Here is a 144,179-nt window from a genome sequence, read left to right on the forward strand (position 1 = left end):
ACAATTGGTATCTATCTTCACTGGAACTGCCCTCATATTTAAATTTTAAATATTTAAATTAAATTAAATTAATATTTAGTGTAAAACATTATGTGACTCCTTGACTCTGTAGCAATAACACGTGTTCAGTTCAGCACAAGAAGATAATATGTGCACATGTGCATAGTGTCGGTGGTATGATTGGAGACAGGGAGCATGCTGGGAAAGGGAGAATACATCATCTGCGCAAGACAGTCACGCCCACTGGTTTCTGTGCATTGAATTTTGTTTGTTGGATGCCTATAGACACTATGATTTGCTTTGAGCGAGACATGAATCAGGCACTGCAGATAAATGATGACAAGTGAGCTAAATATGTACCTTATCTTCCATACCTCAGTGAAAAATATGGCATTTCGCTTTACAACTGGGATATTACAGGCTTACTATTCGGAGAGAGAGGTTTTTTATCAAAATTTACATGTAATATCCTCAAATCCTTTCAAATTCCCTTTTATGAAGTTCAGAAGATTGTGATGGAAATTCTGAAGGCCTCTCTTCAAATTCCACACTATCATTTATATGTTACTTACTTACTTACTGGCTTTTAAGGAACCCGGAGGTTCATTGCCGCCCTCACATAAGCCTGCCATTGGTCCCTATCCTGAGCAAGATTAATCCAGTCTCTACCATCATATCCTACCTCTCTCAAATCCATTTTAATATGATCTTCCCATCTATGTCTCGGCCTCCCCAAAGGTCTTTTTCCCTCCGCCTCCCAACTAACACTCTATATGCATTTCTGGATTCGCCCATACGTGCTACATGCCCTGCCCATCTCAAACGTCTGGATTTTATGTTCCTAATTATGTCAGGTGAAGTATACAATGCGTGCAGTTCTGTGTTGTGTAACTTTCTCCATTCTCCTGTAACTTCATCCCTCTTAGCCCCAAATATTTTCCTAAGAACCTTATTGTCAAACACCCTGAATCTCTGTTCCTCTCTCAAAGTGAGAGTCCAAGTTTCACAACCATACAGAACAACCGGTAATATAACTGTTTTATAAATTCTAACTTTCAGATTTTTTGACAGAAGACTAGATGACAAAAACTTCTCAACCGAATAATAAAAGGCATTTCCCATATTTATTCTGCGTTTAATTTCCTCCCGAGTGTCATTTATATTTGTTACCGTTGCTCCAAGGTATTTGAATTTTTCCACCTCTTCGAAGGACAAATCTCCAATTTTTATAGTTCCATTTCGTACTATATTCTGGTTAACACATAAATTTTTGTTTTACTGTACAAATCGAATCATTATTTTGCTCGTTTCATTTCCCTTTATCTTTTATGTTTGTTAATTCCGGATCCCAGTGGTCAACCTCACTTGAGGACGGATGATTTTAAATAAATCTTAGTAGTGCACTGACTCAACAACTGTAAAAATAATATTTTTGTAACATCAATTGAATAAGAAACTAAATTTAATTTAATTACTTCAATTCTTTTTGTAAATTGCTTTTCAAAAAACTCTGAAATCATAGCAATGAACTAATTAAAAATAACATGCGAGAAAATATTTACAAAATGTTGTGAATTCTTTATTTATAAATACAGTATTAACAATGAAAGAACATGTTTCACGTCTTGGGCGCTCCATATGCATCTGGCATCCGTTCTATTGTGTATCTGAAAATAAATTGAAAAAAAGATTAAGGCATACCTTTTAAGTTTCTCTTCACAGTAAGTAATTTCAATAAACATCTTTTCTTCTCTGCTTTCTTTGCTTATTAATATAGACTAAACATTGACATCCAGAATGGCCCCAGGGCCCTCTCAGCCTCTGCCTAATTAAGTACTGAGTCCTTCCCAGGAGTAATAAGTGGATACAGCATAGTGCCAACACATCAAACCATTCTAGTGCCTAGGTCACGAAACAATGGAGCTCTACATTCATGTGACAATTTTTTACGAATTACCATAAAGTTACTCTTTAGAAATCGTCCCTAACTCATGTACTTACTAACTGTTTCTATTCTAGTGTTGTACAAAATCACTGATCTTTCACGAATATTTACTTACAGAAACCCTCCATGAATACAAACAGGTATAATTTCGTAACAATGTACATTATTAATTTTATGCTCGACCATGCCGAAATGTAGTAATTATACACCTGGTAGCAGCCCTTTAATGAACCTCATCAAAGTACACCTATTCATTAAAGTTCAGGTGTTCCACCGATCAGAAAATACCATTGTAGCAATATGAAAGCGCAAGTATCGATTATTCTCGGATATGCAATCGAAAGACTAGACTCTCTAGATTATATTAAGGTCGACATTTGTTTCTCGGAAAAAATCAATACTCTCACGTCTGTGCACATCTCACAATTTACGAGGTATTGCACAAGGTCAGTTCTGCTCCTCAGTCAGATAAGAATAATATGAATACTTATGAATAATTTCAAGTTAGAAATATGGTCGAGCATAAAAAGTCGTATGAAACTTGACTATAATCGTAATTAAGACGCTCGTATGAAAATTATGAAACTCGCTTGTGCTCGTTTCATAAACATATTCGCGTCTTAATTACTACCATTACAGGCTCGTTGCATAATGTACTATTATATTAGTGTTATAAGAAAGAGTAACTCAAAGAATTTCTGTTTTGATTATTGCAGTGTGTTCAATTGCCAGCAAAAACAATATGGCAGCATAAGTGAGTAGAAGTAACCTACTTAATATTGGTTTTGTTCAATTGGGTTTGCCATTCTTTTGTTATTTTTGCACTGTTGCAGTGTAGAAATAGTGTAAATATTTATTTAAACTCATTTCTGAATTCTGCAATTATTTAGTGACATAATGGCGAACCCACAAGAATGCAGTTGGTGTGTTGTGTAATACGCTAAGCAGAAAGCATGCCTTTAGATGGCAGTTTCACAGTCAGGCACCTAATTCCCTCACACATTCCACAATTTCCACATTGACAGGTCATTTTCCTGAATGACCTTTCATCTAATTACATATGAATTCCTTGTCCAGAAAGTGTCTAAATCACTTCAATATGTCTTGTCACTGGGTACCTGGCGATGAAACTGCCGTCTAAAGGCACACTGCACTGTCACATTGCTCTCTGTCTTAAGTATTGCACAATACATCAATGTTCCTGCATGTTTGCCATTAACCCCATACTGCATAGGACAGTTTTGCACACACTGGTTTAATATTCAAATAACTTAATTAGTTCTCTCTTCCTCAATTATGGTCAAAACCAGTTTTTCTTGACAGTGTGCCACATCTGTCCCAGTATGCAGTTGGAAATACAGTAGCGCTCAAAGGTATTTTGTAATTAAGGTTTTATGTTGTCAGTATTGTTTGCATGCAATTACAACAATGCAAAGCACACAGCTGTGTCATTCTATGAGTAGCGTCACGTTGCTGTGGTTACGTATCTAGGAAACAGACAAGTTCATAGAATAACAATATAAATGTATATTTCATTAGCTCATAAGTATTTTGTGGTTTGATTTGGTGGCATGGTGTTTTGGTATTTAGACAATGCTTGTTTATTTGTACCAGGGGCGTATTTTGCGGGCTACTGGGGCTACCGGCGGTAGCCCAAGGAAATTACAAAAGAAAAAGTTTATAATATCACATAATGTAATAATTTTGTATTATTAGTTTTACCATAGTAATTAAAATTAAAGTAATTGTTAGATATATTTTGTGTAATAATAGGGTCAGCGGTAGCCCAAACCCTTTAACCAGTATATGCCACTGATTTGTACAGACCATTGCAAGCATGCAAAAACAAAAGGAATATTCTGTGAATGTCAGATAAGCTGTTTTAAACGCTTTGAAGAAGGGAAGATCGCAGTCTAACATTGCTAAAGATTTTGGTATATCACAACTCATAAGTGTGTGGAGTTGACAGCAAAAACAAGAAGGGTCAGTAGAAAATAAGCCACGGTCTGGTCGTCCTCGAAAAACAACAGTGAGGGAGGACAGAGTGATTTGTAAGCAGTCGGTTGCTGATCTATGAAAAGCGACTCGACAAATTAGGAATGATCTAGAGCAGCACCATGGACTGAACCTACATGTCTCTACTGTGAAACGTCGCCTAGTAGCTGATGATTTAAATGGTAGACGACTATCACGAAAACCACTCATAAATCCAAGACCAGGTTAGAGTTTGCTAAAATGTATCAAACATGGAACACTACAGACTGGTATAAGGTATTATGGAGTGATGAGAGTAAATTTAATTAACTATCTTCTGACCGTGTGCAATATGTAAGTCGACCAAAACACCAAAGAGACAACAAAAAATACCAGGTACCGACCATTAAGCACGGTGGTGGTAGCATCATGGTGTGGGAATGTTTTTCTAGAAGTGGAGTTGGTCCTCTAGTCCAAATAGAAGGGAATATGGATTGTTTCATGTATAATGACATTTTAGAGTAGAATATGATTCCACATAGAACGAAGAATATGCCACGTAATTGGATTTTTCAGGAGGACAATGGTCCAAAACACACTTTCAGCTATTTAAAAAGTTCTTTGCAGATAAAAAAATCAAACTTTCGGATTGGCCAAGCCAGAATCCGGATCTTAATCCTATTGAACATCTCTGGGATAAATTGGATCGACATGTTCGTCGTAGAAGTTACTCAAATAAGGATCAGTTCTTGGCTACCTTATTGGAAGAAAGGTAACAACTTCCACTCGAGTGACTGCAAAATGTTGTGGATCCAATGCTAGACAGATGTGCTGCTGTGATCAAAGCTCGAGGGTATGCAATGAAATACTGATTTTTTTTTCTCAGAGTCCAGAATATTTTTGTTTTATTATAACATACTTGGACTTACATATTACTTTTGAGCCAGAAGAAGTTTCAATTATTTTTTATGCAAAATAACTCTGTTTAAGCTAAATGTATTTTCGTACTAAATGGATCAGAAATACATACTTTTCAATTATCCACTGCCATTTTTTTCTATTCCATTTATCTTTATGTACTTGTGGCATATGCTTTCTACAAAATACTTTTGAGCACTATTGTATATGCTTATACAGTGAAACCTGTTCAAGACAGAAGTGACATGGTCCTAATTTTTTTTTCCGTTGGGGACAGGTTTCCGTATTATTCAGGTGTTACATTAAAATGGAATATTTTATCATTCGTATACATGAAAAACAAAATGGCACGTTGCAAACTGCAAGGAGTACAAAATATTCCGTTTAACACTACTCATATTAAATCATCTTTCTGTAGCTTATTCCGTTGGTGAATCATCTTGATTAAAATCTCATTTTCTATACAAATGTTATTGTAACTCACTCATTACTCATTAAACATTACTAAAGTTTACTAATATCATTGAATTTAATATCTAACACTATACTATAATACTTTTTTGTATATCACTGCACATTATTAACTAATTGGACTAGGAGCCATCAATTAGAAGGCTTGAATTCTGGTTTATCTAATTTCTTTCCCAGTTCAATGGCTGGCTTTGCTAAATAGATCCAGAAATTGGCATGTTCTTTGAAAGGTCATGAAGAACCCACTCCCACAACAATTCATTTATTTCCACATTGTTGTTTTCCGGTTTCTTTTATGTCACCAATATTGGCCACAAGCCACTCACTCATGATCTTCATCTTTAAAGTGTCACACTGAGTTTTTCACAACTGAACCTCAACGTTATTTCACATAAACTTAGTTTTTAATTTTCCTTTAACTCGATAACGTTTATTTCATCACTTAATGTTAATGCCACATTTTACGCAATTTTTTTTTACCAGGAAATCACTATACTTGCGTTCTGTTTAGGTACGACAGTTTGCGGATGTGGAGCATTGAAAATCTTTGAAGGGACTCGTCTGCCTAGTCAACAGAGTAATAAAATGTATGACTGACAGGCCAACACACCCTCGCACCCTCTAAAATTTTGCAAAGAAAACTTGTTTTTATCTTGGTGAACTACATTTTTCGTATATTCCTTGAAATTACACCCTGTTTCAAAATATAGTTACAAAATTTAGTGTATCCAAAATATTATTTCCGTTTTGAACAGTAGCAGGCAGTTTCCGTTTCCGCGTTGGACAGTTTCCGTTTTATTCAGGAAAAATTACAAAATAATACTTATGAATTTCACCGGGACCAATAAATTTTTCCGAAATAGACAGGATTCCGAATTATTCAGGTTCCGATTTGAACAGGTTTCACTGTATTATAAGTTACATGAATAATAAAACCAGTATGTGCCATATCTGGCCCAGTATGCGGAAAGGGGTTAAATCAGTAAATAGGTGCAGAATTCAGAAATTAGTTGAAATACAATGCAAAAAAAAAAAAGTCTGGCAAACCCAAACGAAACAAAACAAATATTAACAGCTTCTATTCGCTTATGCTGCCATCTATTGTTTTCCATTACAATTAGACATACCACTATATTCGAAACAGGAATTCTTTGAGTTGTTCTTTCTTATGGCGTGAGTGTAAAGTTCATAATGTACACCGGTACAAAATTATATCCGTCTGTAATCACGGAGGGTTTCTGTGGACACACTGTATTTCGACATTAAGAGCTGCAGGTAGACGTGCATGCCTTACACCAGGCAGGCAGTGCAAAGCATTTTTGAATATCGGTATATTTAAAATATAAACTTTTTCCTTATAATATGACAAAGTGACACATCTTTGGAATTGAAAGTGATGCAAGATATTGAATCATGATTTTTATCACTTGATTTTTCAAATTAGGTTTGTTATTAATTTCTGAAGTAATAATTTACAGATACATCCTATATTTTAACAATGACACACTCATTGCGTAAATAATTAAAATCAATTTATTATCTTATAGTTGTCTAATACTTGTCCATTGTTGTTCAAATTCAAACTGTTTTTTCTCTTCAGTTTGTTTTGTGTCATTTTTTAATTAACATCTAGCAGTAACTTGCTATGCTAAGAGAAGAGTCACTTTATTGAGTGTATTAAGTTGTTCTACTTGTTGTTGTTTTCTAATAGCAGGCGTTTGACAATAAAGTCATTTGACCTCTTGCACTCCAATATTTTTCAAAGATATTATCATGGTCAGCCACTGAAGCACAGATTTTGAGGTGTTCCGAATCCATTTCTTGGTTTGAGTTGCACAATGGGCAGTTAGGGGACTGATATATTCCAATTCTATGCAGGTGTTTGGCCAAACAATCATGGCCTGTTGCCAATCTAAATGCAGCTACAGACGATTTTCGTGGTAAATCGGGAATTAACTGTGGATTTTGATGCAGAGAGTTCCATTTTTTCCCTTGAGATTGTGTTATCAAATTTTGTTTGTTGAAGTCTAAGTATGTAGATTTAATAAATCTTGTAACAGAGTAATATGTAGATTTAGTAACAGGTCTGTAAGTAGCAGTGCTGCCCTTCTTTGCTAAAGTATCCGCATTCTCGTTTCCCAGGATTCCACAATGGGATGGTATCCATTGGAATACAATTAGTTTATTGAGTGATATTAATTGAGAGAGCATTTTAGTTATTTCTGCTGTTTGAGATGAAGGTGTGTGTTTAGAGACGATTGACAGAATAGCTGCTTTGGAGTCTGACAATATAACTGCATTTTAAAATTTATTGATGTGGCATAGAAGATTCCTGAGACTTTCACTTACTGCAATGATTTCACCATCAAAACTTGTTGTTCCATACCCAAGAGATCTATAAAGTGAGAAGAGACAGCACGTAACACCTGCACCGGCACCTTGTTCTCTGGAGATCAAGGATCCGTCGGTGTATAAATGAAGGCAGTTTTGTGGAGGGTCCCTAATATTAGTATTTCAGTGTTTACTTCTGATTTTAGTATTTCTTCTGTTAAATTTAGATTATATTCTATATTTAACAGAGTTAAAGGGTTTGGTTTAATTTGTAGGCTTTCTTTTAAATTCGGGATATTGATTTTCTGTTTTAATTCTTGAACAATGGATATGAAACTTTTTTTGAGTTTTCAATCTACAGAGAGGACTGTACGAATGCCAATTGTTTCCTGGTAATCTGATAAGTTTTTCATATTGAATCAGTGCTTTTTCTTCTATTGTCATTTTGATGCTGTTAATATTAGTGAGGAATCTCATAGAATCTATTGGAGTTGTTTTGATTCCACCAGTGATGAGTCTGAGAGCTTGGTTTTGAACATATTCTATTTCGTTTATGAAAGGTGAAGTAATTAAAATTTCTCCGCAGTATGTCAGCACTGGCTGTATAAACATTTTGTATGTAGTGTTCAAAGTATTCCTAGAGCATCCCCATTTCTTTCCTGCTAGTCTTTTTAGAAGGGAGAATCTTTTACGAGCTTTTTCAGAAATGTATCTCAAATGGTTGCTCCATGTTAACTTACTATCGAAAATAACTCCAAGATATTTGGATTCATAAGTCCTAGGAAGGTGTTGGCCATTGTATTGGATATTGAATTCTCTTTCTTTTTTACTGAATGAAAATATTTGGTAGTTACTTTTGCTTAAATTGAGTGTCATCAAATTTGATGTAAGTATGGATAAAACAAGTCTCAATTTTAACTGAATGATAATTTTTCCGAAAATATGTCAGAAAGTATCCATGTATCCATTACAAAATATGGCATACCTGTGTTGAGAAATGTACATGATAGGAACACCTGGAATCTTGCGTATCCTTCGCTTCAGATCTCTGTCACATGTTGCTACAATATAGCACTTGTGCTGCAAAGAAAAAAAATCTCGTATCAGATTTCATACTTTCTCAATGGTTGGGTTTGGTGAGTATTAAAATGCACAGTAGAAGGAATTTATCTACCATTAAGGATGCTTAAGTAACAATACATCTGACACACTTCAAATATTTACATTTTCCTAAAAATGAAATAATCAAGAAATTCTGAATGTCAGACAATTTCTGCCTTCTATAGTTCAAATATCTCTCTCCAAAGAGGCTGTTGTGTTATGTTGTGGAATTTAACAATCCTTATGATGACACTAGCAACTGATCTGGCACACAGTGGGGTATTTGCCAGACTTAGCTGCCAAAATTATTTGTTTTGTTTTTTTTTTTAAATTGGTTATTTTACGATGATTTTCCAACTGCTATGGTTATGTAGCATCTGAATGAGATGAAGGTGATGTCAGCAAAATGAGTCCAGGGTCCAATGCCGAAAGTTACCCAGCATTTGCTCTTATTGAGTTGAGGAAAAACCCAGGAAAAACCTCAACCAGGTAACTTTTTTTTTTTTTTTTTTACTGTTGGGGCATCAGGCCTTCTCTTCCACAACCCAAGGAGTACAAATACAATAATAGAAATAAACAGAAAAAAAATACACTATATACAAAGTAAAGCTACACAAGAAATAAGGAGAGAGAGAGAGAAAAAAACACTATAAACAAAGTAAAGCCACACAAAAATATACACAGGTTCCAGTCACACAAACTTTAAATGCGTGATTAAGTATCATAATTAATTGTATCCTAACTAATTAACTAACATAAACAAGAAACTTGCAATTTTAATCTAGATTAAAAAAGAAAAAGAAAAAAAAACACAAATCAATACTTCTAGCAATACCTAAAAAAACATTAACTAAGACAAAATTTTCCAATTTAATTTTGAATTGTGATAAAATCCGGCAGTCCCTGACGTCATTAGGTAACAAATTCCAGAGGCAAGGTATTTCTACAATATAGGAAGATGAGTATAAAGACTTTCTATGATGAGGGATAGAAAGAAGTGCTTGATGCTGGTTTTGAAGAGTTGTAAGAAATTGAAAGTGCAATAACAGATAATTCGGAGTAGAAGTATGCATGATTCTAAATGGAAGAGACAGTGAATGTATTGTTCTTCGTTCCTTCAGACGCACCCATGAAAGTAACTGGAGTGAAGGTGTTATATGGTCAAATTTACGAGTATTGCAGATGAATCGTATGCACACATTATGAATACATTGTAGTCTCTCAGCTAAGAGTGAAGTTACATTAGTTAGCAAGGAATCGCAATAATCAAAATGGGGCATTACAAGCGTCTGAATAAGATTCTTTTTTAGACTAAGTAGTAGAAATTCTTTCATATGAAACAAGGAGTGAAGTTGAGAAAATATTTTTTTGCAGATGTGTGTTACTTGAGTGTTCCAATTTAGATCACCATCCATAAAAATGCCAAGATTTTTAATTGTTTCACTGTATTTAACAATAATCCCATTCAATATTATATGTGGTATAGTACTACTATCAAGAGTGCTTCGTAGACGATTATGTCCCATTATGATTGCTTGCATTTTATCTGGCTTTAACCTTAACCCAAATTTGTGTGCCCACAGTGAAATCAAATTCAAGTCTTGACCTCACCCAGAATTTGAAGCCGAATCTGCTTGTGTCATGGTCAGACATGCTAACCGTTACTCCACAGTGGTGTACCAATTAATTATTTATGTTATTCAATTGATTCAGAAAGTACTTATTTACTGATTTAAGGTATTCTATAAAAATTAAAATGTGTTTTCTTCCTTTTTAAATCAATATTTCATGTTTTATAAGCTTCATCATAGGTCTTCAGTATACTAATATTATTTCACTCTTATTCCCTAGTATAATAATCGTTTTCATTCACTCATAAGTCTTGACAATAAGACAATATCTTTCTTATTGAAAGAAGCTAAATAAAATATTCACATACTCAGCTCTTTTGTATATAATATTTAATAAGGCTGCATTTATATTTCATACTAGTGGCTTGTGCAGCAAATGCTGCAAACTAAGTTCATTAGACGTTCAAATAAAAATTTTTCACATTTATTTTCAATGAAGAATACCAGACATTCTGAAAGTTAGGCCTATTTTGCTTCCGTAATGAAACATACTCCCTCCGAATATTTTTTCAAATACTTTTTTTTGAATCTATCCATCTTCAGTTTTTGAGTTCCAACGCGAAAACGCAAGTAACAAAGTCAGGACAATCAGTGGGTTTTTCATATGGGAGTAAAGCAGTAGCTATTTCAGATATTGTGGATTGCAGGTGAAAGTTAAGAAATATCAGGTTTGCTATGCTTTCAAACAATAGACATAGCATTTTGGTATAGCTGCTGCATGTTTCGTGAATAAGAGATCTTGCTGAAATGATTGGGAGACTACAAAATCTTGTAGGCCTCTTTAATTTATCAGTAAGTAATACCGTTTGGTCTTTCCTTAGGTCTGTAATTTTTGCGCTCTTTCCAGCAAGTACTGAAGAGAATCAAGCATATGAATATCTACACCGCACCACCATTAAATATATGAAAAATCCAACCCAACTTGATTAATAACTATAAAAATATTTGAATTTTAATAACAAAAGTTTCGTGGTTTTCAGTAACATACCCATAATATATATCTAGCATATAGCCGCCACTCAGTAAATTACAGACATGAAGCTCTAATTTAAGATATTCTCTACATCTACTTACATAACCCCAAACATTTCACTTTCATATCATCAATATAGCATTAATAAGTATAATTAATGAAAAATAGTCACATCATGGCATTAACTATAATAATATTTAATTTCTAATGGTAATAATGTTATCAAACCACCTCTAGTTTTGTAGATTTTAATATCCAATACACAGCTGTACTCAGAAAATTACAACCGCAAAATCAGACCTGTAAATTATATTAGCAAGTCTTGAAGTTTTTAATAACCAATTGAATTTGAACTCTTAATATGTCAGCAATCTTGCAGGTCATGGCCTTCGTGTAATGACCTATTGTTTATTGCAGTGTGTGTGTTTTGTTTTATTCTCAAAAGCCATTAGTTCTCAAAACTGATGACAGATGGATTTTGGAAAATAGGAAAATGATGTAGGAAAATTGACATTTCACTGAAAACTACTATTTTTCTGAAAATCTTTGGGTTCCAAACTTCAAAATGAGGGGTCATTTATTAAAATCCGTTCAGCCGTTTTCCCGTAATTTCCATTACCAGTTCAAATTATATATATAGATGTTTTCTCCAATACATTATTTGCCATAAGAGAGAATGAAAATTATTATACTCAGTGCTATCTGTGGTGTGATAAAAGATAATGTATGGTTACACAAAATTTATTCGGAAGAGGGTGGTATCCATCTTGATCTGATGACATGTCTTCTTCATCCAAAAAGGCATCTGCGTCATTTCCATGGGTCATAAATGTATATTCAGTTGAAAGAAGCATTTGCAGTGTTTCCTTCAGCAATTGTGTTGATTGCAAAAATTAATTCGTCTGAATTAGCAGTACTGTGTAGCTTCCCTGTTTTCATATTTTACTTCCTTCACTCAACTCCTGTGACGTCTTTGTTGGGCAGCTTGATCGCATTGTTGTTTTTGGTAGCTCAAACTTACTATGAAGCCAATTATGAATTTTTAAAATATACATTTCTTCTTTTTTATGTGCTACTGCCCATCTACGTATGATCTCAAATTTTACATAAGAAAATTTATGTTTGATTTCTTTGCTTCTGAGTAATCTCCACAGCTCAACAGAAAATTTTCGACGAATTCCAATTATTCTTTATTTTTATATCTTTGCATTGTCGTTTGATGTCAAATACAGTAAAACCGCGTTAATAGGCTACTAATTGGGAGGGATAAGTTGACCAGTTTAACGTAAGTCTGGATTAACCATTAAAACTCCATTTATAGCAACAAAACACGTTTATTATGGTGTATTTAAAGGGCATACACTATACAGTACAATAAAATGTAAAGCAATACATGCTTTAAATCTTTGTTTGTGTAATCGATAATATTTATTTGTAGTAAGGCTTAATTACTTTAATGCAAACTTGATAGATTTTCTTTATTTTTAATACTGTAGGTGTAATATTGTAATTCCATAGATCTAATGTATAAAAGTAAGTCTTAAAACAAGGTTCTTAAATTTTACAAAACTCGTCTTTTTTTTTTTTTTTTTTCCTGCTTGGATTAAGCGAAGTCTGGCTTATCAGCATCTGAATTAACGAGGTTTTACTGTACTTATTTTCTGGTCATAATTTTTACTTCTGGTGCTTTTAAAAACAAATAAATTTATATTATACATAATACCTGGGTCTAGAAAATTTATATTTATGACAATAAGAATTTCACTGGCCTGATACAAGTATGTTCATGTAAATCTGCAGTTACAATTTTTATTTTTCTAGAGTCAAAACATTTATATTTATATTGGTGTAAAAAGAAATATCGGGACACACCCTTCGACATAACGTTAGAATTGGCACATAAATTGTTAATACATGATTTTTTTAATGTAACTGTAACTGTTAAAATAATAACGCAATCGTGATTAAAATTAGTTACATTTATTCTCATTTACCCTCTTTAGTACAGTCCATAGTATTAAGGTATATGTACACCCACAAAATGCAAAAAATGATGAAAAATTAGAATTTTCAAAATATAACTATTTTAATAGAGTATTTTCTCCCCTTTAATTTGATATAAGAATTTTCGATTTATGCCTTATGGTTTTTCAGATAAGCCCCATTTTCCAAAATTCTGCGTCATCAGCCATGGTCACTTCTACAAAGATCACTCCAAAAGTAATGCACAACATTTTTTTAAATTTATTTTTTATTCTAAACCTTTGCAATTTATGGAGGTCATAGATACATCCTTTCCCCTTGTATTCAAATTTAATTTAAGTCATTCCCGTGAGTGGCGCCAGAGAGTAGCTCAGACGTGTTGGTTCAGACTTTTATCATGCAGGTATACAGGTCCTCATTCCAAGGTGGCATAAGGCAGTTGAAAGGTGCGGGGATTATGTGGAAAAGTGACGTATTGTTCCTGAAGGATGTATCTACATTCTATGAAAATAGCAAAGCTGTAGGATAAAAATGTAATTTTTAAATAAATATTGTGGATTACTTTTGGAGTGATCCTCGTAGCTGTCAATCCCCTCGTCCAGCATTGCTTGTAAAATAAACTTCTTTCTAGTCCCAAAATAGATGCATAGATATCAGGCCATGATCATTAGATTGAAAACACGTTTTTTTACATAATGAAGTAATTTATAATCTTTTACTGTTAGTCATAAAACTGTAAATTTGTGTGTCAGTGACGTACGTCATTTTAATAAGAGTCCAAAAAGAGAAATTAAACTTCTAAGGAGGATGGGCATAAACCCTGGGACAAACACCATTGCAGGATTTGTTGCATCAATGGAAAATAGGGACAAAAATGCCAAAAAACATTCAACACCTGAAGTTAAAACAAAGAGGAGGTATTTGAGAGGCAGAAAGAAGCTGAAACAGGACCGACATGAAGCTGCTTAAGGGGTGACATATGATGATGCAGTCTTCTAGGCTCTGAAAGTTTGTGGTTCATTTCCTGTAAATAGTAATTTTAGAATGTTTAATTCTTTTAAACATGATATCTCAGTCCAATATGGTGATACCAAGATATCGGTGTCATTTTGAAGCTTGAAATGTCCTCTAGTGCCTGACAATGAGTAAAATAGCATTAATGTAGTTAATAATTATCTATGGATTTTTTACATGATATATGCAACATAAAATATTAGTATAAGTTACATATATGGTAATATTTAATTAATGTAAATGCAAATAAAAAACAGCTCTATGTCAGGCACTAAAGAATAATTTTAGCTATAAAACAGTGAAAAAAATGTGGCTCTATCTTAAAAACTGCATGAGCTATCATGTTTCAAGTTGTATGTCAAAATTATGAACAAAATAATTTTTAAAAACAATTTAGACATAATTTTAAGGGATTTGTTCACTTCATTCTCTTTCTGGTACCATTCTCAATTGTATAAAAATTTTACAGAGCAAAATTATGCAAAACAAAATATTTTGTATGTAAAAGTGTACATATACCTTAATGCATATAGCACTTTCTGAAACAACCTTGAATATACACAAACACAGAATGCCGAGAATAAATACACGTACTACCAGAGAAGACAGAATTCCAACGGACTGGAGTGCTCTGTTGATAACACAGGGGAGGGGAAAAGGGTAGTTTGTAGTTTTCTAAATATTCCACTCTTTCAGATAGTAATTACTTTCTACTTCAGACAAGTTTGACAAAATCGACTGTATAGCAGTTGGTTCTGACAAATTCCAGCATACTGTTGTGAAGTGACTATAAGGTTTAGAAATATCAAAATAACATAGGATATGACTTGAGCAATGCAATTTATTGGCATATTGTTATAATTTGAAAATTACACATTTCAAGTGATACCTTCAGTATGTTACGGTTTGCTACAATTCTGCTTGGAAATTGTTCATGATACATTCCTTCTGACGAGTTTGGCAGAACTGTAAAATGAAATGACAGCAGCAACAATTAAACACTGTCTAGGCACTGCATGAACTGATAATATATAATATGGTGTGGTGTTCCTGCTAGAATCATCATTGGTCCCTACTTTTTTCAAGATGAAAATGAGTTATTACAGTGAATAGTGCAAGGTATCAGAATATTTTAGAGACAATATTCAGAGACGCACTAAACAGATATGGCATTTGGTTTGGTCCATACTGCCAGACACACAATGCGGTTGTTGAGAAATCTTTTCCCTGGATGCTTAACTTCCGGTGATATCAACTGGCCGGCTCGATCCCCAGATCTTACAGCTGCAGATTTTTTCTGTGGGGATACCTCAAAGAAGGGGTGTTTCAAATCAGACCACGATGTATCCAGTGTGAATAACAGCAAACAGGTATGAGTCCCAGATTTATTGTAAAGTGTCATGAACAATTTACAGGTAAGATTGCAACAAGTCATATGATACCGAGGGAATCACTTGAAATGTGCCATTTAAAAAGAAAAATAATAACATGCCAATCGATTGCATTGTTCAAGACATATTCTGTGTTATTTTGATATTTCTAAATCTTATACTCACTTTATAACAGCATGCTGAAATTCGCTAGAACCAACTGCTCAATCCTATACATAAGGTATTGAAAGGGTTCTGTACTATACATAAAATAAGACTATCACTAAAGGCGAAGAAAAAGAAAAGATCTGTGTTAGATCTGGCAGCAGAATTTTGCGTACAAAGAGTAAGTAGAGCAACTATATAAAATTGAAATTTAGAAAACTTCTCACAATTTGTGAGCTGCAAAAGGACAAAGAGTACTTCAGCATATAAATGTTTACAAGTTCATTGAACCATTGATTTTGTTTTGAGAAATGAAACTTCTACAAATACAGAGCTCCAAATACTTTTTTAGATTAGTATAAATATACAGCAAATCCTTCTTAACCGGCACCAAACAGGCCAGGCTAGTTCCAAATACGAAAATTTGCCAGATAATTGAATAAATACTGGGATATACTAAAAACAAAGTTCGTGTTTCATGGTGCCAAATAATCTAACTGCACCCTTGTGAAGCTTATTTCTTGTTCATAACTGAATAAACATAACAACTGTGTGTATTTACCTTATTAAAACACATCACACAACACAAATAATACACTAATCCTAGGTTCGAATATTCATTGAAAATAGAAATTCGTGCGGGCTTCTAATGTAGCAACACTGACAGTCCAAACATAAATAAATAAACAAACATAAACTATGTGACTTTTCTTTATTAAAACACATCACACAATATAAATAATGCATTAATTTTAGGTTCGAATATTCACTGAAAACGAAAGTTCGTGCGAACTTACTAATGTGGCAACACTGATGGCCCAAACATAAATAAACATAAAAACTGTGTGGCCTTTCTTTATTAAAACACATCACACAACACAAATAATACACTAATTTTAGGTTTGAATATTCACTGAAAATTAAAGTTCGTGTAAACTTCCTACTGTGGCAAAACTGACGGTCCAGACTGTGGCAATGTGGCAGATTTAAACTTTTCTTTTTTGTTCTGGCCCAGCCAAAAGTGTCATTATTTTGGTATTGCCGATTATTGGTGCTGGTTATGAGGAATTTTACTATACCTAATTTTAGAGAGAGAAATAACTATTACGAAAAAGTAAATCAATCAATCTTCTTAATGTATCCAGCTGTTTGCTGACAACATAAAGTCCACTATAGTCCACTGTAGTCTATTCAGTTGTATGTATGTATTTATTTACACTGCAAGTGGGCATGCACCCGGTGGCAGTGGTATACACAATATAAACAATACACAATAAAGAAATGATAAGCAATACACAATACAATTATACAATACACAATAGGCCTACAATTTTATACACAATACAATAAGAATACACAATATAATTTCACACAATAATAATGAAACATAAATAATATACCTAATTTTACATTACAACCTACATAATTATGTATAGGCCCTACATAAGTTTCAATAGTCTTTCACTTTATTCTCATCTCACTCACTGTAGTGGCACTATGACGCATTTCACTGACACTTTAGCACACATTTCACTGACACTCCGTAACACATTTCACTGACACTATAGAACACATTTCATCGACGCTATAAATTATGACTGATCGGAACTATTTACTGCACTGTAAAACCATAACTTCACTGACTCACCTCGCTTCATTGATACAACAGTTCAAATAAGTCAAATAATTACACCCTTATGCATACTGTACTTATAAGCAGAACTACATTTAAACTAAACATTTCTAGCCTAAGACCCTCTTACACGCCATTTTTAAATAATTTACAATTCAAACCAAGGAAGTAACTCGTCAGGCTAAATAAATACATGTCACCTTAAAAAATTAAATGTTAAATGTCACCTTAATTTTAATTTGCACTTTATACACAACTTTTTAAATTATTTTTGAATCTCCTTAAGGAAGGACAGCCCTCAAAGACCGCTGCAGGTAGGTCATTCCAATCATTTATAGTTCTATTTAAAATGAGAATTTACCTACATCCGTTTTCTGTTTCCTACATTTGATTTTAAAATCATAATCGTTCCTTGTTGTTGTTTTTCACGAGAAATGAGGAGTATTTTGATCGGTGTTCATTATAGATGCCTGTTGCTATAGTCGTCCACAAGCATTTATGGTTGCCAAGGTCACACACTTTCCCTTCTTCTTACTGCAAACTTACTCACCCTCCTGCCACCCTAATGGGCTGGGGACCGGTTCTACTGTAAAAACCTGAACTTTCTACACTGCAAAGACAAAACCGAAATTCAGTATCCTGTCTAAGCTTGTGCTGTGCTCTTCTGTGTTATGTGTACAGCTGAGAGTTGTCTAAACTTAAGCTGTGTTATTCTATTTTATATATGTAGACACTTTTTCAAGCATTCAATAACCTGTGGCCGAGTGATCAGTCTCTCTGCCTTGCACCGTGGCGACCCGAGTTCGATCCCCATCTGGATGGTGAACAAAGTGGGCGTGAGGGTTTTTTATCGGAGTTCTCCCATTTCCCCTCATCATTGTCATTCCACCAATGTTCCATAATCACAGTCACTCTGCGAGATCCTAAGCCAGGTGTCCAGAACAAATAAAAAGAAGTCTGAAGTTGTATAACTTGTGTTTAATAAATACTATTATGGTTCGAGTATGCTTCAGTCTAAATATGCGTAGCCAGACTAAATAGATCATTTTTTATGTTTACAAATATTTTTAATATGTTTCTAGTAGTGAGTCATCAGCTATTTCTTCCAATAAAACTCAGAGTTATGGCAACAGCTTTTGGTGTTAGTTTAAACATTTTAAGAAATGTTTGTATTGATGCGATTGAGTCCTTACAAAATGATCCATGCCCACCTTTCCGTTCTCCTAACCATCTCATGATTCATTTTCCGTTTCATAGTCTCGTCCATCATCTAATTTTCCTCAATCAGTTTACTAGGCCTATTATTAATCTCGTCAATCTTTTTTTTTCTTCCCTTCATTTCACTTACAGTTGTTTCTTCAGTATTTTTTTTCTGATCTAATTAATTCAGTTCTGATTGTCCTTTCAGCTATGTTCCTATTAAACATTCTCAGCAATCTGTTATTTCACGCCATCTCGTCAGTCATTCTACCCTAATAGTTCCGGATTTTATTTTCTTTCCCATTGTCTTAAATCTTTTTTTTATCATCTCTTGTCACTTCCGCCCCAATCATTTAATCACTCCTGATCGTCTTATCAGTTACTTTCTCCTGATTATCTCGTGTTACTACGATACTATTTCATAAGCCTTCTTTCACAATTGACGAGACGCTCACTAGTAAATTATAAACGACCTATAGGCCTAAAAGGAACTGAGATGATCAAGAATGAATGGACGAGATGAACACAAGGAGACTGACGAGATTATTTTTTGCAGTGTAACTTGCAAAGGGAAAAGTTCGTGAGGAGGGTGGGTAAGCGACCAAAACTATGTACGACCTTGAACACTTCAGAAGTCTGTGTTCCACTATAGTAGCCAGAGGTGGGGTGTAGTCAATATATACTGCAGGGCTGTGTCTTCTGCAACTGGTACTGATGATTTTAATTTACTTCTTTTGTGGTTTATGGATGGACAGTATAGAAGAATGTGTTCCAGATCTTCATCATGATTATTACACTACAGACAAGTAGGATTATCAGAAATGTGAAATCGGTGTAGATACAACTGAGTGACAATTGATCCCATATGATCGCAAGTTTATTATAGTTGGTGACTTTAACAGTAAACATCACATATGGAATAATGGACCTTCAAATCAATATGGAAACATAATCTACAAATGGTTACTGAATAATGACAATTTTACTTAATGACAACAAAACAACAACATATCAATGTGGAAGTTCAGGATCTACAAGTACTCTAGATCTCTCTTTCTGCTCATCAAACATATATGATAATTACGAAAAAGTAAAATAATACTGTAAAATTGTAAAATTCCTTCGCAGAACGAAAAGTTACATATGTTCGTAACAAATTTCTGCACATTTAAAGGACAAAACTAAAATTCTTTCAATCATTTATTATTACAACACACTGTTCTTTTAAATTGACTGAACATACTGGCAATTCAATTAATGGCTTTCCCAAAAAATGCTATAAAATACTTCATATTAACAATTTTTATCTCGAAAAGGAAGCAAAAACGAGCAAAATTGTATTAAAACTTTTTTGTTTGAATTATCTAAAAAAATAACCCTCTGAAATTAATGACATTACTTTGGTTCTCTCTGTATATATGGTTTCATATATTATATAGCAGACTCTCCTTGTGTACAGAAATGGACTCGTGGAGTTTATCTAATATGACGTAAGCATTATGTCAACCAAAGTCGAATTTTCGTTCCACAAAATCCTTTCGTTTTTCTATTTAGCAGTGCAGGCCAAATATTGATGTTACACATCAAAACCAATTTTGAGTGAACAGGGAGAAACAATTCTGGTCTGGACACTGCAGCTGCCAGTAACAAGTCACTTGTATTTAACAATTACCTGTGTTATGCGCTGCACTAGGCAGTCATCAGCATATGTTCCCTTGTGTAAACATGTGATTCGTTCAAATCGAGGATCTTTGATAATCTTCAGGGCTACTCGGTATTTCTGACCCAGCTTCTCCAACTCTCCAATGACACAGTCGGTAATATAAGGAATACCTGAAAATTAAAAGCCTTAAATATAATTCCATAGACAGAAATTCATACAAAAGTAAGTCAAGGATGTGGCCTTTCACTAATGTTGTTCTTTATGTATATATCAGTGGCAGTGCGTCCATAAGGACTGCTGGGCTGCAGCCCTACCTAATAGTAAGCCACTCCTGAAAGATATGCCTTACTTACTTACAAATGGCTTTTAAGGAACCCGAAGGTTCATTGCCGCCCCCACATAAGCCCGCCATTAGTCCCTATCCTGTGCAAGATTAATCCACTCTCTATCATCATATCCCATCTCCCTCAAATCCATTTTAACATTATCCTCCCATCTACGTCTCGGCCTCCCCAAAGATCTTTTTCCCTCCGGTCTCCCAACTATCACCCTATATGCATTTATGGATTCGCCCATACGTGCTACATGCCCTGCTCATCTCAAACGTCTGGATTTAATGTTCCTAATTCTGTCAAGTGAAGAATACAATGCGTGAAGTTCTGCATTGTGTAACTTTCTCCATTCTCCTGTAACTTCATCCCTCTTAGCCCCAAATATTTTCCTAAGAACCTTATCCTCAAACACCCTCTCTCAAAGTAAGAGTCCAAGTTTCACAACCATGCAGAACAACCGGTAATATTACTGTTTTATAAATTCTAACTTTCAGAGTTTTTGACAGCAGACTAGATGACAAAAGCTTCTCAACCGAATAATAACAAGCATTTCCCATATATATTCTGCGTTTAATTTCCTCCCGAGTCTCATTTATATTTGTTACTGTTGCTCCCAGGCATTTGAATTTTTCAACCTCTTCGAAGGATAAATCTCCAATTTTTATATTTCCATTTCGTACAATATTCTGGTCACGAGACATAAACATATACTTTGTCTTTTCGGGATTTACTTCCAAACCTATCGCTTTACTTGCTTCAAGTAAAGTTTCCGTGTTTTCCCTAATCGTTTGTGGATTTTCTCCTAACATATTCACGTCATCTGCATATACAAGAGACTGATGTAACCTGTTAAATTCCAAACCCTGTCTGTTATCCTGAACTTTCCTAATAGCATATTCTAGAGCGAAGTTAAAAAGTAAAGGTGATAGTGCATCTCCTTGCTTTAGCCCACAGTGAATTGCTAAAGCATCAGATAGAAACTGGCCTATACGGACTCTGCTGTACGTTTCACTGAGACACATTTTTAATTAATCAAACTACTTTCTTTGGATATGCCCTGTACTTGAATATATTATTTATTTATATTGTCTTCATCTTCAGCAAAATGCCAGTAGATACTTTTGTCAAGCTATACGTAGCGACACAAGCTGTGACCACATAATGTGTTTGTAGGCTGACTGCTGTTTAACAGTCGTGGGGTGGGGGTACTGGTATTGTGAATACCAACAGCTTCGAAGTGTAGTGAATGCAGACCATACGGTGAAGCAGGTAGCAATTTCACATTCTTTCGTGATTGTTGTGTTCTTATTCTGCCAAAAACATTATTTTTCGGCGAATGTGATGTCATATTATTGTGTTTTTAAGACTGTGCAGTGATCTTATTTAAACTGTTTCAGTTTTAAGACCAATATGGATAAGAACAGTGTTAAATATCTGCAAAATATCAGTTTTTCATCACTGTCGTTCGCAGAGAAGAGTGACATAAAGAGTTTAGGTCATGACAAACCTGACGGAGTTATTTCACAGGCATCATCAAGCAGAAATCAGACTTACTCTAGGAAATTAAATTCTTCTATTTTACATCTTGATTACACAACTTTTAACAATGTATCACTTCGGAATATGTATGATAAGACTTTCTTCTGTTAAATTCTAATGTACCTTGTTTACATGTTTCGACCTATTTATGGGTCATCCTCAGAACTGGTCGTTGTTGGTCTTGGCGCCTCTTGTTTTGTTTCCTGTGAGGGTGTGTTCGTGTGGTATAGTGTAGAGTCAAAGAGTGTGTGTGTTCTGAAATTGAGTTGTGTGTTGAGAATTTCATTGGGATGTGTTTCGTGTGTCTGTATATTTCATATTGTTCTAGTATGTTTAGTTTATGGCTTTTTGGTTGGATGTGTAGTATTTCCATGTCTGTATTGATGTCTCTGTCGGTGTGGTTAGCATTTGTGATGTGTTCTGCATATGTGGAGGTGTTTTGTAATTTTGTTATGGCTGTGATGTGTTCTTTGTAACGTGTTTGAAACGATCTCCCTGTCTGTCCTATGTAGAAGTTGTTGCAGGTATTAAATTTGAGTTTGTATACACCTTGTGTGGCTGTATTTGTTTGTTTGTGTTGTTTATGTGTTGAGATGTTTTTGTAGAGTGTTATTTGTTCTGTATGCGATGTTGTAATTTAATTTCTTGAATGAGGTTGCAATTTTGTGTGTTTTTGTTTTCGTATGTTAGTGTGATGTATTTTTTGCGTTCTTGTGTTTGTGTTGTATTCTTATCTTTTTTGTGATTATGTTTTGTCTTATGTATTATGTTGTCTATTATGTTAGGGTTGTATCTGTTTTCTTGTGCTATGTATTTGATTGTGTTTAGCTCTTCGTTGTTCTTCTATTTATTATAAACATAAACAGTTCTATGGCTGTTCTTAAAAAATGTGCTATTTTCCTTTCTGTATTTTATTGTTCAGAGGTAATATGATTTGGACAAAAGGATTTAAAATATTTAGCGAGAAAGTTAAAAAGCACGAAGATTCTGTAAAACATATTAAGTATGTCATTGATTTGGCTGTGTTAGGGAAAGTAATCATCACAAATCTGCTAAGTAACGCTTACAGACAGCAAACAAACATAATAAGGAAGTGAGACAAAATTAAAGACTATAAGTTTTGCGGGGAAATTTGAACCTCCATTATGTGGCCATGATGAAACCTTACAGTCATCGAATTCTGGTGTGCTCTGAGAATTATTGGAATTTGCTGGAAAGTTAGATGAGTCTCTCAAAAACTATTTTTGAACTCAAAACTAAGGAACATCCAAGACAATTCACAACGAACTTCTTTACTGTATTTTGGAGGTGTGTCGTGATGAAATATCTGCTGAAATACAACAATCTAAATTTTTATGCAACTCCAGTTTTTCAGGTAAAGCTCCCTGTAAAGCAGATTTGAATAACTTCAAGGGAAAAATTGTTCCGGGACCTGGCATAGAACCCAGGACCTTTGGTTAAACGTACCAACGCTCTACCAACTCACAAATTTAATAACTCCATTGCAAAGAAAATGTTGACAGGGAAACATCACAAGATGCTAAAATTCCCAAAACCACTAAATTGTAAAGTGTGGATTTAAGTGCACTAAAAACATTTCTGAAGAGCAGCGAAAGGGGTTCGTTCAACCTATTGCAAGGCAGAAAGACTTCATTCTCCATTGAATCATCAGCAGCACTCCAGGAAGGAGGAGGAATCGTAAGAATCTTGACGAAGACCACTGTTTTTACGATTCCTCCTCCTTTGTGTTTGGAAGCAGTCAGAATTGCCTTGTTTCTGGTATAAAGTATTTTCAGAAAAAAATTATTCGTAAAGCCTGAACCTTCTCTCTGAAAGAAATACTTCAATCTACAGCAGGTGGAAAAAATGCTGGTGAAAAAGAAATCCAAAGATGAGAATGGTGATGTTGTTAATTGGCTCAAAGTAAAGTCTTTCAATTACACGAAAGAAACATTTTGGGTTCTGCAATATAAGTGTGAATACTCTGATGAATATAGAGCAATCAAAATTCGTGGAGAGGGACGACCATTTGTTTGTCTAAAACAACCGCTCGCAGAATACTCAAATTCGTTGCCAATAAGCTCAGCAAAGAAGAATAATCTCCTAAAAGTCTGTCGAGCAAGTATCATTCCTGAAGAGTTGTATGGCTGGTACAACACTCTGCCAACATGTGACACTGCAGTTGACATGGTTCCAGTACCTGCTTGAATGACAGTGAAAATAATAAGTGATGATTCTGAAGATGATTCTTAGTAATGTTGTGATTTAGCCTCTAAAAAAGATCGATCATTTAATGCACTCCATATATCATGAAGTTCAAAAGCTGTGAATAAATAGTTTCATTCAATTAATTCAATTCAAGCTGTATTGTATTGTATTTATTAACATTCCATGGTATTCATACATGCTTACAGCTAGAATATGGAACAAGTCAAAAAATTTAATACTATTATAAAATCTTAATTTATAGTCACAGTCTAGATGAAATATATACAGACGAGATTTACAATATAGTCTACTAGTACAACACAAAGTTTTAGTATCAATTTCATGAAGTGTTATTGAATGTCATGAATTCACCTACAGAATAGAAGGCGTGAGAAATTAGGTACTTCTTTAATTTGGCCCTAAATAATTTTATGTTTTGAGTTTCATTTTTTATATCGATAGGGAGGCTATTAAAAATTTTTACTGCCATATAACGCACTCCTTTTTGATAGCACGATAGACTTGCCGATGGAGTATGAAAGTAATTTTTTTGACGTGTATTTCTGCTATGAACTGTTGAATTAGTTACAAAGTTTTCACGATTACATACGAGGAAGATTATTAATGAAAAGATATACTGACAAGCCATGGGCATTATTTGTAGTGTTAAAACCAAAATTCAATCTGTAAAACATGCTAATATGTAGCTTAATACATGTGTTATTTAACAAGAAGGAGTAATTGAGTTTAAATGCAAAACTAGATTTTTCATAAACATTCAAACTTTCAAGTTGATTTATCTCAATACTATCTTTTCGGAATTAATACCTTTTCCTTGTAAGCCCATGATATACATTTTTGCTCTCATGTAAGTGATATCGTAGGCTACAGTATGTACAAGTATCACACAGTGGCGGCTCGTGGGTGAAAAATCAGGTGAAGAGACAAATACTGGTATCGTACCCATTCCAGTAATTCTACATAACCAAATATAAATGTTAAAAAATTATTCTTTAGGGAGAAAATAGTACAGACCTAAACTTACAATTACTGTAAATCTGTGTTTTTCTTTTTCTCATTTTACTTTTTATTCTATTAATTAATAAAATACTTGTCTTAAAATTTTATGGAATGCCTCCTGAGTACGAGTAGTCTATGTACTCTTTCTGGGGGGTGCAAATGTAATTTTTTATAAAAAGACCAATATGTATCTTTATTCAACTAAATTGTTACTGTTGTTATTGTTCTTATTACTATTATTATTATTATTATTATTATTATTATTATTACTACTACCTTCGTCTTTCTATCCACTGAACTGAATTCTTAATAAAATTAATACCGTATTTTTCACTGGAAACATGACATAATTTATAACAATTATAAATAAATTATTTATGCATGCACATTTGAAACTGCCAACAATAAACTTTATAATGTATTAAATAAATATTATTTGCCGGGAAAATAAATACACGCTTCCAACAGTAAAAAAAAAAAAAAAAAAAAAAAAAAAAATTGCCAGTCATACTGCCAACTTCCTTATACAGTTATAGTTAACTTTCCTTGAACAGGTAGCAAATTTCTCACTTGTGTTACGTTCCTGCTTTAAATGGTCAGAAATGACATATACGTGGCATCAGGTTACCTTGGCAACAGAAGGTGAAACCGCAAATAGGGATTATAAAGAATGGACACTGAGCGAATTTTTCTGTATTTTGTTTCTCTGTGCCCAAGCATTTAGTTCTACTTTCAAGCGCTAGAGGTTAGTGTAAACGAGCATAGGCTAAGATAATAATTGAGAATACAGTTGAGACACAGGATTCAAACATCGCCTACCTTATTGCATAATCCAGTAACGCTTTGCTTCAAATAAATTCAAGTTAACAGCTTTTCCTTATTTCTCAGTGATGAACTAGTTGTAATAATAATTTTTTATATTTCAGATATAATAAATTATATTATAAAATAATATAATACATTATAAAATTAAGTATCAAATTCGTTTAATATTTGTATATAATATAATATAGGCATATGGTTTTACTTCTCACAAGAGTTTTGTTTTTCCATTTTCAGTGCTATCAAATCATTACATATTTTAATTGTTGTTGGGGTCAACGTCTCAACTCTCATTATAAAGAAACTCTAGAGTCTAGACATTACAGTTAATGACGAATTTATTATTTTATGGATCCAATTTATTTTATTTGAGTACATAATGTACCTAGATGTATTAATTATGTGTTATATTTCTGCTGTGTCGACTGCTAGCTGGTATGATGTCAGCGCCAACTCTAGGGAGAAAGCAGAATCTCACGCTCTAGCTGGCTTGAAGGTCATTGAAATCAGTCCGGCTACATCAAAGGTACCGACGCGAAGTGTCCATTCTTTATAATCCCTATTCGCTGGTGAAACTAGTCTCAGCATAAATTGTTTGTATTGTGATATTAGCAATGGCGAGTATAACAAATAGCATGTTGACCTCGCTGCTCACTGATGTTAAGGTTTACATATTACACAAACTAGGTTTTCGATTGTTCAAGAAAAATTAATGTATTACTTCTTTATTTTTTTTTTTGAGAAACAATTGAAGTGCCACTTCACTCTCTTCACCTGAATAGCTGCCACTGGTATCACATACTTTGCATGCCACATCCAGTTAAGAAAAGGGCAACAGCTGGAAAGTACCGCAGTCACATTGTATCCAAAAGCAACATGTCGTCGAGCCAGTTCAAAAGCGAAGGAAAACAACTCAAAAGTTAAAGTTTTGAGAAAACTTTAAAACTTCATGTAGCTGTGAAAAATCCAATTAACACACTCTAATTTGAAACTTATAATAATACAGGGTGATTCATTATTACGTGTAAATACTTTGTGTGTGTATTGTAGAGGTGAAACTAAGACTAAAATGTTCTATACAACTTTTTCTCAAAACCTTTAATTCCAGAGTTCCAGTAGATGGCACCTACGTCGTAGTAACTGCATAGGCATTACTGTACTGTTCTCCCACACATTTGGTGTGGTATTGTGGGGAATCAGTTACTCAGACTTCGAGTTCTACCTCCGCAGTTGAATGGGGAAATCTACCGTGCATTCTTGGAACGCAAATTGGATGGTCTGCTACATGATATCCCTCTTGCAATGAGAGTGAATTTATGGTTTATGCACGATGGTGCTCCTGCGCATTACTGCCGCAACATAAGGGTGTATCTCAATGCTGTGTATCCAGATCAATGGATAGGCCGTGCAGAGCTAATTCCTTGGCCAGCCAGATCACCGGACATGAACCCTCTGGACTTCTACCTTTGGGGCCGCCTGAAGTCGTTAGTGTATGCCTCTGCTGTACTTAACGTAGAAGTACTACAACAGCGAATTGAACATGCGTGTGGAATTGTTCGTAATGAGTTGAACGGGCTGTGTTACGTTCAGAGATCACTAAGGCGGCGAGCACAGGTAAGTCTTCAACTTGAGGGACATCACTTTGAACATGGGTTACACTAAGAATTGTGCAAATGTGTAAAGTCCAGAAGAAATTGCTTTACATTCTTTACTGTGTTTGGTTTTAGTTCACAAAACGTGCATAAGTGGACTGCCGAGGATATGGGTTTAGTGACTTTGGTGTGTTATCCTTTCTTTGTTTGAGAGCGCAAGTTCCACGCAAAATGGCGTTAACTCTGGAATTAAAGGTTTTGAGAAAAAGTTGTATAGAACGTTTTAGTCTTAGTTTCACCTCTACATTACACAAACAAAGTATTTACACGTAATAATGAATCATTAACAGAATTTGGAGCGATTTCAATGATCCTTTGATATTTCACAGCATCATAACACTTTAAAATGCAGGATTCTCAAAACATTAAATTTTGAGTTGCTTCCTTTTGAACTGGGCCATTGATATGATATTGTGTTGAAGATGCAGTAGCAGCTGAATGATTCAAAAGCGAAATAATAACTATAACCATGTTAATCAGCAACCTTAAATTTTCACCAAAATCCAGCAATCACAGTTGAAGCACCTCCCTTGTCACAGGAAAGAGCAAGAGAATGAAGTCAGTGTAGTAATAATGTTGGTAGGCCTAGAAGATTTTTTTCCCCGACCAAGATGAACAATTTTTCGAAACACATCTAGGACTCCAGATTGAATGAAGGTATGAAAAGTGTCTTTTCTATATAAGAGACAATAAATTCTGTATACAACTTCGTATAAATTCTTCTTTTCCTCTCTTCATGAGGAGCCTCACTATGGTCCTCCGCTCAGTAAGTGGATGTAAAGGATCTGATCTTCCCCTCATGATATGTACTGTTATTTGACAACCCAGATTCTCTGTATTTTCACAGAAATTGTTTTTCGTTACTTCATGTATTTGCTACCATTAAATAATCTATAAAATCTGTATTGGAATACTAATTTAAAGTGTTGGTAAAAATAAATCACTTTTTACTGCCATACTGAATTATGTACAACATGATTTAAAATGCAATACTGCTATGAGAGCCTATACAATATATATACACAGCACAATGTCCCACTACGTCCACTATGGTTTCACTGTAATTGAAAATTTAATAAAGAAAACGTAAATGTAAACAATCTTCCTCTGTAACGTAATCAATCAATCAATCTTCTTAATGTATCCAGCTGTTTGCTGACAACATAAAGTTCACTACGGTCCACTGCAGTCTATTCAGTTGTTGTTTTTCACGAGAAATGAGGGGTATTTTGATCAGTGTTCATTATAGATGCCTGTTGCTAGTGGGGTGTAGTCAATATATACTGCAGGGCTGTGTTTAAGCTAACAAGTAACAAAGAGGTACCCACATAAGCTGCATTACCACCAATGCAGTCCCACTATATTTTTCACTGTTTATATCCATGGAGTCCCTCAGTGTAAAATTCTCCGGAGGTAAAATAGTCCCTCAATCGGATCTCCGGGTAGGGACTGCACTGAGGGATGCCAAGAATCGTACTAAAGTACTTATTTGGAACACCAAAAGTCACACCGTCCAGTCAATCAGAGTCAAGTTTAATATTGAAAAGAACCATATAATGAGACAAAGAGGCAAATATAATACCAAAAGGATTGAAGTATGGTGTCAGTCCAATGCAGAAGCAAAATCCATTCTCTGTAATATAAAAAATGAGGCTAAAAAGAATGAATTCCATGTCTCATTGGGTAGTACATTTAAAGACTGAGAATTAAAACGAAAAGGCAACATTAACGAAAAAGATATAGACACTCTAAAAATTTTACAATGGAACTCTAGGTCTTTAAGAAACAAAATGGATTTATTAAAGCAAGAAGTTCAGGACAAAAAGCCTTCTACTCGTATAATATGCATTCTAGAATCTTTTCAGATTGCTGATATTTTCAAATTTTACAAATTTGCTGACTACAAAATTTTTAATCTGTTTCGTGAAGATAGAGGGAGTGGAGGTGTTGTTATCATGATCCACAACTCCATTCATGTAATTGAATCTAAACAACAATTTAAAGGCCAAATTGAATACAATAGGACAAAATTATTACTTCAAAATAATATTTCATTTTCACTTGTCAATGTATATATACCTCCAGGCCTAAACCTAATATTGGATGATATAGAACAATTGATCCCATCTGATCGCAAGTTTATCATAGTTGGTGACTTTAACAATAAACATCACATATGGAATAATAGATCTTCTCTGTAACGTAATCACAAATGGGAAATTTTACAATATCCAGTATAAAATAATCCATCTCTCATTTCGTCTCATGAATTGATATACATAAATGTTCAGTTACTGGAAAGTAATGCCTTGATACACAGATTGTTCCAGTTCGTAACTATCTGTGTTTTACAGTGAATGTCACAAGAATTCATTCCTTTTCATGTTCCTCGGATCACAAAATTTTCATATTCATACTCTAACCTGTTGAATAAACTGATTGAATAAATGTAAATAAATAAAATCTAAAAATTTGTGATTATTTTTAAGTAACATTTTCGCAACTAGACGACAGCATGTGCAAGCATAATAATACTGTATATAATAATAATAATAATAATAATAATAATAATAATAATAATAATACTGTATATAATAATAATAATAATAATAATAATAATAATAATAATAATAATAATACTGTACCACCCAGTGACATCAGAAACTGTTGGAATTTAGTAGCGTTCAAAAGCAAACTTATTAAGCATTTACTTACTGCACAGAGTAGGTTTAATTTTTACTTAATCAATAAAAATGCTTCTCTCTTCGTAACTTTTATAATAAACTGTCTAGCTTTTATTAATCAGTTAATCTTTTAGTACTTTGATTTTTATTATATTTGTAAATTTAATATTAATTATAATTGTATTCTTAATATTGTAGTTGTAATCTCCTGGTAGGTAGGTAGGTAGGTGGGTGGGTGGGTGGGTGGGTGGGTAGGTAGGTAGATGGATGGATGGATGGACGGACGGACGGACGGACAGACAGATAGATAGATAGACAGATAGATAGATAAACAAACAAATAAATAAATAAATACATAATTGAAATACAATAATACTCACATTTCGCATACAGACAATCCATCATATTCTGTATAATATCCAACTTATATTTTATAGAAAAGCTGACGAAATTTGTATCAACTAAGACGTGGTAAGGTGGTCCCAGCTGAGTGTTGTATTGGAAGAAGAGGGCTGAGGAAGCCTGTGGTCTGAAACAAAACAAAGTTGTAAAAGAGCCAGGCTGAATTTTCTAACAACGCACTGCACATGCTTAGTGCTACACACGAGATCCTCTAGGTAGTGCTACACACGAGGTCACTTTGGCAGTTATTGAAATTCATTTCATTTCAACTGTTGTAACCCAAAAAGTACTTGAAAATTGATTTATTCTTAATAGTAGATGAATATATTTTATAAATTGTGTAGCAAAATAGAATGTTGGTAAATGAAATTAACCTGCATAATTGATTTAAAAAAAAAGACTCTTTCCTAAACAGTATCTGAATCTTATCAGAATGCCTATGATGAATTGTCATAATCGGGGTTGTTGTATCATGTTTGTTTATATAATAAGTCTTAGGCAAAAATTTGATCTTATTTTTAGATTAATTTCGTGCTTTTGCATTAGTTGTGAAATACCTTCCTGTAATACTATCAAATAATACTGAGTTGAAAACCATTATTAAATTTTTGTGGTGTGGATCATGCTCTGTAAGGATCTTCCAAGAGTCAGCCAATTTTTTTCTGGGACTGTACTCTGTTAAATAAGCTGATTTTCGAAAATATAATTCAACAAATCAACAGGTTGCCTAATTTAGTCAAATTATTAAGGCTGCATTACACAGAGGAGAAACACTACTACTGTAATGTATGTGTGAAGATTTAAAATGATTCAAATGGAGACTAAAACTCTTATGGTCTTACTAATAAACCATGTGTATATATATATATATATATATATATATATATATATATATATATATATATATATGAATTTATTAAATAATAACTGTTAAATTCATGTTTAAACTATATAATTGTTGCACAATTCACTTGTATTCTGGACACTTGTGGTCAACTGCAGTTCACCAGCAGATGAAAATTAATAAATTGTATAACAATATTTCATTGAATTCTAGAAGGTTAGGTTGAAAATAGTCCTAGAAATGGAACGGCTAACACAACAAAATTTAACAAAATTAACTTGACAATTTGTTGTTCCTAAACATTTTCGGAACTACTATAATTAGAAAAGTGATGCAGAATAAAACGTGATCAATATTCAGTCCACATTAGCATAATTAGTGGAATTGCTGGAAATGAAACTGCTGACTTTCTTGCCAAAAAAGGATCCAATTTAATTCAGAATACAAATACAAGCCTACCTTTTACATCCATCAAAAGACTAATTAAAAATAAATATAAAATCAAGCAAAACCAAGCACTATGTACCAAAGCCAAAGATAAAAAATGGAGCATTTTAATAAAAAAGACATAAATTATTCCAGAAATCCCACGTAAATCTGCAGTAGCAAAATTCAGACTGCTTACAGAACACGATTATTTGGCCAAACACTTGAATAAAATAGGAATTTACACAAATCCAAATTGCCCTCTATGCAACAAAGAAGAAGAAATGACTGAAGATCATCTCATAACCTGTGAAGTTCTACCTGATGGATCCACCACAGAAAAATATTGGAGAGCAAGAACGCTAATGGCTTCGTTGCCAAAGCCCAGCATTAGATAACAACAACAACAACAACATATTCAGTCCACATACATATTGCTCTATATTCAAAGCATATCAGCACTGAAATCCCTGTTTATGTGAAAACACCATTTTGACAGGAAGCAGGCAATAAAATGTATTCTTGTTTGTTTTATAAGATTTGATATTACGATTCAAATCAATTTTTGAACTCTCTCATACACATAATGATCAGTGTTGTGAAGAAAACTACAAGAAATATGTCAGTTCTTGCCCTCTCTACAAAGCAAATGCAAAAGTACTGTAAACATATTTTATAGATAAAATTTACCATTTAAGTAAAAATACTGTCCATCTTTGATGATGACTTATTTCTTAATACATATTGCGATACTTACACTTCCCGGACTTTTATTTCGTGTGGATCCTCTCGCTTTTTCTTCTTTGGTGGGGCACGTTTCTCTGCTTTTCTGTAAATATAAGGTACATGTCTATATTTTTCTTCATAGTGACTACCAGTATCTTCTTCACATACCTAATTTCTCAGTCCTAATTTCTCACGCCTTCTATTCTGTAGGTGAATTCATGACATTCAATAACGCTTCATGAAATTGATACTAAAACTATGTGTTGTACTAGTAGACTATATTGTAAATCTCGTCTGTAGCCTATATATTTCATCTAGACTGTGACTATAAATTAAGACTTTATAATAGTATTAAGTTTTTTGACTTGTTCCATATTCTAGCTGTAAGCATGTATGAATACCATGGAATGTTAATAAATACAATACAATACAATACACAACAATAATACTGTCAAACACAAAATTAAACACACTTTGCATGATTAATAAACAGTGTCACTAAGATCACACATGCTTTCTCATTATGCACTTTATGCATATTACAACAATCCAGTTCCTTTATTATGTTACAAATGGTATTACCACTAATGCTTATAATTAATTTTTTTCGTGTTTTATGTGTGTGTGTGTGTGTGAATGTCAAACCTTGAATCTATATCTGCATGGGCCAGAAAGTTTGGTTTGACTCTCAATGCAAGAAAATCACAAGCAATCCTAGTGGGACATAAACGTCTATTATGCAATATTACTCTTGCTCTTCCAGTCAAGTTAAACGACACAATAATCCCTTTTGCTTCCTGTGTTAAAAACCTTGGAGTTTACTTCGATACGCATTTAAACTGGAATAACCAAGTAACCCATATTACTAAAAAAGTGCTTTCCATACTACGTTCCTTAAACAGCATTCGAAAATTCTTTCCACTATCACTCAAGAAAATACTAGTGGAAACACTAGTAATGCCCCACTTCGATTATTGTGATTTTCTACTGACTGACCTCAATGTCAACCAGTCGCAAAAATTACAAAGTGTTCATAATTCTTGTGTTCGCTTCGTCTGCAATGTCCGTCGAGCTGACCACATTACCCCATCCTTCCAAACTCTAAAATGGCTACGACTTAACAAACGTAGAAATTTTCATTCTCTTGGTCTCCTTTTCCAAGTCCTTCACACTTCTACACCTACCTACCTTGCCTCCCGTTTCAGTTACCTGTCATCATATCATAATCTCTTCACACGCACGTAAAATAGCCACATACTAGCCATACCAACACATAAGACATCATCGTATTCATCATCATACACAATCTCGCTCTCGCGCTTGTGGAATACCCTACCCAGTGACATCAGAGACTGTCGGAATTTAGTAGCGTTCAAAAGCAAGCTTATTAAGCATTTTCTTACTGCTTAGAGTAGGTTTAATTTTTACTTAATCAATAAAAGAAATGCTTCTCTCTTCTTAACTTTTACAATAAACTGTCTAGCTTTTATTAATCAGTTAATCTTTTAGTACTTTGATTTTTATTGTATTTATAAATTTAATATTAATTGTAATTATAATTGTAATTGTATTCTTAATATTGTAGTTGTAATCCCCTGGTAGAGGGGAAGAGAAGGTCTGATGGCCTTATCTCTACCAGGTTAAATAAATAAATAAATATACAGAATAAGCCAAAAGTCCCAGGTCACCCTTTTACTTCAGAGATAGAAGTAAAAAATTAAAGATCTGAGTACCCTACGAAAGAATGCGTTGGAGGGGGGGCAACCTTTGCTGATACTTCTGAAACATGTCAGTTCTTGCCTGCCAGCGTGGATTAAGCTCACACCTTTTAAGTAAGACACATCAAGTAAGACCTAAATTTCCTCAAGAATTCATTGCTGTAATCAGATTTGATAAAATATGCATTGTGGTTCAAAAGTTATTAATACAGAAATCTGAAATTATCAGTGATCTGTCATGCAACTGTGATGGCAATGACGAAAGAAGAGAGGATTGAGGTGATACTGATGTTTGGGGAACGCAGTTGCCATATCATAGCCAAAGATTTCAAGAACCAACATCCAGAAAGACCTCCAATATCATACAGCACCGATGCATCGCTGATATCTAAATTTAGACAACCAACAAGGAAATCTCAACACTGGTCTTCACATCATATGTCAATGTCCAAAATGTAGCACATGATGTCTCTCAGCAAAACATGGTATCTGCCAATCCTTCACTTTATGGATTCTTCATACTAATTAATGGTATAAGTTCAAGGTATAGAGACGTCGTAGACTGCATTTCGGATTCTTGACAAATGACGTCAAGAAAAATATTGAGGTTCCCTCGTTGGTTGTAGTTTTTGATCGATCACTAAGTGGTTTGTCTAGAACAGTTCCAGTTGCTCTAAATCTGGATATCAGGAATGTGACAGTGCTGCGTGAAATTGGTAGTCTTCCTGGCTGTTGGTTGTTGAAATCTGCAGCTATGATACGGCAGTTATGTTCCCCAGACATCAGGATCACCTCACTCCTCTCTTGTTAATGCCATCTTCAGTTGAATCAAATATCGGTAATCTCAAATTTGTGTTAATAACTTTTAAACCATAACTTGATAACATGTATGTCAAATTTGATTTTGTTTAGTAAGCTGGCGATAATTTTGTGAATAAATTTGTGTTTTATCTGATATGCCATATAATTCCTTTCCCATTTAAAAAATATGAACCTTGTTCCAAGCTGCCTGATTTAAAGATGGCTGTCATGTTCAGGAAATATCAGCAAAGGTTTCGCCCTTCACCCATTCTTTCATGGGGTAGTCATCTCTTAAATTTTCACTTCCATGTCCAAAATAAAAAGGAGTTTTGGAACTACTGACTCACCTTGTATATACAAAAATTAATGTTGTACAAAGTTATTTAAAACAGCTAGACATACAGTATAATCATTTCTGAAGTTTCTAATTTACGAAATACTAATTAGTATTAACCGATGTTAAGAAATTTATAAGCCAATAACACTAAATGCTGTCTTAACTAATGGAAAGGATGATAGCACGTAGATTACACTGGTCTTTAGAACCAACTTACTGCAATATCTCAAGCAGGATTTAAAGGAAACCATTCAACAAATGAATAGGTTATTTTATTAAGCCAGAGTACTAAGGAGGTATTTAACAACAAGGAAGATGCACTAGCAGTATTTGTGGACCTTACACCAGCTTATGGTATGTTTGGAGATGTTTATAAATCAAGGAACTTCAACAGCTGGATATTACTGGTAATACATTGCAATGGATCTCAGAGTTCATTTTAATACACATGAGTTCACTATTTCATGACTAGGGAGCAGATTTTATGTGCTAAAAAATTTAAATATATTTATTTTTTATGTGCTAAAAAGTACGAAAATATTTGCTAAAAATAAAAATAAATATTTTTTTAATATGACAAAAATACCTTACTTAGCTTGAAAAAAAAAATGTTACTAGGTACTCATCAACCACACTTGAGTGCTAGTATTTGGCCGAGAATTGCAGTGAACAACAAAGGACATCTCCAAATTCTCCCTCACAAATGCATGCCGATTATCTCTGAACAACGACTTATGCTGTGAAAACGATATTTCCACATCACAGGGCATCAGATGTGCATATTTAAAGAGAGGAATGTCACGAAAACAAACACCGTCAATTTCACCTATAGGCACACCCTCCAATTCTTGAGCAACTTAACACATTTTTTATATCCACTGTTTTTCCCAAACACATTCTGGAATTTGTCCCTTAGTACTTGTACTTCTGAACCTGGTAGCGAGTCTAGTTTAATTTCCACGGCACGCACCTCCCTGTTTCAGACAACAGGTTTTTGGATGTTTCGAGTTTTTTATGGTGTCACACAAAAAGCTTAGATTTGCTAATAGGAAAGCCAAATTGTTTTTAAACAACCATCTTTCAGTATATCTTGAAGGATACCGATTGGCAAAGCCCGATAACAGGGAATCACAAGAAGATATATTGCCTTACTTGATAGACATGAGTGAGAGACGAGACATTTGTTTAAATTAAATAGGCCTAATGTTCATACCAGAGCTCTTATCTGTTGTGTTTCACAAACAAAGCGTGAAATGAAACCATTTCCAACAACAATAAACATTCCTAATTATGTGTTACAAGATCTCTCCTCCTTGTCCATGTTAATTTATTCTCTAACAATAACATTGATATGCTGCCTAGCAGTTCTCAGAACTTGAGGCAATACTATTACAAAAATGGATCATCAATACACCACACAGCACTTAGAAACATGAAGCAACCAAGAATTCTTAAAAAGATAATGTAGGCCTACTTCTGAGTGATATAATTGATTTAGTTTTAAAATGTTTAAAAGTTCTTGTAAAAACTTATTTAAATAAAAAAACTCCAAGATTTATGTGTTTATAACAGATTTCCTGAAAATACGTATTTACATAATTTTTTTGTGAAAATATGTGTTTTTATGTGAAATAAAATTCGGGTTTTAAACTTGAAACTTCATGTTCGGAATTTTTAACTTTGTTAATTGTGTTTTGTCATGTGCAAAAAGAATATTTAATTACATAGGAATCCGCTCCTTAGTCTTGACATATCGCCATCAGTCACAATATGGAAGATACAAAAGCTATTTGTCTCGCATATGTTGCATTACAAGTAGGTGCTAAAACAGAAAAGTGTGCAGAGATGGTGGGTTTATCCTATCAATTGTGGAAGATAAGGTATCTTCTACACATTATACACTCAACTCAAGAGATGATCAGAAGTTTTTAATTACTTCCAAATGTCGAAAATTTCGTTTAACAAACTTTCTGTGGTTCTAGCTCATATGTACATCTATTATCAGGCAGTAGATCTCACTTGATATGTGACGATATGCATCAGAGGAAGAACAATTGTTTGTATATGTACAGCTGAAGTCTGATTAATGTACTATGTTACTAGTCAGCGATGTATGCAATGGAGGGAGAAAGGAACTGGCCACTCTACCTCATTACCTTCTGGCTTAGTTGCCTCATGACTGATGCCTGTTCAGATCTGTCTTCAGACAGTTGATTAAACGACAACTGCTTATTATAAAGGATTTTATTATTCATAAAAACACAAATATGAGATGAATAATTGAACATGTTATAGTAAAATTGCTAATTGGAATTTCTCAGTCGCTGATCAGGTCAAAAACCCTGATAGAACTGATATTTAACCCTTGTGGTGAATTTTGGTGAAGTCCGGAGGGCCTAATTAGTCAAATTCAGTCTCCTCACTTCCATGTTGGGGCCCCTTGGCATCTTTTAAGATGCGAAAGGGGGAGTGGTGTGTAGAAAGCAATGGGAAGCTACAGCATTTATCTTTCCCAAGAAAAACTGCAAATATGGCATCTATAAGCAGTAACATGAGCTGCTGCCAGGACGTCAGGAGGAGGATAGCAATGGCAAAGAAAGCTTTTAATAGAAAAAGGAGCATCCTATGGATCTACTGAAAAAGAATTAAGGAAAAGACAGTGAAGTGTTTTGTGTGGAGTGTGACATTGTGTGAGGCAGAAACATGGACATTACACAAAGTGACAAGAAGTGACTAGAAGCATTTGAAATGTGAATATGGAGAAGAATGGAACGTGTGAAATGGACAGCCAGAAAAAGAAATGAAGTTGTACTGGAAAGAGTGGGTGAAGAAAGACTGTCAGTGAAACTGATCAGGAAGAGAAAAAGAAATTGTTGGGTCACTGGCTGAGAAGAAATTGCTTATTGAAGGATGCACTGGAAGGAATAGTGAATGGGAGAAAAGTTCGGAGCAGAAGAAGACATCAGATGACAGACGGCATTAAGATATAGGGATCATATTTGGAGACTAAGAGGAAGGCAGAAAATAGGATAGATTGGAGAATACTGGGTTTGCAGTGAAAGACCAGCCATTGTGCAGAAAACTACGTGTGTATGTATGTATTTATTTTACTTTTTTTTTTATTGGGTTATTTTACGACGCTGTATCAACATCTCAGGTTATTTAGCATTTGAATGAAATGAAGGTGATAGTGCCTGTGAAATGAATCCGGGGTTCAGTACCGAAAGTTACCTAGCATTTGCTCGTATTGGGTTGAGGGAAAACCCCGGAAAAAACCTGAACCAGGTAACTTGCCCCAACCGGGATTCGAACCTGGGCCATCTGGTTTCACGGCCAGATGCGCTGACCATTACTCCACAGGTATGGTGTATGTATGTATGTATGTATGTATGTGTATAGTAAAAATGCTAGCTATTACTTTAAAATAAGTTTAATTTGTTGAAGTATTTATTTACCAAAAATAAAAGCTACTATTTTAACAAAGTAAATTTGTGACACAATAAAATAATACAGTCAGTGCTTTTTTTCTGGAAAAAAGTTTACCGGAACTCTATCACTCGATCACATTATACAACAAAAACGTAGGTTTAAAAATATTAGGCTTACATACCTTATATTACAATAAGTTCCAAACGGAGCTCATCGATTTTAAGCATAATGGAAATTTTGCGATTTTGAGCTATAGTTTCAGGATCAATAATGGAAGAGGGCAGCACGAGATTGCATGAGTTACTTTTGCACCAACGATAATAATGAGAAAATGTAAACTCTTGGACTCGGCAGTGGCGGCAATTTTTATTTTCAATTTCGCTTATAAAATATATCTCGTTGGAATTTGTAATGACAAAAAGTTTACCAGAACGCGTTCCAGACAGTTCCAGCTGAAAAAAAGCACTGAATACAGTGTATATATAAGTTTACATTTATGACACATTGAACTTCACACATATGTTTATTGTAACAGATTGCATGAGAAATCAATTAAAGAAATAATGAAATAATAGTTTCACATCAACCCTCATAAACAGAGCAGATATTCTGTACAGCATTTTTCACTATAACAACGTGTAGATTAGATGATTCGTCATCCAGGGAGAACTGAGTACTTGCATATGATGGTCTAGGATGCTGTTCAGTTTGAAATATATTTCCTCAAATGGTGGATTTATTCATCTGTGTAGATTGCAGGTTCTGGCTTTCAAAATGAATGTTATGATGAGGCATAATAGAAATCTCAGATATCCCTAAGTGACTTACACCTATACTTGGAGCTTGTGTGTTTATGTTCATTAAAAGCTGCACCAACTTACATCCTGATATTCATGTACCATTCCACTATCAAAGTTTTGACAAAGGGTAGCAATGATGTAAAGAGAGCTATCCTCATCATGTTCACTGAACTGTGCTTGTTCCGTGTATGATTGCATAAAATCAATTAGCTTTCTTTCACATTCATCTTTTTTGCACGTTTAGACTGCAGAGAGACATTTTGTCTTGATATTCTCTTTCAGTACATACACTTTGCCGCATATTTTCTGTACTTTGTGATGTGTTAGCATCCTGCTTTTCTTCAGCTTCTAAGATTTCAATAGATACGTTATCGCCTGCTTCTACACTAATCGAGGTAGACTACATTTCCATAGTAAAAAAGGTAAAGGTAAAGGTATCCCCGTTACATGCCATGAAGGCACTTGAGGGGCATGGAGGTAGAGCCCCATCCATAGTTCTTCATAAAAAAAGATAGGTGTTTCTAATAGATGCACCGATGTACTTTCTTTACTCCTGAACCATCCTGTGTATATTACTAGGGACCGGATTTTTATGTAATATCAAGGTGTGAAATATGTACATATTCATGTAAGAAAAATAAGCTGAATATGTACCAAATCATGAAAATATTTAATATAAATATCTGACAGGTATAGGAAAGGTAAGACTCTCCAGTTGTGATTTCATAGAGCACCCAACTTTTTTACCGCACTATTTTTCCATCTATAGTGAAAGCTTCGTCCATCGCAATCCATGATTTTATTTTTGTCATTAGGGTTGAAGATACAGGGGCCATTTTAGTTAGTTAAAAGCAGTAGATAAACTCACTTGCACTTTATAGGTATTGTAAGTACTAAAACTAGAGAACTGAGTGAAGTGAATGACACAACAGTACTGCAAGCACTGTTTCGCTTTACTGAATTAGGAGAAAATAAGAGGAGATGTGGGACACATGCATTTTAGCTGCTCCCTGTTAGAAACAAAGTAAGCCTACCTACTAAAACCTCAAACTATAGGCATTTACAAACTGCTGTTTGAAAAATGACATTCCTGTCTCATTCAGAAGAGTAGGATTATTCCAGCCAAGAATCATACTTTATAATTCCTCCGAAAATCCCATTTCTGTATAGGTCTATTAAATTTAAAGTAAAGAGGTCAAGCAAATAACCTGAAAAGCTATTTATTTAAATATTTCAACATCTTTTCAGTTTGTTCCTTTACTCCAGCTTATTTTCAAAAGTCGGCTACTTTATTGTGGCTCATGTCAGACTTGACACGGGTTTTCTCTGGAAGGATTAGGAAGAGGGTGGGTAAGGTTGCAAATAGCATGGGAACGGCTTGTTAAGACGTGTGCAGAACAATTCTAATTCGAGACAAATCATGCCACCTTCATCCCACTCCACCACATGAAGGCAATACTACTTTCTAAGTATATATATAATTTATTTCAAGAAATAGTCTGCCCAGGCATCCTGGGTTGCCAGAAACACAGAATAACACACATATAAGAATAGTAATGATTACAGTAAGATAGATGAGTCAAATTGAAATGTGAACTAGGAGCTTAAGTTTAAGAAATAATAAATTTGTACATATATATGTAACAATCACACACTAACGAATAGAAAGGGGGGGGGGGATTATGATATTCCGTATAAATGATTTTTCAGAATTGCCACAGACCCTTTAATAGTTGAAGTAATTATTTTTGGAATGATGTCATGGATTCCAAATGTTTTGATAGTGTTTACAGTTGATCGTGGGATGGTGCCCCTCGCTCCGATCATTAAACCATGTACTTCCCAGGTGCCTTCCATCTGATATTTTTCTCGAAAATACGGAATAGTAGGCTCATAAATTTGTTGTTTTTCTTTGTTGACCTCGGATGGTTGGGTCTGGCTCATCTCAAATCTAACAGTTGGGTCCAGTATAAAGCCTTTACTATTAGTCTTGTCTAGAGCCACGATGTCCGCTCTTCTAATTCCGCTGCCTTCAGACGCAACACAGTGCACCTCTAAGGGCTTGTGCTATTAGTTTTCGGATGTTATGATGGCGTGAATTTCTCAGGAGTTCTCCATGCTGACAGGATCCTAGGACGTGTGCTAAGGTTTCAATCTCGTTGCAGTATCTGCAACGGAAACCGTCCAAGGATCTCCCATGAAGACTTCTCACTGCTGCTACGTTAGCATTAATATTAATTGCGTCCTGCCATTCAGAGGAAGACAGACCCTCCTTAGAAAAAATCCATTTATTTCTGGGAGTATATTCTTGAAATAAAATAACAAAGGTTGCCTTTTGTTCACTCATATTTACAGTGGGTGGTATGGGGTAAGTGCCTCTATTACTTCCTGGAACTAAGAACGTTATGTTTCGTCTGGAAATATATCCTTTCTTGGGTAGGTAAAAATGCTTTTTAAATCTGTGTATTTCAAATTGTAAACTTCCCCAGCAGAATTTTTTTTTTCTTTTAGAGAAGTAAAAATGAATAAAATCCCTAAATATGTAGATTTATGTAATATCAAGCCATAATATGTAATGTGGGGTAAATATGTAAAAATATGTAGTATGAAATTTTAATATATTAATGGTAATTACAAGATTTGCAAAGATTTGTTATTTATATACGGTTATGTTGAAAGGAATACAATATGTAATTACATAAAAATTCGGTCCCTATATATCACGCTGCTTTTGCAGCTCCAAACATAGTTGTGCCAAACAGTTCTCCATTTTGACATTACTTTATACACAAAATATAATTTGAGCTAGTTTAAGAAGCCTTATAAACATAAAGGCCAAATACTTGAGTAAGAGAACTGTAAAGTTACATAGAATGGATTATAAATATATTTGGCTGTGTTCAGGTTTCATTACTGTTTTCGTCTAATCTATACTCAAGACTCCAAAGTCATTTACTAACATTACAATTAAGGCAAGGACCTAAGTAGATAAAAAATTTATTTGTAAATATCTCACTAATGGATATAATGTGAAAGATTTGGACTACAGTTACAGGATTGGCCAGTCAATTGCAAGTAAAGTAATACAGTCTGTTTAGTAATTTGGGAAGTAATGAAAGGTAAAACACATCCTAACATCAAACAAAAAGAAATTGAGATCAACAGCACAAGGATTATGAAAAAAGCTAACTTTCCTCAATGTCTAGGTGCAGCTGATGGAAAACCTATTCACATAGTGAAACTTTGTGGAAGAGGATCACTTTATATGAGTTATAAGCATTACTCTTCAGTGGTTTTATTAGCAATAGCCTAGATCATATATATATATATATATATATATATAAAACACATAGCTCATTCCTAGTTAAAATCGGTAGCACTTTGAAGAGAACAACCGCCAGAATCGCCACCTGTCCACTGTAAATGAACACGAGATAGCAGTACAGTCACTAATGTAATTAAAATGGGAGTTATGACGTGACTCCTTACGTAACTAGATGGCAGCATAGTAAACCTGATAAAGGTTGTTACTATCAAAGCCTGTAAGGCCGAACAATCTGGGTATACAGGGTGATTCACGAGGAAAGGTAAAAAATTTAGGATACGATATCTTCGGCCATTTTGAGTGAAAAAGTTCATATGAACATAGGTCCGTTTTCGAACAATGGCGGAGCTAGATGCATTTTTTTGGTAAAATGTCTCGCCTCAATGTGAATCAGACGTTACCATATGTTGCTGACGTGACAAGGTCACCGACTGCAATGAATAACATAACATTGGAATCTGCATTGTGAGCGATGTAGATAAGAGAAAAAAACCGGGTGGTGGAGCATTACAAATGTCCAATCGCCTGCCCTTGTCTGATGTAATGACACAGAACCCGCAGATAATACAAATAGCCTACACTATCACTTATCAATTCACAGCAGTTCAGTCAGCTACCTACAGTACAGTAGGTACAGTTATCGGAAGTGTTAAGTTGTGTTTTTCGAGATGTCTTATAAATTTTCGACTACGGAACACGCTGATATTGTGTATGTGTATGGTTTGTGGGATGGAAGTTCCTTGCGTGCCATCGCTGAATATGGCCGACGCTTTCCGAACAGAAGGGTACCATATCGAAGAGTACTTACTGTCTATGGGGTTGGATGAAAGAGTTGGTATAGCAAAGGAAGGGAGAAACGAGAGAGGCACTAATCGACTGTATTTTGGATGCAGCATAGAGAACAACTACATACATGCAACTCTCCTGCAAGATGAGCGCGATTCACGTCCGAGCGCAACAGTGCTTTGAAGCAGGAGGTACCTTTGAAAATGTGCGAAAACATCGACCCCGACGTCTAGAATATTAGGTATGTATGCATACGTGAATATGAACTTTAAATCTGTCCGTTATCTGTCTCTAAATGCGAGTTAATACAATGGAATCGCATTAGTTTTTGTGAAATCAAAGAGCCATATCTCCATAACCATTCGAAAACGGACCCATATTCATATGACCTTTTTGACTCAGAATGACTTCAGAATTCACATCCTAAATTTTTTACCTTCCTTCGTGAATCACCCTGTATATGATCTAGGGCAATAGGCAATGCTGCATATCACTTCATATATCTGAATGATAGTTCTTATGGTAAGGACTCAAACTCTTCTATTTTTAGGAACTGTTCACTGTGGAGAAACAATGACAACCATACTCCTGAACTCCCTAGACCAGAAAAATTTCCTGGTGCAGGTGTATTTCTGGGCGATTAAGCATTTGGACTGTCACCAAATCTACTTCGACTTTATTCAGGAAAGATTTTGCTCATTAATAAATAAAAGTGTTTAAGTGATTTATTTACAGCCAGGTGTTATGTAGAGTGTACTTTCGGGATTTTATACAGTAAATGGCATAGTTTTCATAGACCAATTCATGTGGGTGTAACGGATGTAACTTTTGCAGTTGGTATTCTAAAGTGGTGTTGTGTATTACATAATCTTGAGGAGACATTAACTGTTGTTGGATTTCAAGACATAAAGTTAACTTTTAACATGAATGTCAACAGATCTGTCAACAGACATTGGCATACACTAGCTAATTACTTTGTGAATGATGAAGTGTCTTGGCAATATGAATGACTATAACAGCATGGATAAACAACATTATACAGTGAAACTTCCCAATAGCGGACACCACCGGAGAAAAATTAAATGTCCGTTATTGAGAAGTGTCCGCTATTTAGAAAATCGTTAGTATGTATACGTACATTAAAATTTCTCATAGATATTCAGCACTATATTTTACAGTACAGTACACAGTGAGATTGTTTACAGTATTCATCCAGAGAGAAATCGTACCAGTAAATATTTTGTAAATGAAATCAACAACAGTCACTGTGCCACTTCACCTTACACAAAGAAATCTAGAATTGCATTCTCAGTGTATGATTTTAAAATAACATCCTTGTTTTTCAAATTGTCACTAACCTGAGTTTTTCCCACATTAAACTTTGTGGCCAACTCACGAACACTTAATTTCTCCTTCTCACTATGGTTTACAATTTACACTTTCTCTTTTACTGACAAATGTTTACGTTTTTATGACATTTTTAATGTGACTGTACTTCCGAACACTCAACTTGACAAACTAAGAAAGTACGGACTGCTCACGTACAGTATCGCAACTAACAACTGTGCTGCTTACCTTCAATAAAGTACAAGAACGTTCAATGCACGATAATGATTGTTGCAAAGAATTCCGTTATTATTCCGTTTAATTTAAAACCGTCTTTTTTCTTTCACACTGTCCATTATTTGGAAGTTTTAATTGTTGCTGGGAGATACATTTCAATGTCCGCTATTCGGAAGAATTTTGTCATAATGGCCAATGTTATTTTGCAAGGGGACTTTTATAATGTCCGCTATTGAGAGGAGTCCATTATTGGGAAGTGTCTGTTAAGTGAAGTTTCACTGTATATTGTGAGCTTACACAATGTAGGCCTATTTACTTACCTAATTTAATTTGTTCTGCATCTATATTAGGGATATTTTCAAATATAGCAAATGCCACCTCTTTCCACACTGCGTTTTTCTTACATTTCTCCTTGTATTCCCTTGATAACGTATCCGACAACACTGGTATATTCTGAATTTAATTTATGTTTCCACATTCATCCACTACAACAATGAAGAAATGCAGTCAGTATTATTACCAAAGGACGTCAAGTTACAGTCTTGTGTTCTGCTTCAATACGAGCTGGGAAATGCTGCAACATGCATTACAAGTTCACAAAAGACGTAGCATGACCACGCAAGATGAAAATGTGATGGATGTTGAAATGCATGTTAAATATAAAGAATATCTTGCAGCACACTTCATTTTATAAAGAAAATGCGATAACACTGTGTTCAAGATCGCTACCTGATAGTCATAAATTTTGAATGAGATGCCGATTTAAAACATTACTGAGGAATTTCTGGTGGCATCCTTTGTTAGACTCGACAAGGGATAGGCTCTTATTTCACAGTATGCTCATTGTTAATACAAAAATATTGAGAAGAAAAGTTAGTTGTTTAGTAAATGTCTTACAATTAGATTTCAATTCATAATTTGACACCATGCGCCAAAGTCAAGTGAACATTCAAGTACCAAACTGAACTAATTTGTTCAAGAGTTTGGAAGTCATATTTTTTCAACAGATGCAGAGTGGTCTAAAATCCATATTTAGAAAGACAAAAACAAAAATATCACATGTCAAAAAATAAAATAAAACCCTTAAATTATTTTTCCTATATAACTGAGTAATCCTCCAATGATTATCTAAATCAGTGGAGGTAGTTGCAGAGCAAGATCACCCAATATTCTGACTCAGCAAGTTTCGCGAGTCTGTTGTTTTCTTTGTGCTGTAACTGTGTTGTAAGTAGTCAATTTTCTCCATCTTTGGTATTAACATTTCAAGTAGTTCTTTAGATATGTAAAACTGTATGTTTCTGTTACATTTGATGTTGTTATAGCACGTCAAATGAGCATGAATGGACACTGGACAAAATATAAATTTAACTATTGAGTGCAGACTTGGCTAAGGTAGAGAGAAAAAAAAACCCTTTGTTCCATCCCAAAATTAATGTTTTTTTCACTTCGTCCACTATTATCTAAAGTATTAGGACATATAGTCCACAGGCAGCGTACCGACTACCTGGACTCATATAATCTCCTTGACCCACTCCAGTCTGGTTTCAGACCAAATCATAGCACCTCTACTGCCCTACTTAAGATCACTGAAGACACTTGTGAAGCTATGGACAGATGCGAAGTGACCGTACTATCACTACTGGACTTTTCTCGAGCATTTGAGACTATCGACATTGATATTCTTATAGCAAAGCTGAAAATGTTGCATTTGTCAGACACGGCAATCATGGTAAATGGTTTGACGGTAGTTCCAATCACTTCCTTTGTAAACAAGCATTTTTCAAAGATTTGAATGTGACAGACTCTGATATGTTACTAACATCTGTGCTGCCATTGAGATTAGTAATCAAAACAGATTCCACTGCAAAGATACTTCGGCAAAATCCAACAACATTCTTCACGAGATACTGCCGCCCAATAAGATTACACTTTGTGAAATATCTTGCAGAAATATTAAGAAAAGAAAATGATTATATCGAAACCTTAATTTCCAAATTAAAATTTGTTAGATACAAAAGTTCTTAATTTTGTCTAAATACATCCTCCTTATAATGGGCAGTTCCTCTTAAACAAATGTAATCAGAGTTTGCATACAAAACAAATAAGTAGTCTGTAACTACTGTGTAAAGTTACTTGGATATCTGTTAGATAGCAGAAAAATTATTCATGTTTTCTAAATGCACCCCTATCAGAAGGGGTAGGGCAGCATAACGCTACACAGCCAAACGGTCGCGGGTTCGATTCCCGATGGGTTCATGGATTTTTCCATTGATCTAATCCTTCTGGCCACACTAGGGTTCAGGGGTTTATTCAACCTCTAACAGAAATTAATACCACGAGCATTTCCTTGGGGGTGGTGGGCACGTAGGACTGACATCCCTACTGCCATTAACTTGCCAAAATATGTCTGTAAAGATGGGAGCCTTAACCTCTTGCCCCATCCTCCGGGCTGTCCTGGTCTGTCATGGGGTTGCCTTTACCTTTTATCCCTATCAGGGATAGTTCCATTTATGCAAAATGTAATCGTAGTAAACAAATGTACTGCCTGTAACTATTATACAAAGTTTCATGAGAATCTGTGAGGTATAGGAAAACTTGTAATTTTGTCTAAATGCACCCCCTACAAAGGGTAGTTTCCCTTACATAAACGTAATCAAAGTCTGTAAACAAAACAAATATACTACCTGTAACTACACTATAAAATTTCATGAAAATCTGTTAGGTAGGAAAAAGATTATCTAAGCAGCAGTTTCCCTTATAAAAACATAATCAGAGTTTGTAAATATACTACATATAACTTCTGTGTGGAGTTTCATAAAAATCTGTTACCTGAAAAATTATTAGTTTGTCCCACTAAAATTTGCATTTTGAACCACTGTGAGATGGAGCAATTTTACTGTGTAAAGTGTGTCAAAAGTTTGTAAATCACGAGAAGAAGTACTTTGTAACAATGCACTGCAACAGCTAAACACGTTTCTGCTATAGCGAAGATGGTCAACTAGAAGAAAGTGTGTACTCTACTGTTGGCTTTAACAAATATGCAGTTAGTTTTTTCAATGGGTTTGTATAAAATATTCGTAGAGGCAGGGATTCCTTTATAGAAAATGGAAAACAAATCTTTGAAGACATTTTTGGAGAAATACAGTAAACAGTCCACACACTTAGAAAAAAATATGTGCATAATTATTATGAAGACGTGATGAAAACATTCGGCATTGGTTCAGGGGGGAGGGGGAAACACGGATCTCCATTGATGAGACAATGGATGTAGTTGGTAGGCACATACCCAACATAATCGGAACCATGGACTATGCAGATGATGATGATGAGTGCATACCATTTCTTCTAACTTCTTACGAACTGAAAAATGTCAATAACCTAACAACTTCTGTTATTTATTAGGTTGATGATGCATAAGTTTGCAGCATTCTTGTTCGTCATCACAATGCTGCGTTGTAAGATCGTTTAACATTTGTCATTTGTTATTTGAAATGATGTGCTTATAAAGACACCTTGAATTTTGAGGATTTCAAGTAATTTTTCTGCTATTTGTGGGCTAAAGAAGATGGGATACCAAGTGGAAAAAACGAATACTGTATTTCCGACATATTCTTCTCTTTGAGTTAAATACAGAAGCAAAGACAACAGGGGTGCCTCGAAACATTTGTTCCATGTATGGGGAGAATACCATCGGAAAAAGCACTGCAAGAAAATGGTTCTGTCATTTCAACACACAACAGCCCATACAAAAATTAGTGTCCATCTACAGAAGATGATGTTATACCTCTGGTGGCATAAAGACGTCATATACTACGAATTGCTTCCCAGGAATGTAGCACATAGTTTTCATTGTGTTGCTAAGGTGTTGCATAGTTTCTTTCCCAAGGTCGATCGTTTGACCTCCAATACCAAGACAAAATTTCATTGTTGTTAATCTGAAGAAACACCTTGTAGTTATGTGCAACAAATTACAAACAGCATTAAAAGCGTGAGTCTAGTATTTTTGTGATTTTCTTTTGCAAATAATATTCCTGTTTAAATAATAAAAACCTTTTTTTTTACTGCCTATATTACATATTTTATTGCCTCATTGCCTGCCTTTTTCCACATGCTTGAACATCTTTTCTCTATTAATAATTGATGTAGTCAATACAAGCATTGCAAGCCATTGCAAAATACTAATCCAATAAACAGTATTGTAGTAAAAAACAACTTAAATGCAAACAGAAACTTGAACAACAGCAATGTCCTGCTCACACCTACGCATCGTGCTGCTGCATGTTAATGTATTTAAATGAGAGGCTGTGGAACAATGCACTGTGGCATGGTGTGATGTGGCACGGTGAATAGTCATTGGAAAGAGTAATTTTTTATGGCACATCAAAGTCGGAAATTGTCGAGTAGACGCTCGGGTTTCTTCATTTCAGGCTGATATGTTGAAATAAAAACAGTCAGCTCTCTTTTTATATATAGACAGTGAGGGAAGTGAGACGGTATGTGACAGTATGGAATACTGCCACTGGTTTCTGTGGCCAGAAAACATACTGTTAGTGAAAAATGACACTGTCACTGAAAAAATGTGATTGTAAAAATTTGTTTATACATTTCTTCACAGCAAAGAGTACTATCTGTTTGCTCCGTAAATCTAAACCACAGCCTTCTGGAACTGTATTCACTGTGTATTTAGACACGCTTATAAGCTCAACACCTGGAATGCTTACAACGGTAGTATTTCAACTATAGAAGGCTGTGATCTGTAGCTTGTGGTGGCTATTGTAGACAATTTATGGTCTGTCCAAAACAACTTCCGACCTGACAAATGGCGCCTTTAGCATGTTACCATGGCAACCATTCAAATCAACCAATCACGAGAAACGCGTAACCATGGTAACGGGTCGGTGTTGCCATGTCTATGTTTACAAGTTGCACGTGAATACCACGGCCTAGTGGCGAATACAGTGCCCGGAATGACTTTGAGTTGGCTGGTTAGCGCGTGCTTTGTGTGAATTAAAAATATTATTTAGTTGTGTTGTTGTTTTAATATATCGATAATTATTGTGTTTAAATTATATTTACACGTATTATCGTCGTTGCCATTGGTGGAGTGTGTGGCTAGTGTGTGTTTTCTAGTTTCTGCGAGAGCTTCTAAACAGGTGACTTGTGCAATGTCGGAAGGAAGGAAAGACAGGCGAAGAACAAAGAATATTGGACAAGGTGCCCCATTAAAGAGTCAAGCGTGAGAGATGATGTGTTATGTAAGAGAGTATTTTGAGAGGGTAAAAGATAATGGCGGGTCTCTTTTACCTTCGGCGCAAGTCGTAATGAGAACCGCTGCTTGTGTTAAAATGAATAAGAGCACTGTTATCGATATTGGAAAAGAAAAAGGCCGTGCAGATTCTTAATCATAAATATTTTTATACTTGTAGTTTACAGTTTTTTCAATGTCTTTCTAACAATATTACAATGAAGAATACCGACACTCTTAAAAGTAGAGGCTTCGTATTAAATTTAAACCTGTTTTTACAATTTACAGTCCTTTCGAAGCTTTTTTAAAGGTATTACATCGAAGAATACCGGTACTACTACTACTACTACTAGGCCTACTACTACTACTACTACTACAACTAATAATAATAATATTTATAATTATAATAGACTAATAAAAATAATAATGTACACAAATTTTAATGCCTAGTGTTCAACAAATTGGTTAGAAATGTATGTGTTCATGTCAGCCGTTCATTACTGCACTCTATCGGCAGCGTGCTCGCTTACACGAAAGATGGGCAACATGACAACACTGCTCCCCCTTCTCTGTAAACTGTCAGGTCGGAAGTAGTTTTGGTCAAGGTATAGTGACTGTCAGTTTTTTTGTTTCACTTTTTACTAATAATTAGTTAAGGCACTTCGAAGCTTTAACATTATTTTAAATGATACATCTCAAAGGACATTGTAAAATGATCTAGTAAATAATTGAAGTAACTTGAAATTATTTTATTAAGAAATTTAATGTGTTGTGTAAGCTTCAAAGACTCGCGTTACTGACTGCACAAAACAATTCATTGCATACATCATTTATGTCTAAGTTGTAAGGGAGGGGGTATGCCTTTTTTTTTTAAATTGCGGTATGCCAGAGAAAAATCTTCAGGTATCATACCGCATATGGTTTTTTTCCCCACTTCCCTCACTGTATATAGGTGCATCTTAACTTCTTATGGGTTAAAAATTAAAATGGATTGTGGAAAATTAATTAATTTGGTGAAGAAATGTGGAGTCTATTATGATAAAAGCCACAAACACTATTGCAATAATAGCATATGTGATAAGGTCTGCAGAGAAATAAGTTGTTGTTGTTGTTTTCTAATGCCAGGCATTTGACAATAAAGTCATTTGACCTCTTGCACTCCAATATTTTTCAAAGATATTATCATGACCAGCCACTGAAGCACAGATTTTGAGGTGTTCCGAATCCATTTCTTGGTTTGAGTTGCACAATGGACAGTTAGGGGACTGATATTTTTTATTTTATTTGGTTATTTTACGACGCTGTATCAACATCTAGGTTATTTAGCGTCTGAATGATATGAAGGTGATAATGCCGGTGAAATGAGTTCAGGGTCCAGCACCGAAAGTTACCCAGCATTTGCTCGTATTGGGTTGAGGGAAAACCCTGGAAAAAACCTCAACCAGGTAACTTGCCCCGACCGGGATTCGAACCCGGGCCACCTGGTTTCGCAGCCAGACGCGCTGACCGTTACTCCACAGGTGTGGACCGGGGGACTGATATATTCCAATTCTATGCAGGTGTTTGGCCAAACAATCATGGCCTGTTGCCAATCTAAATGCAGCTACAGACGATTTTCGTGGTAAATCGGGAATTAACTGTGGATTTTGATGCAGAGAGTTCCATTTTTTCCCTTGGAATTGAGTTATCAAATTTTGTTTGTTGAAGTCTGAGTATGTAGATTTAATAAATCTCTTCACAGAGTAATACGTAGATTTAGTAACAGGTCTGTAAGTAGCAGTGCTGCCCTTCTTTGCTAAAGCATCCGCATTCTCGTTTCACAGGATTCCACAATGGGATGGTATCCATTGGAATACAATTCTTTTATTGAGTGATATTAATTGAGAGAGCATTTTAGTTATTTCTGCTATTTGAGATGAAGGTGTGTGTTTAGAGACGATTGATAGAATAGCTGCTTTGGAGTCTGACAATATAACTGCATTCCTAAATTTATTGATGTGGCATTGAAGATTCCTGAGACATTCACTTATTGCAATGATTTCTCCATCAAAACTTGTTGTTCCATATCCAAGAGATCTATAAAGTGAGAAGAGACAGCACATAACACGTAGCAGAGAAGTAAGTAACATACTAGGAAACATCACAGGTGAGATATAATCAAAAGATCCATTTTGTTTAGCCACTCCATGCTGCGCTGCATATTGTTCTAATGGAAGCCAACTGCAGAAAATATTAGCGCAATGTGATGCAATGCATAGGTGTGAGTGGGTCGTAAGAGTTACCACATTATAAACTCTACATTAGATAGCACTTGTCCTGGGATTCTGTCCGTATGAGAAGTCCTACTAAACAGTAGACATATCATTCAGGGTATGATGGCTCAAGCTAAGTGGGATTGCGGCTACACTGTTTATGAGGAGGTCTCTGGTTTGGCCACTGATGGCAGTAGCAGATGCAGTGACATCATTGTGTTCAGATCATCTGAAAAACAAGGATTAATATTGGATCTTACTGTCCACTTTCAGTCTCATGAAGGACAGCCAGAGGAGGTGGACTCCGAGAAGAGAAGCATATGTGAATCTACTGTCAAGTATTACAAAACCAATACAAGCTTGACAGTATAAATGTCGTTGGCTTAATGGATGGGCATGAGGAACTCTTCTCAAATTTTTGGTGCAGTTTTGGACTTCACAAGAACTACAGAAGTCATATCTCTTAGATATTGCAGTTGCTGCACTTAAGGGGTCTATTTTCATATTAAGAAATCATTTCTTTGGCAGTAATTATAAATTTTAATACTTTTATGTAAAGAAAATCATACTCTTTAATTTTTGTCACTTTTTGTAGATTCTTTTATATATTAGTGCTATAATTGTTCTATTTTTATATTAGAACTTCGTAATGTTATTATAAATGTTCAAGTTGTCTGTAACAATTTGTCATGTGGCAGCCCTCTAATGAGGGAAATTTTTGTAAATTAAATTGAATTAGTACACATAGATGTTTCCCTCATGGATTTTGATGAAGGAGGAGGAACAGATGAAACTTTTCAATTCTTTTCTTTTTATTGGAGTGCTGGGAAAACACTAAAAAATTTGATGGTGAGATAGAAGCTATCTATAGTGAGTCCCAGCGAACATTCCTGGTGTTTCTGTCAGCTATGAGCTGTAGTCTGTCTCACTACCGCTAATGCCATATTTACACATGGGGCAACATGGGCCACAGTCTGGGGTGGCAAGTTTTGAGAGGGGGAAGGAGGTGGCAAATTTTTTGGACTGCATCTCCAAATAGAACCATATGCGGATTCAACATCTACAAACACAGTTAGTGTATGTTGTCCTTTATTAAGTAATTCTTTTATATTCTGGCTTAGCAATAATTATTTGTTCATTTTGAAATGGTGTCATCTAGAGCCAGCTTAAGATGTTGAGAACAGGTTGCTAGCTTCCACATATCAATCAATTTAGTCTTGCTGATATCATATAATGTCAATGTGTGCTATGAAGGAGTTATGGATTATGAACTCAGAGGAAAGATAATCTAGGTTTCAGCTGATGGAACCACTGCTGTCATAGGGCAGTCAATCTCAACCAGAAGGCCGCAGCCCTCTGGGAGCCAAACGGAGCTAATGGGAAGCAGCAAACAAATTAATAATAATAATAATAATAATAATAATAATAATAATAATAATAATAATAATTTATTTATGTGCTGGACAACAGCCATTGGCCAATAAAAGTCCAGTACAGTGATACAATTAATACATTAAAATGAACAACTATGGTACAATTAAATACTTGAGATAACAACAAAATAAAGAACAAAGATTACAATAATTAATTTATAAGAATTAATACTATAAAATATAAGGGAAAGGAGTTGATTCTTACTACCAATTTGTGTATAAGGATTATGCAAATAATATTAGCAAAGACATTGCCATGTACTAATACTTCTATACATTGAATGGATCGAAATCGCCTACATGTAAGTTAGCATGTTTAATACATCTGGAGACCGGAGAGGAAGATTTAGAATTTCTAATATAGAAGAGTTTGTGATGTCTCATGTCCTTCATAGGAATACGAAGGCTGACACTGTTTAAGAAAGATTGGCAATTAATGTCACCTTTAAGAACCTTACTTAAGAATCGAGATCATGATGTCTGGCATACAGGCTTCGACATTCAAAGTGCTCGCATTTTTTATCATAGTTATACCCAGAGTTATTAGGCAGGAATCTGTACGAACATAATGAAATATATTTCCTTTGAATAATTTCCAGTTTTGCCGAATCAGAACTAGTAATAGAGTTCCAAACTACAGATGCATATTCGAGTTTCGATCTGACTAATGTATAGAATAGCATTAACAGAGTCAGGTGTTGAGAAAGAATAAGTAATTGATCGAATTATTCCTAACATTCTTATTGCATGATTATAAATATAATCAATATGGCTGTGAAAATATAATTTATTGTCAATTAATACACTGAGGTCTCTAATACAATCTTTTCTGTTAATTAATAAATTTTTTAGATGATAGTTATATTTTAGTGTAGAGATTTTCCTTGAAAATGATATTACGTAATAATAATAATAATAATAATAATAATAATAATAATAATAATAATAATAATAATAATAATAATAATAATAATAATAATATCTCAAAGTTGTACTATGAAAATTTAAACATCCCACTATTTTATGTTAAAAAAGAATTACATTATTTTCTATTCAAACTTCAGAACCCATGCTGCTCTGCAGCATTCAATTGCACAAACCTATAGGTAGAACTTTTATTTATATGAAATTTGCTGTACACCTGCCCTTTGGTTCTATTTCAACCTGAAAGTCAACCAAGACTTTGCTTGGGATAATGTGACATAAAGCTGTCCACGACTGAATATAGGTTCCGGTAAATAATTGCCTACTCCATCTAATATCTAGCCTTGAACTTCATTGATTGTTATACAAAAAGGCAAACATATTGGAAATTGCCTTCTTTTGAACGAAAATGGCAAAAAAGAATCTGATGGTGTTCCATCAATGTGAGGAAGTAGTATTCTTTGGCCAACATTTACACAAGTAATAATGTCAACATCTAAACAATTATCATACACATTCCAAACTATAAGTCGAGTGCCATTCAACAGGCATTGCGAAATATTAAGATTTCTCAATAACATCACAATAGAACCTTCTTTCAATTGTAGAATATGAAGCGGCAATCCACTCATATCTAAGCTATCTTGAAATTTAGTCAGAAACTACAAATATTCGATCTCATCTTCAGTAATTATTCACACTGATGTAACTCCTTGAAGCTCTTGGAATAAGATATAAGACTATGCCATTAATTTCGTTACAATGTTCACTTTTAGTGCTTAATTAGCTATTTTTGAAAAACCATGATACATCTTTCTATGAGGCTACTTCATTTCAGTATACTTCAATGACATTACTTTAAGAAATTATGGAGGGTGGTAAATCAAACAAGTCTGATTTTTCGTGATCAATGTGGGGGTATACATCATTACTAATTTGTAGTAAGAAGTTGACAAAGTCACATTCCTTTGGCTTCGCTCACATATTTTTACTAAATTTAAATATTTGGATATTGATCACAAAGAAGAGGACAGTATGGAATTTTGGACAATGGTTGCTTTCCATCTGTGAGACACAACAGGCAATACCTGCCTGAAATCACCTCCCAAAACTATATTTTTGCCACCAAATGGTACATCATTATTCATTATAACCTTGAGCAGACGATTTATGCACATTAATGCATGCATATAGCCATAGATCAGAGTGCTGCATTGGAGTTAAATCGCTCGCTTGAACTCGGTCGAATATCGCACGCTCGAGTGAGATAAGATCAGTCGTGATACGCTCGTAATAAATAGAAGCACAGTACAAGGTCATCTCACTGACATGTCTTATCTTGTATGGAAGGCGACAGATAAGATACACATATGTTTTGCTCACACGGTAAAAATAAGGCTTTATTTTCTGCGTTTATGACAAACGTCTAATGGAACGTACCAAAACAGTAACATGAAGTTATAAATAAAATAGTATGAAAAACTTCGATACACAGTTATTATTCCTAATTAATAATTATTCAATATTTGATTTACCACATATATAATATGATAGGTCTATACATAGTGTTCCGCCTATATACTGCGACAATGTAGAAACGTTTTAGAAAATATTATTACATAGCAGTAAATTAATAACAATATTAGTACAGAGATAACGTCACAGAAAATATAATAAAACGAATAATCATGCTGCACAACTGTTACAGACGCAAAGATTGATACACTAATTATTAGAGATTATTATTATTATTATTATTATTATTATTATTACTAGAAAACTTTATACATTTCTTGCATTATCATGATTGTGTTCTCCGTTTATAATAATTACATATACATCCAATAACATCTATCAGATATGGCAAATACAAAATCACTCCTGTGTGTATGGAGGGGGGGGGGGATATTTACCTACAACATTTATATTACATTTTAAAGCAAGTTTTGTAGTTGTACTATGGAGAGGTTAGTTAAACACTGCAAAGTTTTGAAATGATAAACATCTATGATGTTACTACACCAGTTCATCACTGTAACAAGAACGAATGTCTAATGCTCGGCTTATACCGTTCGAGGATTTATCGCTCGCGAAAATTTTACCCATCATCTATGTGCGCTACCTATCGGATTATGCTATGAACTACTTGGCGCTCGAGCGAAAACGTCCGATGCAGACCTCTGCCATAGATGCTTCATCCCAGATTATTAGCTTTGCTGAAAGAATATGTGAAGCCTCTTTGCTATTAACTATTACACCTGATAAAGAACCTTCATGTACATTTAGAGGTAATTTGAATCGACTGTGTACAGTACAGTCTTGAGGTAGTAACATTGCTGTAATACCAGTCCATACAACAGAAATTATATGTAGCCCCAAGTTTATGGAGTTGTGAACCAAACACTGGTAAACAAAGGTTCTGAGCACTGCCACGTGAGCCATCCATAAAATATGCATTACTGATGCTTCCATCATTTTTTTGTACCAAGTCCATAATTTTAGTAATTATAGCACGTTATTCTCCATTTTCTTGGCCTATCATCCTTCTTAACTGATCCTCATTAATTTGTGGAGAGTTTACTGGCACATCTGGCTGAGGTAAGACATCAGCAATGGTTGGCAAATCGAGAGATGTAGAAATGACATTCAGTTTTAATGTATTAGAATTGACTGTAAGAGCGAATTGATAAGCAATATTATGGTAGGTAAGTGAGAACAAAGATAATCTTTTGATAACGGCTTCTTACAATTGTCCCACAACGGAAGGGGCTTGAAAGATACACATGTTTTTGTTTAAATTATCGCGTTTTAGTGTAAGTCACATCATTCTCAGGCTGCCCTGGCATGGTGGTCTAGTGGCTAGAGCACTGGACTTATAATCCTGTGGACCTGGGTTAGATCCTTGATGTACCCCCAATTTATGTTGTACTGGGCAAGCCCGTGATCCAAGTAACATATGAGTTTTCTTTGGAAGCTCCAGTTCTCCTGTGGCATCCCAATAAATCTCCATTATCTCATCTCATTGTGTGTGTAGCATTGACTAGCCTCCTACTGTGCACCCCGGGCAATGACTCTGAAAACACTTAAGGAGAGTCTGTACACCAAATTTTGGCAAAAAAAAATGAAATTTTGGTTTTTATCATTTTTTGGTAAAATAATATGGTTTTGTTTCTTCTTTTAGTCCTATCTTCAGGAAAAATTTAATTTCTAGTAATTCTTAATGCAAACAATATTATCAATGATTTTTTTTTGCCAACTGTTCTGTGGAATTTTGAAGTTATTTAGCCTGTTCTATACATAAAGGTACATTACATATCCTCTATTTTTTCTATATTTGTATCTTTTATAACTTCTGAGGAAAGTGCACCCAAAATTGAGGAATTTGTAAGCTATGGAAACTCTGACACATATTTTCTGCACTTTCTTATTTTTTGTGACATTTGTGTACTTTTCTCAGTAAGTATTATACCCAGAAGGCTGAAATTAATATACAATATCACTGTGATGCCATTTTATACAGTAGGCTAAAAAAAATTAAGATTATTTCCATCTTCAGCAAAAATAAAAAAAATAATAATTTGTAGTGAATCTTAATGCAAAAATGTTATCAATGAATTTTTTTTGCCAACCACTCAGTGGAATTTTAAATTTATTTAGTCGGTTGTAAACATGAAGGTATGTTACATATGCCCTATTTTATCTACATTTGTATCTTTTATAATTTCTGAGAAAAATGCACCCAAAATTGAGGAATTTAACATTGTAAGATATGGAAGTACAGACTCCCCTTAATTTTCTTTTTTCATTTCGACTTGGCACAACTGTTTTTACAGAAACAATAAAAACACCAAAAATTTTAGTGATGATTCTGACGACTATCTGTGAAACCGAGAGATGTTTCTCAACTTCAAAATTGAGAAGAACATGGTAACAGATATTCCAGCTTTCAACAAGAAAGTGATTGAGAAGTTCATTAATAAGAAGCCCACAGGATGGGTTTCCACTACAATTAAGTAATAAGGTTAGTGAAATACACTATCTACCAAAAAGTAATTGGGCACCCAGGATTTTACGTGCTAGATGCCATGTTTCGGTGGCTACTATGCAATGGTATGCAGACAATAATGTTCACCGGTTGGACTGGCCTGCACAGAGTCCTGATCTCAATCACATTGAACACCTCTGAGACGAATTGGACCGGCGATTGAGGTTTCGGGAAATGCGGCCATCTTCCATTGTCCAACTGAGTGCCATACTGCAAGAGGAATGGCGATGCATTCCAGTGGATATCCTACACAAACTAGTGGAGAACATGCCTGACAGGGTGGCTGCTGTTATAGCAACAAGAGGTGGTACCACGAGGTTCTAAAGGGGCAAAAAACAGTGCCCAATTACTTTTTGGTAGATAGTGTACTTTGCTATACAAAAATTTGTCATTGTTCCTTGTTTGTTTTCATTTCTATGATTGAGCCATCCCAGAATAAAATCCACGAGCCGCCACTTGTATGAGAGAACAGTAGAGAAAAAAATTATTATTAATTTTTTGGTAAGCACAGCACAAGCAAACTTCAGGCCCATTACATTACTATTTGGATAGATTAGCGATAAGTGTTTCCTGGAAAAATGACACAAGCTCATTATGATGTAGAAAGAAGCTACTATATTACTGTCCTCAATAAATGACAATACATCAGTAAAAGAAATAAGAGATATATAGGTCTACATTCCGTCTGTTGAGGTTCTGGCTGATATATACATCTATTACTATACCTGGTAAGGTTTATCTTGTCTCAGTAGCAATAAAGCCAAGTCCCTTCAAATGAGGGTGGAGATTATAGGAGGGTTGTAAATTTTCAGGATCCCTTTCAAAACCTTGTTATTGTACAGGCTACCGGAACTCAGTTTCTTGAAAGACAAGCTCGTAACGGAACTATATAGTACGAAGAGAGATATTTTGTTACTTTATTTTGCGCTACAGAATGTATCAACTAGTCCCTTCCGCCACTGGCATCGCTTCACTCCTCCCATCGCAATAACAACACAGACGAGGTAAGACATATCTCCTTTCTCTCTCTTTTTACAGTGAGACAAGATTCATCACACAGACTTTAGTAAATCTCACTTGATAATATGTTCAGAGGAAGAACAACTGTTTGTATGCATCTGAAGTTTGACTAATTTAATATGTATAGCTAGTATGCAATGGAGGGGAAAAGGAACTGGCCACCCTATCCCATTATCTCCCGGCCTAGTTGCCTCATAAGTGTCAGAAGGCACTTCTTGGTACCACTTGTGAGGTTCAGATCTGTCTTTGGACAGTTCACTAAACAACAACATAAGTCTACATACTTACAATAATAAACTTAATAACTCTAGAATACAGGTAAGTAGCTAAAAACCATGCCATAATGGTGTGAGAAACCGAGGCCAACTGTACAGAGAAGTTCGTAAAGTAATCATTGCAGGAAATATACTTTCCTTTCATTTTCTGATTTTTTTATTCTTTTATTATATTATTATTTTGGTGCAAAGGAAAGTGCAATTTTTTGGTCCAGGGAAAACAAAAGTCTTCATTCACTGGTCAAAAACATTACGCATTTTAACTTAATTTTTGAAACAACATCTAACTAAACTAGCCAAAGTCTTTGTTCCAGGATAATTACTGCACAGCCATCTTTATTGATCTTCACTTGTTTCTCTTCTCCTTTGGTTCGAGGTTCTGATAAATAATTACAGTTTGCTTATCAGTAATTGTATTCTAGAGTTTAGAGATAATAAGTATCGAACATTCGGCAATTATCAACACTCAAGAGTAATCACTTACTTACTAACTTACTGGCTTTTAAGGAACCCGGAGGTTCATTGCCGCCCTCACATTAGCCCACCGTCAGTCCCTATCCTGAGCAAGATTAATCCAGTCTCTACCATCATATCCCTTAAATCCATTTTAATATTATCCTCCCACCTACGTCTCGGCCTCCCCAAAGGTCTTTTTCCCTCCGGTCTCCCAACTAACATTCTATATGCATTTCTGGATTCGCCCATACGTGCTACATGTCCTGCCCATCTCAAACGTTTGGATTTTATGTTCCTAATTATGTCAGGTGAAGAATACAATGCGTGCAGCTCTGCGTTGTGTAACTTTCTCCATTCTCCTGTAACTTCATCCCTCTTAGCCCCAAATATTTTCCTAAGAACCTTATTCTCAAACACCCTTAATCTCTGTTCCTCTCTCACAGTGAGAGTCCAAATTTCACAACCATACAGAACAACCGGTAATATAACTGTTTTATAAATTCTAACTTTCAGATTTTTTGACAACAGACTGGATGACAAAAGCTTCTCAACCGAATAATAACACGCATTTCCCATATTTATTCAGTGTTTAATTTCCTCCCGAGTGTCATTTATATTTGTTACTGTTGCTCCAAGATATTTGAATTTTTCCACCTCTTCGAAAGATAAATCTCCAATTTTTATAGTTCCATTTCGTACAATATTCTGGTCACGAGACATAATCATATACTTAGTCTTTTCGGGATTTACTTCCAACCCTATCGCTTTACTTGCTTAAACTAGAATTTCCGCGTTTTCCCTAATCGTTTGTGGATTTTCTCCTAGCATATTCACGTCATCCGCATAGACAAGCTGATGTAACCCATTCAACTCCAAACCCTGTCTATTATCCTGAACTTTCCTAATGGCATATTCTAGAGCGAAGTTAAAAAGTAAAGGTGATAGTGCATCTCCCTGCTTTAGCCCGCAGTGAATTGGAAAAGCAAGAGTAATCACTATTGGCATGAAATTTATTTCAAAATGTGTTAACATAACGTGCATAATAATTTAAAGTGTGATGTCTATTTGCTTATCACTCAGACAACCAGTTGTCACGTAATCATTATCAAGATTCGGGTATTCTTGAAACCAAAAAGGATAGATATAGGAGTAAAACAATGAAACATTAATTCTCTTGAAAGCAGCTGTATACATAATATACTTACATTCTTGGGTCACTCTGGCTTATCATCTTCTTCATTTGTGCAAATTTTTGTTGTGCAAATTTCTTAGTTCTCTTCGTTTTACCCTACAAATAAAACAAATGAAATTAAATTAAAAATAGGTAGGTAGTTAATGGTTAATCTTCGATCCCATAATATGAGAGAAAGAAAGTACTTAGATCATTTAAAATAACCTAAAAATTGTAACACACATTCTAAAGGCATTATGTGATTACTGCTAAAGCTATTAATCCATCCAACCCACCCCAAATACCTTTGTTTCTTATATAACTGACTGAAGATTTTCTCACACATTTTCACATCAAGTAACCCAGTAGTACTGCCATTATGTTGCACTACTCGGGAAAGCTCTTTCTTCTGTCTTATGTATACGTCTCTACCAAAAAGCACATATTTATTTATTTATTTAATCCACTGAACAATGTAATTACAGAGTAGAGCAGTAGCGGCTGGTGGTCAAAATAATGAGTGTGCTACAATCTCTATATCGGCCTACTGTAGAGGCCTACACTTATGTATTTATCTTAATTTGGAGTCTCGTCTAGTGATGAAATATGAAGTCCATACAACGTTCTTTCGTACTGCAGAACTTGTCATTTGGTGTTAAACCCCTCCATCTTGGACATCATACACTTTTCTATTGACAGTATTGCAAGAGCAGTGAGACGATCCTGGGACATAGTGTTCCTTAAAAACGTTTTTACGCGTTTCAAGGAAGAAAAACATATTTCTGGCTCAGCAGTGGTCATTGGTGTTGTAACCAAAATATTTAACAACTTCGATACTTCACAGAATGGATCCTGTAAATTGTTGGATACTATGTATTGTGACAATTGAACAGCCATCTATATTTCGGAAGTCAGATTTTCCGTATAGAAATTCAACTTGTATCTGGAACACTCTTTTGTTCAGTATAGTATAGCTGTTGACAGCAACTTTAACTGGTAGATGGCAGCAGCAGTCGGACACTTGAATTACCAAATACATTGTACATAGTACCGAATTCTTCCACAAAAAAGCATTCTTTCGTTACGCTTTACTTTTGCAATCTCCAAGCTGTGTTGTGCTGAAGCTGACTACAGCACTTTCCCGCGTAAAAATAGCCAATCAGAGCAGTGATTTCAGCTTCGCACATGCGCATAACTGTCTACATTTTTCATGTGGAGCTTTGAGTAGCACAACGAACCCCCTGAGGCACCAAAGAAGGCACGAAGACTAAACACTTTATAACGTGTCATGAACATAACCACGGGAAATTGTCAAATGACAGATCAAATACTATGGTGGTATTACAAATACATTATTTGAGCCAAAATTATCATTCTACTGTAGCACATAAGGACGGGCCGCCCCTGGAGTAGAGAAAAGTGAAAATAACAGTAGTAATACATATAATAATGGTATTTAAACTTAAACAGTTACAATCCAATACTACTCAATAAAAGATATCAAGCAAATATTACATGTAAATCTCGGTAAACGAAAACAAAAGTATTTACAATATAAAGATCATATTAAAGTAATAGAACAAGTGATGAAATGCAAATAACTAGTCACAGATTAATAACAATAATACAATAACTGATGAGGGACTAGACCTACGTTAAGTCAGCAACAGAATTAGGAGTGAGTTAGTAATGATAATTGATATGAAATAATTTAAGAAAGAAGACCAAAAATACAATATGCAAACCAGTTAAGACCTATTTATTAGCAAAATACTTATGGAGTGTTTTGAAAGCTACCGGTATTTATTTCTCTCAAGAATGTGGCTCTATCCTGAAAGATGTCAATATTGCTCAGTTTATTATAGGAGGAACAGATCCTAAGAAGTGGAGAGTACTTATAATAACATGTCCTAGCATAGTTTATATTAAATGTTTTACTGGGCCTACAGTTCTCTCTTGTACAGCATACAGTACCAAAAGTGGTGAAGGTTACTTATGTACCTGGTACTATAGGAAATTGCTAAATACCTTGAAAATGTCTTGCATTTATAGTATGGAGTAGGCTACTGAAAATTGGATGTGATCACATGCCCAAAATACATACTTTACTTAGTCCTATATACCAAAATTGTCGTGTGTGAGGATTAAAAACACGGCCATAGGCCTATGTGACGTAATTTGAGAGAGAAAATGGAGGGAGTATCAGTATCGCTGACATAGTAATAATACTACACATCTACTTTAACCTAATCTTTCACATAATATTACACACCTAACCTGCCACATAATACACATCTAATCTAACCTGTCACATAATACTACACGCCTGTAGTAACATTCCTCACGTTTGGTATCATTTAGTTTGCATATATTGCCATTCCTGCTATGTGCCGTGTCAGGTGTCACCTAGTGGAAGTGGATCGTGATGGCGACTTTCATAATTACATTTAGATCGTTCAATGTGTGTTTTGTGAAATAATAAATGGGTTAATGTAGGCCTAATGATAATTTCACATATATAGTGCAATAAGAATTGAAATGTGTTGTGGCTGTGATATAAGTGTTGAAAATTGCTTTATAGCACCACATTGGCAATGATAAAGTGTGCAATATTCATTACATTGGTGGGCAGGAGTCGTTACATTTGGCTAGTGGATACTCTACCTTGTCCCCAAAAGTCTTAACAAACCAAACCTAACTGGTCATTGATCCTCGACCTTACGAAAACTCGCTTTGCTAAACTCCAGAAAACAGGTAGGCCTAAGCAAACTGTTTCAGCATTAGTGACCATGCCATGACGAGTCTTGAAGCAAAGGAGAGGAGAAACAAATGATCAGTAAAGATGGCTATGCAATATTTTCCGAATAATTATCCCTGGACCAAAGACTTTGGTTAGCTTAATAAATGCTTTTTTAGTAGGTTATTTTACGACGCTGTATCAACATCTCAGGTTATTTAGCAACTGAATGAAATAAAGGTGATAATGCCGGTGAAATGAGTCCGGGTCCAGCACCGATAGATACCCTGCATTTGCTCATATTGGGTCGAGGGAAAATGCCGGAAAAAACCTTAACCAAGTAACTTGTCCCGACTGAGATTCGAACCCGGACCACCTGGTTTCACGGTCAGATGCACTAACCATTATTCTACAGGTGTGGACTAGATGTTGTTGCAAAATATCAAGTTAAAATGAGTAATGCGTTTGACCAGAGAATAAAAACGATTATTTTCCCAAGACCAAAAACTGTACTTGCCTGGTACCAAAATAAATCAGCAAATGAAAGATATTTTCCCTGGAATGATTAGCTAGGTACTTTGCAAACTTCTCTGTACAGTTGGTCTTGATTTCTCTCTCATGGTTTTTAGTTAATTACCTATAGAGTTGTTACACTCACTTATTTCAGTTGTTACAAGGCAAAAGGTGATATGTAAATTTTTGGCGAAGATGAGATTTTGCGATGTTGTGCATCCTGATGGTATCTTTATTGTAGAGAAAGAAGACATACACATCTATTACTTTACTCTCTGACATAATAATTATTATAATATACGGTCGTTCGAATCCCTTTAAATGCTCGGTTCTGAACAACTGCAAGAAATGACAACACATTTTGGCTTGCAGCCACACATTTATTTTTTCAGATGTATGAACGTTTGTAAAGTTCCTCAGTTTTATTTCATCTTGAAATAACGTAACATAGCCTATATCCGTATAGTGCGTAGCAAGATCGAAAATTGAATTATATTTATATATTTCATATTGTACCTGAAACATTTCAATAAATACTTTCGCACTATAAAGTTGATTTGAATAATTTCTGGTAGAGTTCCCAGGTAGCTCAGTTGGTAGAGCGTTGGTACATGTAACCAAAGGTCCCGGGTTCGATACCCGGCGCCGGAACAATTTTTCCCACGAAATTATTCACTTTCACCCTAGTTTAAATTAGTACATCGTGGGCTTACAAGGAAAAGTCAAGTCAAAAACTGCGAAAAATGAGTTTTTAATGGTAATAAGTACAACAAATTGTGCTTTGTCTACTAGGAAAACGAATTAAGTCTTAATTCTTATAGTTCCTTAGTAATGAAACCTTCATAAATTATTAAATCCATTACAAACAATATGTTGACAGGAAAAGAGTATTAAGTACACTTAATACCTTTTGCCTGTACACCTCAATATCACTTTCAGAATATCTGTACAGGCAGAATGTTTTTAGCTCATAACCTGGTAAGGTACACAGTGATCTATGCTAGTGATTAACATTGATTGCATATGTTTTTTTTCATAAACATGAACAATTATATGACAAGAGGAAGAAAATTATTGCAGCTTTGCAGAAAAATATGAAGTGATTGCTAGTAAGTGACTCTTCTTAAAATATACATAACCAAAACAAATAAATACTGCAATTACTTTAACATTTTGAGATGAAGCTGCTGTTTTTATGCCTGTACCTAAGTAATTTTTTTTATCTTGTTTTGGGATCCAGTAGGTTCATTATTAAAACTATTTAAATAAGATATTATAACATTAAAAACAATACCAAAACAATAAATTGATAATGCTTTCGGAAATGATTTTGCAGATTTAGATTCTCATACCAATGAAAAATGTGCGACACCTGGGAAACCAACTCAAGAAAAAGGAATCCAAGCAAATGAAAACGCAATATGAAAAAAATTAACGTAGGGATGGCTTGACATATAAAATTAAAAAATCACAAGATGCTAAAATTCCTAAAAAATTTAAATTGTAACTTGTGTGGATTTAAGTGCACTGCAAACATTTCTGAAGAGGTTTGTTCAACCTGCTGGAAGGCAGAAAGACTTCATTCTCCATTGAGTCATTAGCAGCACTCCAGGAAGGAGGATTAGTAAGAATCTTGACGAAAGCCACTGTTTTTACGATTCCTCCTCCTTTGTGTTCGGAAGCAGTCAGAATTGCCTTGTTTCTGGTACACAGTGTTTTCAGAAAAAAAAAAAATTATTCGTAAATTCTGAACCTTCTCTCTAAAATACTTCAACCTACAGCAGGTGGCAAAAATGTTGGTGAAAAAGAAATCCAAAGATGAAAATGATGTTGTTAATTGGCTCAAAGTAAAGTCTTTCATTTACAAGAAAGAAACATTTTGGGTTCTGCAATATAAGTGCGGGTATTCTGATGAATATAGAGCAATCAAAATTCGTGGAGAGGGACAACCATTTGTTTGTCTAAAACAACCGCTAGTAGAATACTCAAATTCATTGCCAATACGCTCAGCAAAGAAGAATAATCTTCTAACCGTCTGTGGAGCAAGTATAATTCCTGAAGAGTTGCATGGCTGGTACAAAACTCTGCCAACATGTAACACTGCAGTTGACAAGGTTCCAGTACCTGCTGTGGATGACAGTGGAAATGGTAAGTGATGATTCTGAATAAGACTCTTAGTAAGCTTGTGATTTAGTCTCTAAAATAGATCGATCATATAACGCACTCTTTATATCATGAAGTTCAAAATCTGTGAATATATAGTTTCAATTCAATCTGCAAAACATACTAATATGTAGCTTAATACATGTAGGCTATTATTTAACAAGAAGGAGTAGATGAGTTTAAATGCAAAATCAGATTTTTCATAAATATTCAAACTTTCAAATTGATTTAACTCAATACTATCTTTAATATCCCAATAACACCTTTTCCTTGTAAGTCCACGATATCAAAATACAACACAACATAACCTCCTCATTAAAAATACAACTAAAAAGTTTCTTCATTGCGACACTATGCATTATCTATTTTTACCATTTTCCGGGCGCTGAAAGTGAACGACTGATGATAAGAATTTAAACGTCAAATAACTAGTTCATAAGTAAAAATAATACAAATTCCAGATACACAAAATCACGTTAGCATGTGCAATGTGCATTATATTTTACGATTGTCTTCATCGTATACAGGCTTGCCAGTTTAAGAACTTGACATTACACGTAATAATTATAAAGTAGAAACGCGCACGAAAGTGCATAAGTTCGTTGGGTGCACTACGGTTCTTTACCATATTCTCTCAATGATTTTGTGCGATTTTTGCATTTGTCAAAATGATATCTTTCACATTTCTTACATCCACGTGTCTAGCTTTTACTTTCATATTTCTATTGGTATCTCTGGCCCGTTTGCAATTAACCAAGGATGCCAATATTGGTTACAAGTCGCTGGATCTATATTTTTTTAAACTTCTTGTGAAAACAATGCTAAGAACTCGACCGAAGAGCATAACCATCGCAACAATACTACAGTGTAGAAATTCTCTGAATATTTTAGGCAAGAAGTGTTAAGACTGGTACAAACTGCGTGTATTCGCATTCCGCCACAGATATAAATCAGCCTTTGTCGGTTTGTGGATGATCACTAGCACATGAAGAGAACGAAGAATTCTTGCTGAATGGAATTCAATTATTTTAGTATATACTGTTTTGTTTTCTTTTGAGTCAGGAAGAATAATCGTATAGCATTGCATCTGTTATAGACAGGCCAATTTACCCGATATTGATTTCCAACTTCGACTTTGTGACTTTTAGGTAACTCTAGTTGGCAAAAGTGGAATCAACTGTGATAGCATGTTTCGAGTTTTTATAAGGTTATGGCTGAATGAATTTATTTAAGTAATATTGTGTAAATGTTACAATGGGAAGCAAGAATTCAGAAGGAAAGAGTGATAGTACTAGTGAAGTAGTTGATAATGCGTGGTCTCTGAAAATACCAAAATTTCAACCAGAAGATAATCCACACAGACTTCTGGAAGAAAGTTCCTTTGCAACTCTCTTCCCAAGATACAGAGAACTTTATCTGAGGGAATGTTGGCCTTTAGTGCAGTCATCTCTAGAAGAGCATGGCGTTAAGGCTGAGATTGATGTCGTGGAAGGCAGTATGACAGTAAGAACAACACGTCGTACATGGGATCCATATATAATCATTAAGGCGAGGGACATGATCAAACTTCTGTCTAGAAGTGTACCCTATGAACAAGCAGTCCGTGTGCTTGACGATGACGTAGGATCAGATATAATTAAAATCGGTTCATTAGTTCGTAACAGGGAAAAATTTGTGAAAAGAAGACAGAGGCTTATTGGCCCCAATGGTTGTACACTCAAATCTATTGAACTGCTAACAGACTGTTATGTTCTTGTCCAAGGTCAAACTGTTGCCGCTCTCGGCCCTTATAAAGGTCTTCAACAAGTGCGACGTATTGTTGAAGATACAATGAACAATATTCACCCCATCTATAATATAAAAGCCCTGATGATCAAGCGGGAATTGACAAAAGATCCTAAGCTTAAAAATGAAAATTGGGAAAGGTTTTTGCCAAAATTTAACAATAAGAATCTAAGCAAACGAAAACAACCAAAGAAGAAGAAAATAAAGAAAGGGTACACGCCATTCCCACCTCCACAGCCTGAAAGCAAATTGGATAAGGAGTTGGCTAGTGGGGAATACTTTTTGAAGGAAGAACAGAGACAAATTCGTAGACGTAAGATGAAGGAAGATCAACATGCAGCAGCTGCTAAATTGCGAGAGGAAAAACGAAATAAATCGTTTATTCCACCAGAGGAATCCCACTTCAAGTCTGTAACAGAGAATAAGAGTTCAGATATTGATGTTGAAGCATTGAAGAAGAAAATCAAGAATGTTAAAAAATATAGGCCTAAATCTCGAACTCGGCAGTAATATATTCATATTTATCAGCCATATTAGTTAATGTTCTTTTACGTCCAATCATATTACCATGTAAAATAGGTTCACATCTTTACTGTTAATGGGTGAAATTTGAATACTATGTGCAGGTAAACAATGCATCGTTGCATTCGAGAAATGCCATGAAATCGCTAAAATAACCTATGAAATACACAGTACTGTAAAGGCAATGTGAACACTGTGAGAGTTGTGTGGCCACTTGCCCCAAATACTTTTTTTTTTCAGCAGACGGATGCTACGCGAAAACAGCTAAAGTTCGGACATATTAGGCCGACTTTTCGGCGCTTTCAGCCTATCCAGAGCATATTCCACAAAGCGTTTTGCGTAACATTCATCGCTGCAATTTAGACACAGCCAGCAAACATATAAGTAATTGTTCATCACGAAATATTCAGAGGAAGTGACTTACCTTGAGATACTCAATTCCAGTCTTCGGACGCAAGAAGCAATGCTTTGAGATTTATTGCAGAGCACATTCAAGACAAACTCACCCAATCTGGTGTCATATGTGAATTCTTCAAGAAAATTGCTCTTTTATACCCACGTCCACATTAATTGGTGACTTCCAGACATCCAATTCAAAACTACTGGTGCAGGTAAGGACGACATTTCGATGTACTTCTCACAGGTCTCGGCCTGTCACTTAGCTAACCTCTTGTCAAACGCTCAATAACCTTGTTATAGAGAGGGGCTATTTCTCGGCCTGTCACTAATTAACCCCTCATAAAACCCTCTCTAAATCTTGTCACAAACCTCGGCCTATTATATGCTAGCCACAGATGGATTGAGGCAGGGCACAATTTGCAATTTTCTTAATCTAGCTGGACAAAATTCATTTTTCGACTTGTTGATTTCACTATATATCTTTATGAATATATGTCCCTGCGTGTACAAGGCATCTTATGAAGACCCTGTGCGATATTTCTCGCGGATATTTATTTGTTTTAGAGTGGCATAAACATAGCTATCTGCAGAGTGTTGAATCCACACTCCTCGGTTGCAATACAAAGTGCTTTGTTTAAAGTCTCATTAAGGGCTAGTAAATTGTGTTTTCGTTTCTTCTTTCACATGAAATTTGTAAATCCAGGTATGTGCTTCAGCATAATGTGTAATTTAGCTAAATTACTAAATTAGAGACCACAATACACAGTGGCGGCTCCTGCATATTTCTTAAGAGGAGGAAAGAAGTTAACAGCTCAAAATAACACCTTCTTGAGAGAAACACGCTACAAATTAGCCTACATGCATACATGTAAGACCAGGTAGTGTTAGGGTTGGCCTTCCCTTTTGTACAGCAATAATCTGTTTTTGTAAACTGAGTTTCCTGAATTGTCCACAATATAATATGTTTCCACTTCCATTCATTGTTGAATAATTGCACAAATTAACAATTACAAGGAATTTCACAACTTAATATTTTTCACGCACACTACAGCATCACACGTGTTGGAAGAGATCAGCTACTAGCACGTAACTGGAACCGTTTTACGGAAATGGGAATGAGAAATAATCTGTTAGGAAAGTGAGAACACTGCACCCACCCACGTGGTCTGTGTTGCCACATGTACATTTTACAAGTTCAGTATCACATGCTTTTGTATGTTTACCCTAACAGAGAATAAAACGCCTAAGAAATACTACATTTGGAGTGCACTGTCCAAAGATTTGCGTAAGAACCCAGTGACGAAGGACACGACAACTTACAGTTTCAGACTCTCTACACTTTAAGCCTGGATTCGTTGTTTCGAATACCTTCTACATATCGCCAACAGATTAGAGATTAAAAAATGTCTGTTCAGGGGTGAAACGACAAATCGAAGTGCGAACATTTTTTAAATTATGGTTTATTTAACGACACTCGCAACTGCAAAGGTTATATCAGCATCTTTGGTGTGTCAGAATTTTGTCCTGCAAGAGTTCTTTTACATGCTAGAAAATCTACTGACATGAGCCTGTCACATTTAAACACACTTAAATGCCATCAACCTGGGCCGGGATCGAACCCGGAACCTCGAGCACAGAAGGTCGGCGGTATACCGACTGCGCTACCCATGATGAATTGGACGTTTGGATGCTGACTACTGACGTGGTTATAAAACAGGTTTATATATTACTGAGAAGGCATGCACTGCAGCCCGAGGCTTTTTGTGTTTAACATTCCTCTTGGTAGGGATCTGTAGGACCGCATTCCTGTAAGTATCATGATTCACTGTTTGATGCCATCTATTGATTCAGTTACATAACACCCAATCGAGATTGAGTACATGATTATTGCCTCTCCATTCCCTTGAAAGTTCTGCAGCCTCCTCAGAACGATGTCATCTGTATGCAAGTCAGTGGTACTACATCCCACTGCATCCTGTGCTGACCAGAAACTCATTTATAGTGTTTTGCCCAGGGGCAGGTCTTTCACTGCAAACTCAGCATTCTCCAATCTTTCCTATTTTCTCCTTCCTCTTAAGGTAAGCGTTCACTACGTCGTATCGCACTCATTGGAAAAAGACAATCTTTGCTGTAATTGTTATGTAACCACGTTTGCTACATCGTATCGGACGCATCGCCTCTCGGCAAATCCGTCCACGTTTCCCGGATGAGCAACTTTTCCGATGCGTGCGATCATGGTCTTCTTTAATAAATCAATTTTAATTGCTCAGCTGTTACTATTGTGTTGTGCCATGTTCAGTGTCGCGCCAAAATGGCAGACGGAAAACTTATTTCGCTTGTAGAAAATTGCGAAGAATTATATAATTTGAGGCGTTCCCATTACAGTAATCAAGTCATTTCTTACATATATATTGTGCAACCAATATTTCTTTCGTTTCTTCCTCTTCAATTAAGACACATGAAGCAATTACAAATTCTTATTCGCTAACAGTCATAATTAATAGACCTAACCTCAACTCTTCTGTTTTTAGCAATGTCAATATTGTACGACGTCATGTTTTAAACAGCTGATAGGGGAACCCGATGAGGCGATGAGGTGGAGCTGTTACAGTGAAACGCACTGCACTTAAAATATCCATTGCATGCGATTCGTAGAAGGAGTGCGATACGATGTAGTGAACGCTTACCTTTAGTCTCTGCATATGATCCATATAGGCCTATCATCTGATATCTTCTTCTGCCCCAAACTCTTCTCCTGTTCACCATTCCTACCAGTGCATAACCTATTGAATGATAATAAACGAAGTTGAGATTAATGATGGCAAAATGAACCCGAGGTCCAACAAGGGATCTTGCAAGGGAGCAAAGGGAATGTGCATGGTTGTACCTACCTTGTATAAGATGCACCCTAGTTTTGACAGAAAAAAAGTTGCTTTCTATTCACCAAGAGTTACGGCATGTTTATATTATTCGGGTGTCTCAGCAATTATCTTATTTACGGCAATAGTGAAGAATTATAAATGTTCAGTTGTTTGGAGTAGCCTGACATAATAAGTCCAACAGAGTAGGCGACCCTACTGGTCATACCTATTTGCCCTGATGATGGAACCTGTATGTAGTTCCGAAACATTGGAAATTTTAAGTTCCAGGACATGGTGGGATACTTAAAAGCATAATTCTGATGACTTGGTCTACCTACCACAGTCCTTGGACCTTGGACTTCAGTCTGTCACTTACCTAACTCCTCATCAAACCTTGTCACTAACCTCAGAGCACCACTATCACTGATAGGTAATGCTTCATTTTTATTTCTGTTCTCTCATTTGCTTCGTTTGTTTTTCAGATGTTGACACTACTGCTTCTATTACAACGGATCCTTGCAGCAGATTTTGCAACTCTGAACGATTACAGACAAGTGTGTGAATAAGTGTACGAAATATATGATTCAGGTGTATTCTGTAATGATTCTAAGTACTGATTTTGTGTGCAGTTATGGTGAACATAATGTAAACATAATAAATGAAGAACAGTGCCCATTTCATTTTATAGATTATTCAAATGTATTTACATGATTTATCACGTGCAGTTATGGTGAACATAATGTATAACACAGTGAGTGAAAAACAGTGCCCATTTCATTTTATAGATTATTCAAATGTATTTACATGATGTATCACGTGCAGTTATGGTGAACATAATGTAAACATAATAAATGAAGAACAGTGCCCATTTCATTTTATAGATTATTCAAATGTATTTACATGATTTATCACGTGCAGTTATGGTGAACATAATGTATAACACAGTGAGTGAAAAACAGTGCTCATTTCATTTTATAGATTATTCAAACGTATTTACATGATTTATCACGTGCAGTTATGGTGAACATAATGTATAACACAGTGAGTGAAAAACAGTGCCCATTTCATTTTGTAGATTATTCAAATGTATTTACATGATGTATCACGTGCAGTTATGGTGAACATAATGTAAACATAATAAATGAAGAACAGTGCCCATTTGATTTAACATATTATTCAAATGTATTTACATGATTTATCACATGCTGCAAGTGTACACATGTTCTAGATTCAATACTTTTTTTTTGTTTTTAAGTGAACGAAATTGTTGTTGTTTAGTTAGGGTTACCAGATGGAATATTTGGGATCGAGGACATCTGAGACTGAAAACTAGGACATACAAGATTAAATAATAAGAATTGTCATATTGCATAATAAAACTGTTTGATATTACTAACATACTGTTCACGTGTAATAACAGTTACAATACAAATATTCTGTAGCAACAATGAGAATGATATAGAGTAGACTTAACATCTGATTGTTGTACTTTTCTTACTTGCCTATCATTTCCATTAGTTTTGCATTTCCTTGAAGATAGGCCTATTTATGAAAATCTTTACATTCAATATTCTGAAAGTTATATTCCACAAATATGATACGTGAGAGACAGTTTCTTTCTTTTGTCCACTGGCTCTGTATTAAAGAAAATATTCTCTCAATATTTGCATTTTGGACTGGAATCGCATAGAATAACTGAGCCAGTTTAAGTAGTTCTGAACAAACTTCTCTGTTCACAGAATTGCTGAAGTATTGACCAAACGTGATGATATAGTATGTCCTTTGTTTTTAATATACCTTTACCCTTTTCATTTTCTACATACTTTTTCAGATTGAAAATTCATCAAAAGCCTTCACATCATCAATCTTAACATTCTTATTTTGTACAAAACACAAGGAAGCTATAGTCGCGACGCTGTTATTCCTGGTGTGACTCCTCCTCTTTGCTTACGTCTTAGGAAGTGAAGGCTTTATAAAGTCTAGGTAGGTAGTATCGTTCGCCATTTTTGTTCTTTCGTTGCCGAACTACCAGACGAAGGATCTATTTGCCGCACTGTTAAACATTATCATGTCGTAGCTCCTATGATAATAAATCAAACGCACTGTAATTGAGCAAATAATTGAGCGGCAAATAACGTCCTCGTGTGCTTTCTGCGAACCCAACGAAAGAGCCAAAATGGAGGGCGATTATATTAAGTATTTATCGAGCCTTAGGAAATGCATCAGCGAATCACAAGATGCACACGTTTAAATGTAGCCAACCGGCAACATGATTGGCTGCCAGAAATTAGAGCGATGGGACTATAATACATTTTCCCAAGAAGATACTGCCTCTAAATTATCCATTTGAAACATACAAACTTCTTAAATGGATGTACTCAGGCCTCCAAATATTCTATACATGAGTCATAAAGATTGTGCACAGCAACATAAAGCTCATTACACTTTTCCTTTAATCCATCATGTTTTAATTTGTTCAGAGTTTCCTGAATCTTTATGGGAATGAAACGGTGGTCAGATCTTTAAGTGTAAACATAATGTTATCAGGAATATCAATAACTTCAATTAGTGAATTTTTCTTTCTTTTAAGCACTTCAATTTGAAAGTGAAAAATAGACATTAATGAATGCAAAAGAAACTGGTAGCTGTCACTCATCTCATTCTCGAAAAATTTCTTTACCAAAACTGGAGGCTTTTATAAAGATAAAAAATCAGATTTTAAAGGTTGAAACATACTTAGAACATGGGGAATGTCAGGGAAGAGAGAGAGCCACCTTGTTTTTTAATATGAGAAGAGCTCATGATATTCAACATCAACAAAATTACAAAATTCTCTCAAGGCTATAATTCTTACTGTATAAATCAAAAATAATTGTACAACTTGAAAGTATACACTCTATATCTATAGGAAGTGAGTCTGCTCCATGATGAACATTATTCAGAACATGACCTGAACATCACACTCCTACTAGGGTTGAACTTATGTTGGCTTTAAGTTTGCTGAACACATTATTTCCTGCACACCTTAACCTCCCAAAATTTATGTTACAATTGTCACCACAATAAGCTACACTGAAAAACTTATCAGATTACCAGGACACAATTGGCATTCATACAGTCCTCTCTGTAGATTGAAAACTCAAAAAAGTTTCATATCCACTGTTGAAGAATTAAAACAGAAAATCAATATCCCGAATTTAAAAGAAAACTCACAAATTAAACCAAACCCTTTAACTCTATTAAATATAGAATATAATCTAAATTTAAGAGAAGAAATACTGAAATCAGAAGTAAACACTGAAATACTGAAACAATTATCTTTAGAGACAATTAATATTAGGTACCCTCTACAAAACTGGCTTCATTTATACACCGATGGATCCTTGATCTCCAGAGAACAAGGTGCCAGTGCAGGTGTTACGTGCTGTCTCTTCTCACTTTATAGATCTCTTGGGTATGGAACAACAAGTTTTGATGGTGAAATCATTGCAATAAGGGAAAGTCTCAGGAATCCTCTATGCCACATCAATAAATTTAGGAATGCAGTTATATTGTCAGACTCCAAAGCAGCTATTCTATCAATATCACACACCTTCATCTCAAGCAGCAGAAATAACTAAAATGCTCTCTCAAGTAATATCAGTCAATAAAAGAATTGTATTCCAATGGATACCATCCCATTGTGGAATCCTGGGAAATGAGAATGCGGATGCTTTAGCAAAGGGCAGCACTGCTACTTACAGACCTGTTACTAAATCTACGTATTACTCTGTGAAGAGATTTATTAAATCTACATACTTAGACTTCAACAAACAAAATTTGATAACACAATCCCAAGGGAAAAAAATGGAACTCTCTGCATCAAAATCCACAGTTAATTCCCGATTTACCACGAAAATCGTCTGTAGCTGCATTTAGATTGGCAACAGGCCATGATTGTTCGGCCAAACACCTGCATAGAATTGGAATATATCAGTCCCCTAACTGTCCATTGTGCAACTCAAACCAAGAAATGGATTCGGAACACCTCAAAATCTGTGCTTCAGTGACTGGTCATGATAATATCTTTGAAAAATATTGGAGTGCAAGAGGTCAAATGACTTTATTGTCAAACGCCTGGCATTAGAAAACAACAACAATAAGCTACACATTTGCTAAGAATATTATGTTTGTTACGGATGTTACCTAATGAATTGATCAGTAAATTTGTAACTGTCTCAGACGTTTCACTATCTGTACTTTGCAGATCAATTATTTTGCTCTGAATCTCACCGTTCTTGTAGTCAAAATATGAATTACTATAGGGAATAATTTGGTAGTACCGTGGTTGCTTGCATGTGTAGCAACACCTAGAAAATCAATGTCTTTTAACAAGTTCATTACAACATCCACAGAATGTGGTCCAAGCACACCATTCACAATAGCTTCAGTTTTAGTACGGGCACAAGTCATTTTTTGAACCAATTTTGAATTGCTACATACCTTCTTTAGCAATAACACTGTAAATTATTAAATCTATATTAATAATTAATGACAGTGTTAAAATAATAATGATTGATTTAATTTGGGTGTAGAATTTCAATTTGTTTAGGTCTGTTCGACCTTTAAAATCTTACATGATCTATCTATGGATTTATATGAATGATGATGATTTAGAGCATGAAATGCTAATGCACCTCGGCACTATAAATCAACTTCATTTCACTTCCGACATACAAATAACTATGTAATGTAGCATTACTGTTCACATTCTGTGGCCGGGAGGAAAAAGGTCTTAAGTAAAAAGTTTATATACTTTTCAGGAAAGCAGTAGAAAGATTGAAATTGGTGTCAATTATAGAGTTTTTTTTAATTAAGAGGTTTTTCCTGGATATTATTTGTTTATATTTCTTCTAAAATAGATAATGTTGCTCATTTAACAATTTTCTTCTAAAAATAGCCGCACTTAAGCCCTTTTAATACTAGAAGCCAAACTGAGTAGAAGGGACTATTAAACATAGGACCTTTTTCATGTCAAAATAAATGAGAATTGTAAATTATTAGGAATGCAAAATGGGTCTTAAACAATTATAGGACTGTTTACCCTGGTGCTTAAAGTTTTAAAAGGAAAGGGCATCAGTATGTGATAAAATGGCTAAAATACAAGTTAGACTTTTTTTAATAGGGAAGCATGGAAAGTAAACATGTGATGGTTTGTAAGGAATAAAGTATTAAATATACTTAAGTCCTTTATTCTTTGTGTGCTCGATTCAAAAAGTTCTTAGGACATTTGGTAACGCTCTATAAATCCAGTAAGGAGTCTTATTTGACTTTAACCATTTTACCAGATCGTAGAGAATTGTTTCCGCTTTCAGAATATATAAAAATCTCACTTTCACAAAAAAATTGACTTAAGACCTTTTTCCTCCCGGCCACAGATTTTGAATGCGGTTTTTATGTTTCATTGTTTGTAAATGTTCCTCCAAATTACCTGCACCTTTATTTGCAGTAGAAAGATTAGAATTGTAAACAATGCAACTAACTTCCCAGTTCTGTCCTACAGGCTGCAACATGAACTGGGGTATTTACTTTTCAGTTCATTAGTGGAGCCACATTTTCCCTTCGGCATCTTGAAATCTAAATACAAATAAAATTTACAGTTTAGTTAGTGATTTGCATATATTGCATTCTGCCAAAATTAAGTTTATAATCATAAAAAATAAAATAATTACCCTCTCACCTTTAATATGTATCAATGTCAGTTATACTATAATGAACAAACGTTCTCCACCACATGGGTGCCTTGTCACTTACAAAACAAAGAAACAGCATCACGGATTGAGACCCCAGAAATCAATTAATCACTCGTTTCGAAATTTTAAACTCGTGAGATACCAGGGATCGTTGTAAACATTTTGGTTATTCAGTGACACCAACTTCTCCATCCATAAAAAAACAGCACAGTCTTTATCCTAGTTAAAATTACAACAATCCTCGGATGTGAGTGCGTTTTATAAATGCAATAAAATAGGTACCTCAGCAATCTAGAAAATCCCCCTGACTGCATTAAAAATTAGGACATGTCCTGGAAAACTAGGACGTCTGGTAACCCTGTGTTTAGGTCACTGTCTGAAGACAGGTCTGAATCTCACAAGTGATACCAACAAGGCGCCACTTATGAGGTAACTAGGCCAGGAGATAATGGGGTAGGGTGGCTGGCCAGTTCCTTTTCCCCTCCATGCAGACATTGCCAACTAGCTACATATTACACTAATCAGACTAATCAGATGCATACAAACATTGTTCTTCCTCTGACACATATTGGCAAGTGAGATGTACTGTCTGATAATAAATGTACATATCAGCCAGAACCTCAATGAGAGGTAGTGAACGAATTAACAAAATAAATTTTTAAATTGTAGGTTTAAATCACATCATGGTTTTAATACCAAAGCAATGTTGCCTGAATTGTTACGGATGTTTATTTATTTATTTATTGAGAGAGAGAGAGAGAGGGGGGTGAGGGGGAGGGGGGAGGGAGAGAGAGAGATATTTATATCCAACTTTTCATCCATTCATTACACATAAATGATATTACATGAAGGGTCAAATTAGAATGAAACAGTAGTACAGTCATTTGGATTACTTAAAATTCAGTTTAGCACCAGCATTTGCTGCACATTTTTTTTCGGATTGGCACAGTGTTCTGTACTGCCCTGACAAACATATTATTTGGCACCTGACCACACTCCTCGAATTACCGCTTCTAAAGTAATCACATCCCAAGGTTTCCTGATGTACACCTTTTCTTTAAGGTATCCCCACAGGAAAAAAGTCCTTGTGGGTCACTCGACATTTCTACAGTGCCTCACGACCTGTCCAGGAACTGCATTGGTAAGCCATTCCCACGTTAGCATCATCCCAGGCAGATATACGATGGGAAGGACAAAATTCTCCATGTCCAAATATCTCTCGGCATTCATTGTGTCATGGAGACTGTACAGGCCAACAAGCATAACATCACGAATGCCACATCACATGGTGACCAAAGGTCTACTATAATTTTTCGACCATAAAGTCTGGATTTGTTTCACTGGGTGCCCAGTAATGGCAGTTATGGTCAACATAGAATACAGCCTCGTCTGACCATAGAATGTCTCGGAAGATGTCTGGTTCCTTTTGAATTCATGCTAGTAGAGACTCTGCAAACTCCATTCAGACATATGTGCTGGATGCGATGATATATGAACCGGTGAATGGAAAATGGGAATAACTACATTTTTTTGCTAAATTGAACAGAGATAGCCATTTTGTTCCTCAATGATAGACCCAATGGATGAACTGAAAAAGGGAATATTACTAGCATTCTTACCCGGGTAAAATCTCATGTCTGTTCTATGTTGAGTGGAAGAAGGAAATAACTTCTGTAGCAGTTCCCTTTTTCCACTCAAGATTGTGCCAGGGCTGACTCGGCTGTTCTATTACAGCTAATATTGAAAACAAGTTTTATAATAAACTAATAATAAGCTACATGAAGTAACTGATACATGTAAACAAAGGGAAAATGTTGTTGGGCTATTATTCGACTACATGCAGAACTTGTCACTTCCCTTTATTCCTGTACAGGAGAGTGATGTTTTATCTTCGCAAGCTTTGGATGTACATATTCTGTATTCATAATCTTTCTAACAACACGTCTGTTTTCTACACATACCATGAGGGAAAGGAGGTCATGTAGGTATTCAAAATCATGTGAAATTTTCTGAGAAAAACAATGGTGCAATCCGTTTTGAGATATATCTAATAGTTTTCAAGTTATGATACAAACATTAGTTACTGCATCTACAGATATTTTGTAACATGGTACAGTACTAAGGTGGTTTTTGGAAAAGGTGTTTTTATGCAATTCTGGTAATTAACTTTTCCTGCTTTACTGTTTGGTTAACCTGTGACAGTTTCAATGCATTGTTGTGATTATTTGAAGCTTTCCTGTAACAAATTTCTTGATTTTCGTGATGGCATTATCGAAAGTGGAAAGAATATTGATATCATTCTTGATTCTGGTGGGTTAAGCCACAGAAATGTTGCAGCAGACTGAATGAACAGTTCTCTGGACATTGGATTGGTCGGCGCGGACCATGGCCGGCTAGGTCTCCAGACTTAACACTCTTGATTTTTCTCTTTTAGGGTTAGATAAAGAGCTTGATATATGAAGAGAAAATTGAGAATATGGATAGAATATTTTGTAGCATTTCCGGGGTGATTTTAGCTAGGCTTCAATGATACAGTTCTTTAAATGTTCCACATTCTCAATTTTCTCTTCATCCTACCAAGCTCTTTATGTAATCCCAAAAGAAAAAATCAAGAGGTGTTAAATCTGGATACCTGGCCGGCCATTCCACTGGTCCACGTCGACCAATTTAATGTCTAGGGAACTGTTCGTTCAGTCTGCTGCAACATTTCTGTGGCTTAACCCACCAGAACGAAGAATGATATCAATTCTTTCCTCTTTCGATAATGCCATCAAGAAATTTGTTACAGGAAAGCTTCAAATAATCACAACAATGCACTGAAACTATCACAGATTAACCGAACAGTAAAGCAGGAAAAGTTAATTACCGGAATTGCATAAAAGCACCTTTTCCAAAGCCTCCATAGTACCGTACCATGTTACAGAATATCTGTAGATGCAGTAACTAATGTTTGTGTCATTATTACAGTTATCTTTAAATAACTTGAAAACGATTAGAGATATCTCAAAACGGACTGCACCATTGTTTTTCTCAGAAAATTTCACATGATTTTGAGTACCTACATGACCCCCTTTCCATTTAAAATTTCAAAGTTGCATTCAAAATGGCAGCTTTTGAAATAGCTGAGAGCTAGAATCGAATGTGTCACTGGTAGAGCATTTGGTCTTACAAATACTGATAACACCTATAGTAATCGAAAATCAAGCATATAGAAGATATTTATATGGTCCTAGAATTTTGATTCACCCTGTATATTTTTTTCCATAAAATTGTAATGTGGAAGTCGTTATTAACCTATTTAATCATTTATATACATTTTTAAAGAAGAAAAAAATGGAGGAGAGGTTAGGAAGCTAATAAAGTAAGTGTATGATTATTGAGTGGAAAAAGGAAATAAGTTTTAAAATTTAAAAAACTTGTATACAAATATTAACAAGGCATAGAGCAAAATTTGATAATAATATATATACTACAAACAATAGTGAACATTTTTACTGTTGACAACATTTAAATCAAACTTAACAAAAAAGCTGTACAAAGTTTTTTTTGTTTCCTGAAAAGTTGGGTTCAAAGTAGTTATTCCGTTTTTCTACTCACTGATTCATATGCACCTTGAAATTTGAGAGAAATTGGAATTTTTAAAGCACAATGGGAAGCTTTTCTCCAACATCTTAATGTCTGCAGTTTTTGTACATTTCCAGGTCATTTGGTTTCTTTTGTACAGACTGTAAAATTTGTCCTTTGTCAGAAGAGAGCCAATTGTTGATCCAAAAAAAAAAAAAAACAACTGAATAGACTACAATGGACTATAGTGGACTTTATGTTGTCAGCAAACAGCTGGATACATTAAGAAGATTGATTGTATGTATTAATGTCTGCAGATTATTAGTTAAAGAAAACAATCCTTATATTAATCAAACTAGGAACCTTCAAGGCGAAATTACTGACAGCCTTCGCCACTTACCACTTAATGTCAACGATATTGGAACCATTAATCCACGTAACATCCGTAAACAACTTTGTGTCACTTCTTAGCATCAATGGAGCGCATTACCTGGAAAAGGTAAAGGAATTACATTCTACTCTATCTGGGGAAAAAGGTAATGCCTGGATTATCAATAAGAAAGGCCTATCTTGTGGCCAATGGACTAAGGCCATTAAAATGAGGACCAATGTTATCGCAGTTAGATCTCTCCCCGGTAGAAGCCTTAGCAGTACCCATTGCAGGAGATGCAATGAGCATGAAACATTATCCCACGTGCTAGGTTTCTACCCTCAGCGCGAATTACTGCGAATTGACAGACATAACACAGTCCACTGAATAATTGCTAACAGATTATGGGAACATAGTGAATACGAAGTATATCAGAAAGTTCAATATCTTTCTATGGAAGGATCTACATGGCGTGCTGATATAATAATTGACCAAAATAAAAAAACTGCCTTCATTCGTGACCCAACAGTAAGGTTTGAAATTAATGAAGATCAACCAAAGCAAGTACATGAAGAGAAGCACGCTATTTACCTTCCATGCTGTGATGATCTCTCTCATAAATATTATATTTAAGATTGGAATGTCATTGGACTTAAGTTTAGTACGTGAGGAACAATTCCCAGAGATTCTCAGAAAATTAAAGGTTCCTGAAAAGATTCTTCAGGCAATTGCATCAACCATTTTAAAATCTTCATTGAACATCATCAATCACCTTCTCTATTCATCTTTATAATATACCATTGTATATTATTTATTTTTCAATAAATTCTTATCGTATTGATAGCTACCACATCTTGTTGCAGATCATTACATTTTTTAAAATTTTATTATGCATTTTTCTAACATTAATTTACATTTTCCTTTTTTTTTTTTGTTCATTTGAATTGATTAGGCCGATATTTTAAATCCAAGATTTAGACGGCTATCAATATGATACTACTTATGAATTGTATGACATTCCAAATTGTAACTTTGAGGACTTAAAGTTCTTTTTACATTAGTACTGTCAACGCCCAAATTATCCGCCCATCTCTTCCTGAGCTTATGTTCAGCCCTCTGTGTAGGTTACTGACATTTTTCGGACATAGTTCAGTGCTGGGGTGTCACTTGTAGCTTGCAAAATAGGTTTCGCAATGGAATTTCTTCACACTTCTAGTGGAATGGTTATACACTGTGACTCAGAATCCTTGATGGCATTAATGAAGTGCATCATAAAAAATGGGTGCTGAGTAGGAAGGCATTAATAGTAGCACCGTGCTTTGAATATTTAGATGCTGGTTTGTGTGTAGAATTCTTTCCTTCTCTCTCTACTAATAAACCATTTTCTGGTGTTTTTGGAAAGATACTAATGATTCTGATTTCTCAAAGATGACGTTTATTAGTTAGTAGTCTTATAATAATTTTACTATTTGTATGGTAACTTTTTAGAAAGAAAATATATTTCGTCTAATTAATACAAACAGAAAATATTCCTGATGATAGGCTCCAGGTCTCCAATAGTTACATATTTATGTTATGGCTTTCTATATTTATGTATATGGAAACGATACGATAAAAGAACTTAAATGGGAAACTTTGGAAAACAGACGTAGGAAAACTAGAATAACATCATTGTATAGAGCACATCTAGGTCAGAAAGCATGGGTAGACATAATGGTTCGGTTAGAAAAGCCAACGTACTATGGTAGGAACGATCATGATTTTAAAATCAAATGTAGGAAACAGAAAACGGATGTACGTAAATTCTCATTTTTAAATAGAACTATAAATGATTGGAGTGACCTACCTGCAGCGGTCTTTGAGGGCTGTCCTCCCTTAAGGAGATTCAAGAATAACTTAAAAAGTTGTGTATAAAGTGCAAATTAAAATTAAGGTGACATTTAACATTTAATTTTTTAAGGTGACATTTATTTATTTAGTCTGACGAGTTACTTCCTTGGTTTGAATTGTAAATTATTTAAAAATAGCGTGTAAGAGGGCCTTAGACTAGAAATGTTTAGCTTAAATGTAGGTGTTTTTATAAAGTATGCATAAGAGTGTAAGTATTTGTCTTATTTGAGCTGTTGTATCAGTGAAGCGAGGTGAGTCAGTGAAGTATTTGTCTTATTTGAGCTGTTGTATCAGTGAAGCGAGGTGAGTCAGTGAAGTTATGGTTTTACAGTGCAGTGAATAGTTCCGATCAGTGATAATTTATAGTGTCAATGAAATGTGTTCTATAGTGTCAGTGAAATGTGTCCTAAAATGTCAGTGAAATGCGTCATAGTGCCAGTGAGTGAGATGAGAGTAAAGTGAAAGACTATTGAAACTTATGTAGGGCCTATACATATGTAGGTTGTATTGTAAAATTAGGTATTTTATTTATGTTTTATTATTAATTGTAATTATGTGTTAAAATGTATTGTGTATTCTTATTGTATTGTGTATAGGCTATAATTGTATTGTGTATTGTAAATTTTATTGTGTATTGTTTATCATTTTATTTTGTAGTGTTTATATTGTGTATACCAGGTGCTTGTCCACTTGGAGTGTAAATAAATACATACATATTTGCTTTAAGTCAGTTTGTTTATATTTATGCAATAATAACTTACTGTTGTACAAGTCCTAACTCTTGAAAGTTATTTCGTAAGTTAAACAATTATATCATTTCAATAGTCGATGAAACATTGTTTGAAATGATACATGACTCCATTTACTGAAGTTCAAATGCTACTGGTACCAGATTGCGTGTGTGATAGGAGAAGTAGCTGGTAACTTGAAATGATATATAAAACACTGTAATAGTACCGGTAATTAATGAATGTTCGGAATAAAAAAAGAAAGAGTTTAGCATAAGAAAGTAAGTTACTTCCACTAAAATAATAAAATCTATTTGACATTTTGTTTTAACGACGATTTACTTATACTAAGGTAGACATTTGAATGTCAAAGTTCAACCATCCGTGTAAGTTTATATTTAAAGTATATTTCTAAAATATTTATTGTAAAAAAGTATGTACTCGAAAATCACACATATCATTCACAAAAGTTTACAGCAGTCATTGGCATAATTGAAGGAGTCGGCGGAAGATAGTGCTAACCCACATCAACCTTATTTTGAGATATAGTGCTTTTAAAGTTTACGCAAATCTGCAAATCTAATTTTACCACATTTATTTTGTAAGTTTTTATGATTTTAGCAGCATATTTTCTTGATCAAAATGACCTATAATGATAACAATAAACCTTACTGTATAGGCAAAAATTATTTTTATTTGGAACAAGTATCTTTACTTTTGTGGGTTAGCACTATCTTCCATAAAACAAATCAAGACTTTCATTGATTTCAAAAATTAAACAACCTTTATTTGTATGGTAATAAACGTAGTTGCATTATTTTACCTAAGATATGAAATGATTATTCATTTAACACTTTTTATAATATTAAAGAGAAACATATTTTTCATTTCCTGCTCAAAGTAACGTTCTCTTTTACTGTAGGACTAATCTAAGATTTCAGGCATGTTTTCGTCAGAATCTTCAGGCTTTTCTTGTAGATTGTTGTAATAGTCATGATGAATGGAGGGCACATAAGGAAGCAAACGCTTTATATCAGCAACTTTTTTAGGATTGATGAGGTTGCTTCCGTTGTTGTACTTTTTCATTAACTCCCACTTCGTTGTTGGATTACCTCTCTTAGACAGTGAAAGTACACTGAATTCTTCAAACAGGCGGTGTTTTATTTTCATCTTCATGGGTGAGTTTTTCTCAAACCGAATGCAAATGGCGTCTTTGAACATAACTTCCTTTCCGTCATCGCATTTCTTTTTCTGAGCGTTGATATTCCTTTTAAAACTTTTTAAATCATAAATTTCTTCATTAGTGAGCTTTGCAACCATGAACTTATTTTTGCCACATTTTATTATTATGTCTATCCATTGGTCTGGAGTGTAAACATTACGTTCATGTCTTGTGTGATATTTTTCTATTTTTGCAAAATCCCTATCGGAAGGGAGAAAAGTATGGCCAGAAATCAAATAGTAATGTTCAATTTTTGTTAAATGGCATTGTGAAATGAGATAGTTGTACAGTACAACAATGTTGTAGTTCTTATTTTGTCCTCCGCAATTATCTGAAAATACAACAAGCTTCTGACAGTGGATATTCCTAGAAGTCATGTACTTAAACAGGCAACTACCAATTTCATCACTCCCTCTAGCTCCAACGGTTTCGTCCCAGACAAACATGTATCCCACATTCTGACCACAATCGTGGATCCCGACATTGTAAGTCCATAACTTACGTAGATAAAATGCTGGACCACAAGAAAGTTTGGGAGTGGGAGTGGCAAATCGATAGAAATAACGTGTATTTCCTCTGGATGCTCTTTTGCTAAAGCACTCATTTCCTTAAGTTTTTCTCTTATAACATCAGCTCGTCTTAAATGCAAATCTTTCTCTTTCGAAGCTTCACGTTTCTCTTTTTCTGTACTATTCTCACTTTATATAACTTCATGTAACTGGTCACATGTTTTGCAGGTGTCTGATTTCGGAAGTTTGAATCCGATATTGTAGTTCTCACAGAAGATTCTACGATATTTATCTTCACTTACAGTTTCAATGCCATTTTCTTTACAATACTGTACGAAAAAATCACGATACAGAGATGAGATGTTCAGGTTGCAGTCAAAATATACACGTTTTGAGTTCTGCTATATGACTGATATGTAGGTATAGTTTTAATGTGGTCATGGACAGCTTCCATTTTTTCATCAGAAATATGATTCGGTTGGTTACTGTGTTTGGCTCTTTGGTCAGTTTTTGGTGTTGAACATGTTTTGATTTGCTTTAAAATGTTATTTATTCGCCCCCTGTTGTTTTGTAGACCATGGACTGCCATAAATGATTTTCTACACACTCGTACCAGTTTACCATCAATATTCAACTTAAAATTATAGGACTTCTGACTATGTGATTCATCGGAATTACCTTGACCATACCTTCTTTTGACATTATATGCTTCAATTAATCCAAAAAGATAAGTGTTCTGTTTATCAAAATTGCTTAAATTCCAGAATCCATAAAAAATCTCATTCTTTGCCTCTGAAAGTTTTTGTTGACATTTTAATGGACAGTCACATAGCTTCCCCATAATGTGTGCAGCAGTTGTTTGTCCCTTAACATTTTGATACTGCCTACCTGCGTTTCTTCTTTATCTGTTTCTTTCTTTCTTAGAACTACCTTTTTTTCTCTTCCGGCTAGGTGGAGGTTTTTCTGGTGTTGAATGCGGTGATCTGCATTTCACTTGAGGTTCTGGGGTTCCAGGACATATCTCCTCCTGCAGAAATGTAGTTTTGCAAAATAAAAATATTCATGTACGATATATAAAAACACAAAACGTACATTTTATTGACCAACACAGTACGCATTTTATACAAAATTATTACTGTTATTTTTTTGGCAATATAGTGCTAAGCCACAATATTTACGAAAATAGAAACCTTTGGGGCAATATAATGCTAACCCACAAAACTATTTTTGTTAATATTTTATTTATTGTTGGCGAAAATCTCATAGTAACTAAATAGTACATTATGCAACGAGCCTATAATGGTAGTAATTAAGACGCGAGTATGTTTATGAAACGAGCGCGAGTTTCATAATTTTCATATGAGCGTCTTAATTACTACCATTATAGGCAAGTTTCATACGACTTTTTATGCTCGACCATATTTCTAACTTGAAACTATTCATAAGTATTCATGTTATTCTTATCTGACTGAGGAGCGAAAGTGACCTTGTGCAATATCTCGTAAATTGTGAGATGTGCGCAGACGCGAAAGTATTGATTTTTTCCGAGAAACAAATGTCATTGACCTTGATATAATCTAGAGAGTAAAATAAACAATCAGTTAAACGAGCGTTGAGCGACTTCCGCCGATTTTGGAATAGACACCGACGCGGTTAGGTTAGGTTAGGTTAGTTTAGGCTTTTATTATCCCGTCAAGATGAAGGTGAAAGCGATTGAGTGTGATTTTTTGTTTTCTATGTTGGCAGTTCAAGTGCGTCAGTGTCTATTCCAAAATCGGCGGAAGTCGCTCAACGCTCGTTTCACCTTATTTACAATTAACGCTAATTATTATAGTAACAGAACACAACCTTCTGCGACAGTATTGGATTTCCAGCCTCCGTGACGTTTCGCTGGTTGTCTTTCGATTTCATATCCAAGAATAATCGATACTTGAGCTGTCATATTGCTACAATGGTGCTTTCTGATTGGTGGAACACCTGAACTTTAATGAGGTCCATTAAAGGGCTGCTACCAGGTGTATAATTACTACATTTCGGCATGGTCGAGCATAAAGATAATTATAAGCATTGTCTGCCTTATATTACATAACAAAATGTATAAATAAAACTGATTCACGACTGAGAAATATTTTAAACTGCTAACCCTAACATTGTTGAGGTTATCTTAGAAGCAATATAGTGCTATGCTATTCTTACCATTTCTGTATCATCTGACATATTTTCTTCATCAACTGGCGTATTCTCTGTGAGATAATCAGGATCAGCATCACTGTCATCAACAGTTTCACAACTATCACTACTGCAATTGTCTTCAAAGAGTCGCCTTTTCGCTATTTTCTCTTGGTTTCCTGATAAATCAGCCATATTGTAATGTGTGATGGCACTTTCTTGCTCCTAAAATCCTATGATTATAACAGGCAAGGAAAACAGTGCATATAGGAATCAGAGCTATCTAGCTGAGATAGTGACAACTAGCCAATCATATGTTGTAGTAAACTACAAGTGCCAATAGATGGCGATAATAACTCAGTTTTAACAAAAATGTGGGTTAGCACATTTGCAGACTCTCTTTTCTGGCGGTTCCAATCTCATCATGTTAACTCTGATCCAGCCTTCAATAAACAAGTAACAGATCAAGTAAACCTTTATCTTCAACAAACTCCTGTTTATGAAATTCCAAATACCTCACCAAAAGAAGTCAAGGACATCATAAAAACATTACCGCTCCATAAAACTTTTGGTCCCAATGGTATTTTCCCTTTAGCCCTTAAACGATTGCCCAAACGGGCATTAATACATCTAACCAAAATTTATAACGCATGTCTGAAATTTTTACACTTCCCATCACAATGGAAAGAAGCAACTGTCATCACAATTGCTAAACCAGGAAAAGACCCCACACTTCCTAACAACTATAGACCAATAAGTCTACTTGATTTCCTTGGCAAAATTCTAGAATGCCTAGTACTAGCCTGCCTAGATCCACTTCTAAAAGAGCCAGTTAGAATTCAACATGAACAATTCGGCTTTAAATCCAAGCACAGCACAAGAGATCCACTTCATATGCTCACTGATTACATAAACAATGGATATCAGTATTTCGAACACACAATAGCAACATTCCTGGACATACAACAGGCATTCGACACAGTGTGGCATGATGGTCTTCTTTACAAACTACAGAAAATTTCAGTTCCTCCCGCATATGTGCATTTTATTGCAGACTACTTGAAAAACAGATCATTCAGAGTGCGACAAGGTAATTAATTGCCTTTCAAGTTCAAGACAAATTGAAGCAGGAGTTGCTCAAGGCTCTGTTCTGAGTCCAATTCTCTACGCCACATATGTTCATGACATTCCCAAGCACACCAACTGCCGACACACCTTATATGCAGATGACACAGTCCTTTATACAAAACATTACGACATCAAATGTGCATTATAACAGATGCAAGAAGCCTTGGACTTACTCATCCAATGGTCTACAAGATGGCGACTGAAAATTAACGGTGAAAAAAGTACAGCAGTAGTTTTTACAAGGAGATTTCCATGATTATTACAACCGCTCTATGTTCAGAATCAACAAATCCCTTTCAAAACAACGGTCAGATATCTTGAGCTAATACTGGACAGTCGTTTGACATACAGACAACATATACAGTTAGTACGAGACAGAGCTCTGCAAAAATTCTTAGCATTATATCCAATACTTAAAAGCTTCATTCCCCTCAAAACCAAACTATTGCTGTACAACTGTACAGTGACTTGGAAATCATTTTATTCAGTGACTACGTGCAGCACTTACGTAAAAATTATCGTATCTTCAGAAACTACAAACACATCCTAATCCACTTATTAAACCATAATTACACATAACATTCAGTGAACAATCAAGTAATGTTAACTTTTCTACAAAAATCATTGACTCTGAAAGTTTACCTACACATCCAGCTTACCAGTCACCGTTCTTGATGGAGAAGATGGTCACACTTCATTTACGTACTCATGTTATACTAAGCAATATTCTTGTTAAGGCAAGGGGCCACGTGATCTGGAACTTGTAATGACATGTGTCTTTATTGGCACCATCAAATAAATAAATAAATATGGGTTAGCACTATCTTCCGCCGACCCCTTCAATTGTACTCACGATGACATCAGACAATGCAACCAGCAATACACATGGCGTCGCATGGTTGTGGGTGGGGTTGAGAGCCCACTCAGACATCAGTGGCGTGCAGTCATCACAAACTTCATATTTACTGTACCGTAACTTTCAAGGTGCCACAGAATTCTAAGTTTATGTCACAACTAGTCAATCTCAAGATAGTGAATAAACTTTCATCTTTCAGCCGCGATTTTGCAACTTTCAATTAAAAAAAAATGTTCGCAACTGTAAGTGGAACGAAATATAGCCGCTGTATTGGCAGCAAATAACCTAAGGAAAGCATATTTTTCCGTAGACGGAATTTTAAAGAAATTTAAACCACACATGTCTTTGCACCATGTTTGTAAATATGTATCACTCTGTAAATCAGCTACTATGTGCTGCATTTCTGGCTTAACCTTGTTTATGTTTATGGTCAAAGGATTCGCAAAAAGTAAGAAATTATTTGCAATATTTTTAAAATCACCGAATCTCCGTTGTTGAAATTCTGTTTTTAAATTTAGATGAGCATAATTATTTATATTTGATTCAGAAATATCACAAAGAGATTGTAAGCATGGAAAATGATGGAACTGTTTTTCCCTCATATTTGATTTCTAGATAACTATCATTATAATGAATGATCACACCATATTGTACATATCTACTACGTTTTTCTATTGCCCTTCGTACTGCAATTTGGTTTTAAAATGTTCATAAGTACCTGTGATTCTCTGATGCTCTTTATGACATATGAATTATATTGTGTTGATAAATGCCCTTTAAAACTTTCGAGCACATTAAGCATATACTATTGTGTCCATAAGCACAAGAAAAATACATCTCCTCCAATTCTTCTTTACATACGGTACAGATTTCCTACCTTTGGCAGAGTCATGCAGGGGCGGCCCGTCCATAAGAGCTGCAGATCTGCAGCACTCCCTGCTTTGAGAGGAAAATAAAAATAATATTTATTTTAATTTGTAGAATTGTTACAGCTTTTATTGGTAAATTGCTTTATATTTCATCTGACCGGGAATATGTACTATTATCTTATGCATTATCTTTTTGCGCGTCGACTGTACTGGAATTGACATTGCATTCAAAGTCGTCCTGGGTTCTGCAGGGTGGGACAGATCATAGAGAGTGTGTCTTGCCTGGTCAGGGGCTAGAGAGGTGAAGGGAAGCAGAGGGAAACTGCCGCTGTTTAAAACCCATATTTCGCTGCAGTGGCTTGCAGAGCCAGGCGACAAGGGAAGATCTTTCCTCCACTCCCACACCGCTATTGTAATGCTACGTCAAATGGATTCTCTATTCTCTTGAAACTTAATGACAAAATTTTTATTTTCTCTTCACATACTTATTGTTGTAGAATCTTATCGAGTTAATATAACGAAATTAATATTCTCTTTTGTCTTATTATTATGTATATATCCAGCTTCCAGCAGAACCTAATATTTGCTTTAACTCTTCTAATAATAATTCTTTTGATATAGCATGTAAAATACGAAAGAGACTTCTTTTCCAGTTTTAGAAAAATTGTTGACCATCAGTATATTATCTGAGTGTTGCTTTGGTGTGACGTCTTAGTACCGTAACTTAACCAGTGCAAATGTGCAAGCATGAGTGTGTGTGAATTACAGAATATTAATTTTATTTTTCTCAACTTTCCTTTGCGGAGAAAATTGATGTAATGAAGTGAAATTAAAGGGTCGTTCGTTATCCAACTTAAATCTTACTAGAGCTTCTTCCAGCTGAAATAGCGCATATATGTAAGGAAGTATAATAATGACATTTACGCTGAGCATTTGCCTCCTCTTCGGTGGTGATACTGCATAGACTAGGAGTGGTGTGACAGATTTAGGACATTTGTCCCTAAAAATTAAAAAGCACAAATCTTCGCAATCTCACCTGAAAAATGTTGTTTCATTGGCTATGTTAGGCAAAACTAATATTGCTGCGCAATTAAGTGAAACGAACAGAACAAACATTCTCAAACATAATCAAGAAGTGAGAAAAAATCGTTAAGTTATTTAAAAAAATATTGATTGTATCAAATTTTGTGGCCAATATGAACTTCCCCTTAGGGGACATGATGAAAAAACGATTCGAAGGACTCTGATGTATTTCGTGGGTTGCTACAGTCCGTGAGTAATCTGAACGAGCCTCTCAAAAATCATTTGGAACATGCCACTGTTTAAAGGTAATTCTAAGACGATTCAGAATGCACTGGTAGATTGCAAGTTGAGTGTCTGTCGATCAGAAATTCAGACTGAAATCGATGGTATTAGTTTTTTTTTTTAGCAATTAGAAAATGATGCCACAGACATCTCCCAACTGAGTGAGAAAGTATTGGTTTTTCGATATGTAGTGCATTTATTTTTGTCCTATACTTATTAGTAATGGTATCAAGAAGTAAAATTTGTATGTACCAAAATCTACTGCAGCTCTCCCAATCCACAAGTTTACGAGCCGCCACTGGAGTCATGCTTAACTAGCTATATGTTTCGCCACTGCCAGCTGCTTGTACAATGTACCTGCATAGGGTTGGTTGAGAGGGTGGATGTGTATTCCTTGCCTGCCCCTGCAACGTCACTTAGTAACGGGCATCGTGATGACATTTCTGCCGACGGCTGGTTTACAGCATCGAAAATCACATACCTACTTCTTAAAGTCGTTATAATACAGCTATCACTTTCACAACTACTGTCTATGGATGAAATGTGTATCGTTAGTTACTCTGAAGATGACGAGCAGAAGAATGTGACCTTCATCACTGTTGGTGCTGAGTATGATAAACATCACGCAGATAAGCATCCCAGTAGCCAGTTTATTACTCTTAGTTAAATGGAAATTAATGGTGTTAGTTACTTTTAATAAAGTACCTAACTATTAATTCCTTACTCTAGTAGGAATTATAATTAATAAAATGAAATAATACATTACAATACTTACATAAATATGTACCGTAATCATAATAATTTTCGTTCAGTGCCAGACAATGCAGTAGCTAGTTCTGATTCTGAAGACAAATCTTTGCTACTCGAGATTCCAGTATTGGAATCACTTTGTAATATAACAATATAATATAGCACCTTCCATAACACCGTTCTTATTTCAAAATTCTTCTTCAATTGTTCAGACATGAGCATTGTTCCTTCTCCAGTCTTTAGTTGTTACAGATGCAATTCCTTCTCTTGTTATATCTTCCGAGAGAGGTGAACGAAAAGCCTTTTCTAAGATTTCTTTCCTTTACAGCCTCTTCACTTTCAGACCACGAATGTTCCAGAGGACTAAACATGCATAAGCTATATATGGAGATAACCTAAGGCACACTATGGCCATATGATTTTAATGCACCTCATCAACTCCATTTTATTTTCTGTAGGCTTATTAATTTCAACGAAATCAACCAGTTTCATTTTTCTTATGTCTTTATTCCATGCAACTCCATTATTATTCAGCCAGATTATTCTTTCCTTTTTAGTAGAATATTTAGTTGAAAGTTTGTTGTTTTCAACTGAGTGATATGGCACATTTTCCATTATCGCAACACTATTTCCTGTTAAAGGGCAACAATCTGCCACGGAAGTTGAAGTTCACGGAACTCATCTGCCCTGCCTTGACAATGAATAATGTATTTTCAAGGAATCCCCCGCTTCTAACCTGCATGGACAATATTCAAGCACTTCGATAATTTATATTAGGCCTACATAATATTTCACTGATTAACTTTATAACTTCTTTACTGTGTTAACATAAGAAAATTACCTGGCTGACTAGTTTCGAAGTGGTATTCTTCCTTGTCCAAAGTGTAGTGAAGGTCCCGGACTATCTTCTGGTTTCCTGTTGTGTGGTATGTTCATGATTGTGTCGAAAAGAATGTGTTTTGAAATTGAATTGAGTGTTCAGAATGTGTTGGGGGTGTGTTTTTGTATGTTTATAAATTTCATATTGTTCTACAGTCAAGTTTCTGATTTTCTGGCTGGATGTGTAGTATTTTCATGTCAGTGTCTATGTTACTATAATTGTGATTGGAGTTTGTGATGTGTTCTGCGTAGGTTGAATTGTTGTGTGGTTTGGTTACGGCTGTGATATGTTCCTTGTAACGTGTTTGGAAGGATATTCCAGTCTATCCAATGTAGAAGTTGTTGCAACTGTTGGATGATAGTTTGTATACACCTGTTAAGTTGTATTTGTTTGTGTTCTTGTCTGTGTGTTAAGATGTTTTTGTAGTGTGTTCTGTGTTCTATGTTGTATTTAGTTTCTTGAAAGATGATGCAATCTTGTATGTGTTCTGTTTTCATAGGTTAGTGTAATGTACGGTATTTATTTTGTTCTTTCTTGTTTGCATTCAGTATTTCTTATGATGATTCTATTATGTTGGCGTTGTATCCATTTTCCTATGCTATGTATTCGATAGAATGTATTTCTTCCTTATAGCCTTGTTGGCTCATAGGAATGTTCATAAGTCTGTGCAGGGCCGCCGACAGGATTTATGGGCCCCTGTGCAATATTGTGCTCGGGCCCGGTTGAAAAAACAAAAGTTAAAAATGACAATTTACCAATTATTCTGACGATAATAATTATTTTCAAAATAAATAAAAGATAACCCCATACACAGATACGAATCTAAAAATATACACTTTTTTACATTGAAAACTTTTAGCAAAACTTCATATTAGCATAATATATCACGCTTATTTTTCAGTAGCGCCTACATAGTATGTTTTCGTGACGAAACTTTCGTCTTTTCGTTGTCGCTTGTTTCGTTTCGTTTTCATAAAACACTATTCTTAAACAGCTGTAATTTCTGACTTGCAGGCCAACATCAACAAACAACTTTCCTTGACTTCATTGATGCAAAATCATCAATTATATCATCAAAATTTAAAGACTTAGCAAGATCACCCTTCAGACTAAGGAGGCCAAGGTTACTGAGTCTTTCTTGACACATTGTTACTCTGAATACATTTTTATTTCATTCATTTTGTTTGAAGTTGATGTGAAATTGAGCGTTGCTAGTGAAGGTGCAGAAAATAAACCAATCTCAAGCCCGTCTGTTCAGATTGTCAAAAATGAAGACATTCATACTTAGAAGTGAATACTGATGGTTGTGCCTGTTTAGAAAAAAATTTTGATAACAGTAGTATTGAATCAGAACAAGCAAACAATAGTAAATATGATGTGTTAATATGTACAAGTGAAACAAATTTACACACACCAGTTCCTAACTCTGAGTCATGGCAAGTAACATGTGACCTTGGAAAACTAAAAAGTGGCAGACAAATTGTGTCATTGAATGTGTTGTTCGAAAAAGTACCCCCAACCTGCCTAATAATCTTCTAAGTGACGGAGCAAGAGCCTTTCCAGTATTATTTTCAAAACTCAAGAATGGAGAATGTGTTCCCAGAAACTGGCTAGTGTGGAGTGGAACAAATCAGTCACTGCACTATTTTCCCTGATTTGTTTCACTCCACACTAGCCATTCTTGAATTTTGAAAATACTGTAATACTGTTTTTGGAAAGGCTCTTGTTTTCGAACAACACATTCAATGACACAATTTGTCTGCTACTTTTTAGTTTTCAAAGGTCGCTCAATTTCACACCAACTTAAAGCAAAGTTCTACTCCCTTTCTTAATATCTTCCAATTTTTCTGTCTCTCCTTGCGCTTCTCAGCTCCCGACTTATGCTTCTACTTGTCCATTGTCCACTGGTAACACTAATGAGCATAATTAATAATTAGAAAAACGACAACGAAAAGACGAAATATACTATGTAGGCCCTACTGAAAAGGAAACGTGATCCGTGAATTTTGGAGAATCCACTACCATATTGCAGTGAGCCGGCAGGGGTTGGTATTTAAGAGGACAAGCCAATTGAACGTGTTCAATACAAGCGATGGGAACATGTCAGGCAAATTCCGGGGCCCTCAATTGTTGTGTCAGTGAACATTAACGTGGCAAACCAATATTCTATTATATAAAAGTTAGACATTTACATAATGAAGTGGTAATTTGTATTAATTCTACTATTCTATTATTCTATTCCTAATGTCAGATTCATGCAACAAATATTCTTACAAAATTTTATAGTACTGGTATGTATCTGTGAATAATTATTTGTGATAATGAAAAGTAATCAGACTCACTTAATCTGACGGGCCCTTACTGCTCACGGGCCCATATGCACTTACAATGAAAGAGTAATGGAACGGAGAAAAATTCTATCCGGCGCCGGGATTTGAACCCCGGTTTTCAGCTCTATGTGCTGATGCTTTATCCACTAAGCCACACCGGATACCACCCCGGCATCGGACAGAATCGTCTCAGATTAAGCTCCAACTCTTGGGTTCCCTCTAGTGGCCGCCCTCTGCACTACGTCATAGATGTCTATGAGCATAGGACCGAAGTCCACACATGTGCTGAGGTGCACTCGTTATGAGTGACTAGTTGGCCGGGATCTGATGGAATAAGCGCCGTCTTAAATCACGAAGTGATTTACGCATATCATATATATTAGTTTAATGTACCGAAGTACATATGATATTTCCATGCAGATATTCTGGGTCATTATACGATGAAAGAGTAATGTAATGGAGAAAAATTCTCTCCGTTCCATTACTCTTTCATCATATGATGACGCAGAATATCTGCATGGAAATATCATATGTACTTCGGTACATTAAAATAATATATACCATATGCACTTGCCCCCTTTGCCCCCCCTTCTCAGTGGCCCTGAGTCTGTGTATCATAGATCGAAATACTGTATGTTTGTGTTGTGTAGGGTGATTGAAAGTGCTGTGTAAGCTTATGTGTGTTGTAGTGGGTTTCCTGTATATTTTGAACATACATACCTTATGTTTGTTGTATGATTTGTGCATGTTGCTAATTTGTGTGCTAGTGCATTTCGGTAATTTATTAGTGGTTTCTCAATAAACACCTTCCTACAACTACTACCGATACACTTTTTTTCCTCCATTTGTAACCCATTCTCTTTAGTATTTTCCTAACGTTTGAGCACTCCATGGAAATTGTTTTATTTCTTACGGTATCCAGAAGTTTAGGTAAGTTAGTACCTGCTATTTTCTCATTTACATAGAAGTCATCACGTTTCTGCTCAGTTTTGTCAAATTCATGTGCTGCACACTTCTATATTCAGGACAGCTCTTTGTTTTCCAAGAGTAGTCACACTGCTTCTATTACATTCCACACTCTCCTTACGAATTCTAAGTATTATGGATATAATGAGGTGTACTTGTTCGATTCTGTAATGAACGTTCCCTACTTTGAAGCAATTCCTTGTCACATTCTTTTATTGTGTATTTTTATAATATTCCTAGTCTCACTATCGCCTTTCTTCTCAGAAGATGCCATAACAATAACACTTTCTCTAAGCACGACAGCAATGAACAGCAACTGATGAAGTCTGCATATTTCTTAATGAATAATATCTCTATTATATCACATAATGTAAGCATTCATATATTATAACTAGACTTCGTTGCATTGCCACACGCAGCACGCAATCAGGTTGCCGATGTACGGTAGTATAGAAGAGGTGAGCGACCTACCAGTCTCGTAGTATAAGCAGTTCATGTTAAGAGTTGTGACCGGTCCAAATAGATAGAGCAGCTACAGCTAATGTATACCTATGTAAGCACTTGTTTTTGCATTATTGTGGTTGGAATAGTCAAAGCTCAACATTTGTTCAGTGCAGACAAGAATTCAATCAAACATACTACAATGAGAGTGTTGCTGTTTCAAATAATTGCCCCTGGAATACCCTTACCTCCGCAGCCAGTCTTGACCCGTTGGAAAACGTGGTTGGATGCTGTTAATTATTATGCAAAATATTACGGAAAAATAGTGGAGGTAATTGATGCATTGGATAGCACAGACAGATCCGCTGTTGCAGCTGTAAAATCATTGCCTTCTGAACAGCTATTGGAAGATATTCTGTTCATTGATTCTAATTTTAAAATCGTGTTCAAAAGCATCACCCTGTTAGAATCGTCTAAACTACAACTCTCAGAAGCCCTTAACATAGTGTATAAAGTATCACAAACCATTATCCAAAATAACAATTCACTAATTTCAAAAAAAGTAAAATGTAAGTTGAGAAACATTATTGCTAAAAATTCTGCCTATTCACAACTTAGTATTATAAATTATGTACTATCAGGTCACGACAAGACGTCTGAAGTTAGTGTACTAAAAAGTAGTGACTTTCTGTTCTTCAAATATGCACCTATTACATCGTGTGATGTTGAACGTACATTTTCCCAATATAAAAACTGTTTGAGTGATCATCGGAGGAGGTTCACTTTGCAGTCGCTCAAAATGTACGTAACTCTTCACTGCAATGCATATATTCAAGGACGATGTGAGTATATTACATTACATTTTAAGAGTTAATATATCTCACTTCAAAATAATTGTGTATTTACATGTTTAGACGTTTCTTACTTCAATGATCATTCATTATATTTCTTGAATGCAGGATACAGATTTTATTGTAACCGCAGTATACTGCTCAGTGTTTACATAAGAGGCATACTCAATCTGTTGCACGCCCCCTTCTCATACAGTCTATACCGTGTGCGTAGTAAACCTTATGATTCTCGTGGCAATTCCACGAAGTCTAATTATAACTAATGCTGTTTTATCCCTTGCTCTTCACATCCTGAGAAACAAGCAATAGATGACATGTTCTACATTTTACAAATATCTGTAGGCAAATGACAATGCCATATGAGTAAGTAATGCCAACTTTCCTGCATTGAGGTTTACCTTATTCAAATATGTGTACTCTTACTTTCTTTTATATGCAAATAAATAACAAATTATATTTTTATTCAGAAATAAGTAGCTACTATAAATTGAAGGGTGCATGCAGTTAAAAAAAAGTATTCTGAATATGAATACTTGAAATACAGTTGCTATATTTAAACTGGAGTTAAAAAAATAAATCATGTCACAAGTTGCGATCAAACAAGACAAACTACTTACCTTTAGAGTTATTTCAATTGGGTATTTTACTGTTATAATGTGTGGAAAACATCTGGAAAACTTCCTATTTGTCAACAAAGAAGACATATATATTTTTATAATAGTGATGATAATGACCTCTTGAATTATTGGTGTATATGTATCTGTCTTCAATGAAATAACATGTGGTCGATGGATGTGATATAGCAAGAAAAATGAGGGGTACCGGGTATCCTTAACTTTGTTCAAAGCATATATAAAGGGAAACCAGGTGGATACCTTGTCATGCCAAGGAAGAAATGGTTAGATCTATAGGAGGACATTAAAGAGATGTGACCAGAACCAGAAATTGTAGGAGAAAAACACAGACGGAGACACAAAGACAGATAGAGTCTGTTTAGTAAATACTAAATAAATCCGATAGTAAGCTTAATTGCCCATGTGAAAGTATAATTTCAATATTTGCCTCAAGAGACTGAGGAAAGCCAGAAAGTCAATTGCTTTAGATGTTGATACTGTGATATCTTATACTTCAGCTCATTCAGGATGGTGGACAGCAGTATTATGAGTAAGGAGCGGATTCTTATGTAATTAAATATTCTTTTTGTGTGTGATAAAACACAATTAACAAAGTTAAAAATTCCGAACATGAAGTTTCAAGTTTAAAACCCGAATTTTATTTCACATAAAAACACATATTTTCACAAAAAAAATTATGTAAATACATATTTTCAGGAAATTTATTATAAATACATAAATCTTGGAGATTTTTTACTTAAATAATTTTTTTACAAGAACGTTTAAATATTTTAAAACTAAATCAATTATATCATTCAGAAGTACGTTATCTTTTTTTAAGAATTCTTGGTTGCTTCGTGTTTCTAAGTGCTGTGTGGTGTATCCGTGATCCATTTTTGTAATAGTTTCGCCTCAAGTTCTGAGAACTGCTAGGCAGCATGTCAGTGTTATTGTTAGAGAATAAATTAACATGGACAAGGAGGAGAGATCTTGCAACACATAATTAGGAATGTTTATTGTTGCTGAAGATGATTTCATTCCATGCTTTGTTTGTGAAACACAACAGATAAGAGCTCGGGTATAAACATTATTTAATTTAAACAAATCTCTCGCCTCTCGCTCATGCCCATCAAGTAAAGCAATATATCTTGTTGTGATTCCCTGTTATCGGGCTTCGTCAATCAATATCCTTCAAGGTATACTGAAAGATGGTTGTTTAAAAAACGATTTGGCTTTCCTATTAGCAAATCTAAGCTTTTTGTGTGACACCGTAAAAAAACTCGAAACATCCAAAAACCTGTTGTCTGAAACAGGGAGGTGCGTGCCGTGAAAATTACACTAGACTCGCTACCAGGTTCAGAAGTACAAGTACTAAGGGACAAATTCCAGAATGTGTTTGGGAAAAACAGTGGATACAAAAAAATGTGTAAAGTTGCTCAAGTATTGGAGGGTGTGCTTGTAGGTGAAATTGATGGTGTTTGTGTTTGTGACATTCCTTTCTTTAAATATGCACATCTGACGTCCTGTGATGTGAAAGATCGTTTTCACAGTATAAGTCATTGTTCAGAGATAATCGGCATGCATTTATGATGGAGAATTTGGAGATGACCTTTGTTGTTCACTGCAATTCTCGGCCAACTACTGGCACTCAAGTGTGGTTGGTGAGTACCTAGTAACATTTTTTTCAAGCTAAGTAAGGTATTTTTGTCATATTTAAAACAAAATATTTTTTAATTTTTAGCAAATATTTTTGTACTTTTTACCACATAAAAATAAATATATTTAAATTTTTTGGCACATAAAAATCCGCTCCCTAATTATGAGATATAGCATATACACTGGGATGCCATATGAAGATGAAAATTCTTCAAGAACTGGCTTCGTAGGGAAGTTAATACACTGTAAAATTGTGTGACTTACTTCATGGGCAATAGTCAAGCTTGTGGCTGCATGATTTAGATATCTTGGCTTGCCAATCAGTAGTGATATTTCTTCTTTTCTTCTTCCTCTTCTTTATTCTGTCTCTAAATGCACTGTATTCTTAATATACTAGGAAATTATGTAGCACCTTTATCATGGTATAAACTTAAATCACGTCAACCACAGATCATAAAAAATCTAACATTTTTTAACATTACTTAATGCTAAAAACTGTGTACAGACCAATAATAACACCAAAGAGGAAATCTTGAAATTCAAGAGGAACTTTAGAAAATGCCAATAATTTCAGAATGATTTTAAAATATCTGGAGTTTGATGAGATCAGTTTTTGGAGATAGGAACGAATAGCAAATGGATTATAAATATCCTTACAAAATTGAAATAAGTACTGTTCAACATCATTCTTGTCTTACAAGCAGACATATTCCATTTAAGATTTCAATTGTCATTGTACAAGGATATTAAATGCTGATTAATTTCTAATACCTCCAGGTATAGTTCACTAAGACCTTCCTAGACTTTACTAATTAGTCATTCAATGTGAGGAATTTCATTTCTGATGTAGAATCATTTATAATGTTTAATTCATCATTTCCTATGATTGTACGATTGATGGTTAGAAAGAGAAATTCCGACGTGGATGAGAATCAAAATTATATATGTACGCTTTATTGTAAACAATATGATATTTTAGATTTGTATATCTGGTATAGTAGAATTAAAAGTTTCTAACATTCCAGAACTACCGTGCGTACTTACTAGTTACATCTTCATGCACATTAATATGCAATTTTTGCTAGTCTTCTGGAAGGATGTTACGTCAACATAGACTTGAATACTGGATCTTTCTTTATTTTCACTTTCTTCTAACTGATAAAAAAATTTAATAATTTTATGAAGACATATTATTACTAAGGAGCAGATTCTTATGTAATTAAATATTATTTTTGCGTGTGATAAAACACAATTAACAAAGTTAAAAATTCCGAACATGAAGTTTCAAGTTTAAAACCCGAATTTTATTTCACATAAAAACATATATTTTCACAAAAAAATTATGTAAATACATATTTTTAGGAAATTTGTTATAAACACATAAATCTTTGAGTTTTTTTACTTAAATAATTTTTTACAAGAACTTTTAAACATTTTAAAACTAAATCAATTATGTCACTCATAAGTACGTTAGCAAATCAGCTTTTTGTGAGATACCATAAAAAAACTCGAAACATCCAAAAACCTGTTGTCTGAAACAAGGAGGTGCGTGCCGTGAAAATTAAACTAGACTTGCTGCCATGTTCAGAAGTACAAATACTAAGGGACAAATTCCAGAATGTGTTTGGGAAAAACAGTGGATATAAAAAAATGTGTAAAGTTGCTCAAGTATTGGGTGTGGCTGTCAGTGGCGTAGCATGGAATTTTGAGCAGGGGAAGCTAATTCAAGTTGTCTTTCATGCAATATGAGAAAATGTATTACAAAAATATAGTCTTAAAATAAACAGTAGTCAATTTCAAGTCAGCAGTCAAAGATTAGTTGGAACCTCGTAAGTAACACCAATAAGTCATGACTTCAAATGGTACGTAGTAAAATATGATTTCACGGTTTATACATATCTCTAACAAATAGACAAGTATACGTATAACATTAGCTCACTTCCTGTCATAGAGGAATCACAATATTAACGGTCAATAGATACAGTATTAGTATCATTACGTATGCCTCTGTCTTTTGGTTGTGTCCTTCATTGACAGCAAGGGAGTCGGTCATTTGTTTTTTAGATCACACTTTTGTTCGTAAGTCAGTCTTGATAATAGAATTGTCCTAAAAATTTCAAGTAAATTGTTGTCAGGAACTGTTATTTCACACATTATTTATTATATCAGCCACAATGCACACTAGCACTTCAACTGAACACAACTGACGAAAAGGGATAACTCGGAAACTACTTATTTTCAATGTCAAAGCTAGCTTCTTGCTAGCCTTACGACCAGGATAGTTTAGTTAGAAAGGGATGGAAAATATGCGGGGTGGGTTACACAGAAGAATGAGTGTAAGAAACCGGTCTGCTTGGAAGCTGGTGTGTGCAGGCATCTTGTTTACTGCTGCATCACAAATCATCCTTAGCTGCCGCATCACAATATTTAACGCATAAATATAAATTCTATTAAATTTAATAAATAATTTTGTCCATAGACTGCAGGTTTATTATGAAATTATTATTAACTGGGGAAGCTGAGCTTTTTAGCTTACATTGACGCTACACCACTGGTGGCTGTAGGTGAAATTGACGGTGTTTGTGTTTGTGACATTCCTTCTTTAAATATGACGTCCTGTGATATGGAAAGATCGTTTTCACAGTATAAGTCATTGTTCAAAGATAATCAGCATGCATTTGTGATGAAGAATTTGGAGATGACCTTTGTTGTTCACTGCAATTCTCGGCCAATTACTAGCACTCAAGTGTGGTGGGTGAGTACCTAGTAACATTTTTTTTTTCCAAGCTAAGTAAGGTATTTTGTCATATTTAAAAGAAATATTTTTTATTTTTAGAAAATATTTTCGTACTTTTTAGCACATAAAAATAAGTTAAATATTTAAATTTTTAGCACATAAAAATCCGCTCCCTAATTATTACACCTACTCATCATCATCATCATCATCATCATCATCATCATCATCATCATCATCATCATCATCATCATCATCATCATCATCATCATCATCGAGCTTTTAAGAATTAGGTCCTTGAGGTCTGTAGCTTAGATCCTAAGACAATCCTGTCTTTAATTAAATAAGTATATAATAATTTACCAGGCATATTGATATATAAAATGAATTGTAAAAAAAAAAATTAATCCTGTCTTTGCATCTCTGTTTTGAGCGTGCTGTCACATGGTAATTTACTCAAATGTAACTGAAAATTTATTAGTTTTAGTATGATAATTTATTGCCTTTAGACCGTTACAAATAACGGTCAATATTAAATTACTATGCTAGTCACTTTTTCAGTCCATCCTTTGTATCAATCCGCAAGATCCAAGCTCACTTTAACATACTGTGCTTCAGATGCTTTAATATACTATTGTCCTCATAGACTAGGCTTTGATATCTACCCTCCAACTAACTTATATTGATGGCTAAAAAGTGATACCTACCTCGTATCTACAAAAATGGTAATTTAATTTAACTGCAGTACCTACATTATTATGTTTACAAAATTGGATAGTCAACTAATATTTTGTCCTCAAGTAGAAGATCTTGCAACACAGGAACATATAATACATGTATGAAAAGTTTGTGTGGTTTGAGAAAAATTAATTTTTGAAACAATTGTTTGATTCATCTGCCAATTTACAGATGCAAAGTATCACTTCTTAGCCATTGATATATATTTCCTTAGAATCTGTGCTAATGCCATTTATATTATATTCACCTCAAACTTGAAATAACCAGTTGTGACTTTTTCTCACTTCAGATTGACGACACTACAGATATCACACAAAAGCCTCAGTACTCCTTAATTGTAAGACTTATAAACACAAACAGTGAATTAGTGGAACAATTTTTGGGTTTTTGCGTTGTGAGTTGTGATCGAACCTCGGACGCATTGTTCAGTTTGGTGGATACTGTGTTAGGGTCGTTTGATTATAAGACAAAGCTTGTAGGACAATGTTACGATGGGGCACGTGTGATGTCTGGGCACTTAAATGGATTACAAAAGAGTGAAAGGATTTGCACTTCAGGCGATATTTATTTTATACATCTTGATTACACAACTTTTAACACTGTGTTACTTCGGAATATGTATGATAAGAACTTTCTTGTGTTAAATTTTAACGTACCTTGTTAACATGTTTCGACCTATTTTGGGTCATCTTCAGATCGTTGTTGGTCTTGGCGCCTCTTGTTTCCTGTGAGGGTGCGTTCATAGTGTAGAGTCATAGAGTGTATGTGTTTTGAAATTAAGTTGCGTGTTGAGAATATCGTTGGGGTGTGTTTTCATTTGTCTGTATATTTCATATTGTTCTAGTGTGTTGAGTATACAGACTCAAATGTAACACCTGCAACAACTTCTACATAGGACATACAGGCAGATCATTTCAAACACGTTACAAAGAACACATCACAGCCATAACAAAATTACAAACCACCTCCACATATGCAGAACACATCACAAATGCCAACCACACCTACAGAGACATCAACACAGATATGGAAATACTGCACATCCAACCAAAAAGCCAGAAACTCAACACACTAGAACAATATGAAATATACAGACACACGAAAACACACCCCAACGATATTCTCAACACACAACTCAATTTCAAAACACATACACTCTTTGACTCTACACTACAAACGCACCCTCACAGGAAACAAGAGGCGCCAAGACCAACAACGACCAGTTCTGAAGATGACTCAAAATAGGTCAAAACATGTTAACAAGGTACGTTAAAATTTAACACAAGAAAGTTCTTATCATACATATTCCGATATTTATTTATTGTTTGAACCTGGTATTATAAAATTAGCTGAAACAGGTGTCCCAGTACCCTGTCTTTTTTGCTGATATTAGTGGCATCCCGTCATTTTTTCATCATTGTCATAAGAGAAGTTATGTTCTGAATATAATTGTAGGAAGGCGCATACCTACAACAACAGATACTAGATGGAGTTCAAATTCAGAATTGGTGAAAATAGTTGCAGAAGAATGAAATGATTTGAAAGTGGTCTTTGAGGCAATAGCTAATGATTTTGAATCCAATCAAACAGCAGTTAGACTTTGAAACACGTTTCTCAATTGAGGGGCTGGGCGCAAGAAGGGCACTTTAGAGGCTGTGCCCTTTTTGAGTAAAACGCTTAATTGTGTTCTCTGATCTGTTATGCATATGATCACCAAGTTGTAGTTCAATATTGTGATCATAGAGGTCAGGAGTACCCAAAATGTAAAGACGTGTATAGATCACATTATTACAGTCTGAATTTTCAGACGTGTATAGATCACATTATTACAGTCTGAATTTTCAAGATCAATTTTCTCAAAACTTGCATTAGAGAGAAGTGCCTTTCTTGCACCCAACCCCTCAATTGTATGAAGGATTTTGAATTTGTATTTCTTGTTATTGTTTTCAATGAAATCTTTCACATTACTAGCATTTTACTTGATATCCTTCAAAAGAAATCATTGGACATTTTTTGTGAGAAAAAGTAAATAATACTTTCTTTTGATTACATAATAAAGAACATATGAAGTTTTTGTCAGTTTTTTTTAAAGGCTAGACAAAGGGGTGAATTTTCAGGGCAGAAATATGTTAAGCTGTCAGAAGGTGAACTTTTTCAGAAGTACAAGTAATTATTTTTTTAAATACCTGATGTCATTTTGATGCAAGTTAACGCTAGATTTCAAGATATTGAACAGCTTCAGTTTTGTTCTCTTGCCAATACTTAAAAATTTCTTCAGTCGTCAACAGTTTTTCCCTCTAATGCTCTCGCCACTCTACAAAAGACCTTCCCAAATTTGTTCAAGTAAGTCGTTTGAAAAGAAAACTAAAGCTTCTCTATGCAGAATATTCCTCTGATACAAGCACTAAAACTTGTAAGATAAAAACAAAGACGTATTGAAGAAACCTATAGGCTCTTTTCCCTTATTGTGACATTACCGTCAACAAGCATTTCAGTGGAGCGAAGTTTTTCTGCACTCAACCGCATGAAGACAAATCTTCGCAATTCAATGGCACAAGGGAGATTAACATCATTGGACTGCATCTCTATTCACAAGGACTTGCTACATGATCTGATCGAGAAGCAGCCATTTCATGATGATATCATTGACAAATTCTCCATCCATAGAGACAGACGAATCGACTTAATCTACAAAAAACAGGTAAGTCATACATCATGTTTCTTATTAAAAGAGCTTCACTAACTGTTGAGGTTGCGAGCCACCACTGTGAAGAACCTGCTAATACTAAGGATAATAGTGTTAAGTAATGATGGATCTGTTATTATTACGGGTGATAAAATTTAACCTACAACTAGTGATCATACAAGTTAGTGGTAACAAATGGCGAAATGGACAAATATGAAGCATCTACAAAATCAGTGATGCATAGCTTTCTAGTGCACACAAGGATTTCAGGATCTTGTTAAAAATCGACGATACCGTATTTATTTGATATCAGTAACATGGTTTCAATGAATGTTTATTTTTTCACTGTGTATATACAGTACATGTATTATGCCCATGAGAACAATATGTACTTGTGAATTAGCATATCGTCCTATTGAGTGCTCCCCCCTCCCCACCCCAGAAAATCGTTATCTTCGTCTATGTCTTCAAGCATGAAACTTATTACAAATTGTAGGCAGATGACAAGGAGCAGTTCTCTGGAGATCTTTAGAATTCATCAAGTGTAGTTAAATAAAACTTAGTTTATTCCTTGAACGAAGTTAACTTCCTCCGAACATAACATTTTTCATATTGAATCTCACATCCTCTTATGTATTTCGTGACTACCTGAAATTGGCAATAATAAGTACTTTCGGTTATTTCCAATGCCAAAGTAACATGTCTAGTTGGGCTGCAATTGTGAAGTGCTAGACCACGGAACTTTATGCACTAAAAAACTGATAATATGCATGCAACTATGTAATAAAAACTGTTGAAATATGCACTAAAAATTGAAATACGAGGCGCATCCAGAAAGTAAGTTTCCCTATTTAAAAAAAAAAAAGAACACTTTCAGGAAAACATTTATTGGCAACAGGTACAGCAATGTTTCAGCTATTTTTCAACATAGACACTTGTCGTATCGTGGGATCAACTTTTGTATTCCTCTGTCGTAGAACTCTGCCGCCTGTGAATGGATCCAGCGTGTGACAGACGTCTTCAGCTCTTCGTCGTTGCCAAAACGCTCACTGGAGGACAGGAATTTCTTGAGGTGCAAGAAAACGTGAAAATCGCTGGGAGCAAGCTCAGGACTGTAGGGTGGATGATCAAACAACTCCCAGCCAAATTCCGTCAAAACAGCTGCTGTGCGCCGAGCCATATGTGGACGAGCATTGTCATGGAGGAGCACAACACCTGCAGTACGCATTCCACGCCTCTTGTTTTGAATGGCACATCGCAATTTTCGCAGTGTTTCACAGTAATGGTCAGCGTTCACTGTTTCACCTCTTGGAAGGAAGTCAATGAGCAGAATGCCCTTCCTGTCCCAGAACACCGTGCACATCACTTAATGTACCGACAGCGTCTGTTTGAATTTCGTCCTGACCGGAGATCCACTATGCCGCCAATGCATTGACTGACTGCTGCTTGGTTTCCGGGGTGAAGTGCGAAATCCAAGTCTCATCGCCCGTGACGATCCTGTCGAGGAACTCGTCGCCGTCATCGTGATACCGTTGCAGAAATGTCAGTGCTGCTCCTAAACGTTGCATTTTGCGTCGGGTGTCAGGTTTTTCGGCACCCATCTGGCACACACTTTTTTGAACAGCAGGTGCTTAGTGACAATCTCATGCAACAAGGATCGCGATATCTGCGGAAAATGGCTGCTCAGCTCCGTAATCGTGAAGCGATGGTTCTCCATGATGCACTGCTGCTCCAGCTCAACACGATCATCATTGATGAGGGACGGTCGCCCACTGCGCTCTTCATCATGGACACTTTGACGACCTTCGAAAAACTGCCTACACCAGCGACACACCATCTGCTTACTCATGACGTTCGGCCCATAGACCTGACAGAGCTGCCGATGAATTTCAATCGGCGCAATGCTTTGTGCATTAAAGAACTTTATCACCGACCGAACCTTGCAGGCGGCGGGAGAAGGAATAAGAGCTTCCATTTCGGACCACTGCTGCCACGCTACTGGCACCAGGCGGGACCTGTCCGGCTGGCATATGATTGATACGTCACAGATCTGTTACGCATGCGCAATTGACACGGCTAATTACGTTTACTTTCAAGGGGAAAAAATCGGGAAACTTACTTTCTGGATACGCCTCGTATATGCAGTAAAAATACATTTTAGAGGTTTAATAATACGATATAAATTAAGATAATTGAAAGTAATAAGTAGAGACGAGAATTCCATGCAAATGCATGTTTTTATAGGAACATAGGACATAGCTCAAACTTAGCACTTATCTGTTTCATTACTTTCCGGTTCCAAATATGTGTACTTTTTCCGTGCATATTTGCATGTTTTGGCCTTTTTGGGGATAAAAACATGCATAATGCATATTTAAGCAATTTTTAGCTTAAAGGAGCAGTCCGCGATAAAATTATAAATTTTGATTATATTATAGGATGTTTATTAAAGACCATTATATTATAGGATGTTTATTAAAGACCTAGGATCACTAAAATACTATAGGGAAGTTAAACAGTTTTGGGAACAGGAAGAATATATTAGGCTAAATTCAAGGGAAGAGAGAACAGGAATGGCATGGTGGAGATTAGGTATCTGGAGACTCAAGAATAAGAGAGGGAACGTAGAGAAGGATAAATGTCCTTTGTGTGGACTAGTGGAAGACGCAATGCATATTGCGTTAAAGTGTCAGGCAACGAATGATTTGAGAAACAGTTGGATGGATAAAATATTTCTACAAATAAACGCTATAGTAGCTTATAAAAAAATTAATGGTCCCCTAAACGCCAGCAATCTGCATAAATTAGGAAAATTTCTTTTTAGAGTTAAAATTAGATGGGAAGAGAAAGTCAAAGCTCTAAAGGATATGGAATTATAAATGCTGAGTAGTCGGACACGATAGGAAACTACAAAAAGTAGTCAATGAAGTTAACAGAATAATTCGTAAGAGATTGAGTATAGAAATGAAAAAAGTTAAAGTAAGAGTTTTAAATACAAGAGCTATACTTATTATTAGTTTTTATTATTATTATTATTATTATTATTATTATTATTATTATTATTGTTAATAGAGGATACTTATAGGTCCAATATGTATTAGTTTTTGTAATATTTGTATAGAGAGTGATGGCAATTAGGAACTGGAACACATCTAATGTGCCATGACGTGAACAACGATTGATGAAATAAATAAGTAAATAAATAAATAAATACCGGTAAATAAAATAGATATATATGCATTTATAAGAAAAAACCCTCGAAATATGGATTTCTGCAAAATTAAGTTGGCTTCATTCAAACGTAAAAACCATGATTAGCAAAAATCCACTTTTACTTTTTAAATATTCCAAATCAATAAAATCATGTAATTGCATGAAGTTCCGCAGTCCATTTATTACGATGTCAGTACACTTATGTTTATGGTTAATTGTCTTCTGTTTTTCACTTTGTAGTGGCAGCTCTCTTATATCTTGTTGTGAGGTGTTTATTGTTTCTCAGAATCTGTTGAGATGAGCGGTCAGGGTGTATAAGTATTGTGTATAATAGTGTGGCAAAAAAAGTTTACTTTCACCAGTCTACCTATTGAGAAAGAGTATTTATCTTGTCTGTAAGTTAATAGTACATTATGCAACGAGCCTATAATGAAGGTAATTAAGAAATGAGTATGGATATTTATGAAACGAGTGCAAGCGAGCTTCTTAATTACCATTATAGGCGAGTTTCATACGACTTTTTATGCTCGACCATATTTCTAACTTGATATTATTAATTTTTTAGCAATGTCCCGTATGTTGTGAGATGTGCGCAGACGCGAAAGTATTGATTTTTTTCCGAGGAACAGATGTCCACATTGACCTTGCTAGGCCATAAGAACCTACAGAGATAACATTGAAATTAAATTAGACATTGAAAAACGAGATGACAAATTGAATTTATTTTAATATTATTTACAATTAACGCTAATTATTATAGTAACAGAACATAACCTTCTGCGACAGTATTGGATTTCCAGCCTCCGTGACTTTTCGCTAATTCTCTTTCGATTGCATATCAGAGAATAATCGATACTTGCGGTTTTATAACGGTAGAAAGCTGACCTGTCATTGGCTGAACAGTTGTAACCTGAGTCGTCATTGGCTGAAATACCTGACCTTTAATGAGTAGGTGTACTTTAATGACATGCATTAAAGGTCTGCTACCAGGTGTATAATTACTACATTTCGGCATGGTCGAGCATAAACTGAATTTTTATTAAACTCTGATTGTACCAAGCTATCTTTGCTTCCTGCATTTGTCACTCAATCCAACGCCTACTCTCAAACAACAGACTGCCACCACAAAGTGATACATCTATAATAGTAAGCTGGATTGTTAAAAAACATGACTTTTTCGAAAACTGGCTTCATCTGAAATATCATGTAATAAAGGAATAAATACAGTAAAACCTCGATAAGACGCACCTGCTTATTATGCTATCCCGTGTAATACGCTTTTTTTGACCAGTCCCTGCACATTTCATATATAACGCCTTTATAAAATACCCCGTTTGTTGCGCTCAAGTCCCGCATAATACGCGGTTTTTGTGCAATATTTTCGATGTAATTTTCAGCAATGTACTGTAACAGCAATGAAACATCTTTGTCATTGAAATCGCTGGTGCCATTAACCTGAAAAGTATGAAAAGTATTCTACCCTTTACCTGCGCATTTAAACCTTCATACTTCATACCTTAGTATACCCCACCCTCTTGTTATGCTCTCTTATTCGACTCTTTTCCTGCGCGCTTAAAGCCTACATACAGTTACAATACCTCACCCTCTTGCTAACCGTCTCTCTCAAACAACATTCCTCACTCGGCCGTAATAAAATTCTGGAAATTTTTGCTGGGAAGTTTGTTGTCCTTTTGTGTATTAAAGTGTTTGTGAATGTGATTATAATGAGTGTTAAACGAAATGCCCTTTCTGTGTCGGAAAATTGGAAATCTTACGAAATCTACGATGAGAACAGTACTCTTACTCAGAAACAACTCTCTGATTCATTAGGAATCCCATCATCGACATTAAGAACGACAATAAAAAATCGCGACTCAATCACTACAGCTGCGACGTCAGGAGGATGTAATCATAGAAACTGGTATGGTAAACATGAGGACTTGGAGAACACGCACACTGCAAACAACTATAAATGGCTTTTTTTTTCCGAAAGAATTAAGTACAGTACATATTGTAAATGTCTTTGACGTAGAGTGAAGTAATTACATAATGGAGTAATACCGACATTTCGTAGCTCCGACTTAAAGAACGCAGAACTTTACACTCTTTGTCTTTACTCTAGCAAATTCTGCATACCTCAACACCAAATTACCTTTCGTCTCATTTCTCCTATCTATACTCTAACCACGACGTAAATACCGGATCACTTATCTGTGGCACGCTAAGTATACCTCTTCATAGAACATCTTGTTATTCATCATCTTTTACAGTATCCACCTCGCGTCAATGGAATTCCTTGTCACAAAGTATTAGGGGCTGCAAGACAATAAACACCTTTAAAAACAGCTTAAAAGATAACCTTATTAGCATTTCACTCCAATCTTACTGATTTAAACTATCACTGACTACATTGTTACTTCATTCTTTAGACATCATCCTGATAGTGCTGTATTTTCAAAATTGTCTCATAATAATCTCTTTGTATTATCTAATATTATTTGAAATATATTAACATTCTATGTATTTTAGCTTAATTCTGCTACACAGCTTTTTTCAGTGTCTAATTAATAGTTCATAGTATTTTGTTGTTTAATTCATATATAACTCTTGTATACATGTAACTCTCACTTAATTAAATTGTTGAATTCTTTGTAAGTTCATGCATATGTATATACACTTTTTGCTGGTTGAGTGGAAGAGAAGGCCTTACGGCCTTAACTCTGCCAGCTAAAATAAATCATTATTATTATTATTATTATTATTATTATTATTATTATTATTATTATTACTGTATTACCTTTCATGAATCATGTATTTCAATAAAGAAAAATGCTAATAGATACTGTATATAAGTCAAAATTAGTATACCCACCTAATACGCGGTCCCGGTTAATACGCGTTTTACACCCGGTCCCTTGAACAGCATCTTATCGGGGTTTTACCGTATGTATTTGATATGTGTGACGCCACTGGATGGCTGGGTTGGCAGTTGTGAAGGCTGGACAGAATAGATGGTAATAAGTGTGCTATTAATATTAGAGGAGAAAAATTCGCTCCGGAGCCGGGGATCGAACCCGGGTCCTTGATTCTACGTACCAAGCGCTCTCACCATTGAGCTATGCCGAAGCTCAATCCACAACTTCTCTAATATTAATTGTTACCATAAAAGATGTATTCTGTAGAACCAAAAAATAATCTTTACGCGGATTCTTCAAGCAACAGTGCATATTACTGTACAGATCACTGTGCATATTACTGTAGAATCCCGGCCACCAAGTCACTCAATTGAGTGCGCTCCTTGTATAATGGCAGATGACTTAATATAAATGTCAACATACATGCCCAACTTAGAGTCAGGCCACAAAGGGGAAAACACTGGAGGAGATGGGTTCGATCTGGTGCTGTGGATTGAGCTTCGGCATAGCTCAATGGTGAGAGTGCTTGGTACTAGAACCAAGAACCCGGGTTCGATCCCCGGCGCAGAGCGAATTTTCCTCCTCTAATATTAATTTTTACCATAACAGATGTATTCTGTAGGACCAAAAAATAATATTTACGTGAATAAGTGTGCTAAGTTTATGGTAAATAAATAAAGCTATGTGCTAGGTTGTATGGTAAATAAATAAAGCTATCTTATAAGCAAAAAAAAACAAGTTACTATTTTCATAACAGAATAGTATTTCTATATCTACCAGTCTGTTCTTTCCTATGAAAGAATTCCAAGCAAAACCTAAAGGCTCGTCTCCACTATTAAACATTTAACAACATGTTAAATGTAACATGTTGAATTTAACATTTATATGGACATTTCAAGTCTCAGTTGACTTAACATGTTGAATGAGAATGTTGAAGTTAACACTTTTAACATGTTGGCGTGTTTTCCAGCAGCAATGGAAAACATGTCAAGTCAATTCATTTGCTCATGCACCATCGGTACAGTTCGGCAAAGTTCGTACAGTTTCCATAGCAACAACTAACTTCCGATTTCGTGGCGCGTATCTTGATAATTTTTACACTATCATTGGTCCTTGGTGTTGGCTGTAAGTTGTTCGAAGTAATAGAGTGGACGAAAGAAAATACGTTGGAATAAAATTAATGCACTGATGGAAAGGCGTTGTTTGTGGGATGAGTCTGCAAAAGAATACAGAGACAAAACAAAGAAGGCCGACTGTTTTAGAGAACTGGAATTATTATTTAACTGTTCTCGAGAATAGTATAGAGAGTTTTCGCACTCTCGTCATACGTTAACCGTTAATGCTATGTTGACGCCAGTAATTAATGGTCGTATTTGGTGATGTATGTTAACGTTCGTAAAACTTCGTAAAGAATAATTATATGATATTAACCGCTCCTTTAACATCTATCATGTCGTAGGTCCTATGATAGTCAATCAATCACGCTGTAATTTTTTAATTGAGATGAAATGGCTGCTCTTAAATTGTGTTTTTCTTTGATGTAACAGGAAGTATTTTTGCAGCACTATATTAAAATCATGTTCTGACATTCTCAGCAAGTTTCTGAATCCAAATCGATCTTCAACTTTATGCTCTTTAAAATGTCTTCTGCATTGTGTCTTTTACTAAGATATTGCCGCACCTACATTCTCTTTTCTTCCTTTTCAAGGCCTTGTAACAAGCAATAGAGGCAATTACAAAAGTCAAATTATCATCTGAGTCCATTGTCCAAGGTTCGAAAATAAGACACTACCTACATTAAAATCTCATAGCCTGTTTATGGTGGACTACGCAAAGAAAGTCAAGTTTAACATGTTTAACAGTGTGGACAAAGTGTTAAATGAAATTAGCATTAATATCTTCAATTAACATGTTGGGATGTTAACAGTAAACAATTTAAGTCTATACATTTCCAGTACCAGCTACTGACTGTAAACATGTGTTTTAAAGAACAAATGAACTTTAAAATGTTTTATGATAAGGTTTCCAAAAACACATTTTTCAAAGAATAAAGAATATGCTATTAGAAAGAAGTTTCATAAGTCAGGATATACAATGAAAGCATATTTTTATTTCAGACATATAAATATAAATACCGGTACAATGAATGTTAGAAATTCCATCAGCAGACTAGGAGGCAAACTTCTGTTCATTGCATTAGTAATCACTGTGCATGCTCATGAAGGTCTTTGTAATCTAGATTGTTTCGCATCCAGTTTCCTTATGCTGATTTAATTTAATATTATAATTATTTGTACGCTTATTTTGACGAAAAATTTACGTTGGATTTTATACATGCAACAGGCAGCTTCTACGTTTCAATTAAACATAAATATTTCGAAATAAAATATGTGCAAAAAACTATCATGTAATGGTTTCACATTGTTATATGAAACATATGTACCAATTTTACAAATTAAATTGAAAGTAATCCTACTAATAATGTCTGAACTGTAAAAAAGAGGGTCCTATTTATACATTTTCAAAGAGGAACTGTCAAAAGAATATAGATACAACCAGTGAGGGAAGTGGGAAAAAACCAGAGGCAGTACGCTAACCCAAGATTTTCCCTGGCATATACCTCGATTTAAAAAGGCGTAGGCCTACCACTCCCTTTACAACATACACGTACGTGACACATACAATAAATTGTTTCGTTTAGTCAGTAATGCGGGTTTCTGAAGCTTAAGCAACATATTAAATTTCTTAATAAAATAATTTCAAGTTACTTCAGTCATTTACTAGATTATTTTGCAATGCCCATTTAGAATTATCACTTAAAATAATGCTAAATCTTCAAAGTGCGAATACTAGAAATAGTACTGTATGTAACCCTATTTAAATAATAAATAAGTAACTACATTTGTCACTGACAAATATTTTAAAAGAATAAAATCTGATAACATAGTCACTAAATTGGCAACAATGACCACCACAAGCTACAGACAACTGCCTTCTACCCTTGAAATGCTACCGTTGTTAAGCGTTCCAGGGGTTGGCTTATCAAATAAACGTGTCTAAATGAATCACCCCATGCAGAAAGGGCTTCAGTCCATTAGACCTAGTTTTGAGAAAAGTAAGGAAACATTCTGTACACTGCACAGTGGGACGGATTGCGATTTTAGCTGGAACAAAATCTAATATTGATAAATTCCTTTCGAATCGTTGAAACTAGCAAGATGAAGGTAAATTATTATGACGTTTGATGAAATATTTGTATGAGAATTATTATTTTAGTATAGAACGCCTATTTGTTAAAAAAATCACACAATAATAGAAATTGCATACAACTAATGCGAATAAAAAACTGAAGTGAACAGAAATTATTTCACTCACTACTATGAAGAGAAAAGTAATATATGTAGTAAATTTATGACTCATGTTAGGAAATCTGAAGCGTCTGTTGTATCTCCAGAAGTGTCGGACCTGCTAGCACTAGTGTCGTCTTCATCTAGGGGTTGCAGTTGAGCTGTTGTTGGCACTCGCAGCTGGTACTTGTAGCAGTTTAATTACTTCAACTCACAGTTTTGATTTTCTTGAACATGGATATCGATTGATCTGGGATATGATGGGATCAGAAGTTACTAACAACATGTGTAGGACATCTTCTAAGTTTCTCTCACGAGAACACTTCCTAGCATGATCATAACCTGTACTTTCGTAAATCTTTGTGTCTTGTCTCTTGAGCATCTTCAGATAACATCCCAATAGGAAGTATGGCATTTTCTGCAATTTTTCCTCCATGTATTTTATGCAAGCTGGATGGCATGTAGTACCATGGATATAATTGTGCATATAAATGGGCTGTATCATTAGTGTACTTCTCAAAAGCCTCAATATATATTGAATATCCACATGAAATGGTGCATAAAATTACAGAAAATCTGTGAATGAGGTCTTACTAATGCCTGTAATATTGGCTGTAATTTGTGGGGTTTAAAAAAACCGACGTGCAGAATCGCCATCATTTGATATCCCAGGGCCACTAGATTTCGGCTTGTCAATAAGAAGCCCTATTTGAGAGCGAAATCTAGAAATTATCTCCTCTTTTCTGGCTGCAAAAATATCTTTGTTGTTGCCTCTGACCTGCCAAGAACAATGTTTTTAAGAAAATAATCCTTTTTACTGTAGCACTGCATCCAACGTCTGTTAAAATTACTTCGAATATTTTTCAAAATATTACGAATGCACTTCCCGCTATTAGAATCACATGTTCCAATACATAATTTGTTCAAAACATATCTATATAGTTCATCTAAGTCGCCACTTTTATTGGCAAGTATTGGAAATAGATCACAGCACAAAATCACCGGTAGCGATTCCAAGTCTGAAAAAAATTAACCACATGCAGGGTGGTCAGTAGGAGCAAATGAAACTAGGTTAGTCTTAAAGTGCATACTTAAACCTACATTCTGACCTAAAAATAAATGTGACTCTGCTATTATAAGCCAACGTTCACTTTGATAAATAGTTTTAAAAAATCGCATTTGCCGCCCTTAAGTTAATATGCTGTTTCTAAAAATTCAAAGTTATTATGAACATAAAATTTATATAATAATTACCTATCAACCTTGTTCTTCATTTCCCATTTCAGAGTCACAAAATGTTTCACTCCCAGATCACAGAAAACAAGCTTGCTTCTTACACTATTTCAGCGTGACAGAGCAATAAAACTGGTTAAGGAGGGGAATCCTCGTCAACATCATTGTGTGACGTCCGTATGTTTAGTGTCAAAGCTTCTTTCTCATAGATAAGCATTCTGTGATTCATTAGCAACAACTTCAGATAAGACACGCATAAAAATGAGAATATGTGAAAATTGATTCTGTTCCGGCTAGAATCGCAATTCGTCCCACTGTGCACTGTATTCCTTTCTGAATAGAACTCTGAGCCTGAAGCTTCAGTTCCTATCTTTACAAGCACTGGACTGAATACCTTTCTGCACAGGCCGATGGGGCCACCCATAAAGATATGATTTCCATCGATATCTTGTTTTTCAAAATTTGTGACTGAAGCCCTTTCTGCATAGGGTGATTCAAATACACGTTGAATACAGTTCCAGAAGACTGTGGTTTAGATCCACGAAGAAAATAGATAGCATAGTACTCTTTACTGTGGAAAAATGTATAAACAAATTTTTACGCATCACATTTTTTTAGTGACGGTATGTCATTTTTCACTAACGGTATATTTTCTGACCATAGAAACCGTGGTGGTATTCCATACCGGTGCATACCGTCTCACTTCCCTCACTGGATACAACTCTGAGTAACGTTTCGGTAAAGTAAACAGTAAAGATAAGTGATGACTATGCTGAATACTAACAGAAAAACAAACAACTACAATTCGTCTGGAAGACATGGTCGGTAATACTCCTTTTCACATTATTGTAGTTATTGTACTGAGGGTGTAAAGAATAAAATCACAGACGAATGTATTCGGAGATATTACAAGAACATATCATGGCTTTTCGTGATTGAGCAGTTACCAGGCTCATTGCTAGACCCGAGATCCGCGAGTTTAAACCTGTTCCAGGGCATTGAATTCTAGGGATGGAGAAAATGGTTGCCAATGCTTCTGTCAGAAGGGAAGTAAAGTGAGGGATTCCTTGCATTGGTCATTTCTCACCCACGCCATCTCTTAGGTTTTTTTTTCTCTCTTGCACGGAGGAGGGACCCGAAGGCTTGTTAATGGATTCCACTTCAGAAATTAAATTCAACTCTGTCAGAATCCCAACAAGTTCTTAGTTGACCTCAATTCTATTTTTAATAATATGTGGTACACTTGAATGACACATTCTGCTGCCAATAAGATACTTGGACATATAGCATTAAAAAAAAACAACAATTTCGGTTACTACATTCTGGTAGTACAACAAGAAACTCTGATGTGCTAGCTTGGAATCCATAAGAACTGTTTGTCATTTATAAACTTTCTATTCTTTATAATAAATTCTGTACACACGCCTTAGAAACAAATGAGTGAAGCACTCTTTTCTTTCGTACTGCTGATTTCAATGGAATTCTTAAATGAATGACAATATTTCGCTATACACTTTGATTTGTAACAGCATATGGCGTATGTAGGCTACATTTTGTTACACGGTGATGTACTTTGTGCCATGTTACAACCACTGCCATCTGAATGATATCAGCATTCAGACAGCAGTGACTACAGCAGCGTATAGGGAATGAATCCCTATTCGCTAGTTACAGCATATTCGATCACTTGATAATTGAAATAGTTCATATATCGACATAAAAAATTTACCCTGAGACTTTTTAAATAAATTATTGGGTTAGATGCGGGCTTTACTCAGTAACAGCAACATCTAATATTAATTATTTTTTATACTGTAGATGCAAGTTGATTTCTTATTATAGTTGAGAGCCTAAAGACAATCTAGGCTTATTAAATATACCTACAATGTTAGTTTAACTCACAATTCCAAATGGCATTAGACCAGGAATTGAATTTTATTGCAACAACTGTAAGAAAAAAAGAAAGAGGAACATGTTTGTAATATTTGTTAAGGAAATACTTACTAGTGGCTGAGCGGAAATGACGAAAGAGTAAAATATTGTCAAATTCCAGTGGAGCAATGTGTAAAGCTATATTAAACTCATTTGTTAAGTTTATACCGTAAAACTTTTTTTATATACAAATTTTTAATTTATTAAATTTCTCGATAAATGAGGCATCAGATAATAAAAGATACAACTCATCCGTAAAATTAATTCTTGGAATGATTGATATTAGTAACTGATTCATGGCATCAGTTATCTGTACATATCTGTATAAATTTGAAGTGTGCTGACAGACATTTAAAAATAATCATCACACGTTGACATAAATTCATCATAAGGTTTTGTAATAATATTAATAAAAAAGAAATAAAAGAAACGTAGAGGGAAAATATTATTTCCCTTCCAGTCTTGTCTGTAAACTATTTGACATTTTAAAGTGAATTCTCGTATTCCTACCATCTCTGAAAAAAAAAAAATCTGTCCTTATGGTATCATTAATGATACTCAAACAAGACACATTAGTAATGTAGAAACATAATGCATAAAAGTTCACATTATAGACAGTCTATATCATTTCGTGTCGGAGTCTTTTTACACATACAGTCAATGTCTCTCTTCGTTTAATATCACTCTTTTTGTTCAGTCAGAAATCTTGTTTCAATATCATCCGTTAGATTTCAAGTCAATGTTCGCAAGCATGCTCGTCTGCTCAGTACCAAGTCTTGGTTTCTAGCATTATTCTTCATAATTCTAATGATAGCGACCAAATACTAGAACGTGACTAAACTCATTCAATTCTCACAGCCTACACTCATTATGAAATCCACAATTGATTTCTGAGCATTAGGTTCACATTTAATGGGCCACAATATAAACACGTTATATACTTGTAAACTTGGCGATGTTTAGCACACGGATATACAGTACATTCGTCATTATCTAAGTCCACGACTGGTTCTATGAACAAACCTGAGTAATATCTCATTTCTTTTATGTTGAAGCATCATAATATCTGACAATGTGTCACCATCGGATGCCGCAATAAATGCAAAACTGGCTTGTAATTTGCCATTTCAGATCTCAGATGTTTTGATGATCACAAGATAGTTGTTTTATGTTATACACAAGAATATGAGTTGTCAAATCATCACAATTTCTTAACTGAAAAATTCCAACGTTGAGATGGCGAGTTAGAGTCACATCGCTCCACCGTCAACCCTCTTGTTTTATAGTCTCTGGAGTCAATACACAGGCTGAGGCGTATATGCTTCACCAGACCTCCCTTTTCAACTTGGTGCCATTTCTGCAAATAAACGTAAGGAAGATACAAATCAAGGTAAATTATGAATTACCACAAGTTCATGATAGTAACAGATATACATAATATTTATGAATGTACATTGTACATTAACTATTTTAGATAAACTAGTGCAGTGTTTCTCAAACTATGGTCCGCGGACCACCTGTGGTCCTCGAGGTCTGCCCTTGTGGTCCTTCAAAAAAGGCAGAAGAAAAAATAAAATTCAAACGAATTGCGTATCACTTAATAGCTGAAAATCTCAGAGTTTGGAAATGACACATGGCAATCGCCTTTCACTTTTTCTCTCAGTACTAACATTTTATGAAATTTATTACCCTATTCGTCTACTGACTTCTCACTCTACTCTCAACAACAAAAGAGGGATTTAAAGCACTATGAACGTGGTGTTTCTTGCCATCTTTTCCCTGCACATCTAGCGCCACCCCTGTAACCCAGCCAGGGACCACCAAATTCACAACAGAGGACCGAACCTTTTCATGTATTTATGACTTTCTTAATAGTTTTGTCGATACCCAGTCTGCACATTGAAATGGTCACGTACTGTACGTCGTACAACAATAATACAATTCTGAGGTCACAATTTGAAACTTATTTTCCAAGTTAATATGACGAATTTTCATGGGTTCGTGATCACTTTCATTGCGATATTGAAACTAACAAACTTTCATTGAGTGAAAGAGAACAGTTAATTGAACTCTGGAATGAGACCGGACTTAAAATGAAATTCCAAGCGGAAGGTAAGGTTAATTTCTGGACCTCATCACAAGTGAAAAGAGAATATAGTGAACTGTACAATGGTGCTTTAGAGATTATAATTCACTTTGTTTCTACGCATCTGTGTGAGAAAGGGTTTTCATCACAAACTCTAATAAAAACAAAGTAGCTACCAAAATCGACTCGATGTATGTGACAATCTTCGACTTAAGCTTACCAGCATACATCCAAATATAGAACAACTGTGCAAGAAACGGCAGGCTCATTCATCTCATTAATGTGAGTACTAACATTTATTTTTTTTTAGTTAATAAGTTAAAGATTATCCAAACTCTAATAGCCTTGAATTATTAAAGAAACAAAAATGAATTTTTTCTTCTATTAACATTAGTTTAATTAGTTAATACTAATATAAAATTAATTAAATTAAATTAATTAATTCTATTTAAAAATATAAGTCTATTGATATTAAAATATACTACAAAAATAATAAATTTGCTTTCGAAGGAAACAAAAGTAAGGTGGTCGGCGGAACTGTTCTGACTTAAAAAAGTGGTCCGCACTTCAAAAAAGTTTGAGAAACACTGAACTAGTGAATTCTCCTTTCAATGAGCAGGAAGGTTGGCAGGTAGCTATATACACATACACAAGACAGACAAACAAACAGACAAAGAAGACAAATTGATAAATATGTGTAACATCAGTCATAAAAAATTGTGCAAATCATAATAGTCCATTCCTTCTAAAAGTCAAAGTAAATTTTAAATTGCGTGTGGCATTTATCCATTTTGATCTTAATAAATTATTAATAAAATTTGCCCATTGAGAATATAACTAATTGGAGCAAGATGGCATGCATAAATTCTTCTTCTGCTTCGTCGTCGTCGTCGTCTTCTTCTTCTTCTTCTCCTCCTCCGCCTCCATCATAATCACCATGGTAGTTGTCGTCACCTGCCATATTTGTGGCCTACAGTGGTGTGCCATCAATGGATCTATAGGCACCGTGCATGGGTCTCAAAATCGTACTGGTGGCGCCGCGCAGTGTCTCAATTTCTAATTAACCACAGGCTCGCAGTCATTCACTAGTCATGTGTGATATAGAAATTACATGCGGCTTTCTGCCGATAAAAAGTTGTAATATTAGTAAGAATGGGTTCATTGATTCATAGTGTTCTGCCCAAGGGCAGGTCTTTCACTGCAATCCCAGCAATCTCCAGTCTTTAATTATTTTATAGACTCAGTGGAAAGTTCAGTACTGCTAGAGGAGTGTAAAATGTAACTACAAAGTTCCTGAAATATCAGTGAAGATGTTTGGCATTTAAATCAGATTTCAGACCATTGAATGAGGGTGAACAGTCATATTACTAAAACATTGATATACTTATATTTGATGTCATGACGTGTGTAATATTTGTGTGTATAATGTCTCTATAAATTACGTATTTTAATGTGATTTAATTCTAAAAGAAGTCTTAATTACACTTCCTGAATAATGGGCGACTGCAAATTCTCTAAAACACAACACATAATGAACAATATCATCAACATACTACCTCTGACTGAAGTTCTGGCTGATATGTACATCTGTTATCAAGCTGTACATCTCACTTGACGATATGTGTCAGAGGAAGAACAATATTGTTAGTATGCATATGAAGTCTGACTAGTGTAATATGTAGCTAGTCGGCGATATATGCAATGGAAAGGAAAATGAAATGGCCACTCTACCCCATGACCTTCTGGTCTAATTGCCTCATAAGTGGTGCCTTGTTGGTATCACTTATGAGGTTCAGACTTCTCTTTGGACAGTTGAATAAACAACAAGATCAACATGCGGAAGCAGTTCAATTGATAGTTTGTGTAAAATGTTATACTGTATATTTTAATTCGCTGAATGCACCTTTCAACATGAATTCGAACACTAGCAACGCTGTAAGTAGTTTCCACTTCTTTAACTGTTAATTTACCATCGTGCACATACGGTGGAGTAACAACAATGATCCCTTTATCGGAGAGGTTTGTTATTATTCCGGGAAAACCTGACTTCATCACCACCTTCTAACAAAGTCAATAATCCGCAATCAGTTTTATGAATGTGTCACTCGATCTGCCTTGGTAGCATTTAGATTTGAAGGCCACCATCTGATCCACATTGTGTGGCTGTTCCACTTCTAAACAATTAATTGTCACTCTATATTTTTCAATATTGCAGGCATTGTTTCCTGAATATTTTCTCTGCTAGGCCAAAATCCAAAATTACAGTAACCATTGTGGATGTCAACAACATTAAAATGGCGGTAAAAATACATTATAATTATAGTTGTACGATTAACTCCGAACATCACCCTCATAGCAGAATACGACAATCCAGTTTTCATTTTAATTGGAAAATATGAGTAGACGATTTTCTTTACTAATCTTACTCTTGGACAGAATTTTTCGAAAGCTTTCGATGTGAAATTCACTAATAAAAATGGCAAAAATAATATGTATGGTCTACATCTTGGGGCGTTTCGATTATCTATGGTAGCTATTTTTGGGTTAAATGATAGAATTGGAAATATTTCGTATTATGATTCTACGGGTATGATTGTGTTTCAATTGGCAGCAATTTTAACAATATATTCGAAACCACAAATGTCACTCCCATTAAGTCTGGTAGTTCTGTCTCATATTTTATTGTAGAATAATTTCGGCAACCTTGCATTTCATTAAACATATCATCTGTTCCTGAACGCTTGTCATAACATTTCTTATGTGACTTCAGTTAGGCATGTAATGGAATAGACACTTGAGTAGACACTTCACACAATTCAATTGTGAAAGAAAATAAATATCGATATGAATACATTTAAAAATAAGTAGCCTATATTATTATTTATTGTTGCTAATATTATACATAATATATATGTAAAGAACTCAGTAATTATGCACTTTTTGAAATTTAAATTATAAATTCCTGTCGTTGTTAACTTAATGGTTATTTATAAACATAATTCTATATACATTCTATTTTTTATATCAGGCCTAGTATGTAATAATACTAAGATTACAAGCAGTGTAGCCTTATTTACTTTCGTCTGCGTACTGCATGGATCCACAATTAGCGTCGTTGCGCTTGAGTTTTCTGTTTTGGGAATGAATAAAAACAATATCGGTTGGTGTGTTCCTATAAGCATTACTACACTCAAGAACACAGTAATTTGCATTACCTTTCCGCTTTTTAGGTTCATCCATATTTCTAATCATTTAACCTGAGATGTTAAGTATATTCATACGCTTCAAGCACAACTCTATCGCTGCTGTCCCGCAGTTAGTAACAACAGTCGCCACCAGAGGAGCATGCACGGTGCCTATAGGACTGAGAAACTGGTACAAGATGACTTTGAACGCCTTCTTCTTCTTCTTTTCCGTTTTCCGTTATTTCCTGTTAAAATGAGTGAAACTATTATCCCTTACAGTGATAGAGTAAAAAATCTAGGAATTTATATGGACAATATGTAAAATAATTTTTATGAAAATTCACGCACTAAAAAGAATTCGAAATTTCCTTCCGTTGCTTCTCAAGAAGAATTTAGTGCAGTCGCTCTTGATGCCTCATTTTGATTACTGTGACACTCTCTACACTGACCTTAACATGAGACTGACAGACAGACTACTGCGTGTTCATAATGCATGCGTTCAATTTATTTGCAATGTCTGTGGATCTGACCGTATCACACTTTCACTAAATATGCTGTCCTGGGTCCGTCTCAAAGAGCGAAGAACTATTCACTCTCTCACTTTACTCTTCAATATTCTTCAAACCTCTAACCCTAGCTACATAGCTTCTCGTTTTCAACATTTGTCCTCATATCACGAAATAGATACTCGCTCACAAAACCATATCACACTCTCCATTCCTGAACACAGAACATCCTTCTACTCTTCATCTTTCACGGTCTCTGCAGCTCATCTCTGGAACTCTCTACCACAACATGTCAGAGACTGTCGGATATTGTCTAGTTTCAAAAATAAATTAAAATTGCACTTTTTGAATTAGATTCCTTTCAGTTATAAGCCCTTTTCTCTGCCATAGTTTTGAAAAATATAGGCTATATATTTCTTTTTTTTCCTTTCCCCTTTTTTGTTCTCTTTATCAGCCGATGAATTTATTATCATAGCCTTTTTATCGTGAATTTTATTTAATTTTCGTATTTCTTTTCTTTTATATTATTATTTTATTACATTCCATTTTGATATATTCTTCCTTACGTTTTTCCATATTAACCATTTGTACTAAATGAGTTACTTTCACTATATTCCAATGTATTTTACTTTTTTTTTCTATTATGGTATTATTTTCATGTTGTTTAGTGTCGATTTTATTATGCTATTATTATTATTATTATTTTTTTTGTAATATGTTAGTATTCTGTTCTTTAACTTTTTGTTAAATTTTAACTGCTTGTATACTTTGTGACCTGGTAGAGTGTAAGAGAAGGCCCTATGGCCTTAACTCTGCCAGTATAAATAAAGAACTATTATTATTATTCTTATCTTCATCATAATCATCATGGTAGTCGTCATCATCGGCCACATAAGAGGGTGATTCAAAATGTAAGGTTATAGGAGCTCTTACGGGTGACATATTCTTCCTCTTGTTCCAACTTTCTGCCAGGGCCTCAGCTCTATCACACAGACATTAGATGGTGTATATGTTGCAATATCAGTTGTAAGAGTGCTAAGTGCACAGAAACATGGTCAAACATAGAAGTGCGTATTGTGATCTGGTTATTGCGTCTGAATGACATCTCACCAGCAAAAATTCATTATCAACTTGTTGAATTGTACAGTGTGAATGTCATGTCATGGAAATGACGCTTCCGGTGGGAAGTACTGGATCATCCTCCCTACAGCCTTGACCTGATACTCAGTGATTTTCATCTCTTCGGACTGTTGAAGAAGCATCTGAGTGGTAAGCGATTCAACACTAATATGGCCGTTCAGCAAGCCATCATTACGTGGCTTCAGGGACTTGACTCAAATTTCTTCTATGTCGGCATCGATGCCTTGGTCTACCATTGGAACAAATCTTCCTACCCTCAGCTGCAATTGACTACCCAACACGTTACAGGACTAGTTCCTTTCGCCACGTTAACATTTTCACATGCTCCAGTGTTCTATGATAAAAAAATTCTGTATCTCCATTATTGTTAGAAAGAATACCTCAGCCTTTTTATTTTTTTGTTGATTATCAGTTAAGTATTGAAAGTATTTCAGTGAAGTGTAACAAGGATTAAAAACAATATTGTGTGTTTTTCGCTTTTACTAAACATGGAAGGAAGCTTAATATAAGAATAAAGTCCCTTGCATTGTACGTCCAATAGCAGGACCACTTTATTCACACAGTCACATGCCAACAATCACAACGTTGTTTTAAATCGTTTGTTAAATACTTCGTTTGCAGTTCAGTTTTCAAGAACAAGATATTACAGTAAAGCGTAGGCCTATTCTGGACGTTTCTATGAGTACAAAAACAGAGACCTATATTCGTCATTTCAAGATTGAATACTATGATTCTTCAAGTCAATCGAAAAATAAAATATATTGCTGGCCTTGTTCTCTTTTCAGAGATCATTACGAGCACAAGGATTTCCTTAATAGGGGAAACTATGTTGAGTTATTATAAATGCTAACTAAATATATGATATCAAGTTAGACACACACTTACCAAACACATTAAGTATTTAGAGGAATGCCAAATAAAATTGAAAATGATATTATTGAAAGCATTAGTGACGTAATTCTAGACAAAATAAGGAGGAAGTTGTTGCTTTAATGCTGAACGAAATGACGGATGTTGCAAAATTATCTCAATTAATATTTGAGGAGAAAAATTCGATCAGGCGACGGGGATCGAACCTGGGTCCTTGGTTCTACGTACCAAGCGCTCTGACCACTGAGCTACGCCGAATTCAATCCACAGCACCGGATCGAACCTTCCTTCTTTAGTGTTTCCTTTTGTGGCCTGACTCCAAGTTAGGTTTATATGTTGACGTTTATGTCCAATGTCAACTGCCATTATACTAGGAGTGCACTCAGTTGAGTGACATATTTGGCCGGGATTCCGCAGATATGATGCACTGCTAGCTATGAGAATATTATGGATTTTATTAATTTGTCCTACAGAATAATCTCTGTAATGTTAATTAATATTTGGATTGAATTCGGCGTAGCTCAGTGGTCAGAGCGCTTGGTATGTAGAACCAAGGACCCGGGTTCGATCCCCGGCGCCTGATCGAATTTTTCTCCTCAAATATTAATTGTCAACATTACAGAGATTATTCTGTAGGACAAATTAATAAAATCCATAAAAATTATCTCAGCTTTTCACTGTCATTCATTATGTAAAAGAGATGAAATTCACACATGTCAGCAATGATCACTCTGCAGCTGTGATAAGTGAATACGTGTTTCTCAGACTTTCAGTGTAAGAAAAAGCTAGTAGTTCAAGGATACGATGGGGCTGCAACATTTGGATTTTTCAATTTTAGTAGGCAACTAAAAATTTATAACTTAAAATTATCAGGTGCATTTCAAGCTAAAGTATTAGTTAATGTGAAAGTACAGTTCGCTGCCTTTGTTAATCAAAATAATATTAATGAGTATGCACATTCTAATAATTTGCCGTAGTGGCGAAAATATACAATTAGGCCCTATTTCACAAATTGTAATCCAAGTATTTTGTATGCAACATTAGGGACTTACAGCTTTACCGTAACTTATGATCTTGATTTCAGTTTATAGAACTTACTAGTGGCTTGTGCAGCAAATGCTGCTGCAAACTAAGTTCGTTAGACGTTCAAATAAAAACTTTTCAGATTTATTTTCAATGAAGAATACTTGACATTTTGATAGTTATTTGCTTCCATAATAATGAAACATACTCCCTCTGAATGGTTTTTTAGGCCACATACTTTTTCTTGAACCTATCTACCTTCAGTTTTTGAGTTTCAACGCGGAAACGCAAGCATCAATGTCAGGACAATAGCAATAGTTATTTCAGGTCATTGTAGATTGTAGGCGAAAGTTAAAAAAATGTCGTGTTTGCTAAGTTTTCGAGCAATAGCATTTTGGTATAGCTGCTGCATGTAGAACTTGAAATGTAGAGCGTAAAATCATTTTATCCTACTAAGAGATCTTGCTGAAATGATCTGGAGACTACAAATTTTCTAGGCCTCTTATTTTATTAGTAAGTAATACCTTTTGGTCTTTCCTTAGGAACTGTATTTTTTGTGCTCTCTCGAGCCAATACTGAAGACAATGACACATATCAATATCTGCACTACACCACCATTAAGTATATGAAAAAGACCCAACCCCACTTGATTAAGATCTATAAAAATATTTGATTTTTAATAACAATATTATTATCTTACATAAGTTTTATAGTTATATATAGCCGCCACTCAGTAAATTATAGAAATGAAGATCTAAATTAAGATATTCTCTACATTCACTTACATAACCTCAAAACGTTTCACTTTTATATCATCAATATAGCATTAATATTATGTATAATTAATGAGAAATAGACGCATCATGACATTAACTATAATAATATGTAATTTCTAAAATGGTAATAATGTCATCAAACCACCTCACGTTTCGTAGATTTGAATATTCAGTACACAACTGTACTCACAAAATTATACACTGCAGAATAAGACCTGTAAATTATTTTTAGTAAGTCTTGAAGTTTTTAATAACAAATTGAATTTGAGCTCTAAATATGTCGGCAATCCTGAAGGTCATGGCCTTCGTGTAATAGCCTATTGTTTATTGTAGTGTGTGTTTTGTTTTGTTCTGAAATTCAATCAAGTCGGCCGTGATTCAATAAAATTAAGCCTAGTTCTCAAAACTGACAACAGATGGATTTTGGAAAATAGGAAAATTATGTAGGAAAATTGACATTTCACTGAAAACTACTATTTTTCCGAAAAACTTTGAATGCCAGGAATGAAAATGAGGGGTCACTCATTAAAATCCATTCAGCCGTTTTCCCGTAATTTCCATTACCAGTTCAAATTATATATGTAGATATGATGAAAGAGTAATGGAACGGAGAAAAATTCTCTCCGGCGCCGGGATTTGAACCCGGGTTTTCAGCTCTACGTGCTGATGCTGATTAAGCTCCAACTCTTGGGTTCCCTCTAGTGGCCGCCCTCTGCACTACGTCATAGATGTCTATGAACGCAGGACCGAAGTCCACACATGTGCTGAGGTGCACTCGATATGAGTGACTAGTTGGCCGGGATCCGACGGAATAAGCGCCGTCTTAAATCAAGTGCATCAGCACGTAGAGCTGAAAACCCGGGTTCAAATCCCGGCACCGGAGAGAATTTTTCTCCGTTCCATTACTCTTTCATCGTATGATGATGCAGAATATCTGCATGGAAATATCATATGTACTTCGGTACATTAAAATAATATATATATATATAGATATTTGACTACAGTGTATATGGTGCCGTGTGTAGTCTATAACAAAAGTCAAACATTGTGTTAATATTAAAACTTTAAAGTCATCTGTATAATATTAGATTAAAAGGGAGATTGAGAAAAAAGAAAAAGGCAGAGCAAGGAAAAGACAGTCTAAAAGAATGAGAAAGGAGACACAGATAGACTTAATATAACATATAGGCCTACCGCCTATGTATGAGAAGTAAACTTCCTTCACTCTGAAAATGTAAAGTGGTAAGTACCTGATTTTCTGAACTGTCACAAAATCTCATCAATAGCGGTGCTCCAATTTGCGGCTCAGATAATGCTAGGCACACGTCATGATGCTTGATACGGTTGTCATTTGTGAACCACCATTCCTGTAAACATACCACTTACTAGTTACCAACATGAAAGAACTGACATCCATTAATAAGACAAATAATCAGTACAGTACTCTTATGTACAAAATGTCACACGTAATTTCAATTTTAGCTCTTGTTTCACAAGCATTATGTGCACAAAACGTTTGAGAAATTGTTATGCATAAAAATAAGGACTAAAAGAAGATGTTACTACGGAATTGAGAGAAATAGTTTTTAATATCCAGTACATAAGGTTGCCAGATTTGTTTTAGGAAAAAAGCCAGATGTATGGAACTTCCCAGAGATTTAGTAGCGTAATTATAATTGACTCCACGTTGAAAGCAATAAGATTATAGTATATTTCTTTTAGTTGGTTATTTAACGATGCTGTATCAACTACTCAATTATTTAGCATCGATAGGACTGGTGATAGTGGAATGGTATTTGGCGAGATGAGGCCGAGGATTCGCCATAGATTGCCTGATATTCGCCTTATGGTTGGGAAAACCTCGGAAAAAACACAACCATGTAATCAGAGCAAGCGGGAATCGAACCTACGCTTGATCGCACGTCCAGATTGGCGTTGATAACTTTCAAATTACGGAAGACTTATTTTAAGACGAAATAACGTAAGAATACGGGAAAAGCATACGACCTGGCTACCCTAATATACAGGGTGATTCACGAGGAGTCCACACCTGTGGAGTAACGGTCAGCGCATCTGGCTGCGAAACCAGGTGGCCTGGGTTCGATTCCCGGTCGGGGCAAGTTACCTGGTTGAGGTTTTTTCCGGGGTTTTCCCTCAACCCAATGCGAGCAAATGCTGGGTAACTTTAGGTGCTGGACCCCGGACTCATTTCACCGGCATTATCACCTTCATCTCATTCAGACGCTAAATAACCAAGATGTTGATACAGCGTCGTAAAATAACCCAATTAATAATAAATTCACGAGGAAAGGTAAAAAATTTAGGATACGATATCTTAGGCCATTTTGAGTGAAAAAGTTCATATGAACATAGGTCCGTTTTCGAACGATGGCAGAGCTAGATGCATTTCTTTGGTAAAATGTCTCCCCCCAATGTGAATCAGACGTAATCTTCATCTTACGATGTTTGGTGACGTATACACGTCCATTGATGTGACATATTAATGAAATATTAATGAAGTTTCTTTCAACCCATAAGCAGTGCTGACTAGATCAGACGCTATGGACAGTACTCTATAACAGAGTCGCCAGTATGAAAGGATAATTCCAAGGCTTTGGAGTGAGACGAACTCGATAGCTCAGTGGTAGAGCGCCTGACTGGAGAACAGGAAGTCGCAGGTTCGATTCCCGCTCGAGGTTGTGAAGTATTTAAATTCAGTGAATCAGACGTTATCATATGCTGCTGACTTGAGAGAAGGTCACCAATCGCAATGAATGACGTAACATAGGCATCTGCATTGTGAGCGATGTAGATAAGAGAAACAAACCGGGTGGTGGGGCATTACAAATGTCCCAACAAATACGCTATCACTTATCGGTTCACAGCAGTTCAGTCAGCTACCTACAGTACAGTAGTTATACAGGTACAGTTATCGGAAGTGTTAAGTTGTGTTTTTCAAGATGCCTTATAAATTTTCGACTGCAGAATACGCTGATATTGTGTATGTTTATGGTTTGTGCGATGGAAGTACCTTGCGTGCCGTCGCTGAATATAAACGATGCTTTCCGAACAGAAGGGTAACATATCGAAGAGTATTTACTGTCTATGGGGTTGGATGAAAGATTTGGTATAGCAAAGGAATGGGGAATCGAGAGAGGCACTAATCGAACGTATTTTGGATGCGGCATAAGAACAGCTACATAAGTGCAACTCTCCCGAGCGATGAGCGCGATTCACGCCCAAGTGTAACAGTGCATTGAAGCAGAAGGAGGTACGTTTGAAAATGTGCGAAAACATCGACCCCGACTTCTAGAATATTAGGTATGTATGCATATGTGAATATAAACTTTAAGTTTGTCCGTAATCTGTCTCTAAATACGAGTTAGTACAATGGAATCTCAGAAGTTTTTGTGAAATCAAAGAGCCATATCTCCGTAACAGTTCGAAAACGGACCTATATTCATATGAACTTTTTTACTCAGAATGACTTGAGAATTCACATCCTAAATTTTTTACCTTTCCTCGTGAATCACCCTATATATATATATATATATATATATATATATATAAATCATATTAGGGCCTGCTCACACATAATTTTTATATATATTACACATCTCATTATAATTCAATTGTTAAATAAATGCTATAAAACTTAAGTTTGGTGACAATGATAATTTGCTGTGAGGTTTTTCATTGCCAGTAGCATATACTAAATCCATACAAAATGTTTACGTCACATTAGATGAAATGAGTCAATCTGAATGCTAACAGATGACTACCCGCTTGGCAATACAAAGATGAATGTTCGAAGTCACTTCACATTTTGTTGTGCATGCACACATACACACAAATACGCTCGCAAGCATACATATGAGTAAAGTATGACTTGAGGCTTTCCCCGCGTTTGATATAGAATAACTCATCTCGAGTTCTCAGCCAGGTGAGTTGGAGATTAGATTCCAAGCTTTCGACGGCTAGCTCTGCCATCTTCTTCACGGATGAAGTGATGTGGGACCATGTCTAGCCTGATAAGTCTGCAGTAGCCCAACACAGCCTAGAAACTGGTCACAAGATAGATTTCGGCGCCACCACCATCTTGGACAAGACAGCAGGTTACTGGGACTTGGTTATCAAGGAAGCCATCGAAATCCAGCTAGATGGCAATAATTTCAACAGAGACGGGGGGGTCTACTGCTGAGTACAGCATGGAAACCTGCCATCAACGCGCTTAGACCACCAGCACATGGCAGACAGTCGAGACCAGCAAGTAGCTCCTGATTGGCTGCCGCGTCCACCAACCAGAATGCGCCTGGCGGTCGGGACTAGGAACTAGCTCCTGATTGGCCCGCAGCGGGAAGCCCTACTTTTGCATATATACCGGCTAGACATGTCCCACATCACTTCATCCCTGAAGAAGATGGCAGAGCTAGCCGTCGAAAGCTTGGAATCTAATCTCCAACTCACCTGGCTGAGAACTCGAGAAGAATTATTCTATACATATGAGTAGTTTAATATCAAAGAAAGACATCTGTCGTCTCCATAGTTTTGATCTAGAGGCACTTTTTTGTTTCATAGTGTTCTTTGTAGTATTTTAAAACAATTTATTTTTATAAATGTAGTGTTAGAGTTTGTAGATAGTTTCATCATAACTGAAAAAAAGCACGAAAAAATGTATAAGAATCCACAATTATCTAAATTTCATCTGAAGGTCAGATGTCCGCCTTTGATATTAAGCTACTCACATTATCTGTGAGATTTAATACTACAGTTACTTCATTTGTCAATATAATGAAAACCTGAGTTACATGGTAAAATTTACAAATAAATTTCCTCGAGAAAAACTTGCAAAACATTGTCTATTAACAATGGAGATGTAGTGGTTATACTGTGTTATACACACCTGGTTGCCACCACTATTGTGACACACGAAGATGCCCAGTGCATTGTCCACTAGATGGCCAAGAGTATCAAGACACATATTTCCTTGCCGCATGACACTTGTTGTCACATCAGAAGCAGGCATCTTGAGCTGTTTCAGCTGTGGATATACATTATCCAGGTACCATTTAAATGGCTTGCAGTGCAATTTTTCCTTCAGTGCTAGTCTGTCATCAATACTGAAAATGAAACCAAATTTTTAATTTCGTGATAGTGAGTCATCTGTAGTACTTTCGATACACATGTCAAGAATGTGAAAAACAATCCCTGCACTGCAGTGGGACTTGGGAATAAAGACGGAAGAGAATTTAAGTGCTGAAAATCCAAAAACCAACCACTGCTGTGGTCATAATATAGTGATTTATTTTAAGTCAATCTTTCATAACAGACCATAATAGATAATCCGGAAAATTCTCCTGATACTGACTACCATACTTTAACCAGTTATTCATAACACTGGTCAACAATGATTTTGTTAAAAGTACAATTTCTGCTGTTTCTTATGTAATATCATCTGCTGATTCCAAAAATAAATTCAGAATTTTTCTACCACCCAGCATTGTTTTTTAATTTTAGAAAAACTGATTTATTTTGATTGCTATATAGAGTCCTTAACATGCTGATCGAAATGAAGGATTTCACATATTTCATTTTGTTGCTTTAACAATTATTGTTCTACAACTTTAGATCACTGTTGCCTGTGAAGTCACAATTTATAAAAATGAATTTTATTCCTCATAATCATAAGACCGCGAGAGTTAGTGTTAATTCTCAGTAGAGTTGGAACTTACAATCATGAAACAAGTTTCATATCACATGTTTTCTTTATCCTAATTTTAAGTGTGGTGAAAGTATCTTAGAAAGTGAAACATACTTCAAAATACTGTGTAAATCCCAAACAATTTTTGTTACGTTTGTGGGTAATTACTCAAAATAGTTTTGTATTCTTTGCTTTTAAATTATTTAATAGTCTACTTGTTGATATAAGGAATCTTCCATTCCGAGTGTTTAGAACACGAATTAGGACTATATTATTGGCAAATCCATTGTATGATGTCGATGAGTTTTTTTAATATGCATGTATCTTAATTTGTATCCATTGTATGATATCATGTATTTTAAATTGTATATGACGATGCCATACATGTTCCACATGTTTTTGCAAATCTATCTATCTATCTGTCTGTCTGTCTGTCTGTCTGTCTGTCTGTCTGTCTGTCTGTCTGTCTGTCTGTCTGTCTGTCTGTCTGTCTGTCTGTCTGTCTGTCTGTCTGTCTCCCTACCTACCTACCTACCTACCTACCTACCTACCTACCTACCTACCTACCTACCTACCTACCTACCTACCTACCTACCTACCTACCTACCTACCTACCTACCTACCTACCTACCTACCTACCTATCTATCTATCTATCTATCTATCTATCTATCTATCTATCTATCTATCTATCTATCTATCTATCTATCTATCTAATTAACTTTGAATGCATACTGGTGAGTTTTACTACACAAGTTAAAAGAGCTTACGAGTGTTCCTTTGATTGCAAAATACACGAGAACAGGAACTGGGCTCCTGAAATATGTTGTGCTTCTTGTAATTCTATTAGCCTAACTGGTTGACTAAAAGGATCCCGTCATATGCCTTTTCCAATTCCAATGATATGCCGGGAACTTAAGAATCATTAAAAAAAAACTGTTACATTTTAGGAACTACAGATCATAAGATTACAGAGAACTTGTCAGCGAGCTGATTCAGAACTATAACGTGATGGAGTGACATGTATCTGAATAAGTTCTTGGATTCTCATCTATTTTTTCTTTCCTCAAAACCTTCGGGTTTGTTACAAGGCATCAATACTAGAAAAGTCTGAAGTACATTTCATATGATTACTCAAAAAATCTGGGTGATAGAGAAATTTTGAAAACAGACCTGAAATCAGCACGAAAAATGCTATAAGAATCATACATTATTTATCTTTTAACAAAAAATATCTTCAATTTTGTTGACCAGTGTAATTAATTAATGTAAACCATAGTTCTGGAGTCGGAACATAGGTCTCCCCCTAGCAGAGGTTTCAGTACCTACAAATAATTTAGTTACACTTATTTCTTGACAGGAGGCCGAGGAACAAGTGAGAAGCACATTGCCTGAAATGCAACTAAGGTATTACTAGAACGCGAGAGAGGAGAAATTTAGTTCTCTAATTTAGGCTTGGATGTCTTTAACATGCCGGAAAACTCCGATGTCTTGAAGTCCCTCCAGAAGACTTGTACTCCTGACTTTTCGTCCTGAAAAATCCTTCGACCCCAGCCAGGTTTGAACCCGCAATCCTTGGGTCTAGAGCAGCGGTGGCGAAAATGTAATCGTGCGCCGAGCCACTGTGTAATCTGCAACGTGCATAGCATCTATGGAAGGAGGCGGACACCTGAAGGGGAAGTGAAGCAACTGTCTGACTTATTAACGGATTTTCATTTTCCTTATGTCAAGCACTTAAATATAATTTTATACAGTACAAGGCTACAAACTAATGTTTAGTACGTGTAACGAAGAAAGAAATGAACAATAAGAGCCATATTCATAGACATTCTTAGTGCGGGCTTCGGGTGGATGATCATCGAACTAACGTTTTTCGTATTCATAAACCAGTGTTAGCGATATGATATGATATGAATCCTGTACAAGTAACCAGTCGATAGCCGGGGCTAATTTAGCACACTCGTAGCGCGGGCTAGCGAAATGTCTATGAATAGCACCCTAAATGAATAATATCACAACCTAAAATTAACTGTCTTCAGAATGTTTCTGCGACAAAGTTTCAAAATCAGGAATTATGTCACTTACTGCCAGTCATAGTTGATCACGAAGGTATTTGTCTGTCAGTCGTGACCTAAATTTGGTTTTTACTATTTTAATTGTTGAAAATAATTTTTCACAAACGTAAGTTGTAGCAAACATGGCTTCAACAGAGCAAGCGAAAGAACGAAGCTTCGGATATTTATTTTTTGGCAAAGATTTGAAAGTTCAACATTTGTCAAGTCCTTACATCTAGCTTTCCTTTGACATCACATAGTAAATCAGTGAGTTCAAATTGAAGAGCTAACCGCATTATTCGTACATCTGCTGAAAAAGGGTTGACGTACAGAGATGATGATGATGATGATGATGATGATGATAACACTTAACATTTGAATGTTTCATCAGTAACATGTAGTATAATGCTGTTTTATATTATACAACAGTTTTCCTCGTAATACTTGTGAACAAATCATACATTTAATATTCTCATCATACTGACAGCAAAAAATGCGTCCTCCCATCCTAATTGGAACTTTCGTACATGGTTTCGAGAGGGACATATGCCACTCGCAGGTCAGAGACAAATACAAATGGAACGGAGTTTGACTCCAGTGAATGAGAGGGTGGGGGTTGGCGGAGGTCAGAAGGAAGCACAGCTATCACTGCAAGCCACGTTCTCGCCAAGGGTGAACTAAGGTATTACTAGAACGCGAAACAGGAGAAATTTAGTCCTCTAATTTAGGCTTCGATGTCTTTAACATGCTGGAAAACTCCGACACAAGACACATGTCTTGAAGTCCCTCCAGAAGACCTGTACTCCTGACTTTTCATCCTGAAAAATCCATCGACCCCAGCTGGGTTTGAACCTGCAATCCTTGGGTCTAGAGGACAGCGCTTTACTCCTAGACCACTTGAGAATAGAACACGAAATTTGTTGCAGATAGTTAAGTATAACAGAATGGTAGAATATACACTTGACAAGCAAGTCTTTATATTTCATCTTTATGAATTGCTGATATAGTTTATAACATACAGTGCATAGGCCTAAGTCTGACGTGAAATATTATGAAGTAACATTGAAGCTCACAGTCTTATAGTTGCTCAACTGTTGTTAAACGTCGATAAGTTACAAGCAGCATGTGGTGAAATGGAGAGAGCACTGTGATGATATACCTACAGATGAAAAAAATGTTTATTACATTTATTTGAATGATATGCTGTGGAATCAATCAATCTTCTTAATGTATTCAGCTGTTTGCTGACAACATAAAGTCCACTATAGTCTACTGTAGTCTATTCAGTTGTTGTTTTTCACGAGAAATGAGGGGTATTTTGATCGGTGTTCATTATAGATGCCTGTTGCTAGTAGCCAGAGTTGGGGTGTAGTCAATACGTACTGCAGGGCTGTGTCTTCTGCAACTGATACTGATGATTTTAATTTACTTCTTTTGTGGTTTATGGATGGACAGCATAGAAGAATGTGTTTCAGAGCTTCATCATGACAGACAAGTAGGATTATCAGAAATGTGAAATTGTGTGACAATGTGACCTGTTCTGGCTTTTGTTAAAAATGTTTGAACATGTCTGGGCAAGTTTTTGTACATTTCCAGGTCATTTGGTTTCTTTTGTACCAATTGTATTCTATGCACTGTAATGGGTTATAGAAGCTGATTTTTTAAATTTTGACCAAAAATAAAGAAATTATATCACACAACGTTGGAAAAGATGAGAAAAAACCCTATCACCTAGTTATGGATAAAATACTTTTTGTCTTGAACAAGACAAGACAAGACAAAAAGTATTTTATCCATAATTAAACCATTCATGCTGCTGATCACATGCAGATCATGAGAGAATGTTTAAATGTTAATTTCAGTTACACAAGCTTGAGTCGAGATGAAAATAACTTACAAATTACAGCAATATATATTTAATAAAGGATATTCGTAAATATATTTAATACTTTACATCTATTATTTTGTAAATTAAATGACTAGTTCATTAGTGAATTAATATATGAGAACTTTCAAATATCAAGACTAAAAGACTTGTACACAAAAACTGGAAATTTATTGTTTATGTTTATTCATTAATGAAGTAAAACATTCTGAATATAACTTACTTTTCCATATGAATGCAAGAACACTTACTTGCCGAAAGGTATGTGTTTCGCTAGAGGCACTGCTGCATAGTAATACTCTTTGAATTCATCCATCCATACTTCTGCTGCTCGTCTTGTATTGCGAGCAAAAACATTTCCGCTGCCCCCTGGGAAGGTATATGGATGTCGTTTCCTAAACACGTGTCCTACACGACTGCAAGGTATGATCTCAAGACTTCCACCACATTGCCATACTCGGAATGAGATCTCTGGAACACACAAAAACCGGAATACTGAAGTCAATGTTTACTTCTTACTACTTAAAATAAAAACAGCTACTCAATTTAATTAAAGAAGATACAGTGTCATTTCCGAAGGCTTCCTAATCTTTGGGCATGGCTCTTGGTACAAGAACAAGTAAGGTTTGGTTTGTGGAACAGTTTTCACTTATTTCATAGTAATATTGGAAATGTTCTCTGGCTTATCTAGGCATAACTCGCTAACTGCCACCTCAGAAGTTCTTGAGGTTCGTGACAAAAATTTCGTTGTAAGTGTGGGCATTGTGCTTGCTTCATTCCTTAATTTTGTCACAAGGAAAAACCTCAAGGTGTGAGATCTGAAGAGACTCAAGTGCTAGTCTTCCATCCAGGTGTCCCCAGGTTCGATTCTGAGCCAGGTCGTGATGGAATTTGTACTGGACGAAGCAAACGTTGCAGAGGGTTTTCTCGGGGTACTCTCGTTTCCCTTTACCATTCCACCAATATTCTTCACTTCCCCCTCATTTCATCTATCTTCTATCATCTTTAATAGTAAAACCTGGCTGGGGTGAAGTCTTGGAGGTAGATAGGAAGGGGTTGGAGCTCTTGGCCCCTGGAGTTTATCAAGCTACTCATGTGCAAATGGGACCTGGCTCTATCAGGGGCTGAGGCAAGATGGCCCAGCTGTTAGAATTGACTGATCAGGAAGGACTTGGGGCTCTGGATCCCTGACACTTATCAGAGTACTCATCCGCGAAATGGGACCTGGCAGGATGGCCTATCTGTCAGCATTCGACAATCATCGTATGTATAGGACATACAATGGGCCAAAGTTGTCTAAGTGTACAGACCAGTAGCAGCCGGTGATCGAAATCCTCAGTGAGGTCAGATGCAACTAGTTTAAGTGCCTCCGATAGGAAATGTTTGTTTATGATATTAATTATTATTGATATTATATTATTAATAGCATTATTACTGTATTATTATTATTATTGTTATTATTATTATTATTATTATTAGTCTATTATTATTACTAGTAATAAAAAATAATAATTTCACTCACCAAATAAGCTGTTATGCTGCGAGTTTCAGTGATTGTTTCAGTGTGATGAAGCAACCCATATTATGTGTTGAAATTCCCCTTTCTTTCTTTTCTTTTCATTTTTTTCCTTTGACGCAACAAACAAGGCCAACAGAGAAGTTTATTTTGCACCACATTACCACTTAACCATTTATGTCGCCCATACCAGAATGCAATAGAAACTCGTGTTTTAAGATTATCTGTCAGAAAAATTGTCAACAATGACGTAGGTATCTCGGTAGGCTCTCTCTTTATTTAAAACTTCCTTTCTTTCAATATTATTTCTTCTCGAAAAAGGACACTCTAACAATGAATTAACTGCACCAGCATTATTTCTCGCATTTGTTTCTGTTTATATTTTCCCGAAATACATAACAACATCGGCCCAGATTCACTACTGTACTACGAAGTACAATAGTACAACACCCTCGCTTAAGTCATAAACTAATACATAAGGGGAGAGAATAGTGTGGGTCTCTGCCTGCCAAAGAGCTGGAATTTTTGTTATTTACAGACTATTTAGGAAGACAAGTCACCATCGCTATTCCCACCCCACTCTACCCTTGAGGCTGGCCCATGGATGGGAGGAGTGAAAGCTGACCAAGCCACGAGGCCAGACAAATTGTGCCTCGGCTACAACGTTTTAAGCGCAACCTCAAAAGCCCGTGAAGACACACGAAATGTAGAAACCAGACCCGGCACGAGCGATCCTGACTTCAGGAACAAATTTTACTGCAAAACAGGTCTACATACATCACAAGCCAGATACGGCATGAGCGATCCTGGCCTCAGGAACAAATTTTATTGCAAAACAGGTTTGTCTACATCACAAAGTTTTCAAATGCTTCTACAGCGATATATGCTTCATTCAAATAACTAATACATTATATAAAAACACAAAATTTGATTTCAGTTAAGCCAAGTGACTGAGGCCCGGCCTCACTTGCCTCAGTCAATCAGCCGCCACTGGTACAGACCCATTCCAGGTTCAGCTCCATGAAGCCAAGACAAGAGATCTGGAGAGAGGGCCCTATTTCATTCAATTTCACTTCTGTTAGCATATGTGTTGTTGTCATTTCTTGCTTAAATAGATCTCATAATTTTTGTTTCATTTATAATTCATATATCATGATTCTGTTAGGAATGACGATATTAAAAATTTCCTACAAAGTATTCTTCTTCTTCTTGTATCCAAAGACTCAGCTTCCACATAACATGTATCTGTCAAAGTCTTGCCCTGAATGAATTCAACAAATGATTGATAACAATTAACAAACTTGTTTCTCGCAATGGAGTGACTCGAAGCATTGTTTAGTTAAACTTGAAGTACCTACACTCGACTTAACATTAAACTAATTTAACATGTTTTACAAGTGGAACAGCGGTCGTTGCTAGTATGTGGCTTGCTTGCAAGCAGTTGTGTAGCTTAGAAAAGACACTTTATGTTGAGAGACGTTACTTTTATGAGAAGAGTAACCTAATATTTAAACTCACCGAGATTTTCACCTCCCCAGACATCCATCATCATGTCATACTTCCCAAGCTTTTCGAAGTATAGCTTGTCAATCACAAAGAGACCGCCTGCAATCATCGGAGTTCTGAAAAGAATACGTACAAAAATTATATAAGCACTGGAACACAAGTATGAAACAGAATTCGATTACCTTACACACAACGAAAATGAAAGTGAGCAACACTCACTAAATACAAAGTGTAGCAAATAGAAAACGGGACTGGTGCTCCTGTTTACCAGAAGTGAATATGAATCCCAAAAGAAATTGTTCGTAGGATGTTGTACTGATGGTCACATACAGTGGGGATATTTGAGCATGTCGTGAAAGCTAAACTACACTTCCCTCTCGTGTGAGTGAGTGAATGAATGAGTGTGTGTGTGTGTGTGTGTGTGCGTGCGTGCACGCAAAATTTTGTTTTCTCCTGAGTAAAAGTGCCAGGAAAACGTTTCGAGTGAAGAAGCAAGTATCTTTCGGTGGCATATCCATTTTCAGAAAAGAATCATGAGTGGTCGATGAAAATCTTGGTCCTGGAAACTTATTTCAATCTCAAAGTTCACTGAACAGATACGGAAAATAATCGCTAATGACTGATGTGTAAGTTACGAATTATTTAACTGGAACTAAGCATTAATAAAGAAACCATTTGACAAGTAACAACTCAGGATTATAAGAAATCTACGGTATGT

General features: G+C 35.3%; 3 protein-coding genes across 4 annotated transcripts in view; 1 reads left to right on the top strand and 2 right to left on the bottom strand.

Moving 5' to 3' along the window:
- Nucleotides 1–1,556: 1,556 nt before the first annotated feature.
- Nucleotides 1,557–68,665, bottom strand: Bka (FCF1 rRNA-processing protein Bka). Of its 2 annotated transcripts, none has more exons than XM_069848412.1 (7): nucleotides 68,646–68,665; nucleotides 62,642–62,724; nucleotides 33,059–33,130; nucleotides 31,010–31,158; nucleotides 20,382–20,542; nucleotides 8,625–8,719; nucleotides 1,557–1,667 (listed from the first exon to the last, which is right to left on the bottom strand). In XM_069848412.1, exons 1-7 carry the CDS (start codon nucleotides 68,646–68,648, stop codon nucleotides 1,619–1,621), a joined length of 612 nt encoding a protein of 203 aa, XP_069704513.1. In that variant the 5' UTR covers nucleotides 68,649–68,665; the 3' UTR covers nucleotides 1,557–1,618. The 2 variants fall into 2 exon arrangements, with proteins under 2 accessions (XP_069704513.1, XP_069704512.1); XM_069848411.1 differs by having other exon boundaries at nucleotides 68,393–68,651.
- Nucleotides 68,666–68,788: 123 nt separating this feature from the next.
- On the top strand, nucleotides 68,789–75,067 carry dbe (KRR1 small subunit processome component homolog dbe). Its single transcript, XM_069848410.1, has 3 exons — nucleotides 68,789–70,431; nucleotides 70,568–70,938; nucleotides 74,070–75,067. Exon 1 carries the CDS (start codon nucleotides 69,275–69,277, stop codon nucleotides 70,313–70,315), a length of 1,041 nt encoding a protein of 346 aa, XP_069704511.1. The 5' UTR covers nucleotides 68,789–69,274; the 3' UTR covers nucleotides 70,316–70,431; nucleotides 70,568–70,938; nucleotides 74,070–75,067.
- A 46,973-nt stretch (nucleotides 75,068–122,040) lies between these two features.
- Pgant2 (polypeptide N-acetylgalactosaminyltransferase 2) overlaps nucleotides 122,041–144,179 on the bottom strand; it is a 375,458-nt gene continuing 353,319 nt past the window's right edge. The window contains exons 7-11 of the mRNA XM_069848414.1: nucleotides 143,474–143,577; nucleotides 140,691–140,910; nucleotides 135,705–135,921; nucleotides 132,052–132,168; nucleotides 122,041–122,572 (exon numbers count right to left, since the gene is read on the bottom strand). Of these exons, the coding sequence (XP_069704515.1) occupies nucleotides 122,417–122,572; nucleotides 132,052–132,168; nucleotides 135,705–135,921; nucleotides 140,691–140,910; nucleotides 143,474–143,577 (814 nt within the window). The 3' untranslated portion in view covers nucleotides 122,041–122,416. The remainder of the gene's footprint in view (nucleotides 122,573–132,051; nucleotides 132,169–135,704; nucleotides 135,922–140,690; nucleotides 140,911–143,473; nucleotides 143,578–144,179) is intronic.

This window comes from Periplaneta americana, chromosome 15 (assembly GCF_040183065.1).
Source record: "Periplaneta americana isolate PAMFEO1 chromosome 15, P.americana_PAMFEO1_priV1, whole genome shotgun sequence".
NCBI classification, from domain to species: Eukaryota; Metazoa; Arthropoda; class Insecta; order Blattodea; family Blattidae; genus Periplaneta; species Periplaneta americana.

What these genes read in the sequence shown, in the direction of transcription:
- Bka (XM_069848412.1), bottom strand. An exon ending in AGCCAGAGTGACCCAAGAAT is followed by an intron (nt 33,131 to 62,641) that starts GTAAGTATATTA and finishes TTATATTTACAG; the next exon opens with AAAAGCAGAGAAACGTGCCC. An exon ending in TAGTGCAGCGCATAACACAG is followed by an intron (nt 8,720 to 20,381) that starts GTAATTGTTAAA and finishes TTTTCTTTGCAG; the next exon opens with CACAAGTGCTATATTGTAGC.
- dbe (XM_069848410.1), top strand. Translation starts at nt 69,275, where the DNA reads ATGGGAAGCAAGAATTCAGAAGGAAAGAGTGATAGTACTAGTGAAGTA.